The 107,766-nt window shown below is 40.8% G+C and overlaps 2 protein-coding genes and 1 long non-coding RNA gene across 3 annotated transcripts; 2 read left to right on the forward strand and 1 right to left on the reverse strand.

Moving 5' to 3' along the window:
• Window positions 1-33,230: 33,230 nt before the first annotated feature.
• Window positions 33,231-34,478, reverse strand: LOC143116546 (uncharacterized). The gene is made up of 2 exons (XR_012985837.1): window positions 34,434-34,478; window positions 33,231-34,015 (listed from the first exon to the last, which is right to left on the reverse strand). It is a non-coding gene; the product is annotated as an uncharacterized LOC143116546 (long non-coding RNA).
• Window positions 34,479-55,850: 21,372 nt separating this feature from the next.
• On the forward strand, window positions 55,851-75,008 carry LOC143114125 (5-hydroxytryptamine receptor 3A). Its single transcript, XM_076275601.1, has 5 exons — window positions 55,851-55,854; window positions 56,445-56,602; window positions 67,697-67,907; window positions 69,392-69,589; window positions 74,773-75,008. Exons 1-5 carry the CDS (start codon window positions 55,851-55,853, stop codon window positions 75,006-75,008), a joined length of 807 nt encoding a protein of 268 aa, XP_076131716.1.
• A 2,164-nt stretch (window positions 75,009-77,172) lies between these two features.
• Window positions 77,173-107,480, forward strand: LOC143114134 (5-hydroxytryptamine receptor 3C-like). Its single transcript, XM_076275613.1, has 10 exons — window positions 77,173-77,202; window positions 77,410-77,470; window positions 77,566-77,738; window positions 77,907-77,951; window positions 91,471-91,577; window positions 103,715-103,884; window positions 105,602-105,765; window positions 105,949-106,159; window positions 106,512-106,694; window positions 107,164-107,480. Exons 1-10 carry the CDS (start codon window positions 77,173-77,175, stop codon window positions 107,478-107,480), a joined length of 1,461 nt encoding a protein of 486 aa, XP_076131728.1.
• The last annotated feature ends 286 nt before the right edge of the window (window positions 107,481-107,766 follow it).

Consider the following 107,766-nt stretch of genomic DNA (forward strand, 5'->3'; position numbering starts at 1 on the left):
GTCCAAATCCTTTTGCTAAATCTTGCACAGAATTAATGAAATAAGTATTAAACTCAGAACAGATTTTGACTTTATCTTGTGTTAATGTGCCCTGTACTTGTAGCTCAAGCCCCTTATCTCTGTTCCTATTATGATCCTTTTTAAGGATCATATTAATGTTTTTCCAAGTTTGCCTGCTATTTCCTTTGGAGTCCTTCATAATGTTGATAAAAAAATTGCTTTTGATTTTCTAAGTTCTTTTACAACTTTGTTACGCAATTGTTGAAAGGTTCTTCTATCATGGGCTAACCCAGACCTAACAGCATTAGCATCCATGGGCATTAGCATTCATGGGCATTAGCCTCCTTGGGCATTAGCCCTCTTGTGAGCATGCGGTGGTGCCATTGAGGGTTCAAGTCCAGGCAGGCGCAGGGCTGAGCCATGTGGTTAGTCAAACACCAGGTGGTTACATTGGTGCCGTGACCCGGATGGGAGTGAGGTTTAGGGGGATGCGTGTGATGGTGACCAACTGGAACGGCAGCTGGGCAGTATGTAGATGAAATAAATCTCTCCACGGCCAAGAGACGAGGTAGAAAAAAATGTAGCATCCGTGGGATTTTTTTGAGATAACTTCATCAACAATGACAAACCAGCTGGAACCTGCCACTATCTCCCATTCATGCGCGCTCAAGATGCGTTCCCAATGAAGTGCAGTAGCATATGCATTCCCAATTAAGTGGAGTAGCATTACGCTCAAGATGCGTTCCCAATGAAGTGGAGTAGCATTACGCTCAAGATGCGTCCCCAATGAAGTGGAGTAGCATTACGCTCAAGATGCGTTCCCAATTAAGTGGAGTAGCATATACGTTCCCAATTAAGTGGAGTAGCATTACGTTTAAGTAGATGTGCTGCATAGTGGAGGTTGAGAGGACCCGAAGATCATCTTTGCATGTAACATGCTGTTGATGCATTTTGACATCGTAAACGTTCTCTAGGGAGGGTGAAAAGCAGTTTGAAGTAAAGCTAGTCTAGGGAGGGTGAAAAGCAGTTTGAAGTGAAGCTACTCCTATTTTTTGGCTACATTTTGGTGCCCCCTCCGTCCCAGGGTCATCCCTATGTTCCCCCGGGTCCTATGTTCCCTAGTAGCTACATTTAATGCTATCTGCATGCATGCTACCAGCTGGCACAGCCATGGGCACGGCCCCCATCATGAAGAATGTCCAGTTCAGTTTTTAACATTTTTTTTTTGATCTTTATGATTTTTATGATCAATTTGATCAATTTTGTGATCAATTTGTGAAGATGTCCTAATTAAAATACTGATATTATATTGCTGTGGTGAAGACTGTATTGGTAACGAAATATGTTGACTGTCCTGAGGAATTACCCATGAACCTTTGCTATCAGGGAGCTAAGGTGATGGGCAGTAATGACTAACTAGACTGCATTTCCGGCGGGAACTGCGAAAGTGTGCTTGCCCTGGTCCGGTCACCAATGTGAGCAGACAGTGACATACGTTATGCTGAACCTGGCTTGATCCAAGCATTCTAACAGTGCCTTTCAGTGTTGGAGCAGTGGCAATACCTCAAAAGCTCTATTCAACTATTGCCTTGCGGGGTGAATGCGGTTCGTTGGCTTTTACCTGTGGCCTGCCTTTGAATTTAGCTTCTATGACTAAAATCAAATCAATAAAATAAAACAACAGCAGTGATTGGCTGCAAAAATAAATAATGTTACGCGTCTTGCACCTCTCAAACTGGGCTATCAGGTAACCTAGAGAAAAATTGGAAATTATGAAATATGACTAAGGCATTAAAATGCTGCTTGTTTGTCAGGATACTTTTTCACTGATTTATTTTAGAAATATGAGCTATGAGTGTGAATGTTATATATTCCATCCCCTAATTCTGTTTTACTGGTTTATTTCACAAATAATCTGATATGGATTTGCTCTATAAAGACCTTATGTCTGTTTGGGATTGTTTTGAGAGCCTATTAATGTATCTCAGAATAAAGGAATGTCCACAACATTAGTGATGTTTTTTGTGTGTGTGTGAATGTATTTTACTTAACTCATTGAATGTAGCTGGATACTCATGAACGCATGTCTCTAATAGCCACAATAGGAGTAATTTTAGCAACACCGTATTTTGTGTGGCCCATAACGACCCAGTGGATCATGAAAACGTGCCAAAATTCACATTCCTTGCTTGTTGGTACATTAATCCCATTCAGATTGCCACTTATCTGTGATGTAAGAGTTCAGTATAGGTTTAAGGTCTGGGGCAGGGATTTGACATTCTGTGACTTCTTCATTGAGGGCTTGCTTAGCAGCACTGTCCGCTTTCTCATTTCCCCTCAGACCAACATGGCCTGGGACCCAGCAAAAAACTACACTCAAGTTCTGGTTCTTTAGACGTTCTAGTTGATCAAGCTCAGCTTTGGTTGTACTTTTTGCGTTTTTTAATTGCAATTTAATTGAATGCAATTTACTTTTATGATTAAATAAAATTAATTTATCCCTCTCACCCATAGTTTTCTATTTATTTACAAATGTACATAGGCCTACTGTAATTACATTTATACATAGTTATTCCACTGATCTTTATACTATTCATCCTGCACATAGACTTATTCTTACTACTCTTATAATGTTGTTTCTGCACTACAATGACACTGTTTCCACACTGCACATAGCTGTATGTTATGTACATATCTGTTATATATTTGTCATATTGAATATCCATATTTATTCTGTTTTATTATATTCTGTTAATACACTGCATATATCTATAGGGCAATTCCATGGAAAATTACATTTTTGGTAACATCCATAACGCCAGTAAAATGTGATGGTATGGTATGATGTGAATGATTACATGAAATTTGAGCTTTTGCTATTTTTGGCTGAAGAATGTAAATGAGAAAAAATGCACAACAAATGAATGCTTTCATTCACATCATACAAATGCCAAGGCATGTCACTGGCGTTATGGATGTGACAAAAAGTCCATTTTCCGTGGAATTGCCCTATATTATTATTTCTACTATTATAATGTTACTGCTACATCTACATACATTATTCTACTTATTGTATGAGATAACTGCTAATACACTGCACATATTTATATTTAATTCATATTACTCTAAACCACCTTCTGTAAATCAACTGTATACTACTGTCTACATTGCACTATATTTCTTGACCTGTCTCTGTATATTTCATCACCTTTCTATACTTTGCATCACATTGTATGCATACTGTAGCTACTGTACATGAATCACAGCTAAGATCCTTGGTTGCTATGAAGGCCAGTCGTTCTAAATGGATGGTTGCTATGGCCAAAGGCCAGTTATCTCTGTCGTTGTCAAGCGGGCATATCCTAACTTTATCTTATTTTAAACATCTCTATTTTACTTAGCCTACTTCCATACAGTGAGTCCCATTAAGAAGTGGCCACTTCATTTGTGCTTACCGTGATTCACAGCAGCAACATTATTAAATTAATCTGTCACCATATGCCTAGAACTATGCCAACGTTTGCAAAGAGGAGAATCTTTTAATTTGATTCACAATGAAACGTTACATTTAATGTACATGTAAACAATGAGTAGGCTAGTTTTGGTTGTTGTTGGTGGTGTTACTGCATCCCTTAGTTATGCCTACAATGCAAAATTGTTCCCTCGTGATTGTTAGACGCATTTCAAAACATCGCGACGTGAAATGCCACCACAAAACATTGTTTGTGAATCGGTCTTATTAGGAGTCCTCGCTTAAGCTGTCACAGACTCAGGCGCTACTTTTAGTTTTAGGGCTAAAATGCTTCCTGAATTACTCTTAGTAAAAAAAAAATAGGAGTCCTAAAGTTACGAGTGACGAAATTACGATTACAAGCATCTCATATCAAATGACCATGGCATTACGCTAAGCAACATAAATCCCAATTAGCAACATACATCTCCTCCCTATAGCTAGCCACACAAGAAATTAATGATACTTAATCTCTTCTTAGCATGGTTCTCCGCTTAGCATTCTAATAACAGAAGGGGCACATTTATGTTGACCACTACAACATGACTCATTATGTCTGTAACGTTAACTGTATAAAACACTTACTTTCATAAAGGACGCACACCATCCAGCACATGGAAACCGATATTTTAGGTTCTTGGCCACAAATTCAAAACGTGTCTCTCTGAAGCCCTGTTCTAGAATCTTTGCTCTGAAGGCTGTGTTGCTAAGGCAACATCGAATAAACGAAATGATAGTCTTTCAGTATTAAATGTGTACGTGTGATTCCAAATGGATGTGTGTGGTTTGCAATTAGAATGAACAAGAAATAACATTTCCAATAATTTCCCATTATAAATTACATAATATTTGCACCTTCCTTACTTGTGAATCTCACACCGTATTTCAAGTAGGCTACACTAGTGAAATGTAATACAACGTTGCCACCTAGCGTTCATGTAGGCTATTTAACATTAACGTGACATTGCTTGCTTATTCTTTGGTCAACTCCATGCTTTTAGGAAAACAATCATTTTATCATAGTTCCCTCTTCAATGAGCGATTACCAGCTCGTTTTTGTAACAGAGATAGCTGTTTATTGTCCCTAGGTTTACAGAAACACCTATTCATATTAATACGTAGCCTATGGAGTGCTGCCGACCACTGTTCATTACGGCGCAGAATGCCTTGCATGTCTTTAGAATATACAACAAAACAACACAGTAAAACCTAAATGCCCGTAAACATATGCATTTGCATACTTGTAACATTTTTAATAATACTCTCCCATCATGATATTTAACAATAATGAAAAATTTAATTTGAATACCGTCAATGTGAAAACAACTCTATTATGTAAGCTATATATAGCTACTGTTCTCCTTACTATTTCAGTTCGTAAGTCCATACTATCCCATGGCAGAGCAAGGATTTCATGATTGGGCAAGGTTGCCCTGAGACATTGTGGCTGGCCAGAGGCATTGAGCTTACTTGGAAGGCATTGTGATAGAAGGTGAATGGTGCAAAGGTGAATGGTGAGTTACCAAATACCTGTGGGTGGTATGGAAAGTGCTGGAAACTTTTGGAATATTCCTTTTTTTTTTTAGCTTATGCACCCTCACATTGGAGTCCCAAGTTCATATAAAAAATTTGGTATCGATATGTGACAGTGTTCCTGAGATATGGACGACTTCCTGTTTCGGAGCTTCGCCGCCGATTTCGTTTGGCTGTGACGGGCAAACGCTTTTGAAAATCAAAAATCCTTTCTATAACTTTTGTGAAGCTTGGTCCAAGGATCATGTACGTCAAGTTTCGTGAAGTTCGGACCAAATTTGTGACCTGTGAAACTTTAGTTTCGCTTTCTATTCAATCCAATATGGCGGAAGAATGACAAGGGTCAGTGACATCCTTTTCAATTTCCACACTACACCGGTTCCGGCCGGACGTTCTAGAGTTGGACCGGTGGCGATATCTCAAAAGGTCTAGGAGCAGGAGCTGACGAAAAATTGGGCTTACAGGAATAAGAAAACTTAAGAAGAACAATAAGTGTGCTGCTTTCAGCAAGCACACTTAATTAGCTGAGCCGATGCCCAGAATGTCTCGGACGTTATCTTACTGATAGCATGAAGACGACACACCCTTGGGCAGTAACGACTAATTAGCTGAACCGATGCCCAGAATGTCTCGGACATTATCTTACTGATAGCATGAAGACGACACACCCTTTACTTGCTCAGCTCAACCACAACTCAAGCAGCTACAGCAGCAGCAGTAAGGATGCCAGTTTGGACCAGGTGCCAGTAAACAATATTGTAATGACTCGTGCAACAGGCCAGAGTTCAGTTAACTGGTTTATTAACAAAAGCACAACGTGCAGGCATAGAACACAGCGGGCCGTGTCTGGCCCAGAACTCAAAAGAGACTGAACTTCCTCAACCCAATCAATACTGTATATCCCCAGGGGTCCGCCCCTTCTCACCAGGCTGCCAACCATCAGGGTTATACATAGCTGATTGACAGCCATCAGCGTGCCCCGGGTTATACATAGCTGATTGACAGCCATCAGCGTGCCCTGGGTTATACATAGCTGATTGACAAACAGTTGCTACAATATGTAGCAATACAGTAGCCTGTGTGAAAGAAGATCTGCATCAGGTGTAGTCAGAATTGTGGATTTTCAAGCAACATTATAAGCTAGCTGTAAAAATATGATTGACAAGAACACCAGCACGAAGTCTTGTAAAGTAGAGACACACGGACAGGTTTCATTTCTTCACATTTTAGTTCTAATAGATTCCCCAGTGGTGTGATTGGCCACAAAACCTTTACTCCTGGATTGATATCATTTGGTTAAAGGCTCAGAGTGAAAAACTCCTCTACAACTACTCCTTTCAAAGGCCTCTGGAACAATGTGCCTTCAGATATGGGAGAGTATTATTGTATTTTAAAGCACTTATAATACATACGTACATAAATGTATGTCATGCATAAAGTAGATGCCCATTGCATTGGGATAGCTGTGCAGTAAATGCCCATTGCATTTGTGTGATTAAGTGGCTAAATAGCAAGTTGAAGCTCCCATGTGTTGCTCTATGGATACTAAAACTGGCCACACCAGTGCAGAACATACCAGTCTTGCAAGTGTCATGTGCTTAAGTTTCCTTTCTGACGCACTGCCCCAGTGTGTGGCCATCTAATCTTTAATCAAGGGTAGATTATCATATGATTGGAGGTGATTCTCTTTTAGAGCTATTCCTTGTTTGAAAGGTCCCTAAAGACAACAATGTCCCTTCAGGAGTGGCAGGGTATTTTTGCAAAGAAGGCTAAGAAGAGTATTGAATTTGATGATTCCATAGTGCCAGACAACACAGCTCAGCACTGGTTTCAGTACATTAAGACATTATCTTGTTATTATTATTATTAGTAAGTAGGTAAGACATTATCTTGTTATTATTATTATTATTATTATTATCATATACATTGCTAATAAGGGGACAATTGCTCTGTCACTAGCTTAGCCGCTTTCTATAGTTGTTTTAAACTGGCGTTAAGACAAATACGTCACGTGACTTCTTACTCCCCAGTGCTGTGTCATCAGCACCTCTGGTTTAATCTGCTACAGTGTTTTACCCGCAGGGTTTTACCCATAGCGTTTTACCCGTAGGGTTTTACCTTGATCTCAACTGCTGTCTTTTCGCAGTTTTCGTATCAGCCACTAGAGGGCACCTGTATGCGTATTAGTCTTGACACAGAAGAAGTATAAGGAAAGATCAGAGCGGTTTCATCTCAGGAATAGGGATGTACCTTATGATGTATACTTATACTATATACTTATACGTACCGACGCCCTATTGTCCTCGCTATCATCCCCGCTACACAACTGGAAAGCTTCTATGCTATTCATTTCCTAGAATTTATTGAATGTGTGAATTAAATGCTAAAATTAAGTTATGTACAAACTGGACAACTGTTCTGATGTTGTCCAGTATATAATAGATAGATAGATAGATACTTTCTAGAAGAAAAGGAAAATATACAATACCCAAAACAAAACAAACAAACAAAAATGATAATAATAATGATAATAGTAATTTAGCAAAGACAAAAGTGGAATCACTCACTAATTAAGGAAGGCAATTTAAGATAAATGGGTCTGCCTTGTCCGTTCCCCTCTCTGTGCTGTCAGGTTGGAATGTGTGGGATTGGGCCTTTAGAAGGGTGCTGGTTGTATTTCACTTTCACCTGAATGGAAGGACAAAGCAGGGGGCGGTCAAAGTGCGTCGCTTCCGACAGAAATGCAGAGAGTGCTTTGATGCAGAGATGGAGGAGCCCCAGTTTGAGCAGGAAAACATTGACGTGATGCTGGAGAAGCTGGTGGAGGAGATTCGCATCAGGTGTTACCAGGACAACCTGGGCGAGAACAGCAGGCAGTTTCGACCTCACCAGTGGTACGGGGATCCGCACGAGTCTTCACTGTGAGGCCTGCAAGAAAGGCATCTGCAGACAGTCGGATTAAGTATGTTGTCTAGTGAGTCCACTCATGTTCAACGGTCTGGCCAGCCATCCATGAGTCCACTCATGCAAGCTCAACATCCATGAGTCCACTCATGTAAGCTCAACGGTCTGGCCAGCTGTCCAGGGATTCCTAACGGGTCCTGCTCCCTAACGGGGCCTGCTCCTCCCTAACGGGTCCTGCTGCTCCCTAACGGGGCCTGCTGCTCCACTATACACTTTCAAAATAAGTCATATTGTGCACTTCCTGAAAATGTCGCTAAGAAACATTGTAATGATACACTGCTATTTCCAACACATTCTGTACTTGTTGCTATGTAGTAAAATAACAATGCTTTCAGCACATGCACACCAGGTAATTTCCTGAATGACCTTAGATGATAACTGCAGGAAGTATTGATTAACTGGCGATAACCAATACATCTTTTGGTGTATGACTGTAGGTTTGTGGTGATAACCAATGCATCAAGTGGACAAATGTTTGAGTTGGATTTCAGAAGATTTTAGTTTAAAGCAGTGGTCCCCAAACTTTTTCTTCCGAGGGCCAGCTCACTATGCCTGGCTCTAAGAGAGGGCCAGAGACTCTGAGTATATCAGTAACCATAAATAGCTTAGTGCTGTGAACAACAGCAGTCTACCTTAGTTGAATATTCCATTACATTTAATCATAGGCTACTGCAATTTAATACCATTGCTAGCTGTGTTTATGTTGCCACCATGCCATATCAGTGTAAAATGTAGCTCAAATGAAATAATACTAATAAAAAGACTCTGTTTTTTTGCATACAGTGGGCAGTGCTTCGACTTGGCCAGCTTCACTCGCGGTCCGCGCGTGGGATCACGCGGTATCACGCGACTTTAATTTGTATTTTTCCAGTGAGATGCTGCAACAACCCAAACAACCGGTAGATGGCTCAAGTGAGCAGGGTGTCTCGTAAAAAGAAATGGAGCCTGGAAAACCCTACACAGACTTCACTACAGACTTTAGCAGACTGGTTTAGAAATAATGTAATAGCCAGAAATATGCCTGCCCTGCCCTAATAAAGAAATATTTGGTTAACTGCGAGTGAATCCCGTTTGCAGCCGTAGAGACGCAGGACAAATTAAACATTCTGGTTTTCTCCGAGTGCAACGATGATAGACAGACATCATTTGGACAAAATATAGAGTATTAACCTCCGTTGCTCAGCCAAATGCCTTCCTGTTACGTCCTGTTATCACGGAGTTACAGGCGATAAACGATTTTTGATGGTCACAAGTTTACTTCATTAGGGACTGTTCGTTATTTATTTAAGGGGCTACCAGAGGAGTTTTGGGAGCATTAGTCCAAAAAGACGTGACCCTCCCTCGCCAGCAATACATTTTTCTATGACCCTCCAAAGTGATTATGAAAAAATCACTGTCAACTTTTTCCGGGTTTATCACGTACTGTATTTTAACGTTTTCACATATTTGGCCATAAGCCGTTTATCATAGGCTATCACGAAACCAAACTACAAAGGCGAACACTTTAACAGGGGGAAATAATTGGGCATGAATCATGCTGAACGCTATTTCGCTACCTTAGAATAATAAGGTTCTATCTGCGTTTTGAGTAGGTACAACCGGGACGATTGAAACGGGACGAATGAAACATCCCGGTTTTCTCCGAGTGCAACGATGATAGACAGACATCATTTGGACAAAACATGGAGCATATTAACCTCCGTTGCTCAGCCAAATGCCTTCCTGTTACGTCCTGGTATCACGGAGTTACAAGCGATAAACGATTTTTGATGGTCACAAGTTTACTTCATTAGCGGTTTATTTTTTTGGATTATTAAAGAGTGTTTTTCATTTAAAGGTTTGACTTCGTGCTTATTCAGTAGAGCATTTAGTGCTCTCCCCAATCCCAGACGTTCACATTGCATGTTTGTTTGTAATGGATGCAACCGCGAGATAGGCTATGCGTTTGACAATGAGTTGTTAACAGAACCAAGACATATAGCCCAGCAGCAATCTAGGGACTGTTCGTTATTTATTGAAGGGGCCACCGGAGGAATTTTGAGTGCTTCAGTTGGAAGTTGCATGACCCTCTCTTGCCTGCTAGAAATTGTTCAATGACCCTCCGACAGAATTGTTAAAAAAAACATGACCCTCCCCTGCCAATTGTCTTCCGCCCGCGCCATAGCCACACACTTTGTGATAACATTCTTAAATCAATCTTTCCCGTGAGCTTGCATGCTACCAGTCCTTCCTTTTCAAATGTGTTGCGCCTGTTTGCACAATTTCACAAATAATCATATGTGATTAATAGTATGACAAATAATCCCTGTGCACGGGGACCGAAACAATGCATGCCAACTTTTTCTGTGTTTATCACGTATTTTAACTTTCCCCTCTGTCTTGCCGTTTTAATGTTTTCCCGTAGAATATCCCATATTTTAATACTCTCATAACAGCCCTGCCATCGGGCCTGTCTCTGTGTTGCCCTGTTGCTACCCCTTGCCCTTCCAAGGAAACAGATGTCTTCAAATCATCGTTTTCCTTGCTTGAAGGTGAACTTAGAGTGATGTTAACCTATTTAAGTTTAACGGCGCGATTGTCGTGAGAGCACGATTCATTGGCGCTTGCATGTTCGGCCTTATGTCTACGTGCGCACCTGAGGCTACTCAGCTGCAAGAGAAATAATTTCCCCTGTTTGTATGTTCACTGCAAGTTGGCCTACCATAACTTACCAACTCTGCACTGTAGACTGGCTATTTATATTTTTCTGTGAAATAAGCAAATGTATTTGTTCAACTTTATAAAGCAGAATTACGCATAGGCTACTTGGAACATAATACATTTGACAAAGGACAGATGTATGTTGCTAGTGACAAAATATTAACTTTCAGTGTTTTACGTTGTCTTTGTCATGGGGAAGTGTTTTTCCCCATGCATTTATTCTAGGCTACTGTCAGTGACTGCCGTGAGAGAAGCGGGTTCTGTGTTTCGTTCATGTCAGTGACTGACGCGAGAGAAGCGGGGTCTGTGTTGTGTTGTGTTGCGTTCATTTATTTTCATTGGGCATGCCGTGCCGTGCCGTCCACAGCTCTTCAGTTCTGACAAAGCCAAAATTACTCCTTTTGAAACAATGAGTGCAGGAAGCGCGTTTGTATATTGCTTGACGGGGGGATCCCAAGCAGCTTTCAGCCATTTGAGAACATTTCAATTCACCCGACACTAATATTCAAAATGTTGAAAACTATTTCGGCATAGCCTATAAAGCAGTTTAATTAAATGGAATGTTAGTTGTAAACAAACGAGCTACTTGGTGAGGCTTGGCCTCACAGATGCGCTCGTGCCTTAGATGGCAGGAAAAATCTTCACGATAGGCCTATTAACTAACCACCCGATTCACGTTGGCTGGGGGGAGGGGGGGCCATCAGACAATTGTGCCCAGTTAATCCGGCCCTGCCCCCCAAAAATCCCACCTTCCCACCTCTGACAGTTTAAAAGAAGTCAAGAGGACTCCTTACTCACAGACCTATATCACAAACCTGCGGTTTTGAAATCCTATGCAGCTACAGGAGCTTCCAATCGCGAGGAAGCAATTTTGCATTGTAGGCATAACTAACATGCAATAACGCTGCCAACAACAACCAAAACTAGGCTAATCATTGTCAACATGTAAATTAAATGTAACATTATTGTGAATCAAATTAAAATGTTCTCTTTTGCAAACGTAGGCATAGTAACAGAATCATTTAATAATGTTACAAAGATACTCCATCAATCCGTATGTTTCATTAGGCTACTAGGCTATTTATTTTGCCTTGATTCATTTAGGCTAGGCCTTTTTATTCAGGGGCCGTATTCACAAAGAATTTTAAGGCTAAAAGTAGCTCCTAACTGGCGAATTTAGGAGCAACTCCTAAAAATAATAGGCGTGTCACTCCTAACTTCACAAATCACAAAAAGTAATTCACGAAGCATTTTAGACCTAAAAGTAGCACCTAAGTCTGGGACAGCATAAGTCGAGAGGACTCCTAACTCACTAAGACCTATTCATAAACAGCTTTTTTGTGGCATTTTACGTTGCGATGTTTTGAAATGCGTAGCCTATGCGCAACAGGAGCTTCCAATCGCGAGGGAACAATTTTGCATTCATAAAAGGGATTCCCGCGTTACAATCGTCAGCCAATCAAGGTGGTCACTTCAGTCATGCTCGTGCATGAGTAATGACGTTATCCATAGCCACGAAGACTCACTCCTAGATTAGGAGTTGTCTGAAAGGCTTTGTGAATAACTTTTAAGAGAAAACTCCAATCTAAAATCTTTAAGTGCGATTTAGGAGTAGCCTACTCCTAGTAGTAAGATAAAAGCCTTTGTGAATAGCCTACGGCCCCAGTTATTCATCATCTTCCGTCCTTGTGTAGCGCACGCATTCTGAGACCTGTCACCTGTCACTCATCATCGTAAGGGAGGTGTTTGGAATCATGCCCGCGTTACAATCATCAGCCAATCAGCCAATCAAGGTGGTCACGCTTGCCCATTTACCCAAATTAATGGTCGAATATTAGGCTACTGATGATCATTGTTATTATGACCGTTATTGTTATTATCATATAGGTTTAGTCAGAATTTTATTTATTTATTTATTTTTTTTCACATGTCCAAATTTCTGTCAATGATTCCCGGGACACTGAAAGACCGGGGGAGACTAAACTTGGTGGGCATGTAACCCCATATGGATAGCATGGAACCATCGTTTTTCATTTTGATCTGTAGCCCCCCCGCTGGACTGCACCCCCCGAAAGGAGGGTAGGGCAGACACAGTTTTCTGTGAATATCTCGAGAACCGTAAGGTTTAGGAGGACCATTTTTTTTTGTATGTTGATCTCAAGGGGCCATGTCAACCCATTCCATAACCACTCATTTCATGTATAGCGCCACCTAGTTAAACACAAAAAAGAAAAAATGAGGTGTTGTAATCGCAGGTATCTGTGACCTAACATAGTCAAAACTGCACGAAATTGGAAGCGTAGGATCATCATGACACCCTCTGTATGCACGCCAAGTTTCATGGAATTCTGTTCATGGGGGGCCACACAATAAATTAATTTATGTTACTATACACCAACTGGCCTGTAGGTGGCCGGAGACAGTTTTCTGTGAATATCTCGAGAACCGTAGGGCCTAGGAGGTCCACCTTTTTTATGTATGTTGGTCTTAAGGGGGCATGTCAACCCATCCCATTACCACTTATTTCATGTATAGCGCCACCTAGTTAAAAATTAAAAAGCAAAAAATTAGGTGTTTTCATCACAATATCTCTGGCTGACAAGGTCAAAACTGCACAAAATTAAAAGTGTAGGATCATTATGACACCCTCCGAATGCATGCCAAGTTTTGTGTACTTTCGTTCATGGGGGGCATTACAATAAAATAATGTATGTGTACATTTAGTGACGTACACCAACAAGGATTCCCGGGACACTGAAAGACCGGGGTACACAAAACTTGGTGGGCATGTAACCCCACATGGATAGCATGGAACCGTCGTTTTTAGTTTTGATCTGCAGCCCCCCCGCTGGACTGGACCCCCCGAAAGGAGGGTAGGGCAGACACAGTTCTCTGTGAATATCTTGAGAACTGTAGGGACTATGATGACCATTTTTTTCCGTATGTTTGCCTCCAGGGGTCATGTTAACCCATTTCATGTGCACACATGTGCACAAACAGATATACACACACACATACATTCACAGTAATCATACATATGACACATACTCACACAGTAGACAAATGTACGCTTGCATGCACAGGCACATACACAGGCACACACACAAGCACGCACACACACACACACACACACACACACACATAACATAAACATGTACATGCACACAATTCAAGAATTTCTCAGAATTATGAACAGGCAAGATGGAGGTGGGGTTGTATAAAATTAATTTTACATGTGAAATCTATGAACTAATCATGTTTTGGTACTTGTTGTCTAGCAGATATCAGTGAGAATTGAGTGTGGATAATGCAATTTAGTGAGACAGAATCATATAGGCCTTTCAGCGTGATTTATTTTTGTGGAAAAAATGTGCTGGACTGGGCGGCGGTCATATTTTGTACCGATCTGCGGTACATCTAGTTTAAGAACATGCAGTGTGCGTAGGGTACCAAAAACATCTTGCTCGTAAAAAAGCATCATAACGCACATTCTGGCGGGTCTGTTATTTACTGTAGGCTGCGCAAACCACATGCCTTTATTTTGGGCAAACCTGCATTCATTCATTCATTCAACCTTTATTTATTCTCGGAGGGTCATTGAGGGAAGCCCTCATTTTCATTGAAGCCGAAATTACAGAAGCGAAGCAAAGCGCTCCACAAACAAGACAACATTCGAGGCCTTCTGTTGAAGAATTTTATATAAAGCCTGCGCTGACAGTAATCCTCCTGCCCCTGAAAGGCCTACCACAGCTGTGGATAGTGTGGAATGTTCAAGTAATAACACAATCCAATGTGTGTCTCAATTGTCCCCCGCTGACCACCTCACACATTTCTCTAGATTTTGCAACGAACTTACATGACACAATGCCATAAAATATGCCAGTTTTAGGACACAGAATAATGTTTGTAATGATACCAGGTAGGCCAGGTATTGTCGAAGGTGCATGGTGAAGTGAAATTCTTACTTTGGAAAACAAACATTTGCCGATATCATCGCCGCTCATCAGAATATTGCAACAGATTCTGTGTTCTGGACTGTAGGTAACTTAAGCCAGTGGTTCTCAAACTTTTATTTCATTCCCCACTTTGATCAAGGGGCATGACTGATGATAGTGGAGATAACGTGTTATCCCGAGGCTTTTGCAAGTCAGCATCTTCGACGGTAGTCTATTAAAAATATAAGTTTTCGATGTCCCAAACGGAGAGCCATACTTTATTGTTTTTAACGATCTCTATGCTACTCACAAAAATGTAGGCATGGGGACATGATGAAGTAGGTTATCCAACTGTCGTGTGTTAAATTATTGTGATTACGAGCCAGTGGTTTTCAAACATTATGCGTGACTCGGACATCTAACTAAATGCAACAGGCTCATATCGTCCTCGCATTCGCAAAATGAGGACCAGTGTTTTGTCAAATTGCAAATAGCTATTCGTTTTAACTATTTTTTTATGATAGTAGCCTATACAAAAAGCACTTCATATTATCTTAATCTTGGAATATGGGGAGGGAAGTGGCACGTCTGCAGTCAGCCAAATATCAATGTAATTCTGCGGCATAAAGCAGATGTATTTGTTTATTGTACAGAAAAATAAAAATGACATGTCAAGCAGTCAATTGACTACATTGCAGTCAAGAAGTAGGGCAAATTAATTTACGAAACCAAAACGTGGGTCATAGTTGTCTAAGCCTCTATTGCGTAGCCTGTTAAAAACGTCGCCAGATAGTATTAAATCGGCAACAACATTGTTTTCTGCAGAAGCCTACCCAAGGCTACAGATTAATTCTGAACAGTTATTTCTCTACTGGCTCAATTATCACACCACTGTTTTGATTTGCGTAGTTGCGTTAACCCCAACACTGACAATAATGTAGACAGCAAATTTCGATTTCGATTTTCGTTACCACCGTGTAGTCAAGCCTTAAGCCATACCCAAGTAGCCTAAATCGAGGTAATGTTTAATTATGCATGATTTATTTTGTTATTGAATTCGTAGGCTGGGATTACTCTCGGCAACAATTATGTAAGGGACGGCAGGCAGAGCGATGTACAGTGGCAGAGCGACGCACAGTGGCTGAAAGTGGTACTAAAGCTTCACGCAGCTTCACGCCGCGTAATGCGCGATTGAAGTGGTCATTTGAAAGCGATGCCCACTGTACATAGCTCAAGTTGTGAACAAGCAATATCCTACAAATAATTTAAAGTTATCAAACTATGACAGTTTTATGAAGTGCTGGCAAACACATCTGAAATGACCACCGTTCTAACTTTCACTCACCTGATGAGTACTTTGAACTCTGTATTAACATTTGAAGGTGTGAATAAAAAATAAAAATAATTATGCCAGAAAGTCCCAGAAATATGACTTGAATAGAAGTTAGTTAGTTATTAACAAATAATTGATAAACGTTTAGAATACTTTGAGCACTGATGCAGTCAGCATAGGCCTCTTACATTGTTTGCAGGTAGGCCTACATTTCATTCCGTTTTCGATGGCAAACGTGAAACAGCGCCAAAACAACCACCAGTGGACAAAAGGAGTATTACATGTGTACTGTTAAGACTCGCCATAGAGAATGAATGGTGAAATTACAGAGGTTATAGTTTGACGATGTCGTACTCCCGTGCGGGCCAGATGCTATATACCACGGACATGTTTTGGGGGGCCACCCAAAATGAGTTGGCGGGCCGTAGTTTGGGGACCACTGGTTTAAAGCAACACAATGCAGTACTTTAGCTTAAACTAACAGCTTCAAACTCATTTTCATGCTACACTGACTTGATATTGCTTGATAGTGCATGATATAAGGTTTGTTTATCGCGTAGAATCATGACCCATTTAGTCAGTGTTTGAACTGGGCATCATCCTAGCACTAAATGCCGTTGAATATTGACAGTAAGGGACACAAATATCAATTCTTCCATCATGCGTTTGAATAACTATGAATAGACAGGAGAGCACTGGTAAAGGGTTCTAAAACTGTATCAGCTCTATGCAGAGGGTTCTAAAACTGTATCAGCTCTATGCAGAGTTGGGCATCACTGGTAAAGGGTTCTAAAACTGTATCAGCTCTACGCAGAGTTGGGCATCACTGATAAAGGGTTCTAAAACTGTATCAGCTCTACGCAGAGTTGGGCATCACTGGTAAAGGGTTCTAAAACTGTATCAGCTCTACGCAGAGTTGGGCATCACTGGTAAAGGGTTCTAAAACTGTATCAGCTCTACGCAGAGTTGGGCATCACTGGTAAAGGGTTCTAAAACTGTATAAGCTCTACGCAGAGTTGGGCATCAGCACTGGTAAAGGGTTCTAAAACTGTATCAGCTCTATGCAGAGTTGGGCATCACTGGTAAAGGGTTCTAAAACTGTATAAGCTCTATGCAGAGTTGGGCATCACTGGTAAAGGGTTCTAAAACTGTATAAGCTCTATGCAGAGTTGGGCATCACTGGTAAAGGGTTCTAAAACTGTATCAGCTCTACGCAGAGTTGGGCATCACTGATAAAGGGTTCTAAAACTGTATCAGCTCTACGCAGAGTTGGGCATCACTGATAAAGGGTTCTAAAACTGTATCAGCTCTACGCAGAGTTGGGCATCACTGGTAAAGGGTTCTAAAACTGTATCAGCTCTATGCAGAGTTGGGCATCACTGATAAAGGGTTCTAAAACTGTATCAGCTCTACGCAGAGTTGGGCATCAGCACTGGTAAAGGGTTCTAAAACTGTATGAGCTCTACGCAGAGTTGGGCATCAGGGTGAATCTGGGCCAGGGCTAGTGTGGGTGTGTGGGTATGTGTGTGTGGGTGGGTGGGTGTGGGTATGGGTGTGTGTTTGTGTGTGTGGGTGGGTGGGTGTGGGTGTGTGTGTGTGTGTGTGTGTGAGTTGGGCATCAGGGTGAATCTGGCCCAGGGCTAGTGTGGGTGTGTGTGTGGGTGGGTGTGTGTGGGTGTGTGTGTGAGTTGGGCATCAGGGTGAATCTGGCCCAGGGCTAGTGTGGGTGTGGATGAACTAGCTGCCAATGTGTCAGGGTTAAGGCAACACAATATCCCTTTTTACCCTATGCCTAGCAAATGTCTATTGCACTGCGCCTACTTCAGAGGGCACTGTTCCCACCTGTTTTGGCCTATAATCTTGAATTTCCCCTTGGGGATCAATAAAGTATCTATCTTTCTATCTATCTATCTATCTATCTAATCAAATGCTTGAGCTCCTCAGAAAGCTCAGACCCTGTAGTTTCTTAGGAATTACTTACTTACAGAGGCTAGAATATAGTTTTTTTTCTTTCTCCTGGATTACAAACATCTCTGAACTGACCACATTTTATCCCTCTAGTTCACTTGATGTGTCTAAGAAACAGAACTGTGTCCCAGGTCTGTGGAAGCTGTGTGTAAAAGTAGATCAATATAGAATAAAAGATTTATTATAAAAGAGTATTCTATACAATTATTTGTAAAAGCATGCCCATGTGTTTTGCTCAATGTCCTATGGAGTTTCCACATACAGTAAAAACTCAAAATGCAAACTGACAATGAAAGGCTTACTGCATATGATGAGCCCTTGGTGTAGAAGCATAATCCTGGTCTCAGATGAAAGTTTCTTGTAGACTATTTGGATTGTATGTCAGGGGTTCTGATATATAATGACTACACAACATCATGGAATGCCTGCTATTGCACTACGTCACTGTCACAGGGCAGGAGCATGACCCTTCTCTTCAGCTGCCGAGGATTTGGGCACCCAGTACACAGTTGAGAGAGGCCCCTGGTAAACAAATGTGCCTCATACACCACCACATGTCACATTCATGGGTAGATGACACGTGTCCATGAGACCTACATATGCAAAACTGGCGATGGGTTTTTATGGGCAGTCTCAAGCGAGGTTGACACAAGTATACTGATGCAAAACTGACAGAGATAAATGCTTCTCTGTCACACTAGACTGTCATTCAGGGGACCGCATTTCAATGGACAGAGATAGTGATACCACTCTGAAGGTAAGCAAATCTAATGTATACAGTATATTATGCAGTGAAAGTCAACATACATCTTGGACGCATAAATGACTAGACTAATGAAAATGAACTGACATCATTCATGAATGTGACAGGTGCTGCGATGGAGTCTGCATGGCCAACGGACCCCTGCTCTCCTCTGTTTACTCCTGCAAAGTAGGAACTGTACACTAAAATGCAAAATATGAACTTGAAAAACTATAAAATAATTATAAAATGTACTTATTTCACACATGCACTATTTATCCACTTCAATGCACATCGATATTCAGTATAAGTATAGTATACAGTGGGCAGTGCTTCGACTTGGCCAGCTTCCCTCGCGGTCCGCGCGTGGGATCACACGGTATCACGCGACTTTAATTTGTATTTTTCCAGTGACGCTGCAACAATGCTGCAACAACCCAAACAACCGATAGATGTCTCAAGTGAGCAGGGTGTCTCGTAAAAAGAAATGGAGCCTGGAAAACCCTACACAGACTTTACTACAGACTTTAGCAGACTGGTTTAGAAATAATTTAATAGCCAGAAATATGCCTGCCCTGCTCTAATAAAGAAATATTTGGTTAACTGCGAGTGAATCCCGTTTGCAGCCGTACAAGAAACGCAGGACAAATTAAACATTCTGGTTTTCTCCGAGTGCAACGATGATAGACAGACATCATTTGGACAAAATATAGAGCATATTAACCTCTGTTGCTCAGCCAAATGCCTTCCTGTTACGTCCTGTTATCACGGAGTTACAGGCGATAAACGATTTTTGATGGTCACAAGTTTACTTCATTAGCGGTTTATTTTTTTGCGTTTTCCTTGCTTGAAGGCGAACTTGTTAACCTATTTAAGTTTATTGTCGTGAGAGCATGATTCATTGGCGCTTGCATGTTCGGCCTTATGTCTACGTGCGCACCTGAGGCTACTCAGCTACAAGAGAAATAATTTCCCCTGTTTGTATGTTCACTCCAAGTTAACTGGCTAACTGGCTATTTATATTTTCTGTGAAATAAGCAAATGTATTTGTTCAACTTTATGAAGCAGAATTACGCATAGGCTACTTGGAACATAACACATTTGACAAAGGACAGATGTATGTTGCTAGTGACAAAATATTAACTTTCAGTGTTTTACGATGTCTTTGTCATTTTTTCAATTGGGCATACCGTGCTGTGTCGTCCACAGCTCTTCAGTTCTGACAAAGCCGAAATTACAACTTTTGAAACAATGAGTGCGCTCATTTGTATGGTTATATTGCTTGACAGGGGGGGATCCCAAGCAGCTTTTAGCCATAAGGCTACTTTAAGAACATTTCCTAATTCACCCGACACTAATATTCAAAATGTTGAAAACTATTTCGGCATAGCCTATATAAGCAGTTTAATTAAATGTAATGTTAGTTGTAAACAAACTGGCTACTTGGTGAGGCTTGGCCTCACAGATGTGCTCGTGCCTTAGATGGCAAGAAAAATCTTCACGATATAGGCCTATTAACTGACCACCCGATTCACGTTGACTGGGGGGCATGGGGGGGCCATCAGACATTTGTGCCCAGTTAATCCGGCCCTGCCCCCAACAAATCACACCTTCCCACCAGCTGTGACAGCTTAAAAGAAGTCGAGAGGACTCCTAACCCTACTGAAAAAAACAGCCTGACCAGCTATAGGTGGTTTGCTGGTTGACCAGCTTGTTAACCAGCTTCTTTGACCACCCTATGATGGTTGACCTGCTAGACCAGCAAAACTCTTGCAAAAACATACCTTCAGCTGGTTTACCCAGCTTATGATGGTAATTCAGCTGGTTTTGCTTGTCGTACCACCTCAAGCTGGTCATTTTAGCTGGTGTTGCTGGTCTACACTGCTGGTTTAACTGGCCATGCCAGCTTATGTTGGTCAATCTAGCAAACCAGCATGACAGGCTGGTCACCAGCATGACCATCGTGCACCAGCTGTATCCCACAAGACAGGCTGGTCACACCAGCATGACCAGCTTCCTCAGATGGTCACGCCAGAATATCCAGCTGGTGGCCTAACCAGCTACACCAGCAAAGACCAGCAAGAGCTGGAAGAAAACCAGCAAAGACCAGCTAAAACCAGCTACCAGCATAAGCTGGGTTCTAGCTGTTTTTTTCAGCAGGGAACTCACAGACCTATTCACAAACCGGTTTTGTGGCATTTCGCCTGTTTTGAAATCCTATGCGGCTACAGGAGCTTCCAATCGTGAGGAAGCAATTTTGCATTGTAGGTATAACTAACATGCAATAACGCCACCAACAACAACCAAAACTAGGCTACTCATTGTCAACATGTAAATTAAATGTAACATTATTGTGAATCAAATTAAAATGTTCTCTTTTGCAAACGTAGGCATAGGCATAGTAACAGATTAATTTAATAATGTTACAAAGATACTACATCAATGTTTCATTAGGCTACTAGGCTATTTGTTTTGCCTTACTCTTGATTCATTTAGGCTAGGCCTTTTTATTCAGTTATTCATCATCTTCCGTCCTTGTGTAGCGCACGCATTCTCAGACCTGTCACCTGCCACTCATCGTAAGGGAGGTGTTTGGAATCATTCCCGCGTTACAATCATCAGCCAATCAAGGTGGTCACTTCAGTCAAGCTAGTGCATGAGTAATAACGTCATCCATAGCAACGAAGACTCACTCACTCTTAGTCAAAGATTCTAGAGCGCTCAGCTCCAGAATCTGTTCAGGAGTTGTCATTTTTCCTTACTAAGAGTAGGTCTGAAAGGCTTTGTGAATAACTTAATAAGAGAAACTCCTACAGTGGGCATCGCTTTCAAATGGCGTGAAGCTTTAATACCACTTTCAGCCACTGTGCGTTGCTCTGCCACTGTACATCGCTCTGTCAGTAGCCTGACTGCCGCCCCTTCTGAAAAAGCAGGAGGCTAGGCTACCTTTAAACGTAATTGTTACCAAGAGGAATCCCAGCCTACAAAATAAATCGTAATTAAACATTACCTCGATTAAGGCTACTTGGGCATGGCTTAAGGCTTGACTACACGGTGGTAGCGAAAATCGAAATCTGCTTTTGATAGCCTACCGGTGTCACTCCACAAAACGAAAAAATATCTTAATTTGCTGTCTATGTTATTGTCAGTGTTGGGGGTAACGCAACTACGCAAATCAAAACAGTGTCTTAATTTGCCCTACTTCTTGACTGCAATGTAGGCTAGTCAATTGACTGCTTGACATGTCATTTTTATTTTTCTGTACAATAAACAAATACAGGCCTACATCTGCTTTATGCAGCATAATTAGGCTACATTGATATTTGGCTGACTGCAGACTTTCCTCCCCATATTCCAAGATTAAGATTAAGATAGGCTACTATCATAGAAAAATATCCCTATTAGCTATTTGCATTTTGCGAATGCGAGGATGATGAGCCTGTTGCATTTAGTTAGATGTCCGAGTCACGCATAATGTTTGAAAACCACTGGCTCGTAATCACAATAATTTAACACACGACAGTTGGATAGCCTACTTCATCATGTCCCCATGCCTACATTTTTGTGAGTAGCATAGAGATCGTTAAAATCAATAAAGTATGGCTCTCCGTTTGGGACATCGAAAACTTATATTTTTAATAGACTACCGTCAAAGATGCTGACTTGCAAAAGCCTCGGGATAACACGTTATCTCCACTATCATCAGTCATGCCCCTTGATCAAAGTGGGGAATGAAATAAAGGTTTGAGAACCACTGGTTTAACAAGTTACCTGCAGTCCAGAACACAGAATCTGTTGCAATATTCTGATGATCGGCGATGATATCGGCAAATGTTTGTTTTCCAAAGTAAGAATTTCACTTCACCATGCACCTTCGACAATGAATAGCTCATTACACTTGTTACTGTTAAACGTAGGCCTACCTGGTATCATTACAAACATTATTCTGTGTCCTAAAACTGGCATATTTTATGGCATTGTGTCATGTAAGTTCGTTGCAAAATCTAGAGAAATGTGTGAGGTGGTCAGCGGGGGACAATTGAGACACATTGGATTGTGTTATTACTTAAACATTCCACACTATCCACAGCTGTGGTAGGCCTATCAGGGGCAGGAGGATTACTGTTAGCGCAGGCTTTATATAAAATTCTTCAACAGAAGGCCTCGAATGTTGTCTTGTTTGTGGAGCGCTTTGCTTCGCTTCTGTAATCTCAGCTTCATTGAAAATGAGGGCTTCCCTCAATGACCCTCCGAGGCTTGCCCAAAATAAAGGCCTGTGGTTTGCGCAGCCTACAGTAAATAACAGACCCGCCAGAATGTGCGTTATGATGCTTTTTTACGAGCAAGATGTTTTTGGTACCCTACGCACACTGCATGTTCTTAAATAACAATGATCATCAGTAATATTCGACCATTAATTTGGGTAAATGGGCAAGCGTGACCACCTTGATTGGCTGATGATTGTAACGCGGGCATGATTCCAAACACCTCCCTTACGATGATGAGTGACAGGTGACAGGTCTCAGAATGCGTGCGCTACACAAGGACGGAAGATGATGAATAACTGGGGACGTAGGCTATTCACAAAGGCTTTTATCTTACTACTAGGAGTAGGCTACTCCTAAATCGCACTTAAAGATTTTAGATTGGAGTTTTCTCTTAAAAGTTATTCACAAAGCCTTTCAGACAACTCCTAATCTAGGAGTGAGTCTTCGTGGCTATGGATGACGTCATTACTCATGCACGAGCATGACTGAAGTGACCACCTTGATTGGCTGACGATTGTAACACGGGAATTCCAAACGTTATTGCATCCCTTTTATGAATGCAAAATTGTTCCCTCGCGATTGGAAGCTCCTGTTGCGCATAGGCTACGCATTTCAAAACATCGCAACGTAAAATGCCACAAAAAAGCTGTTTATGAATAGGTCTTAGTGAGTTAGGAGTCCTCTCGACTTAAGCTGTCCCAGACTTAGGTGCTACTTTTAGGTCTAAAATGCTTCGTGAATTACTTTTTGTGAAAAAATTAGGAGTCCTAAAGTTAGGAGTGACACGCCCATTATTTTTAGGAGTTGCTCCTAATTTCACCAGTTAGGAGCTACTTTTAGCCTTAAAATTCTTTGTAAATACGGCCCCTGAATAAAAAGGCCTAGCCTAAATGAATCAAGGCAAAACAAATAGCCTAGTAGCCTAATGAAACATACGGATTGATGTAGTATCTTTGTAACATTATTAAATTATTCTGTTACTATGCCTATGTTTGCAAAAGAGAACATTTTAATTTGATTCACAATAATGTTACATTTAATTTACATGTTGACAATGATTAGCCTAGTTTTGGTTGTTGTTGGCGGCGTTATTGCATGTTCGTTATGCCTACAATGCAAAATTGCTTCCTCACGATTGGAAGCTCCTGTAGCTGCATAGGATTTCAAAACCGCAGGTCTGTGAGTAAGGAGTCCTCTTGACTTCTTTTAAGCTGTCAGAGGTGGGAAGGTGTGATTTGTTGGGGGCAGGGCCGGATTAACTGGGCACAAATGTCTGATGGCCCCCCTTCCCCCCAGCCAACGTGAATCGGGTGGTTAGTTAATAGGCCTATCGTGAAGATTTTTCCTGCCATCTAAGGCACGAGCGCATCTGTGAGGCCAAGCCTCACCAAGTAGCTCGTTTGTTTACAACTAACATTTAGTGCTGCCACTAACGACAATCAGTCGACTAATCTAAACGACTAATTTTTAAAAAAATCAAGTGTTTGTTATTTTGTTGTGTCCGTTTTATTTTGAACTCAACTTAAGGGAAAACGTAAAATATATATCACCCTACTTTAGTTAGAAGCTGTATTACTGTAAGTAAACTGTTCAAAAACATTATGTATAAACAAACACCCATTTAAAATGCTACCTTCAGATCTAATGTCAGACCTTTGACAAACTTTATTTGTATGCCAGTTTTGCCATGGACATAGACAACTTCTTTGACCTGTGGCCCGGTCATGGCATACTTTGGGGTCATAGGGCCCACCTACATGAACCCACCTCCCATCAAATTATCATTATATCACATGACAATTATTATTGTTATGCTATATTGTTATACATGCACTTCAAAGCAGCCAGTGTTTAAAGTGCTAACAATGTTCACAAAAAGTTTTTAAAAATATGCACATCAGAGGACTGCTTTACTAATATAAAATATAATTACAGTGCATGAAAATGCACTGTACTGTTCTTCCTAGGCTTCTTATTACAGTGCATGAAAATGCACTGTACTGTTCTTCCTAGGCAACAACTTTTTATTATTATTCCGCTTACCACTTTTTCCGTACGCTATTTCTCTTGAACAGTTTAACTTAGAAACTTCATTCAAACTTTGTAACGTAGGTATTCAAACGGACGAAGCTGCTATGTCTTTTCAACTTTGAAACTTTTATACTTTTTAAACTATTTAAACATTGCCGATTATGACATCATAATACGGCCATTAAGCAATTAGAATCCTATGGCAGGTGTTCAGGCCACCTGCAGCCTCAGGCTTTAAGCATACAATCTGGGTCAATTAAGACTACACATCCTATTCAACTGTTTCCTCTGCCCAAAACTGTTTCAAAATAAAAGTCCTCACTACAATAATCCACTGTTAAACAATGTAACCCATTAAACTACTGAACTTTTTACATTCAACTTTTAAACGGTCTACTTTTAAACTATCATTAAACTATCTATCTATTAAACTAGCTGTCTATCAACAACTTTTAAACTATCTACATTCAACTTTTAAACTATATACATTCAACTTTTAAACAGTCTACTTTTAAACTATTATTAAACTATCTATTAAACTAGCTGTCTATCAACAACTTTTAACCCTCTAGGCGCCACTGTCGAGTTTACTCGACAAGATGAGGTTCTGAATAAAACGGCCGATTTAGACAAATAGGGTGTCATATTTCGTTCAACCTCCACTCCACTAGATGGCAGACATGTCATATGTCATCCCCGAGTCCGAAAAAGGTCACGCTTTAAACAAAACTTTTGAGCTACAGCGCATTGAATCAGTGCGTGCAATACCGAGTATTTGCATTAGATTATCGTCTAATGGCATCAATAAAGTTTACCTGAAATGAAGTGTTGGGTCTTCTATTCGCGGACCCTGATTCTGAAGGGGAATATCTGCAGGGTTGCCAACTCTCACGCATCTGGCGTGACACTCACGCTTTCAGCACCAATCTCACGCTCTCACGCACACTCAAGAAATGTCACGCCAAATCCATTCTTTTTTTTTTGCAATCCGTTCATTTTTTGTTGATGACTAGACTAGCCCACAGCATTGCTTCTAAATGACAGGATACGAGTTTAAGGCATACATATGTCTAGACCAACAGCAGGTAGGTCTAATATCCGCCTACAACGTTCTCAGCGCAGTTTTCTCTGGTTGTTGATTCGCTGACTGTTTAATCCGGTCCGCGACACCTTCACGGAACACGCTGCTATTTAGACATGAGGCAGACCGACATAAAGTGTGGCCGCCCATTCTTCTCTAGGAACTACTCGCGAAGTAGCCTCACAGACATCACATTAAATAACTTTTTCTCATCTTTTATAAGGTGCTATAGCCGCTATTTGCTGCGATAAACGGTTCGCGAGAAAAATAAATTAACTTTCAAGAAATAATCATATTAGGCTACTATAGCTCTGCGCTCATTTCAATTCCTATAGGAGGGATATCTCACAAACTTTTCGTTCCACACATGACAAACCGTAAACCAGAATAAACAGCAGACCTTACCGAACACAAAGGTGTAATGCAATCCCCTGTACAATAAGCCGTTCCAGAGTAATCCGGTTTTGAAATGGTAGCAAATTTCTATATGGTCTCCAATTTTGGGCTTTAAGTGTCTTAAAACTGAGCTGTGCTATACATATGTGTAAATATTAAAATCAGAGGATATATAGCTCATGGCTAAGAGTTTGTCGATGTAGCCATAATGATTTGTTTTCACAAAATGCTAAGCATGCATGTATTTAGGTGTCTTAAAAAAGTGTGCTTATATTGGTCAATGCATAATTTCATAACAGGCCAAATAGAAAATAAATGTTAAATGTTAAATATACTGTAGCCTAGACATAATATTAAAATCAGATGATGTAGGATAGTATAGAGTTAGAAGTTGGATGGCTCCAGAACTCACACCAGTGGATTGGGTCTTAAAGGAGCCACACCACTTTTATGACACTATAGCTGTTCTGTTGACCTTTAGATTTGTTGCTACTGGGCATGAAGGGCAGGCCAATTATGAGTTCTGTCCAACATTGATGGTAGGTTTAGAAGAAAAGTGAGCACATTTTAATCATATTGCAATACCAATAACCGTAATCATTTTGGTCATGATTTTTCATTAAATGTTCATACTGTATCTCTAGTGGCTGGTAGACTTTGGAATCCACCAGCCACAATGGTAGGTGGAAAAAAATATTTTAGGCTATTTCCATCCCTGATACATTCGTACACTCATACACACATTCATAAGTCTCAATCTGTCCATTTCTTTCCACAAAACTCGCCAGAAGTAATCATTTAAGGGGTTATTTTTTATTTTTTTCTACTGAGCTACTACCTTTTTCAGGTGGGCAGGGGGGCCCTTTTCATGTCTTTGCCCAGGGGCCCAGTGGCTCATAATCCTTCCATGCCACGGGGTTAAAACAATGGTCTTGTTTTCAAGTGCAATCAATAATTTAATTGTACATTTTGAAGAAACTTAAATCAGGGATTATACTGTACATAGCAAAAAAGTCAGGGGACAGACATTTTTAAAATTAGGTTTAGGAAAAAATTTAACGCACACGCACTATGACTTCACAAAATCTCACTCCAGCCAATCACCCAAAGTTGGCAACCCTGATATCTGCCTTCAGAAAATGACGGTGATTCGTTTAGTGAGGCTTCAGATGCGTCCCTGCCTTGCAATGATGCAGCTGGACAAAGTGAGAGTTTACTCCATAGTTTAGCTTACACCAAGCACAAACGTTGAATCGTTTGCCCAATGTCACTGGTGGGAATAATGTTTCACGGGTTCGGAGTGTTCATCGGCAAGTTAGCAGGGTGTTAGTGGTGTGGCGAACGAGGCTGGAGGTAGCCTAATGTCCATAGCGCTAGCTTCTGTCTTCTGAACGTGTGCCTCTCCACAATCGCGGCGACAGTAACGTGGTGGAGCCTTTGTCTAATGCCACTGGGGATGTTAGAAGAGGTCGAAGTGCTCATAGGACAGTTAGGGGGGAACGTAGTGGCAGTGTGGGGAGTCGCAATGAGAATGGCAGTAGGCCTAGTCCGAGCTGCGCAAATTCTCTCCACTCGGCGCGCGCGAGGCACATCTGGCCATGCTGCTCGCATGGTGGAGGTGGTGACACGCTCTCTCCCTCTCCCACACACACACACACACACACATTAGGTCATGCATAGTCTATCACAAGATGATGGGAATGCCGGCCCTATAGGGATAGGGAGTCATTATCTCGACAGCAAAAGGCCTGCTACATAAAAAAAAAATGTCAGCCATTTATTAGTAATGATTTACACTGTTGATTTGCTATCTATTTCCCTGATCATTTAGGACATACACTATGTGTTCCTTTTTGTGTGTTCATGTCCTTGTGATGTGTGTGTCTTTGTCAGCTAAGAAAAAAAACAAAAAATCATCAACAAAAACAACAAAAAGAAAAAAAATACTAACATTGTCTCTTGTCTTGTCTCGTCATCTAACTCCTGATCTGTGCCTTGCCGTGGCAAATGAGCTTTTGAACTAAACAGGTCTTGTCTACTTGTGTTTGTGTGTCATCTGAATAATATATATATGTGCCCCATACATGGAATCAGAGTGCCTACTGTATGTAGTAAATGGAAAATCTCTACAGCAAAAGGCCAGTCTACCGCTACATGCATTTGGTTTGTTTCTGCCATTTATTAGTAATGATTTACACAGTTTGTTCACTACTTACTATTTACCTGAGCATTCAGTATTGTGCAATATAGCATACAGAAGGTGAGGGACATTTTGGGGGGAAAGAAGTGGTGCATTTTATCATTCAAACATGCGACTTTTCATGAAAATTCTATAATCCAAGATGGCCGCCACCATATGATGTCATAATATGCAAATTAGATATAAACATTTAATCTCTACATAAACTTTGGGTCATCCTTAATATTTCTCTAATTTACAGAAAGTCTCTATCTCTTATCACTTTTAAGATATAGCCTTTTGAAATGAAGATGTCAAAATTGATCGTTTCGGAAAAAAACCTCTGGCGCCTAAAGGGTTAACTTGTCATCAACTATGTCAACACTTGTCATCAACTATGACTCCTACCCACTGTAGCTAGTTAGCATAGTTAGCATGTTAGCATTGTTAGCATTTTTAACAAAACTGATAAACATGATTAGCTAGGTTAGCTAAGTCACATGGTTAGTATAGTTAGCATGCTAGTTAGCATAGTTAACATAATACTAAAAATGATTAGCTAAGTCACATGGTTAACATGCTAGTTAACATAGTTAACATAACTACTAAAAATTATTAGCTAGGTTAGCTAAGTCACATAGTTAGCATTGTTAACATGCTAGTTAGCATAGTTAACATAACTACTAAAAATGATTAGCTAAGTCACATAGTTAGCATGTTAGTTAGCATAGTTAGCATAACTACTAAAAATGATAAGCTAGGTTAGCTAAGTCACATGGTTAGCATGTTAACATTGCTAACATAGTTAGCATGTTTAACAAAACTGCTACAAAACATTAGTTAAGTTAGCTAAGTACCATGGTTAACATTGTTAGCATGTTTACAAAACTGCTAGAAAACGTTAGCTAAGTAACATGGTTAGCATGTTAGCATTGCTAGCACTGCTATAAAACATTAGCTAAGTAGCATGGTTAGCATAGTTAAAAATCTTAGCATAACTGCTAGCAAACATTAGAGACATTCCAACTTTCAGTTATCGTCAAATATCTACCTATACACAGCCATTAAACTATTTGAATATCAACATTCATTAAACTTCCAGTCTGTCAACAACTTTTAAACTATTTACCTTCAACTTTTAAACGGTCTACTTTTAAACTATCATTAAACTATCTAATAAACTAGCTGTCTATCAACAACTTTTAAACTATCTACTGTCTATCAACAACTTTTAAACTATCAACTTTTATTAAGCTATGCAACCACCATGTCTATCCTAGCATCACCGTAGTAACCATCTCTGTATTATCTGTTTTAACTATACATGATATTTTACATCACAACTTTAGCATTTTCATGCACTGGTAATTCCTTGGAATTGCATTTCTAGTTACAATAGTTCCATTGCTTTTGCATGGTTGCATGATAAATACTTCTCAAAACAACAGCAATTATGCCATCGTTTTGGGTTGTTTCCCTCATGCAAGCATCATACACTGGTAGGCAAATGGAAAGAATATTGACTATTGAATATTCAGCCTGATGGCGAAACTCGTTGCTCAATAAAAATCACTAAGAAATATAACAGTGTGCGGTGGCCACCTCTTTTTATATATTGACTATACAATACTCTAGATAGTGTATTATATCTGTGCTCTGTTTTTATGGACGTTGCATGAATCCACATTGTTCTATTAAATTTAGTTTCATAATTAAATAGCCTTCCAATAGGTTGAATTTGAGCTTTGCTACCAATGTTATTAAGTGGTTTTAGCTTCTCTCGAGCATTGAATGAACGCTCATACCACTATTTAATTGTATGCCTCTATGTTTGATGACACCAAATTAGCAAGTATTTCCTATACAGAAACGTTTGTTTTCTTTTTCTGTCGGTCCGCGGTTCCTTGATCAATTGCGCAGCAAATTATCAGACGAAGCCCCGGGAATAATTTCTCTCCGCGGCTCCGGACCAGCAGTGTCCACGTTACGGCTGGTGCTGGTCCGAGCGGCCCATAGTTCGAGTAACCTACTAGCTTAGCTCCCCCCACTTAACTCTGCCTAATAATGAATTGCGCTGAAAGCAGGCAGGCACGCACGCAGCTTTGCTGCTGGCTTTAACACTTGCGTGCATAGCTGGGTTTAAAACATGACTGCCAAAGTCTTAGTAGCCTGTTTAACATCCAAAGACGGTCATTGTACTTTTCAAGAGTTAATAACATTGAGTTAATATAACATTAAGAGTTAATAACATTGAGTTAATATAACATTAAGAGTTAATAACATTGAGTTAATATAACATTACAGTGAGCCGTTTGAGACCAAAAGTAAAGGCGGTAAAACGACTCTTCGACTAAAAAAAATGCCGTCGACTAATTTTCATGGTCGATTAGGTCGACTAAATCGACTAATCGCGGCAGCACTACTAACATTCCATTTAATTAAACTGCTTTTAGGCTATGCCGAAATAGTTTTCAACATTTTGAATATTAGTGTCGGGTGAATTGAAATGTTCTCAAAGTAGCCTTATGGCTGAAAGCTGCTTGGGATCCCAAGCAATATAACCATACAAACGCGCTTCCTGCACTCATTGTTTCAAAAGGAGTAATTTTGGCTTTGTCAGAACTGAAGAGCTGTGGACGGCACGGCACGGTATGCCCAATGAAGATAAATTAACGCAACGCAACACAACACAGACCCCGCTTCTCTTGCGTCAGTCACTGACATGAACGAAACACAGAACCCGCTTCTCTCACGGCAGTCACTGGGTTACATGCTGCTATTCCGACATGCCGCTACTTAGACATTGGCGCCTAATTGTTGAAGTGGCGGCATTAACATTAATTTTCAGGCGTCCCACTACTGCGACATTTTTTTTTCCATTGTCGGAGTAGCGGCACTTGACCTTTTTTCAAACGTCCTGTCATTCCGACACGAGGTCATTAACAGTGCCATAGCCAGGATTTTTCAACGGAGTGGACTTTTGCGAAGTAGGCCTATAGGGTGGGCCTTTATTTTTTTTTATTCCAATATGGGCAGTATAGCCTAGGCCTACAGTAATCGTCCCAACTTTAAACAACACACGATTTCATCACAGCTCAGACGATTCATGGCAAAAAAACAATAAAAGGCTAAATTGATAAATAGCAGGGGCATCGACAGGATTGGATTCTATAATAGCCTACGCACAAGAACTTTAAAGGTCTCATCTCATCGTTTTTTCATTAATTTTGCAGTGGTCTGTAGTATTGATGAATGCCCTGTGAGCCGGTTTTGGTGAAAAAAATGCTGTCCTGCGTCTGTTTCATGTTGTTCTAGTTTGGTGGGGAAGGTGGGCGGGGAGGAACGACTGGATTTCTCCTCTAGTCATGAATATTAATGACATGCTAATGAATTCACCTGTGATTGGCTAACAGTACTGTGACGCTTCCTTCAGTGCGTCCTCATCCGATTCTGCCTGTGCTATGCTCCATATTCAACTTTACAGTGCTAAAACCTGGCTAAAACTCGAGTCAAAACTGTTGCACAAAATGTCTTCGGAGATACAACTTCATGTGTTTGATCCTAGTATTCGAGTAGGAAGAAGAACCGCTTCCTGATCGTTTGTCGGTGAATGTTGGTTTAATAGAATGGTAACTTGCCTGTCAGCTTAAAATTTCTCCTAAAAGAGGTAACGTTAGCAGCTAAACGTTTGTGACAATCGTCATCTTGCTTTCAAGTAATAAACAGTTGGAAACGTTTTAAAATAAAGACCTATTTCTTTACACAGTCAAAAGTCTTTGCAATTTTCCTAGTAGATATTTTACTTCACAACACAGGTAAGCACCCTAAATGCAGTTCAGCCACTGACCTAGCCTGCTAATGCTATCGGAATAGATAGTTATGGTTTGAATTCCATGATACTATCATTGAAAGACCACTTGGTCATAGTCCAATATATATATATAGATCTAAATGCAAACACACCTACCTAGCTATATTTTGCTGGAATTGTACCAGAATGCCTACAGAAGCAGAGAATGTGTGCTGCATGACTTCTCTGGTAATGAGAACTATGGCTTTGATTGCCTGACATTGGCAGAGGTTAGCCTACTCAAGTTGTTTTCTGTCACGTATGACAGAAAAAGTAGCCTACTATAGGAATCTTATAGTATTTTGGGACTAAATATTACAGTAATCTTATAGGAATACTATAGTATTTGGACATACTATAGGTACTATAAGACTACTATAGAAAAACTATAGCGGTTTCAGAATATTATAGTTATTAGTAGTACTTCTACAGTATGTCCCAATTATTCCTATAAGATTACTTTAATATTTTGTCCCAAATACTATAAGATTCCTATACTACTTTTTCGTAAGGGGATTGCTCATGTGGTTAGAAAAATGGGCAACACCCGTACCCCTGTTGTCTGTATGACCCTGTACCCAGGATTAGAACCAGTCTGCCTTAACATAATGTACTCCCTTCAAAATGCACTAAACATTCGACTATGACGACTATGGCCCTCTGTGAGACAGAAGATATGAAAGGTAAGATAAACCTTTAGCTTAAAAGGGACAAAAACTGATGAAACTCCTAAAACAAATCAATTTTCAATAAATAACTTTATTATATTTACATACAGCAGTGGTACTCAAAAGTGTGGTCCGCAAGCTCTCAAGTGTTCCACAAGTAGATGTGGTAAAATATAATAGATGAGTTGTTTGCAATATTGAACCAACTTGTATTTAAATCCAAACAGTTCTGCAACACTGATGTAACCTATGCCAGTTTAAATCATATGAATCCTCTGACACCATAAGCAAGGTGCAAACACAATAATCAAGGTGGTTCAGTGAGAAGGCCTATTGTGTAATATACTGTTGAAGTAGGTCTACTGTTTTTTTTTTTTGCTAGGTGGTCCGTGAAACACTGACAAATAGTAATATTGCAGTCTATTAAAATAATGCAAACACAAAACAAGAACATCCAAACTATGCACAGAATTAACAATGTCCTCTTTTTGCCAGACGATGCAGACATCTGGCCTACAGATCCTTTGTAAGATGGTGCTGGGATTATTTAGGCAAAAAGGTCTGAGTTGTTGTTTCGGCTTCTATTGTCCTGGGGATCCGAAGGGACAACACACAAAACACATTCGTTGGCTGTGATGATTCTATTACATTGCTCTTTGATTGCGCTGGGCCATAGGTGTTATTGTGGAGATGTCGCTTTCATCCTCCTCCTCCTCTTGATCAACCCGAGGTCTTGTAGCTGGCCTTGGATGAACAGGCTTGATGGCAGTAGAGGTAGCAGGCCCCCATGCCCATGGTGTATCCGAAGTGCTTGTATCAATACTCATACTTTTCATGAAGTATTCTGTTTGGGTACCTAAAGTAAATAAATGTGTATTACTGTCAAGTTACAAGATACTAATAGTACACAGGACATTCACTATCTCACACAAAACTGTACTGGCACAATGGAAACAAAAATATTTTAGTGACTGGTAAGGTGTATGATGTACTAAGTAGCACACCCACAAGAAGACATTCGGTAATATCAATTCTATCTGTTATGCAATTCATGGGTTTCATCAGGTCCATTTACACAGGTGTATTAATCAAGCACCATGCAGTCTGCATTCATAATCGAGGTGCTTGATTTTATACACCTGTGGAAAGTGACCTGAAGAAACCCATGAATTGACTTTCCCAAACATTGACGAGCACATAAGAACCTGTATTAGCCTACTAGAAAAAGACTTCTAGAAACTAACTAGCACAACAATAAAAGTTAGATCACAAACCTTTGCTTAACGTGATGACCTAATGTAGGCTAGAAAGCTGTGTAGACTGACATGAGGATGTGCTCTGGAAGACATACAAAACACTGCCTGGTGTAGCTTCCTGTAATATAGGCTAGCCTAAGCCTAGCTTGTAGCCTACCCTTTTCATGCATGCTAACGTGAAGAATATGAACATGCTATTTTGTAACAGACGTTAGGTGGAAAAGTTTGTTTGTACTTACAGCCTGTGAGCCTGGTGGTCGATCGTCATGACGGTACAGAACCAGGTTTTCAGAACATCGATGCAAAACCACTTTCTAACTGTAGGCAGTGAATGTGGTCGAAATGATTGGAACACAGAACTAATGTTGCACTACTTCGGTGGTGGTGTTCCAACGATAAATCCGAACCATTTCTTCCTCAACTCTTGTTTCTAAGGCAAGACATGCAACATTGATGTGTTATTGCCACAAATAACACAGGCACGATTTTTTTCCGCCATGTTAGCAACTTGCTGTTAGCTCTTACTAGCTGCAGAGAGACAATCCCCTAGCCGCAAAATCTTCCAGTCTTCCTGTAGGCGGTCACAAGCCAAGGTGGGCGAGGCCATGAATAATCAGTTTCCCTTCGGCGTCATTGGGAAGGGCTCTTTCTGATTCGCTTGTTTTTCTGTGTATTTTCTTTCATTGGTTAATGCGGGCAATGGGGGTAGAAGATCATTTTCACGTGCAGCATGCATATGCAACTTGGAGTGAGCTATAGTATTTCGAAAGTAACAAGTATTAAACGGTTTCTCAGTGAATGAGACCTTTAACCGAATGAAACCGAAAGGTTAGTCGCGTCTTTAAGAGTGCGCCTCACACACCAGCTCCGTTGAACATCAATGTTCAATACATATCTTTCGTGTTTAAGAGCTAAAACAAGTTGATTAGAGAGTCACATTTAAAATGTCGGGTAGTCTAAATTATAGCCTATAGCGCGTGCATCTCAGAGGAAGAGATTTTGGAGAGAGAGAGAAGATTTAACCTAGGTGATGATTATTTGTGTCTGGTGGTAATTAGACTTAAGTATAGATACCTACGAATTGATTTAAAATAAAAAAAGATAAGACAACAAATGAAATGTGACCCTGCAAGGCGAAACCAGTCGTTTTGGTAAAATTTACAAAATTAAGTTATTGTAGCCTACTCACACGAACGGCCATAAACTAAACTTTTATATGCATATCGAGGGTATTGCAAATAGTATTGGGTATTGGATAGTCGCCGACCCTCATTAGATGTGGATAGGTTAGGATAGCCTTAAAGAAACAAGGTTATCGCAGTTGCTGTGAGACATACGGCCCTTCTCCAGTCTCTCTCAAAATCAAAACACACCCAATTCACGCTTGGACTTTTCGATTATGTTTCTAAATGTTGGGACTGATGGACACTGAACTCTGGGGGTTATTTGAACGTTCGTTGTGAAGTGGTTTACTGTAAAAGCAGCGTCGGATATCCCGCCTGTCTTTGCACAATTATAGGGCCATGATAATGCATGCGCTAGCCTAGAGTCGAGAGAAAGAAGACTAAATAAATATACAGACATGTTATGTGCAATTCAACAACTGCACGCATGACATATAAAAGATATATTCCTAGCCTACATTATTGTGTAGTAAATTGAGTTTATCCAACCTGCTGGCAAGCCAAAATGCGTTGCACATGGCTTTATCATTGTCCTCTAAAATGCAATATAAGCAACTTGAATATATCGCACACCCAGTTTGAACACCCCGATGGACACTGAACTCTGGGGGTTATTTGAACGTTCACTGAAGTGGTTTAGGCTACTGGAGCAAGAATTCCGCCCGTCTTTGCGCAATTGGCCATTGATTGACGGCCATTAATGAATTACCTAATATAGGTGGCCTGCACGCACAGAGTTTGTTTGATGCATGGAGTTTCCGACCGTTTTCCCCTGAGAGCTTAGAGAATAAAATGAGGAGAGCTACCTGTGTTTTACATATAATGTGTAACATTTATTCACATGGTGTGGACAAGCGAAGCGTTTATGGCCTATATCCCCACATTCAAAACACTTCAAACTCTCCGTAGTAGCAAAAAGCATGTAGGTGCTCCCCATATACGGTACACGAAACGACACATCTAAACATTTACCAGGCTCATTCAAAAACATAAACACTTGTCTCCTAAAAGACATAACATGTTTAAGGGCCAGTCATGATTTCAAAATCACCTAAGGTTTTGACTGAAATGTGTGCCGAAAAACATTGTTTGGAGTGGATGGCGGGTGGATTGTTGATGTAGCTGCAAGTGCAGATGACATGACTCATCCATGCATCTAGGATGTTGGAATTTGATAGGATACAGGAACTGAGATAAATTGAAAATGAGGATTGGTAATGTCGGAATAGCGGTACTAAAAAAAGTCGGAGTAGGGGCATGTCTAAATAGAGGCATGTCGTAATAACGGTATGTCGTAATAGAGGGTTGTCGTAATAACGGGATGTCGTAATAAAGAGTGAACCCCAGTCACTGACAGTAACCTAGAATAAATGCATGGGGAAAAACACTTCCCCATGACAAAGACATTGTAAAACACTGAAAGTTAATATTTTGTCACTAGCAACATACATCTGTCCTTTGTCAAATGTGTTATGTTCCAAGTAGCCTATGCGTAATTCTGCTTCATAAAGTTGAACAAATACATTTGCTTATTTCACAGAAAAATATAAATAGCCAGTTAGGGTCTACAGTACAGAGTTGGTAAGTTATGATAGCGAACTTGGAGTGAACATACAAACAGGGGAAATTCTTTCTCTTGTAGCTGAGTAGCCTCAGGTGCGCACGTAGACATAAGGCCGAACATGCAAGCGCCAATGAATCGTGCTCTCACGACAATCACGCCGTTAAACTTAAATAGGTTAACATCACTCTAAGTTCGCCTTCAAGCAAGGAAAACGATGATTTGAAGACATCTGTTTCGTTGGAAGGGCAAGGGGTAGCAACAGGGCAACACAGAGACAGGCCCGATGGCAGGGCTGTTATGAGAGTATTCAAATATGGGATATTCTACGGGAAAACATTAAAACGGCAAGACAGCGGGGGAAAGTTAAAAAACACGGAAAAAGTTGGCATGCATTGTTTCGGTCCCCGTGCACAGGGATTATTTGTCATATTATTAATCACATATGATTATTTGTGAAATTGTCCAAACAGGCACAACACATTTGAAAAGGAAGGACTGGTAGCATGCAACCTCACGGAAAAGACTGATTTAAGAACGTTATCACAGTGTGTGGCTGTGGCGGAAGACAGCGACAATTGGCAGGGGAGGGTCATGTCTTTTTTAACAATTCTGGTCGGAGGGTCATTGAACAATTTCTAGCAGGCAAGAGAGGGTCATGCAACTTCCAACTGAAGCACTCAAAATTCCTCCGGTGGCCCCTTCAATAAATAACGAACAGTCCCTAGATTGCTGCTGGGCTATATGTCTTGGTTCATGTCTGTTAACAACTCATTGCCGTCAAACGCATAGCCTATCTCGCGGTTGCATCCATTACAAACAAACATGCAATGTGAACGTCTGGGATTGGGGAGAGCACTAAATGCTCTACTGAATAAGCACGAAGTCAAACCTTTAAATGAAAAACACTCTTTAATAATAAAAAAAAAAAAAAAAAACGCTAATGAAGTAAACTTGTCACCATCAAAAATCGTTTATCGCCTGTAACTCCTGTGATAACAGGACGTAACAGGAAGGCATTTGGCTGAGCAACGGAGGTTAATATGCTCTATATTTTGTCCAAATGATGTCTGTCTTATCATCGTTGCACTCGGGGAGAAAACCAGAATGTTTAATTTGTCCTGCGTTTCTTCTACGGCTGCAAACGGGATTCACTCGCAGTTAACCAAATATTTCTTTATTAGGGCAGGGCAGGCATATTTCTGGCTATTAAATTATTTCTAAACCAGTCTGCTAAAGTCTGTACTGAAGTCTGTGTAGGGTTTTCCAGGCTCCATTTCTTTTTACGAGACACCCTGCTCACTTGAGCCATCTACAGGTTGTTTGGGTTGTTGCAGCGTCTCACTGGAATAATACAAATTAAAGTCGCGTGATCCCACGCGCGGACCACGAGTGAAGCTGGCCAAGTCGAAGCACTGCCCACTGTAGCTAAAATCTTTTATTGCTATTTAGGAGTAGCCTACTCCTAGTGGTAAGATAAAAGGCTTTGTGAATATGGCCCCTGGTGTCTAACCCAATGCATAGCCCATTTACACAAAATAATGGTCGAATATTAGCCTACTGATGATCATTGTTATTTAAGAACATGCAGTGCGCGTAGGGCACCAAAAACATCTTGCTCGTAAAAAATCATCATACCGCACATTGTGGCGGGTCTGTTATTTAACCTACTTACTGTAGGCTGCGCAAACCACAGGCCTTTATTTTGGGCAAGCCTGCATTCGAGGCAGGCCTTCTGTTGAAGTCAAGTCAAGTTTATTTATATAGCGCATTTCATACACAGAGGTCATTCAATGTGCTTTACATAAACAAAACCAAACAATAATAACAAATAAAAGCATAGAAAGGCAATATAGTCAAAGAATAGTTAAAAGGTAAAGATCATAATAAAAAGAAAACATAAAACACAATGTAGAATAATTTAAAAATAAAGAATAATTAGTAAGCAAAAACAAAGGCAAAAGTTGTAAAAAAAGTAATAAAAGACAAGGTAGAATAATTATCAAGGCAGATTCAGAATTTGTAACTCGGCACAGTTAGCAGAAAGCATCTGAGAACAGTTTGGTCTTAAGTCTAGATTTAAAACTGGCTACAGTTGGGGCCTTTTTGATGTCATCCGAAAGTTGTTTCCACAGCTGAGCCGCATAGCAGCTAAAAGCTGCTTCACCATGTTTAGTTCTAACTGTGGGTTTTACTAGCAGGTTTTTCACCTGGGACCTGAGAGGACGAGAAGGTGTGTACTGCTGAAGCATGTCTGACAAGTATTTAGGTCCTGCTCCATTTACTGATTTATAAACAAGCAATAGTGCTTTAAAGTCAATTCTGTGACTTACTGGAAGCCAGTGCAAGGACTTAAGAATTGGAGTAATGTGGTCAGTTCTTTTAGTTTTTGTTATAATCCTAGCTGCTGCATTTTATATCACCTGAAGCTGTTTAATAGTCTTTTTAGGAAGGCCTGTGAACAGTCCATTGCAGTAATCAACCCTGCTGGAGATAAATGCATGAATGAGTTTTTCTAAGTCATATTTTGACATCAGCCCTCTGAGTTTGGCAATATTTTTGAGGTGGTAAAAAGCTGATTTAGTTATCGCTTTCATGTGGCTGTTGAAATTTAGATCACTGTCAATTAATACACCAATATTTTTAACTGTATCCTTTGCCTTCAACCCTTTTGTGTCAAGGAGAGTGGCAACCCTAAGTCTTTCTTCCTTTTTACCAAATATAATTACTTCAGATTTTTCTTTGTTCAGCTGAAGACATTTTTGAGACATCCAGGTGTTGATTTGTTCTATACACTGATACATAGACTCAAGAGGGCCATAGTCGTTTGGTGACAGAGCTAAGTAATTTGTGTGTCATCTGCATAGCTATGATATGAAATCAAATTATTTTGGATGATTTGTCCAAGTGGGAGCATATAGAGGTTGAATAATATTGGCCCCAAGATCGACCCCTGGGGAACACCACAGGTCAAGGACGTTGGTGCTGAGGTACAGTTTCCGATGGCAACAAAGAAGCTCCTTTCTTGTAGATATGATTTTAGCCAGCTGATAACTATGCCTGTAAATCCAACTCAGTGTTCTAGTCTGTGTAGTAAAATATTGTGATCAACAGTGTCAAATGCTGCACTAAGGTCCAGTAGCACTAGGACTGATGTTTTACCTGAATCTGTGTTGAGGCGTATGTCATTGGAAACTTTAATGAGAGCTGTTTCAGTGCTGTGATTTGCCCGAAAACCAGACTGAAAGTAATCAAAATACCCATTTGATGTTAGGAAGGTGGTTAAAGACTATTTTTTCAATAATTTTGCCAATAAAAAGTAGATTGGATATGGGCCTGTAATTGTTTAGCATGGAGGCATCCAGGTTATTCTTCTTGAGAAGTGGCTTTACAACAGCTGTTTTCAGTGACTTAGGAAAAGTGCCAGACAGCAGTGATACATTTACAATTTGAAGGACATCCGCCGCTATGAGGTGAAAAACAGTTTTGAAGAAATTGGTAGGCAGAGTGTCTAAGACACATGTGGAAGAGCTAAGATTCTGTACCGTTTTTTCAAGTGTTTCGTAGCCTATCAAGCTGAACTCTGACATCAAGTTTAGTTTCCCTCTATTTGTTGCTGGAAGTTCAGGTTGTTGAATTTGTAATTGAGCAGATATGTTGAGTCTGATTTTGTAAATTTTACCTTTAAAAAAAGATGAAAACTCATTGCATTTATTAGTTGAGAGAAGTTCAGGCGCTAATTGTGAGGGGGGATTTGTTAACTTATCAACAGTTGAAAATAGAATACGAGTGTTATTTTAACTTTTAAATTGATAATGTTAGAAAAAAAGGACTGTCTTGCTTTGCATATTTCAGAGTTCTATGTGCGGAACATCTCTTTATGGATTTCATAGTGGATCTGAAGTTTGTATTTACGCCATTTTCTTTCAGTCTTCCTACACTCTCTTTTTAGAAGTTTAACTGCTGGATTTTGCCTCCATGGTGCTTTCTGTTTGTCCTTAACTTTCTTGAATTGTAATGGAGCAATGTCATCCATAATGTTTGCCATTTTTGTGTTGAAGAATTTTATATAAAGCCTGCGCTAACAGTAATCCTCCTGCCCCCGATACCACTGCTGTGGATAGTGTGGAATGTTCAAGTAATAACACAATCCAATGTGTGTCTCAATTGTCCCCCGCTGAGCACCTCACACATTTCTCTAGATTTTGCAATGACCTTACATGACACAATGCCATAAAATGCCAGTTTTTAGGACACAGAATAATATAATGATATAATAAATGATACCAGTTAGGTCTATGTTCAACAGTAACATAAGTGTAATGAGCTATTAATTGTCGAAGGTGCATGGTGAAGTGAAATTCTTACTTTGGAAAACAAACATTTGCCGATATCATTGGATAGGGGATAGGCCTACTTGTTTATTTTTTACGTAGCCTACAATGGCCAGTTCAGACAAAGCCGAAATTACTCATTTTGAAACATTTGTATGGTTATATTGCTTGACTTAAATCCCAGAGAGTACGCTACCGCACCCCACAGTGATGGGCCTAGTGGTCTTACGCGTTGTGTGGCAGTGTGGGGTATAAACAAGCTGAGAATTTAGCGGTGTCACGTCTGCCTGTCACAGACGTGGGGAGCTGAAGCTTGGGATACAGTTACTACAGTAACAGTATTTTATTTTACTTCTTATGGGATAACTTTTTTTTTCACTTTTATAAAGGCTTTGTTTGAATGCTGTTGGAACAAATAGTAGTTGATTATAAAAGCAACTTTCTGTTGCAATATTCTGTGTGTTCTGGACTGCAGGTAACTTGTTAAGCCAGTGGTTCTCAAACTTTTTCTTTCATTCCCCACTTTGATCAAGGGGGCATTGACTGATGATAGTGGAGATAACGTGTTATCCCGAGGCCTTTGCAAGTCAGCATCTCCGACGGTAGTCTACCCTATTAAAAATATAAGTTTTCGATGTCCCAAACGGAGAGCCATACTTTATTGTTTTAACAATCTCTATGCTACTCACCAAAAATGTAGGCATGGGAACATGATGAAGTATCCAACTGTCGTGTGTTAAATTATTGTGATTACGAGCCAGTGGTTTTCAAACATTATGCGTGACTCGGACATCTGACGAAATGCAATACGTTTGCATGTAGGCAATTTATATTCACAATACTTAGGCCTACTAAAATAAATAGTATTTTATTTGTATTAGTTGTTTAGAGTTAAAAAAATCGGTCGGTCTTAACGCAAGTTTACAACCGGCAAGTCGGAGGGACTAAAAGGGGAAAAAAATAAATATTTGGGTCGGTTCTAAATTGACAGGGTCGGTCGGGTTACGGCAAACGAAAATATGCCTGGCAGTGTTTTTTTGCGCGTCTGCAGAAGTCAGCCAAATATGAATGTATTCTGCGGCATAAAGCAGTATTTGTTTATTGTACAGAAAAATAAAAATGACATGTCAAGCAGTCAATTGACTACATTGCAATCAAGAAGTAGGGCAAATTAATTTACGAAACCAAAACATGGGTCATAGTTGTCTAAGCCTCTATTGCGTAGCCTGTTAAAAACGTCGCCAGATAGTATTAAATCGGCAACAACATTGTTTTCTGCAGAAGCCTACCCAAGGCTACAGATTAATTCTGAACAGTTATTTCTCTACTGGCTCAATTATCAAGACACTGTTTTGATTTGCGTAGCCTTAAGCCATACCCAAGTAGCCTAAATCAAGGTAATGTTTAATTATGCATGATTTATTTTGTTATTGAGTTCGTAGGCTGGGATTACTCTCGGCAACAATTATGTTTAATGGTAGCCTCCTTATTTTTCAGAAGGGGCGGCAGGCAGAGCGATGTACAGTGGCAGTGCTACGCACAGTGGCTGAAAGTGGTACTAAAGCTTCACGCAGCTTCACGCATCGTAATGCGTGACTGAAGTGGTCATTTGAAAGCGATGCCCACTCTAAGTATAAGTATATTCTTTTAATCCCGTGAGGGAAATTTGGTCTATGCATTTATCCCAATCCGTGAATTAGTGAAACACACTCAGCACACAGTGAGGTGAAGCACACACTAATCCCGGCGCAGTGAGCTGCCTGCAACAACAGCGGCGCTCGGGGAGCAGTGAGGGGTTAGGTGCCTTGCTCAGTGCCGTGCCTACTGGTTGGGGTTCGAACTGGAAACCCTCCGGTTACAAGTCCGAAGCGCTAACCAGTAGGCCACGGCTGCCCCCTGATCTAGTGGATCTAGTGGACTGTAGCCCTTGCAACCTTACTCTTGTCTCTCTCAGGTGTGGTCTTACTCTTGTCTCTCTCAGGTGTGGTCTTACTCTTGTCTCTCTCAGGTGTGGTCTTACTCTTGTCTCTCTCAGGTGTGGTCTTTCAGGCTGCTGTGGGTCTGAACTGCACCCAGCCGAACACAGAGTCACTGCTGGCTGCTTTCGGACAGAGTGTTTTTAACCTGAGCGCAGTCCGTCCTGTCCAGCACCTGACCAGTCCTACTGTGGTCGAGATATTTTTCACAGTCTATGGCATCTTGGATGTAGTAAGTCAACCTTTACAGTTTGCTAAATAATGTAATCCATGAAATGGCAAAGTCATATTAATGTCATAAATGTTATATTATTTATTGATTATTTATCTCTAGGATGAAAAGGCACAGCTGTTGAAAACCTTCATTTGGCTCAGTTTGGTGAGCATGTGTATGCAACTGCACTGTTTGTAATCTTTATTTGTTGAGAATGATGTGGGGAAGTGTTTGTTTCCTGTAAACTAGTAGATCTGTGTTTCATTTACAAAGAGCTGGCAAAATGAGTTTGTGAGCTGGGATGTAGAGGAGTGTGGTGTGGATAAAATCTCTCTGCCCAGAGTGAACCTCTGGACACCAGATATCGTCATCAGTGAATTGTGAGTGTGAACTGCTGCATTGCTGTCTAATGCAGTATCAAAAACTTTGAACTGACATTGGAACATTAATACTAACTAACATACTATTAATATGCGTTTAGCAACAATATTGATTAATGCCATGTTCTCCACATATGATTTTGCTAAGGAGGAGATATCCGTAAAATGCTTAAAAGTCTCATCCTCTGCTATCTCTTTTGTGTGTGTGTGTATGTGTGCGTGTGTGTGCATATGTGTGTGTATGTACGCATGTGTGTGTATGTGTGCGTGTGTGTGTGTGCGTATGTGTGTGTGTGTGTGTGTGTGTGTGCGTGTGTATGTACGCATGTGTGTGTTTGTGTGTGTGTGTGTGTGCGTGTACTCGTGTACTCGTGTGCGTGTGTGTGTGCGTGCGTGTGTGTATGTGTGTGTGTGTGTGTGTGTGTGTGTATTCGTCAGCATGGAGGCCAACACTGGACCGGACACTTCCTACGTGTATGTGTTCAGCGATGGCACAGTGGTTGACATGGCCCCTGTGAGGGTGGTCAGTTCCTGCAATCTGGACATCTACACTTTCCCCTTTGACATTCAGGACTGCATCTACACCTTCAACTCCTACCTGCATGCAGGTAAATGCATCTACACCTTCAACTCCTACCTGCATGCAGGTAATTGCAGACACAAGAGGTCAGAGTTGAACTGTGAAGCTCTCCATTGCCATTAAGCTCTTGTGAAACTGTGTGATATGTACACAGCGAAACACACTTAAGGCCTTATCTTGGCCATCAGTGTGTGTGTGTGTGTGTGTGTGTGCGTGGTGTATGCGTGGTGTGTGTGAAACGGATGGTCAGAGGTGCAAAGTTCATAGACATTAAAGGCGTGGCCAGTCCACATTCACTCATTTAATAATTTAATTTGGCCTGATTGTGTCATCAAACCTGGGCGCATGGCGCAATAAGGTTGTTCTCCTGTTATAGTATATATTCTCCTGTTTATATATATATAGTATATATTCTCCTGTTTATATATATATAGTATATATTCTCCTGTTTATATATACAGCGGGGAAAATAAGTATTGAACACGTCAACATTTTTTTCAGTAAGTATACTTCCAGTTAGGCTATTCGCATGAAATTTTCACCAGACATTAGTATTAACTTAGGTAATCCACACATATATAAAAATCCAAACATTAATGTCTAAAAGTAGAGTTATGAGTAAAAAAGTGGAATGGCACAGGGAAAAAGTATTGAACACACATTGAACACATTGAAGCAGTACACAAAGGCAAGGAATGGCAAGGAACAAACTGGAATCTATAAGTATTTAGAGAAATTATCCCTCCTATCTGTGCAAATTGATATAAACTGGGTTAGTACATACTGGTGGGCTATAAAAAGGTTTTTTGTTACCAAGGTGTCACACAAGAAACATTTCATGATGGGCAAAAGCAAAGAGCGCTCCCAAGACCTTTGCAACCTTATTGTTGCAAAACATATCAATGGAACTGGTTACAGATGCACTTCAAAACTTCTGAATCATCCAGCAAGCAGTATTGGAGCCATTATCTGCAAGTGGAAGGAACATCAATGCATCATCAACTGGCCATGCACAGGATCTCCTTGCAAGATTTCTGACCAGGAAGTCAGAAGGATAGTCAGAAGTGTAGCCGAAGATCCAAGGACCACTCAGAGAAAGCTCCAGAAAGACTTGGAGGCAGCAGGTACAATTTTTACAGAGAAAATCATAGGTAATGCACTCCACCACCATGGCCTCTACGCACGCTCATCCCGCATGACTCTTTTGCTGAAGAAAAACATGTCAAACCTCGTTGAAAGTTTGCCACACAACATTTGGACAATCCTATGCAATACTGAGAGAATGTATTCTGGTTAAAAATGTAACTTTTCGGATGTCATACTACACACCATATTTGGAGGAGAAATGGCACTGTGCATCACCCTAAAAATACCCTACCAACAGTGAGGTTTGGAGGTGGTGGCATCATGGTGTGGGCTGTTTTTCATCTCATGGTACTAGCAGACTTCATACAGTTGAAGGAATGATGAATGGAGTCATTTTTTTCTGGGAGAATCTTTACATCCACCAGGATGATGAGGATGAGACATGGCTAGACCTTCCAGCAGGACAATGGTCCTAACCATTCAGCAAAGGAAACTCTCAATTGGTTTCAGAGAAAGGAAATCAAGGCCCTGACTTCAATTCAATTGAACAGTTTTGGAAGTTAACTAAAGATCAGGATTTACAAGAGGGACCCCTGAAATCTTCAATATTAAAGGACTATCTGTTTAAAAGAATGGGCCAAACTCACACCAGAATACTCTGACTGATTAGTTTCATCATACAGGAAATACCTTGAAGCTGTCATTACGAATAAAGGCTTTTCCACAAAGTATTTAAGAAATTTCAGCAGGCGTGTTCAATACTTTTTTCCTGTGTCATTCCACTTTATTGCACATAACTCTACCTATGGACTTGAATGTTTGGATTTTTTTATATGGGTGGACTATCTGAGTTAATACTAATGTCTGGTGAAAATTTCATGCAAATAGCCTCATTGGAAGTATACTTACTGAAAAAAATGTTGACGTGTTCAATACTTATTTTCCCCGCTGTATATAGTATATATTCTCCTGTATATATATATATATATATAGTATATATTCCTATCAGTCATGGGTGTGTTTCTTAATCAATCATGGGTGTGTATTTTAATCAGTCATGGGTGTGTGTGTTTTGGGCATAGCATCCTTTGGTAACACAGTAAGGGTACATGAATTATCATGAATTCATGCATGAATTAATTCATGATTTACGTATTACTTCATTCCTTAATATCTCAAGAATAGGGTTGGGCACCGAAACACGGTTCTAATATGGCACCGGTGCCGACACAAACGGTAGTAACTGCATCGAATAGCAACGTGGATTTCGGTGCTTAAATAGCGTTTTTTTTATTTATTTTTTTTATACGAGGCATGACTGCATGCCATGCGCCATCTCTAACATCTTGCTCTGATAGCAACACATCCAGATACAGTTAGCTATGATAAACACTGGATGTATAAGCCAGAGGGGTGCACCACATAGGCAACTGGACAGGGTTTGACAGATTGCATGAGCCCAAGTAGCTTACTTTAAAGCGATATCGCGAGCTCCTGTCAAAAACTAGCAGTGAGCAGTATAGCAAAAGGCTATAAAATAACAACAACAGTAGGTTAGCCTATACCAGTGTTTCCCAAACTTTTTTTCTGGGGACCCACTTTTTAAAAATGACAGACCATCGCGACCCATTTCACTTCAAATCTACCCTGCAACCACCAATATTGTTTTAGGCCACAGGTTCTCCAACTTTTCTATGCCTCCCTCAACCATTGCTAAAGTATCTAGATAGATAGATCCTGCTTTGAACACGGTTGTGTTGCATTTTGAGCACCATCAGCTTGAAATGTTGGAAATGACTACTGAAAAGTAGTTTGAGAGTTTGGGGAAATTCTCGCATGTTGCGCATTCGTCAGCATAGTAAGCTGTTCCTGTATTTCTAAAAACAAAGTTGTAGGCTACGTTGCGTTGCAGACAAATGGGTCCATAACACTGTGGACGTCAATTCCGATGTAAACAGCAAATAACTCAAGTCGTTATATTGTATTGTTGTATTATATTGTATTGTATAGTCGTTATATCAGAACAAGACGCTTTTGCGCAATAGCCGGAAGAATGTGCCTTTACTTTGGAGTTAGCGAGGTAGAAAACGAGAGAAATAGTGTTTAAAATGTCCATTTAAATTGTAGCCTAATTTTAAATCAGAAATAAGAATGTGAGGAGGTTGCTATTAACTTTAAATATTGCATATACAATCGAAACTATCTACATGCAAATTGAATGTCGTCCGGTCTATGGATGTCTGCTTTAGTTGACAGCACGGTCACTAGATTTTAATTGGTAAAGTTGAGGAGCTGGTATCTGTTAATGTTCGTGCAAATAGGCAGATTCATGTCCCTTGTAGTTTGCAACTGTGAGGTACATCAAGTACATGGCATGCGCCCCACAGAACGGTTTCATTTTGAGAGGTAGATATCCATGCTCTGGCTCCCCCTCTGCGATGCGTTCGTCCCCCAGTTTCATGAGCTTTTATGACAAAACCGTGACTGTGGTAGTTAACAAACTACATCCTGATAGAAAACTGTTAGCTTTCCTGGTATCAAATGACAAATGGTATCAGTTAGGCCTATAACACAACATAAATTGTGCTGGCGACCCAAATAAAATCTCCTGCGACCCACCCGTGGGTCGCGACCCAGACTTTGAGAAACACTGGCCTATACTTTGCACAATATCCTTGCTAATGCGCTAACTGACATTTATTTGAAATGTTATCAGCAAAGTTGTAAGGTGAAAACTTTATTTCACGGTGTGTTAAACAACATAATGGCATGATATTAATCTTTCATGTGTATGAGGCCCATAGCATCACAATGAATATGAAGATCATGTTAAAAGTTAGCTGGCAAAAACATACATATGTAGGTTACATACCTGATGTCACTGAGCTGTCAAAGAGGCTATGAAACCATCTCCTTACGTTATCGCTAATTGACCTCTCCAGAATAAGTCCCGCCTCCGTAACTTCCGTATCCATCCAACTTCCGGGCGTGGATTGTCTATGAGAAATAACATGGCGTTTCGAAATATCATACCGGTAAAACATCTGTAGGTAGCGAAGTTGAAAAAGCTGGTGGGCAGATTGGCCTACACACTTCCGCCATATAGTTTCCACTGGATTTTTTGATTGTCGGTGCCGTTTAAGTAGTATACTATAGACTATACTACTTAAACGGCACCGAAAATAAAAAAATCCAGTGGAAACTAGATGGCAGAAGTGTGTAGGACAATCTGCCCAGCAGCTTTTTCTACTTTGTCACCTACAGAGTGTGACAGGTACGATCTTTCAAAACGCCATGTTATTTCCCATAGACAATCCACGCCCGGAAGTTGGATGGATACGGAAGTTAGGAGGCGGGATATATTCTGGAGAGGTCTATTAAACTCAGCTGACTGGTGTTAGCGCATAGCCATAGTTGCTGTTAAAATGCCTACTAGGCTGGCGCTGGGAATGTAAACACTTCAACACCGACATGTAGCCTAACATGTTGAAAACTACTTCGTGTTATGGGTTAAGACATGACATTTCTTGAAGCATTTGGGAACACACTGAATTAACTGGAAAGTAGAGTCCCTGTTAGATTAGCTTGCTTGCAAATGCCGTTGTCCATGACCTGGCAGTTTTATGGCAAGCGGTTTTAACATACTGTAACGATTTGATAGCGACACACACAGTTGTCCAATCAAAAGGTTTATTTGCTGAGAACGAGAGCAGGGACACAGACACAGAACACAATGCAAACAGGGCAGGTCAAGCACGCACACACACTACACACACAGGGAAGGACGCAGCCCCCCACACAAAAAGGGTCACACATGAGGGAGAACTAAAAGGGGAACATGTTACAATAAAGACGCTAACTTTACACTTATAACTTAGGAGAAATAACGACATAAACCCCCCAAATGTTCGCTCTCGTATCCCAGGATGCCCTGCGCGGGAGAACGCTAACACTGTCTTTCTGCGCCGACGCTAAAATACCTTATGGCAAACCGCCTACACTGGGTAAACTTGAAAGCAGAGCTTACCATTGTGTGTGCATGCATGGCAAGCTGTTTTAACATTTAAATGTATTATTCGTAGATATTGATAGTAAATTGAATATAACAGTTCAATTTCATGTTCAAATTTGTCTTATCAATAAAAAAAAAATCAATTCATGCTTTAGACCATTTTAATTGAAAATATATATAAAAAAAAAACAAAGTACCGGTTCAGGCTCCGTTTCGGCACCGGCACCGTTTTAAAAGTATCGATTTAGCACCGGTATCGGATAAAACCCAAACGATACCCAACCCTACTCAAGAATCATCAGGAATTTATATGAGTTCATAGTCTGTCATTCATGACCTCATACATAAACAACTCAACACCCCTGGGCGCAAAGTTTAATAAAAGAGGAGTGTAAGATAAGAATAAGCCTTGCTGTTATGGCACTCTGTCTTGTTACCAAATGTACCACATATGAGCTGTAGACACAGTAACTCTTGACGCGCATGAAATGTAATTCAGTTGTTCAGTCTTTACTTGTTATTTTCACAAATTACAATCCTCACACGGTAAGAGAAGTTTATGCTCCCGTGTCTAGCGCAGCTCTCACATGCTCTGTAGGCCTAAATCTAAGGGAGCGTCAACTAATACACTGTACACTGTACCTCAACATACATTTTGTGCATATTATGAATTATAAACATTAACAATCAATCACTCAGTTAAAGGGGAACTCGGCAAGTCTAGCCATTTCTTCGCTGGTTTTCACTTTTGTCGTTGCACGTTTTCTCAACGAGCTCCCCCTACAGCTCTGGGACGTATATTCCACAACACCGTCGTAAAAAAACTCACTTGCGGCACCCTCCTCCCCCTTCCCATCGCTGCTGATGAGCAATTGTTGCCAGTCAACTTTTTCGTGTGGAGCAATGTCTACCGAGGTGAGTAATATATTACACAGTATCATAGAACATTGACATGTACATTTTGTATTGTGTTATCAACCATAAGCTGTAACAGGGGTTGTACGGATGAAGCTAGCAAATGTTTTTCGCTTGCTCTTATAGCCGGCGTGGCTAACCGGTACTGAGGGGGGCGTGTGCGTTTATGGGGAGTTGCCGTAAAGCAGTTTGTGTTTCTCGCTGGTTCTCGCTTCACACGATACTTCCTTTGGGCTTTTTATGCCTTTAATTATAGGACAGTGGAGAGTGACAGGAAGTGAATGGGAGACAGAGTGGGGGTGGGATCCGGAAAGGACCACGGGGCGGGAATCGAACCCGGGTCGCCGGCGTACGGTGCAGGTGCCCCAGCCAGTTGCGCCACAGCTGGGGCCTTCACACGATACTTCCTGTTTCAAACCTTTCGGGACGCTAGTCCAAAAGTTGCAAAGTTGGTTTGATCCAAATGATTTCTAAACAGGTTTATTAAGTTGAAATAGTTGCCAAGTTCCCCTTTAAACTATGCTTTACACAAAATATAAATTATGAACATAAATGAAGCATGTTGTGTATTATGTATCACTTCTGCTTTATGGCTCTTACATATCCGGCCCCTAATTGGGTAAGCTGTAAGATTTAAACAATTATCAATAATTCTCAAAGAATAAGAGCCATCAAATCCAACTATCAACACACTGCAAATAATTATCTTGAACTAAAATCAGTCCTCTTTTTTTCTTTTTTGTCCTCTCGCTTTTATATGGCTTCTTGCAGCAAGCATAGCTTATGCACAGGTCTCTCCAGGGTGCTGTTTTTTGTCTGCAACTTCACACGACGTACAGTTCCACTGGAGTCAGGTAAAGTTTGTTATTCTTCCCATCATCCACGTGTTTCGTGGGGATGAACTGTTGACTACTAGCACCACATCCCCAGGTTCAAAGTTCCTTTTCTGTCTTGACCATTTCTGGCGTTCCTGGAGAAGGGGTAAGTATTCGCGAGTCCATCTGTGCCAGAATAGATCCGCAAGATATTGCACTTGCCTCCAACGTCTTGTATATAAATCATCCTTGTTGAAGATTCCTGGTGGCATGTTGGGTTGTGTCTTCATCAACATGCATTCAGATATGAGTTTCATGATGATTGAGGTTACTTGAGGGATCCAAAACCTTTGTCTCAACTGCGATAACATGTAGTTGCGCCCACAATGACCAATCTTCTAATGGACTTCACTCAGGATGAGAATTGTGACTGGAGTGTTTTGATAGTATCGCAGGATGTTTTGCGTCTGCTGGCATGGCAGACCTGTCAAGCCGTCCTCCTACTCTCAAGATGCCATCTTGCAACATGGGATCGAGCCTGTACAGCTGGCTGCTTTTCTTGACAGGCTTATTACTGCGGAGAGCCTTAAGTTCTTCAGGAAAGCATTGACCTTGACTGTACCGGATGATTTCTGTCTCTGCCGTCATCAGCTGCTCAAAGGTAAGTGATTTATTTTCCATGGTACCTCTGTACCTTTCCATGTGCTGTTGCACGAGCATCTTCTGCTTTTCTGAATCCTTTTCAGTTTGACTGATCTTACCTTGAAACTCTTCCCTTTTGTTTTTCAGGTGGATCAACAGCTCTTTGACTCTCAAAATCCACGCAGTCGCCCTCTTCAGTCGGTTCCTACTGTCATAGTATTGAAGTAACTTGTTCAAAGAGTCAAGCTTTTCTTCAGCTGTGATGGTGTTAACTGTGACATTCTTAATCTCTGGATCATTCTGCATGTTCTGATTCATGTTTTCTGGTCTCTGTGGCCATTCATTTTCTGGCTGTAAAAGGAACTGCGGTCCATTTATCCAGGCTTTATCTTGCATCAAGCTTTTAGCCTTCATGCCCCTGGTGGCCTTGTCAGCCGGGTTCTGCAACGTTCTCACATACCTCCACTGCGATGGTTTTGTGGCCTCTCTTATGAGTGTAATCCTGTTTGCCACAAAGGTCTTGTAGCAAGCGGTATTTCAGGACCGACGTACTGTCAGTCCAGAAAATTGACTGCTGGAGTGGGATCTGCATTTCCTCTTGCAGCATCTTATCCACTTTTACTGCGACCACTGCTGCAGTCAACTCTAGCCTTGGAACGGTGATCTGCTTGAGTGGGGACACTCTTGACTTCCCCATCACAAGGGAGCAGTGGATCCTGCCTTGGTCACACACCAGGTCAAGATAAGATGCTGTGCCATAGGCAACCTCACTCGCATCAGAAAAAGGATGCAACCGGGCCTCCACTGTGGTTCCGAAGTCCATGGGTTTCACACATCTGCTGATACTGAAGCCTGAGAGCAGAGTGAGATCTTCCAGCCACTTACACCATTGTTCTGCTCGTGAGTCACCAATTTCTTCATCCCATCCTAGGTGCCTCTTCTATCCTCTGCTGTTCTTCTTAACGCATATGAAGCGATACTAGGAGATGAAGTCGCTCCGAAAAGCTGTACCACCATCCTATACTCTTTTACAGGTGCGCTAAGGTCACCTGGCCACCACAGAAATCGCAACAGGTCAGCGTCTGCCTCCTGAACTCTCACCTGATAAAACATTGACTCAATGTCTGCCATCATCGCTATTGGTTCTTCCCGAAACCTCATTAAGGCACCAATGAGTGTGTTGGTGAGGTCAGGTCCCTGCATCAACTGACTATTCAACGACACATCCTGAAAGGTGGCAGTGCAATAAAAAAACACACGTATTTTCTTTTTCGTCGGGTGGTACACCCCGTGGTGTGGGACATACCAAAACCCTGTCGTTATCATGGGCAAGCTGATCTTGAAGAACTTCCATGGCGTAGCCTTTCTTCAGAATACTCTCCATGAAGCCTTTGAAGTCCTCAAGAAACACTTTGTTCTTTATCAGCTTTCTCCTCAGACCAGCAGCTCGTTGTTCAGCCACACAGCGGTTGTTAGGCATCTTCACTATCTCGTCTCTCAGTGGGAGCCCTACACAGTCATGTCCATCTACAAACTTAGTTGTCTTTTGCACTGACTGCATGAACCATTTGTCCTCCTGTGACATTTCCTCTTTGTCATCATATTGACGTTCCGGAAAATCTGTGTTGTATTGCTGCATTAGTAACCGTTCCAGTTCCACCACTGAGGTTCGGTTCACGCTGTAATGAGCTGTCTTTCCTCGAAGGAGTATGTTTTCATTCTTTACAGGCCCACACACCATCCATCCCAGAACAGTCTTTACAGCATAGGGCCCATTGCTCCACTTTGACCACTTTAACTTTTTCCTGCTGCAGATGTGTTTTTGTCTTGGAGGTCTCCAAAAAGTGGATCCAAAGCTACCTTAGACTGACGATCAATGAAAATGACGAGGTCAGCAAATCTTGCTCTGTTTCCCCTTTTTTCCTTGATCTTGAAAGCTTCATTGCGCCAATTTTCTCTCATCTTGTATGGCAACTTGGATATCACCATCCTCATGTTTGCAGGATTATCCATTTCCTCCATAAACTTCACATCTTGCATCGTGTTACAACAGCCAGTCAGGAACATAGCATAGGCTTTGAGTGCTTTTCCGTCTTCAGACTTGATTTGCGGCCACTTTAAGGCTTTATCAATGTAAGCACTTGCAATCACCAACTCATCTCCATAATGTTTCTGTAACAGTCGTTTTGCTTCATTGAACCCTCGGTGTGATGGCATATGTTCGCAGCTTCGCACAAGCTCTTGTGGTTCTCCTGCGGTGTACTGTTGCAAGTAGTACAACTTGTCTTGATCACTCTCCGCTTTCTGTTCAATGGCTTGTTCGAAAGCTCTAACGAAGGATCTGTAGGTAAGTGGATCGCCTTTGAACACTGCAACCTCTTTTACAGGAAGCTAAGCATACTTCTGTTGCTTAACAAGCATCTCTGTTATCACATTTTGGTTTTCCATTACTTGCAGAAGGCCACCAATGCTTCCGTCATGCTGTTGCCTGGCAGTGTTTTCCGTCGCAACCTGACGTCCTGTATCTTGCAACAACCTGTACGACATCCTGCCTCTGGAAGCAGGCTTGCTCCTGGAGAGATAGGTGGTTCTTTCCTCTTCTTTCACTCTTTCTCCACCCGCTGGCTGAGAGCAGATATAGCTGTTCATGCCATCCTCTGATTTCCAGCTCCTTCTTCTTCTGCAAAACTGCTGCACGTTCCACTAAACCAGAGAGCTTGGCTTCCTCAAGAGCACAAACTGATGAACGATTAGACATGGCAGTTGAGCGTCCGGCACATGAACCCTTCTTGCTTACAGGCTGATATAAATTAACGCCCAGTTGTGATACACTATCATCTGGGCCTATCTCTGCAACCTCAACCTTGTTTTCTTGGTTTGTTTGTTGTAAGCTCAAAGTCTCCATCTCCATTTTTTTTTAGTTTCTTCAATAAACTGTCTTATAACTATCATCTTAGGCTCAAACCAGTTGATATTATCTGCCTCCTTCTCATCTTCAGGCAAAAGACCTTCTAATTGCTTATTGAGCTCTATAAAGTCACGGACAAAGGGGTTGAACTCATCCTGCATGATCTCTTGCACTGTAGGCAAATTACCAGTTAAACTGGTCAAACTACCAACTTCCCTCCTTATAGTTGTGATTCAAGCTAACACTCCTCTCCTGGTGCCAAGTAGCCTGTGCAGTTTTTCCTCAATTGCCTTCTCAGTTAGCTTGACCGTTCGTTTGGAATCCTATTCCTCAATGCAAACTGTTTTAACGTCACCCTCAGCCATTTTTCTTTTCAATAAAGCAGTCCGTAAACTGTGTGTACATGAATAAAAAGCATTCCACTAACACTTTTCTTCATCTAACAGACGCCTCACAATTTTCAACACACGGAGATTTCTGGCTCAGGTTTCGGTTAACAAGTTAGCATAGATCTGCAAGTCACTAAGTAGGCTAACTAGTGTTAGCTTCTTGGCTCAAACTAGCATAGCATGTGGCTTCTTTCCATCCAGAAACAAGAGTCTATCCTAGTGATTCAATCCGTCCTACTTTTTCTGTGACTGTCAATCTTCATACATTCATTCAGAAAGCTTACCACCTCGGTTTTTGAGAAGATCCTCTCAAAGATGTTGCTCTCATCTGATCTGATACACCGGTCGAAAGAGGTTAGCTGGTAGCTTGCTAGTTTGAATAGCTTGGTAGCTCGTTTGGTTAGCATCCAAAAACGTTGATTTCTGTCACTCTTGGTCCATGCGTGAGCAGTTCTCTTACTAATGTTATGGCACTCTTTCTTGTTACCAAATGTACCACATATGAGCTGTAGACACAGTAACTCTTGACGCGCATTAAATGTAATTCAGTTGTTCAGTCTTTACTTGTTATTTTCACAAATTACAATCCTCACACGGTAAGAGAAGTTTATGCTCCCGTGTCTAGCGCAGCTCTCACATGCTCTGTAGGCCTAAATCTAAGGGAGCGTCAACTAATACACTGTACCTCAACATACATTTTGTGCATATTATGAACTATAAATATTAACAATCAATCACTCAGTTAAACTATGCTTTACACAAAATATAAATTATGAACATAAATGAAGCATGTTGTGTATTATGTATCACTTCTGCTTTATAGCTCTTACACTTGCGTTTAATAAAAGAGGAGTGTAAGATAAGAATAAGCCTTGCGTCGCGCTTTGCTTTGCGCCACCTTGCACCGGGTGCACGATAGGGCCCTTAAAACACAAAGTGCTCTTGATCATGTGTTCATGTTGTAGCCCATGATTTGTGTTTTTTGTTTCTTTGCAGCTGTTGACATTCACATTTTTTGTTTCTTGTTTTGCAGCTGATGAGATTCGCCTGAATCTTGAGGCCCCTGCTGAGTTCATCCTAGATCTGTCCAATGCGTACATGGAGATGAGGGGAGAGTGGGAACTGATCAACATGACGTCATTCCAACACAACATCACCAACCCTGCCATGTGGGATTATCTCTACGTTCATGTATGTATGTGAGAGGAGGAGGTCAAGAAATCATTCCAGCACACCTCCATCTTGTCATTTTCTACAAGTATTAGAAGTATATTTTAGTAATATTATGTACTTTCATGTACTTATATATTTAGTGCATTAATGTACAGTACTTGTTACCACAGTATGTTAACATAATGTGGTATGAATGACAAGTGACATAATGGAAATGTAGGTATTAATTGCATTGCATGTAAATGCAATGGACTATTATCACTGTTCTTCTTATCTGTTATTATTCTTCTTCCGACCAAATTTGACGTTTAATGACAATAAAACCACTGAACCGTTTGACGTCATTCAAACACTCCTACAAAGGTCTTGTAACGGACAATTGTACAATGTATTTTTTACATTTGTGAACTTTATACTTTTTGAGATATTTACGATAAAAGAGCAATAAATTCCCATTGACTTAACATTGACCGCCTTGGCGGCAACTTTTAGCATTATGACGTGATCTCCAGCTGAAAGCAATTATCAACAGCTGAACGCGAGCTGCCACTGGAGCTGTGAATCTTCTGAACGTCTTCGCCTGCTGTACCGTGGTCACTTTATTTGCTCGAGGCACATTTCTCTAATTACAGACAAGGTAAGTGTTTCGGTTTTTGGTATTTGAGTCATTTATGTCGTCAAACATTATGTAACGTTAGCGTTATACAGTGGGCAGTGCTTCGACTTGGCCAGCTTCACTCGCGGTCCGCGCGTGGGATCACGCAACTTTAATTTGTATTTTCCCAGTGAGACGCTGCAACAACCCAAACAACCGGTAGATGGCTCAAGTGAGTAGGGTGTCTCGTAAAAAGAAATGGAGCCTGGAAAACCCTACACAGACTTCACTACAGACTTTAGCAGACTGGTTTATAAATAATTTAATAGCCAGAAATATGCCTGCCCTGCCCTAATAAAGAAATATTTGATTAACTGCGAGTGAATCCCGTTTGCAACCGTAGAAGAAACGCAGGACAAATTAAACATTCTGGTTTTCTCCGAGTGCAACGATGATAGACAGACATCATTTGGACAAAATATAGAGCATATTAACCTCCGTTGCTCAGCCAAATGCCTTCCTGTTACGTCCTGTTATCACGGAGTTACAGGCGATAAACGATTTTTTAAGGTCACAAGTTTACTTCATTAGCGGTTTATTTTTTTGATTATTAAAGAGTGTTTTTCATTTAAAGGTTTGACTTCGTGCTTATTCAGTAGAGCATTTTTTAGTGCTCTTCCCAATCCCAGACGTTCACATTGCATGTTTGTTTGTAATGGATGCAACCGCGAGATAGGCTATGACGGCAATGAGTTGTGAACGGACATGAACCAAGACATAGCCCAGCAGCAATCTAGGGACTGTTCGTTATTTATTGAAGGGGCCACCCGATGAATTTTGAGTGCTTCAGTCAAAAGTTGCATGACCCTCCCTTGCCTGCTAGAAATTGTTCAATGACCCTCCGACAGAATTGTTAAAAAAGACATGACCCTCCCCTTGCCAATTGTCGCATGTCTTCCGCCCGCGCTGCTTTGCGCCACAGCCACACACTGTGATAACGTTCTTAAATCAATCTTTCGTGAGCTTGCATGCTACCAGTCCTTCCTTTTCAAATGTGTTGCGCCTGTTTGCAATTTCACAAATAATCAATTAATGTGATTAATAATATGACAAATAATCCCTGTGCATGGGGACCGAAACAATGCATGCCAACTTTTTCCGTGTTTATCACGTATTTTAACTTTCCCCCGCTGTCTTGCCGTAGAATAGGCTATCCCAGATTTTAATACTCTCATAACAACCCTGCCATCGGGCCTGTCTCTGTGTTGCCCTGTTGCTACCCCTTGCCCTTCCAACGAAACAGATGTCTTCAAATCATCGTTTTCCTTGCTTGAATGTCATAAACATACAACTTTATGCAGCAGAATTACGCATAGGCTACTTGGAACATAACACATTTGACAAAGGACAGATGTATCGTAACACCCCCAATTATCACCACTTTTGTTCAGAAATTCTAAAACAACGATGTTTTTTAACACTTCAAAATAACATTTGCTAAATTAACCTTACATTTTTCAGTAGCCATAGGTGTGTAGATTTGAACAAAATCTGGTTTGGTTCTTAACGGCACATGGACGGTTAGACCGAGAATTCTTGTCGTGAAATTAAAATTCCACTGGAGCTCCAAGCGGTTGTGTACACGCAGCCTTACAACACTGTTTACAGCTCTTTGAGTCACGGTAAAATGTCATTTTTGGTACATAGCTAATTTAGATACACCTATGGTGTGGGTGGTTGCGTCTCTTTAGGAGTCCGCTGTCTTGGTTTGTATAGAAATGGATATAAGTGACACATACACGCAAGACGGTGGAAATACGGGACCGGCGGTAATAGGGGGAGTTCCGATATGTTGCTAGTGACAAAATATTAACTTTCAGTGTTTTACGATGTCTGTCATGGGGAAGTGTTTTTCCCCATGCATTTATTCTAGGCTACTGTCAGTGACTGACGCGAGAGAAGCGGGGTCTGTGTTGTGTTGCATTGCGTTGCGTTAATTTATTTTCATTGGGCATACCGTGCCGTGCCGTCCACAGCTCTTCAGTTCTGACAAAGCCATCATTTTTTTGAAACAATGAGTGCAGGAAGCGCGTTTGTATGGCTTGACGGGGGGATCCCAAGCAGCTTTCAGCCATAAGGCTACTTTGAGAACATTTCAATTCACCCGACACTAATATTCAAAATGTTGAAAACTATTTCGGCATAGCCTATAAAGCAGTTTAATTAAATGGAATGTTAGTTGTAAACAAACGAGCTACTTGGTGAGGCTTGGCCTCACAGATGCGCTCGTGCCTTAGATCAGGGGTCCCCAACCTTTTACGTACCATGGACCGGTTTGATTCCCATTTTTTTTTCACGGACCGTGGGGGGGGGGGGGGGGGGGGGTCGGGGGTTCCATGTTCCATATGTGTTGTGCATGCATTACTTGAAAGAACTAGCTCCAGTTATGTATGAACAGTGAAGGTAACGAACTCTTAAAAACATGAAAAACGTGAACTTGAAGAAGTGAAAATTTAACAATATGAACTATGAAAATTGAACAACTTGAAGCTACATCTATCAAGTGTGAACATGCTTAACAAAATATGGGAACAAAACATGGGAACTAAACGTGCATTATGAATATAATCAGTGGGAGCCCTGTGCTTGTTTCCCTGCAACAAGACAGTGACACCCTCAGTGTGTTTGAAATGTCCAGTCGATTGTGCAATTTGGTTTTAGTTGCAGTCATTGCAGAAAACCCGGCCTCGCATAGATACGTGGTGGGAAATGGTAGCAACGTTTCCAGCGCTTTTACGGCTATCTCGGGATATTCTGCTTTGGTTTTGATCCAAAAACCCGCCAGAGAGGTTTACTCATACACACTCTTAAGACCACCGTCACTAAAATGTGCACCACCGGTGACTTTTTTTCTGTAAGAAATCTCTGCAGCGGCTCTCGCAACTTAAACACCCTGGCCAGTGTCTGCTAAAGATGCTTGTTTTTTGATGCTCATTCTAGTAGTTTAGCTAACTTCGTGTGACACTACCGTTCGCCAAGAACTGATCAAGTGAAGTGAGCTGACCTTAGGCTGCGCAGCGCTGAAGGCAATATGTAAAGTGTTGAAGGCGGGACAGACGTAAGAAAATAGACTTTGCAAAATGCAAACGTGTGCAATCAAACAACTGCATATAGGCCTATGCCATGTAAAAACGTGACATTATTGCGAATTAAATTGAGTTTAGTTTTCATGCATTTTTTTAAACTCATGTCGTAGGCTACTGCCCGGTGAGGAATGTACCGGCCGCGGCCCGGTGTTTGGGGACCGCTGCCTTAGATGGCAGGAAAAATCTTCAGCCTATTAACTGACCACCCGATTCACGTTGGCTGGGGGGGAAGGGGAGCCATCAGACATTTGTGACCAGTTAATTCGGCCCTGCCCCCAACAAATCACACCTTCCCACCTCTGACAGCTTAAAAGAACTCACAGACCTATTCACAAACCTGCGGCATTTTGCCGTGTTTTGAAATCCTAATGCAGCTTTCAATAGTGAGGAAGCAATTTTGCATTGTAGGCATAACTAACATGCAATAACGCCACCAACAACAACCAAAACTAGGCTAATCATTGTCAAAATGTAAATTAAATGTAACATTATTGTGCATCAAATTAAAATGTTCTCTTTTGCAAACGTAGGCATAGTAACAGAATAATTTAATAATGTTACAAAGATACTACATCAATCCGTATGTTTCATTAGGCTACTAGGCTATTTGTTTTGCCTTATTCTTGATTCATTTAGGCTAGGCCTTTTTATTCAGGGGCCGTATTCACAAAGAATTTTAAGGCTAAAAGTAGCTCCTAACTGGCGAATTTAGGAGCAACTCCTAAAAATAATGGGCGTGTCACTCCTAACTTTAGGACTCCTAATTTTTTTCACAAAAAGTAATTCACGAAGCATTTTAGACCTAAAAGTAGCACCTAAAAGTCTGGGACAGCTTAAAAGAAGTCGAGAGGACTCCTAACTCACTAAGACCTATTCATAAACAGCTTTTTGTGGCATTTTACGCTGCGATGTTTTGAAATGCGCTATGCGGCAACAGGAGCTTCCAATCGCGAGGGAACAATTTTGAATTCATAAAAGGAATGCAATAACGCCACCAACAACAACCAAAACTACTCATTGTTAACATGTAAATTAAATGTAACATTTCATTGTGAATCAAATTAAAATGTTCTCTTTGCAAATGTAGCCTAGGCATACGGTGACAGATTAATTTAATAATGTTGCAAAGGTACTGCATCAATCCATAGGCCTATGTTTCATTAGGCTACTAGGCTATTTGTTTTGCCTTACTCTTTATTAATTTAAGCTAGGCATTTTTATTCAGTTATTAATCATCTTCTGTCCTTCTCACTACTTGTGTAGCGCACGCATTCTCCGACCTGTCACCTGTCACTCATCATCGGAAGGGAGGTGTTTGGAATCATTCCCGCGTTACAATCGTCAGCCAATCAAGGTGGTCACTTCAGTCAAGCTCGTGCATGAGTAATGACGTCATCTATAGGAAGGAAGACTCTCCTAGCGTTCATGGGCTTCGTAAAAACCTTTCTCCGAGTGAAAACATCATCATTCCGCGTCATTCACGTCACGTAATGTGTGAGTCAGAGGTCGGAAACTGGGGCTAGATTTTGCTAACAGAGTTGCCCAGTTAGGGGCTCGTCATCACTTTTGTCGTCACGTTGTAGTTCGTTTGTAGTCCATGTGGCCTTTCATGTCCAACAGTTTTAATGTGAACTTGGGAATTTGCCCTTTTTATCACTTGAAAAGCTGCATATCTTTCTTTCACGAGCATCATACACTATATTTTAAGCAAATACAGTTGTTTGTTTAGGATTAGTGAGTGTATGTTTTAACCTTTGTTGTGGCATCCGTGTTTGTCACACATTCGATGGCAAAGCACTTGAACACTTGCTGTCGGAAAAACAAAGTAGCCATGGGGGCGGTCCTTGTCATTCCGAGGTGCTCTGAATGCACCATCACTCCTAGTTTAGGAGTTGTCTGAAAGGCTTTGTGAATAACTTTTAAGAGAAAACTCCAAGCTAAAATCTTGTATTGCGATTTAGGAGTAGCCTACTCCTAGTGGTAAGATAAAAGCCTTTGTGAATAGCCTACGGCCCCAGTTATTCATCATCTTCCGTCCTTGTGTAGCGCACGCATTCTGAGACCTGTCACCTGTCACTCATTATCGTAAGGGAGGTGTTTGGAATCATGCCCGCATTACAATCATCAGCCAATCAAGGTGGTCACGCTTGCCCATTTACACAAATTAATGGTTGAATATTACTGATGATCATTGTTATTTAAGAACATGCAGTGTGCGTAGGGCACCAAAAACATCTTGCTCGTAAAAAAGCATCATACCGCACATTGTGGCGGTCTGTTATTTACTGTAGGCTGCGCAAACCACAGGGCAAGCCTGCATTCGAGGCCTTCTGTTGAAGAATTTTATATAAAGCCTGCGCTAACAGTAATCCTCCTGCCCCTGATAGGCCTACCACAGCTGTGGATATGTGTAAAATGTTCAAGTAATAACACAATCCAATGTGTGTCTCAATTGTCCCCCGCTGACCACCTCACACATTTCTCTAGATTTTGCAACGAATTTATATGACACAATGCCATAAAATATGCCAGTTTTAGGACACAGAATAATGTTTGTAATGATACCAGTTAGGCCTACGTTTAACAGTAACAAGTGTAATGAGCTATTCATTGTCGAAGGTGCATGGTCAAGTGAAATTCTTACTTTGGAAAACAAACATTTGCCGATATCATCGCCGATCATCAGAATATTGCTCTGGACTGCAGGTAACTTGTTAACCCAGTGGTTCTCAAACTTTTATTTAATTCCCCACTTTGATCAAGGGGCATGACTGATGATAGTGGAGATAACGTGTTATCCCGAGGCCTTTGCCAGTCAGCATCTCCGACGGTAGTCTACCCTATTAAAAATAGGCTATACGTTTTCGATGTCCCAAACGGAGAGACATAGGCTACTTTATTGTTTTTAACGATCTCTATGCTACTCACAAAAATGTAGGCATGGGGACATGATGAAGTAGGCTATCCAACTGTCGTGTGTTAAATTATTGTGTTTACGAGCCAGTGGTTTTCAAACATGCGTGACTCGGACATCTAACTAAATGCAACAGGCTCATATCGTCCTCGCATTCGCAAAATGAGGACCAGTGTTTTGTCAAATTGCAAATAGCTATTCGTTTTAACGAATTTTTATGATAGTATGCTTTTTGTATAGGCTACTATCTTAATCTTGGAATATCGGGAGGGAAGTGGCGCATCTGCAGTCAGCCAAATATGAATGTAATTCTGCGGCATAAAGCAGATGTATTTGTTTATTGTACAGAAACAGAAAAATAAAAATGACATGTCAAGCAGTCAATTGACTACATTGCAGTCAAGAAGTAGGGCAAATTAAGACACTGTTTTGATTTGCGTAGTTGCATTGCCCCCAACACTGACAATAACATAGCAGATTTCGATTTTCGCTACCACCGTGTAGTCAAGCCTTAAGCCATACCCAAGTAGCCTTAATCGAGGTAATGTTTAATTATGCATGATTTATTTTGTTATTGAATTCGTAGGCTGGGATTCCTCTCGGTAACAATTATGTTTGGTAGCCTCCTGCTTTTTCAGAAGGGGCGGCAGTCAGGCTACTGACAGAGCGATGTACAGTGGCAGAGCGACGCACAGTGGCTGAAAGTGGTACTAAAGCTTCACGCAGCTTCACGCCTCGTAATGCGCGACTGAAGTGGCCATTTGAAAGCGATGCCCACTGTATATATGAAATGATGGGTCACAAATAACTAAACTAACGTTATAACGTTAGGTAACGTTAACGTTAGTGAAATAGTTGACGTTAGCACCTTGCTACGTTGATATGTATTAGGCTATGTAAGGAAACCCACTGTTAATCAACGTTAATATGTCGTCAACTTTACAGTGACCTGTAGGTTTCGATAGCTAACGACAATCAAACGTAATGCACTAACGTTACATTTGTTCATTAGGCCTACTAACCAGCAGCGTTTTAACTAGAACGTTAACGTAAACCAGAGAAGTAGGCCTACAGATACTAGGCTCTGGTTCTATTCAACATCAGGTCACTTTCCACAGGTGTATAGAAATCAAGCACCTAGAATAGATTATGAATGCAGACTGCGTGGTGCTTGATTATAGCCTAGGGCTAGGCTGTGTGAAGGGACCTGATGAAACCCATCATGGGTTTCATTCATGGCATGAATAACGTTAGCTACTTGTTGATGGTCATAACGTTATAGCTTCTACTGTTCACATTTTAGTTAAAGTTAACAAATATATGCTCCTGTTTTTACTTTAACAAATGTTTAACGTTATACACTGCTTGTTTGTGTATCAAATAGGCCAGGCTACGTGTCATTCTACGCTCCTGATTCTTACGTAGCCTAAGTAAACACTATCACGGTATACTATATCGTTCGTCTATTGATGGGTTTCATCAGGTCCCTTTCCACAGGTGTATACAATCAAGCACCTAGATTATGAATGCATTGGTGCTTTATTAATACTCCTGTGGAAAGGGACCTTATGAAAGCCATGAATAGGCTACTGTTAGGAAATGGACAATACGACTAAAGTCTTGTTAAAACACAACAGAAGTTGAGCTATAATGTTTGTGTTGTCAACATAGGCTACAATGTTTACTTGGCCTACTCATTTCTGCATTGTTCTGGTCTATAAATTAAAGTGTAGCCTGGCACGTGAATCAAACTTTCCATTTGTATTACATTGTAATCTGTAGGAAAAAATGTGTCTGACAGACCTAGCAAGCTGTTTAAGTTATAGCAGTTGGTTATCAAGATACTTAGTATCAGAATGATCCGTCCTTACTCATATGATTATCAACAGCAACAACAGACCCTTTGCCTGCAAAGTTTTCTAAGCTGTTTACGTTTTTTATTTAAAAAAAATATGATTCTATCACCTATACTAAAACTGAAAACAATAAAACACACAATTCTGCTTTGTTTGCAATTTAATATTATAGGCTAGTATTTAACTACCAGTAGCTTGATGGTGCAACAATTGTATTGTAGGCCTACTCTACCTTTTTTTAATTGTCCTAGAATTGTTGAGAGAATTGTTTAAAAAGCTTAAAACTGTTTACCATGTTAGTCGTTAAGTTATAATGTGTCAGCCTAATGTAATGTAACAACTTCACTTAAATACCTTAGTTGTATTGAACAATTGTACAATTGCAGACATTCCTTGTTTTGGTATAACTGTTAAACTTGTTTGCTTTTGCCTTTTAGGTTCCAGACCAGACCAGACCAGTGGTGATGACCGTGTATGACATTACGTGTGTGCCTGTCTGTGTGCACACCTGTCAACCATACATCTCTGACAATGTTGCTAACAACATAGCTACTAACATACATTCTTACAAACATGTGACCATATCTCAACATATCTGTGCACATACCATTTAACCATACTGAGACTTATCTGAGATCTACACTGAGACATTCTGAGAAATATATTGTGTGAGGACTATACTCACTAACTATATGGAACATGTATACCTGTGAATCATATTTGTCAACCAATCATACCTTTGAATCATACCTGTGCTGTAACATCTGTGAAACAAAGCTGTGCTGTTAGACCTCTCTTTTTAGACCTGAGCTGTGCTGTGTGAAAAATAAGATTCTAACCTAAGTTCTGTCTAAAACTGATCATCTGAAGGGCTGACTCTTTTATTCTTCGGTGTATATATCACCATCAAATTTGACCTAATACCATTAACTGAGGCCTCTAGCTGTTGCTGCCAGTTCAGGATAATCTATGATATGACCTAATATGCTGAGGAAATAAATTCAAAAGTGCTTCGGGAAGAAGTTTGTTTTCATATACAAGCTGTTTCAGGCCACAGATATAACCTAGGGGACACTGAAAATAAACACTCCCCTCAATGTCAACACTATTTCTTTGCATTAATGTGCGACACCATCAGGCCGTTTTTTAAAAGTAAATGTTCCAATCAATGATCTAGGCAGCACATTTTCTTCTCTCTCCTTCTTTTTACAGTCTAATGGTTACTGACTACAATGGCTCGGGGACAAAGGTCATGCGGAATCGATTAATCGGCGTTATTTTTTTTAATCAGTTATTTTTTCTCAAATTAATTAATCGAAATTAATCAGTTATTTTGACAGCCCTAGTGTATATATATATATATATATATATATACACAACTGTGATTTTTACTTCAAGCTTACATTGGTAAGTGTTCATTAGTGTATTCTGAGTATCATTCTGCCGTATTAAAACAATAAATGTTGATCAATATTGAATTGACCATTTATTTTTACTGACTGTCATATACTCTAAGCTAACATCTAACCAAGTAAGTGGTTTTCAAGAATACTGTAAGACTGTGTAATCTGAATAATCATACTGTAAGTAATATAATGTTATACACAGCAGCTTTTTTGCATTTACATGCAATGGTAATTCCCTGGAATTGCATTTTCTAGTTTACTAATGTTATTTCTTACTTTGAATCCAAAGTGCATTATAGTTGTAGTTAAGTGTTAATCACATAGTCCGATGGTAACCAATGATACTAAGTATCATAACTCAGAGAGGGAGTTAGCAATCAGGAAAGCTCAAAAACATAACGCTGTGGCAAATACAGATTAAGCTCATAGATGTATAAATGTATTAATACATGTTTTATAAACCTGCAACCTGTTCAATTTAAATTGTCAATTTAATTTCACTTATAGAGCGCCAAAACATTTCACATGTCTCATGGCGCTTTACAGAGGGTTAAACATTCAGAGAGAGCCCATCGGTAACAGTGGCGAGGAAAAACTCCCTAGAATTGAAGATACATATAGGAAGAAACCTCGAGCAGATCCACGACTCAAGGGCCAGACCCATATGCCTAGGGTCAGTTACAGGGCAGTAAGGATGTATATATGATAAATGAATAGGTAGTTGGGTGTAGAGAATAGAACATGGTGTTAAAAGCCACCTGAAGGTATATGTCACAAAGAGGTAAGGTGGTTACATTACCAGCATGATAGTGTATGAATCCTATTTAGTGTCAGAAAGTCCAATTGTCCATGGGGATTAGGAGTTGTCATAGGGCAAGTAGTGGGTCGCTAGGCTGCGCAGGCCAGGAATCCGGGCAAGGGGACAGCAGCAGGCGATGGTAGGGCAGTCATAGGGATGGGACTTCAGGTGCGATGAGGGCCAAATACAAGGATGGCTGATGACTGGTAATGGTTTACTTCACAAGTGTGGTAAGGGGGAGGAAAGAGAGATATAGAGTGGGTTAGTATTACTATAAGTCCTAATGGTTAGTATCAGTTTTGGTGATCTGTTTTATGTGATTATTTAGTGACGGGTATGTCTGGGGCTCATGGGGAGGGAGGGACCATTTGAATATTTTCTGTATCTCTTCATAAGTTGATCCTAAGGAGGCAGCCCACCCTCTACGTGGTGAACCTGATCATCCCCAGCTGTTTCCTCATCACACTGGACCTGTTCAGCTTCATCCTGCCCCCACAGAGCGTGGACCGATCCGCCTTCAAGATGACCCTCATTCTGGGCTACACCGTCTTCCTGCTCCTCATGAACGAGCTGCTCCCCGTCACTGGAAACACCATTCCACTCATCAGTAAGACCAGCAGGGTCCACCAGTGTAATCAGTAATGAAACACCATTCCACTCATCAGTAAGACCAGCAGGGTCCACCAGTGTAATCAGTAATGAAACACCATTCCACTCATCAGTAAGACCAACAGGGTCCACCAGTGTAATCAGTAATGAAACACCATTCCACTCATCAGTAAGATCAACAGGGTCTCCAGCAAGACCCTACAGGGTCCACCAGTGTAATCAGTAATGAAACACCATTCCACTCATCATCAACAGGGTCTAGTCCGGAGTAAACACATCATCCACCAACAGGGTCCACCAATGTAACTAGTAATGACAACTTAGTGAGCAAAGGTCATGACAACAGCAAAATTCAACGGTTGTCTTCACCTGAGGGGACATTTAAGTACATGCTATACTATCTATCAGTAAGACTCTAGATTTGCAAATAAATATCTCTGTAATATCAATATCAGTTACCACTCATCACACTGGCACAAAATATCTCAATTATATCAGTATCAATATCTCTCTAATCTATTGTTCCCGATACATTCATCTTATAGTTTGCGTTCAAATAACATACTTTTAGGAACTCTGATTGAACTAGGTAAGACATCTTTTAACTTTGCGGCTCCCTGAATCCCCCTCAAAAAGAACTTAAGTTATCTGTAGTTATTCCTCTTAACCATTTTAAACAATTACTCAAGCATCTTATACTGACAGTTGTAAATGCTTTCACTAACTAACCATTCAGTTATTTTGTGTTGTGGGCTATCTGTCTTGCTTTGCTGTACTTGTCTTGCAATGTAATCTTCCCAGTGTTATGTATGTTTTTGTTGAACCTGTCTTTCCTGAGCTTATTCTCTATGTTTTATCTTATTTTTGTGCTATGTCTATATGTCTCTATGTCAAGGCTCCCTTGTAAAAGAGGCTGAAGGTCTCAATGAGTTTCACCTGGTTAAATAAAGGTCAAATAAAAATAAATAAAAGTATCAGTTACCACTCATACTGTTACAGGGCTTTTGCAGATTTCAACAAGTTTCATTTTAAGACTGTTTAAGACAGCGGTTCCCAAACCCTAACCCTAACCACCGGGGGTACGCGTACCACAGTTTGGGAATCCCTGGTTTAAGACCAACTTTAAGACGATTCCACACCCATACTGGCAAGAAAATATGAAGGAAAACTAAATCCTAATATGTAATATGTTAATGTACTAAATACTTTTTAAGGCCTTATATGATTACGTTTTTAGACTTTTTTTAAAGACTGAGGTTGCACTGTACCCCATTAACACAGGGGATGCAGAATCTCAATAATCGTTTGTGGCTGTAACACTGAGATTGTGTATAGCTGATGACTCATCTTCTTCCATAGACTGAGATTGTGTATAGCTGATGATTCATCTTCTTCCATAGACTGAGATTGTGTATAGCTGATGATTTATCTTCTTCCATAGACTGAGATTGTGTATAGCTGATGACTCATCTTCTTCCATAGACGTGTTTTTCTCTATTTGCCTGGCTCTGATGGTGGCTAGTCTCCTGGAGACAATCATCATCACCAACATCCTCCACAGTGCCAGGGATAGAGCAGTGCCTCGCTGGCTCCGAGCTCTCGTCTTAGAGTTCATGGCACGCCTCGTCTGTCTGGTCCAGAAGAAAGCAGAGGACCAGGTCGTAGTGATGCAGAATCAAAGTTAGTATGTGTGTGTTGCTTATGTGTTCCACTTGAAACAAGAGCAGTCAGTCAGTCGACCTTGCCCCTATATTTGTCAGTAAAACAAGTTTTGAAAACATTAGGTATATAATATTACATATAATATATTACATTAGGTATATAATATTACATATAATATATATATTTCTCCTCCATCTATCTACCCATGTCCTTGATTGCCTAGCCTTTCTGCCCCCCCTCCCCAACACACACACAAAAAACACACACAATTACATCATCACTGTCATCACCTCACATACATACAGCACACTGCTTGCTACAGTAAGCCTCCTCTACATACTTGCTGCACACTGCCCCCCCCCCCCTCTCCCCTACATACACAGCACATTGTCTTCAGGATCTTCTCCAACACACATCCTCTACATACTTACAGCACACTGCCCCCACCTACCCACACACACACAGTCACTGCTCCACTCCCCTCCCGCCCACACACACATCTTCACTGTCATCACTCACATACATCATACATAGAGTACTCTGCTTGCAATAGTAAGTCCCTTCACCATACTTGCAGTACACTGCCCCTCACGTCACCCCAATACACGTCTCATGAGGAACAGGGGCGGAGCCAGACATTGTAAACATTCGGGGCTTAGCCCATTTAATTTTTATTTTAAATAACCCCTTAAATAATGACTTCTAGTGAATTTTGTGTAAACTAATGGACACATTGAGACTTAAAAAATGTGAAACTAACATTCAACAGATTCAAGGTATCTGACTGGCACACTGTGTAAAATTATAGTTTTGGGTCTTTCAAGAGGCAATATCTGTTCATATCTGTTTAGCATGTACTTAGTTAATTAAGCGTTTCTTATGGTTTGTATATTATAGTATTTGTTTATTTCCATTAGGCTATTGTTTGATATGACATTATTGTTTATTATTGCTATTCTCCTTCTTCCTCTTCCCTGATCTCATCTGTGTGACACATATATAGAATATCTTATACTATAATATACATAATATTATGATATAATTACAGTATGGCCAGTCATCATGATACAAGGGTATTTTAGAAGAAATGCATTATCATCTTGACATAGGCGTTTCTAAATTATATTAATTTTGTAATTTAGCAAGATTATTCATAGGTTTCATCAGGTCCCTTTACACAGGTGCATAAAATCAAGCACCTAGATTATGAATGCAGACTGCATGGTGCTTGATTAACACACTTATGGAAAGGGCCCTTTCCTCTCAATATATCATTGTAATGTTTTTTTGGTAACACTTTATTTGAAGGGGTCTACATAAGGGTGACATGTAACCGTCATAAGAATGACATGACACATGTCATGCACATTAATGACACATTATTGATGTTTATGACTGTTGTCATAATGTGTCATTCGGTTTTTGGAATGTCAAGTTGACATTGTTTGGGTGTCATCATTATGACATTTTGACATTAGCCAAGATGACATTATTTGACGGTGTCTTTGTCATGACAACTTGACATTAGCCAAGAAAATGTAACCCGTTTACAATATTGTCATGACAACTTGACATTTGGCATGATATTGCCATGACAACTTGACATGTAACTGTGTTTGGCCTGACTTATCTTCTAGGTTTGTGAAGTGATGGGCCTCAACAATTGGCTGTTATGACACCATTATAAATTGGTCATGAATACTTTTTTTGACCTCAACTACAGTGGTACAGTTTTGACTTGTCATTAAGCTGTCACAAAGAACTATTACACACCAAAATAGTTTCCTGACAGTGTCATGAATACTTACCTTTGACCTAAAGTACAGTGAACCATCTGAGATGTTTCCTGAACATGTCATTAAGTGCCATCACACTATCATGTAGGTCCTATTTCTGAACATTTTACATTTCTGCAACATTGAGTCTAATTTCAACTATAATAACAACAAATACCATACTAAGTCATGACTTAAAGGGGAGCTTGGCAACTATTTCAACGTAATAAACCCGTTTAGAAATCATTTGGATGGTTAAATGACCTGTTCTGGTGAAAATGGTGACTTTCCCCGCTGCCCCTAGTGTCCCCAGGCGAAAAACCAACCTTGCAACATTGAGACTACCGTCCCGGAAATGGAAGTGAGAGACAAGAAACTAGTTTTAAATCGTGTTTCTTACCTTGTAACATCCACATTGTTCTGCCGAACTTATGCTAACCGTTTCGCTAGCTTGTAAACAAATCCATGTGCTTTATCGTTACCTTTTTTCACAGTTTGAAATAGCATAATGGACAATTTCTCCAGCAGAGGGGAAATATAGCTAATTCTGCCATGTTTCCCTTTAAAAGAGTTTATTTCAGCAATGAATTTTGCTAAACCATAATACATGGACATGTTACCATGCCAGCTAACCTAACTGTGCATGTGGAACATGCATTAAACTATTCACATACTAGTTTTTAAGCACCATTTAATTGCCATCATTTCTGCAGCTTTTTCAAATCATGCACGAGTCTACCCAACACACCATTACGATGGCGGATTCCTAACCAGTAGTACCATTCAATCGTTTTAAGGTGTGTTTTGAGGGACTGAGGGGTTTGATTCCCCCTGAGACGCCATATTTGTTTTTTGTATGTCTGCAATGCACGTTCAATATGTTCAATATGTATATCCAATTTATAATGGTGTCATGACAGCCAATTGTTCAAGCTCATCACTTAATAAACCTAGAAGATAAGTCAGGCCAAACACAGTTATGTCAAGTTGTCATGACAATATCATGTCAAACACTTAGCATTTCTTTCTTGGCTGATGTTGTCATGACCATATTGTAAACGGGTTACATTTTCTTGGCTAATGTCAAGTTGTCATGACAAAGACACCGTCAAATAATGTAATCTTGGCTAATGTCAAGTTGTTATAATGATGACACCCAAACAATGTCAACTTGACATTCCAAAAACCGAATGACACATTATGACAACAGTCATAAACATCAATAATGTGTCATTAATGTGCATGACATGTGTCATGTCATTCTTATGACGGTTACATTTCACCCTTATGTAGACCCCTTCAAATAAAGTGTTACCGTTTTTTTTTTAGTTAATAATTAGTTAGGCAGCCAAAACAACATAACATGACTTTTATATTTATGTGGACTCTTGGATTATAAGATCTGTGGTGGTGGATAGGATATCAACAAGGTTTTAAGGTAGGCTAACAGTTAACATTCTTTTGTGCAACATATGACACTGAAAAGTTGACATGGGCAGATAACTGTTAATGGGTTTTTCTGATATTTCAAAACAGTGTAGCCTAATTTATTACAAGACAAGGATCACTTTGTTTTGGGAGCTGGAATTTCTTATTCTGCAGTAGGCTTAGCTAGCCTATGAGTGTACTGAATTTGCCTTTTCCGCCGACGAACGAGGACATTTAACGTTAACGTTAAGCATTTAGAACTAGGGAGCTAGCCAAGTAGCCTAACGTTAGCCTGCCTAACTGACTGAAAGCTCTTAACGTGAAATCACCAACCTGAAACAACACCATCCGTCAGTTCACTGGGCGATGCTGTTGCTTGAACGGAGCTGGGTGGTCTTTTGAAAAACGTTCTAATATCCATAACGTTTCAACAACATGTACACAAAGTGTTTTATCACAGACTGTAAAAGTGACAGACTTCTGACAGAGGCTTTTTGGAACACCGAAGCCATGACGTAGCGTTGTCAAGGCAGCATTTTCACTGGATCTAAACAAATCAATCTAACCATTGAAATCACCATAGCGGATAGCCCAGAGACCTGGCATAGATCGTGTAGCAAGTCAAATAATTTTTCAATATTGGGCTTTGAAAATAAGGGATATATTTCCTCAGTAATAGAGCATTTTGTGACATTTATAGAGAAACCGAGAGGAAGTTATATTGGAAATAAGTGGTCGGGAATTTAAAACACTAAAAAAAGATTCGGGGCTTTTGAAAAAAGATTTGGGGCTTAAGCCCCCTAAGCCACCCCCTAGCTCCGCCACTGATGAGGAAGCTTCTCCAACACACATATTGCACACTGCGCTCTCCCCACATATACAGCACACTATCCCATCTCCCTTGTCATCCCCCCAACACACACACCAAGACCCCTGGCAGTTGGGTTAGCCCCTTGAGCCGTGGATCTGCCCAAGTTTTCTTTTCTTTCCTTAGTAAGGGAGTTTTTCCTTGCCCCTGTTGCTCTTGGGTGCTCCTTGTTGGTGCCCCCCCAGTCCCAATCCTCCCCCACCTTTCTTATGCAGCCCTTGCCACTTGATCTACTAAACCCCTCTTCTACTGCACCCCCCCCCCCCATAAATGCACAAATAGGCTGACACCAGACATAATTTCACTGCATTTCTTACATCTAGTAACTATATGCATGTGACAATAAACTTCCTTGTATCCTTGTAATATATTACATTATATGCTGCTCTTACTGTATGATGGCTAGTGTATTAAGAGAAATTGAAAAATGAGTAGCCTGCTGTGTCTGGCTAAGGACCACCTGCTTTGAAAGGACAGGGCCTCTTACACAACATGCAAACTAGCTATCCATGGAACAGTACTTTTGCATGGAATTCCCCAAAGTCAGTGACTAGACCATGTCCTCTTCCAACATGCTGATTGCTGTGGTGAAGCATGAACAAAAGTCTGGCCAACACACTCATCACATATCAACGACTCCAATCTAGTCTTGTTATGTTCTTTGCATATCTAGACGATCCTCTTTTTGACTGAATTAATGAGTGAACAACAATGTCTTTTCTCCTTTCATGTATATAGTTCAAAACTAAGACTTAACTATAAGTATCAAACACCCATTCAGTAGTCTGACCACCACTAGCCTTAGAGGTGCAGTATATGAAGCCTTATATGTGAAGCCTTAGAGGTGCAGTATGTGAAGCCTGAAGCCTTACAGGTGCAGTATGTGAGTATGTGAAGCCTTAGAGGTGCAGTATGTGAAGGTATGAATATTAATTTTGGTATGAATTTTGAACATTCTACATGGAACTAGAATTTTAGGAACCAAACTCTGTGTCCTTGTGTAGTAGGGACTGTGACTCGGGGTCTGATAACCAAACTCTGTGTCCTTGTTGTAGTGGGGACTGTGACTCGGGGTCTGATAACCAAACTCTGTGTCCTTGTTGTAGTGGGGACTGTGACTTGGGGTGCAGATGCAAATGAAGCAGCTGATAGTTACCTGCATCTGCAGATGTTTCAAAAGGTGGAGAAGGAGCTGCAAGCCATACGACAACAAATGGAGAAGAACGTGGCAGTTAACCAGAACACAGAGGACTGGATGCATATTGGCAGAGTTGCCGATCGGTTCTTATTCTGTGTCTACATGCTCTTCATCACCATCAGCTTCATCACTATTTTAGTCATATGGACTCACTGGTACAAGCTCTAAAGGCGGCACTCACCACAGGAGGGGTCTGGGGGAATAATGTGAAGGGCCATGAGTTGAACGATGGACAAAGTGTGTAAAGTCTTAATTAGTCTAGCTAAAGCTCATTTAAAATGCTAACTACAGCTAATTTAATAACTAGGCTAAATCAATATGCAGATTAAAGCTCATTTACAATGCTAGCTAAAGCTAATTTAATAACTTGGCAAAATCAATATGCAGATTCAACACCATGGACCCTCTGGGCCCTGCACCATCCTGAGAATCCTTCAGGATGAATAAAGTATCTATCTCTCGATCTATTAAAGTATCTATCTCGATCTAATAAAGTATATATCTATCTCTTGATCTAATAAAGTATCTATCTCTAGATCTAATAAAGTATATATCTATCTCTCGATCTTTTGTAATTTTACAATGCTACTTTTTATCAGCATATAGTGACAATATGAGAATGTGTGCTTTTAAATGTCACAGAATCTCATTATATATCTGTATCTGTTGGTATATTATAATGTGTTTAGTAGGATGATTGTGTTAGATCAGAGTTGCAGAATCACAATATCACAAAATGCACTGATTATGTTATGAAAAAGAATGTATTTAACAACAAACTATTTTAACAAATTAAAGGCAATTTCATACTCACAATAAGCAATGTTCTGTGGATTTTTCACTGTCCTTGACATATGGGATACTGTTTCATATTCTGTATTAATTTATATTGTGATATCATTGCATATTAAGTCAAAACAATGATGGAAGAAGTCCAGACACATACTTATTGATCAGATGGATAGTATGTGTGCTTGTGTATATGGTCGTATTCACACACTAACACACCCTCTCCCCCTCTTTGCTTCTACGGGAATTTTTTCCAATAGAATAGAGTTTTATGAGTTTAGGTCAACGAGGACTGCAGGCCATAGCAAATGGAAGTTCAAAACTTATAATATTGAAAATAACCGATATGCAGATATTGCAGACGTTTTTGTCCAAAATAACGTACATTATATTTTAGCCAAGAACCAAACGGGACACACCAGAGAGATAACTCACCCTCCCTTCAATATTCCCAAAGAAATTCCATGCAGGCTTTCGTTTATGTTTGGAGGACACACTGCCCCCACTTTCTTTATTTCCCTTTTATATATTTTTACAGTGTACTCAGGAATGGACAGCTAGCACGCTGTTTACAGTGTACTCAGGGATGGACAGCTAGCACGCTGCTTACAGTGTACTCAGGGATGGGCAGCTAGCACGCTGTTTACAGTGTACTCAGGGATGGGCAGCTAGCACGCTGTTTACAGTGTACTCAGGGATGGACAGCTAGCAGTTGTGAGGAAATGATTGCTGAATGTGACAACAATGTTCTGGGCTTGAATCTGTACGATCGCTGACTGCACCTTTAAGTTGAGGCAAAGGTCTATCAAAAAATTTGTTGATAATATATGTTTGACAATGGATTTACATGTATAATAAACTATAATTCAGCAGTCGTTTTTGACACAAAACTAATAAACATAAAAATAACACAACAGGAGGGTTAAGTGATATTGCACAGTGTGTACTCTCTTCTGATATACAGTACAGGCCAAAAGTTTGGACACACCTTCTCATTTCAATGCATTTTCTTTATTTTCATGACTATTTACATTGTAGATTCTCACTGAAGACATCAAAACTATGAATGAATGCAAAGTTATTTGGCCCACAGATGAATATTTGTCAAGTTATGGCTTGCTGAATATGGTATTAAATAAAATAAAAAAAATAGCAACTTTGAAGAAACTAGAATATAAGACATGTTTTCAGTTATTTCACACTTTTTTGTTAAGTACATAATTCCACATGTGTTCATTAAGTTTTGATGAATCTACAATGTAAATAGCCATGAAAATAAAGAAAACGCATTGAATGATAAGGTGTGTCCAAACTTTTGGCCTGTACTGTATATACTGTATAATAACAGAAGTGTCAGCAATACAATATTGTCTCAAAAATGAAGGCTCATTTGCTTAATGTGATGGACAACATGTCATGGTCCTTCCAGAAACCATAACAAATGAGCCTCTGATTTGTCTATGCAAAAATAGGAAATCGCATTTATAGTCAATCCGGCGACTTTCTCACAGCACAGTCTCTGTGTCCAGCACTCTGAGGTCCAATGGCTGCATTTCATCTACACAGCAAAGAAGTAAGATACTTTCCAATCGCAATGTTGAATCATATGACATGCCATATCAATGTACATACGTACTTAATTTACAGTGTACATTCACCATATGACAATGTTGAATCATATGCACATATGTACTTCATTTACAGTGTACATTCACCATATGACAAATTAATGATAATGTAATCCACATTGTTGCATATTTGTTTAAATTATGTATCACAGGACAAAAAGCAATGGACAACTATTTCTATCAAAGTCGTGGTCTATGGCTTAGTAATTCAAGGTAAGGCATAAGATAGGCCTATGTAAGCTCTTCACAATCTACATGCTATCAAACTCTTAACGCAGCATCAGCAATCTTTGTCTCATATCTTGCAGCTCTGTTTTTGGAGTCTGGGGTGACATTAAACTGCTCTGAGCCAACCACTGAGTCCCTTCTGGTTTCATTCAATACAAGCATATTCAACATGTCACCTGTGCGTCCTGTCAACAACCTGAACACCCTCACTAATGTCAGCATCTCCTTCATTCTCTACGGCATTCTGGGAGTGGTGGGTCATCAGCCGCATTCTAATACCATTCTAATAAAAAAAAAATCTGATTTTCTCACCTCCTCGTGAACTGTGTAAATATCTGTGGGGTGGTTATGACTTAAGAACGTCACTGTGTTGACAATGATGTTTAACTCCACACTTGTTTGTACGTGTGTGTATTTTCAGGATGAAAAGGCGCAGATGCTGAAAACTTTAATCTGGTTCGATATGGTGCGTGCATGTTTAATCTGGTTTGATATGGTGCGTGCATGTTTAATCTGGTTTGATATGGTGCGTGCATGTTCAACTTAAATACTTGAGTATGTACACGAAATGAACATCAGTATGAACCACTTAGTCTAACCCTAACACTTAGTCTTATAGTATTATTATGACCGCCGCGCAGCGAAGCGGCGGTCATATAGGTTTAGTCAGAATTTTTTTTCTTTTCTTTTTCGCATGCCCAAATTTCCGTCAATGATTCACGGGACACTGAAAGACCGGGGTACATGAAACTTGGTGGGCATGTAACCCCACATGGATAGCATGGATCCATCGTTTTTCGTTTTGATCTGTAGCCCCCCCGCTGGACTGGACCCCCCGAAAGGAGGGTAGGGCAGACACAGTTTTCTGTGAATATCTCGAAAACCGTAGGGTTTAGGAGGACCATTGTTTTTTTGTATGTTGATCTCAAGGGGCCATGTCAACCCATTCCATAACCACTCATTTCATGTATAGCGCCACCTAGTTACTATGACCTAACATAGTCAAAACTGCACAAAATTGGAAGTGTAGGATCATTATGACACCCTCTGAATGCACGCCAAGTTTCGTGGAATTCCGTTCATGGGGGGCCACACAATAAATTAATTTATGTTACTATACACCAACTGGCCTGTAGGTGGCCGGAGACAGTTTTCTGTGAATATCTCGAGAACCGTAGGGCCTAGGAGGTCCACCTTTTTTATGTATGTTGGTCTTAAGGGGGCATGTCTACCCATCCCATTACCACTTATTTCATGTATAGCGCCACCTAGTTAAAAATTAAAAAGCAAAAAATTAGGTGTTTTCATCACAATATCTCTGGCTGACAAGGTCAAAACTGCACGAAAAGTTAAATTAAAAGTGTAGGATCATTATGACACCCTCCGAATGCATGCCAAGTTTTGTGTACTTTCGTTCATGGGGGGCCTTACAATAAAATAATTTATGTGTACATTTAGTAACGAACACCAACAAGGATTCCCGGGACACTGAAAGACCGGGGTACACAAAACTTGGTGGGCATGTACCCCCACATGGATAGCATGGAACCGTCATTTTTCGTTTTGATCTGTAGCCCCCCCGCTGGACTGGACCCCCCGAAAGGAGAGTAGGGCAGACACAGTTTTCTGTGAATATCTTGAGAACTGTAGGGCCTAGGATGACCATTTTTTTCCGTATGTTTGCCACCAGGGGTCATGTTAACCCATTTCATGTGCACACATGTGCACAAACAGATACACACACACACACACATACATTCACAGTAATCAAACGTATGACACATACTCACACAGTAGACATATGTACGCTTGCATGCATAGGCACATACGCAGGCACACACACACACACACACACACACTCACACACACACACACCCACACACATAACATAACACAAACAATCAAGAATTTCTCAGAATTATGAACAGGCAAGATGGAGGTGGGGTTGTATAAAATGAATTTTACATGTGAAATCTATGAACTAATCATGTTTTGGTACTTGTTGTCTAGCAGATACCAGTAAGAATTGAGTGTGGATAATGCAATTTAGTGAGATAGTTAGAATCATTTAGGCCTTTCAGCGTGATTTTTTTTTGTGGAAAAAATGTGCTGGACTGGGCGGCGGTCATATTTTCAACACGAGACAAATAGATAGATAGATAGATAGATAGATACAGAGCCGGACAGTAACGGAGTACATTTACTTGAGTACAGTACTTGAGTACAGTTTTGAGGGATCTGTACTTTACTCGAGTATCATTGTACTCTTTACTCCGCTACATTTCTATCCATAACCATGAGTACCCGTTACTTTAAAAAAGAAAAAAAGAAAAATCTCGGAAACCCTCAATTTGTTGTTTCCCTCTCAAACGTGATTGGATTGTGCAGGCGCCACTGATTGGTACAGCCTATCAGCAATCACCTTCAGCTTTCCGCCAAAGTCAACTCCATGGTCAGATTTAGATATGAGACGAAACCATGGACGAAACAATCGATGAAGACGCAGCAGGTTACTGGATGCCGGGAATGTGCCAACCCGTGGTCCCACCTCGCCAGACTATTTCAATTTGCTGAACAAGTTAATGATAGTTTTCGCTTCAAGTGTTTCAATTACAAAATAGTATTTTGTATTTGAAATATGTATTTCAATTCCTTTTACATTCTCCACATTAACATTTTTCATAACTCCATGTAGGACGTTTCTGTACATAAACATAAGCACTGTGGCAGTAGTAATGCAATATTTAGAAAATATACTCTTGTACTCTTGATACTCAAGTACTTTTAAAAACAAGTAATTCAGTACTTTTACTTAAGTAGACATCTGACTGTTGTACTTTTACTTGTACTTGAGTAAAATTTAGCAAGGGGTATCTGTACTCTTACTCAAGTAATGGAGCTGTGTACTCTGTCCGCCTCTGGATAGATAGATAGATAGATAGATAGATAGAGATACTTTATTTATCCAGAAGGAAATAAAACTAATGCAGACATGTTGAAGCGGATGCAAAACTTCATAGTGTGATTTGCATATTTTTTATTCATGTTTTCTATGTATTATGTTAAATTATTATGGGCTGTTCTTTGGAGGCGCTCATGATATTTGACACTGACTGCCTATAAAACTCTCACATAGGCTGCCATGGCAAGAAACGTCATGAGAGTTGTTTTAGAGTCAGCTGCCATAGCAACAAACATCATGAGAGTTGTTCAAGGGCGTAGGCGAACGTTCGGAAAGTGTAGACAATATGGGCGGCTTTGAGGCTAGAAATCGACCACTTCGAGCTAGCATTCCATTGACCCCCATTCATTTTGGCGTCACTTTGACATCAAATAACGTTACATCTGAAGCGTTTTAAGCCTTTATAGGAACCTTTTCTATTTTCGGAGAAATACAACGTTGTATGACTGGCATCATAACCTCGTACAGTGGGCATCGCTTTCAAATGGCCACTTCAGTCGCGCATTACGAGGCGTGAAGCTGCGTGAAGCTTTAGTACCACAGTACATCGCTCTGCCTGCCGCCCCTTCTGAAAAAGCACGATTTACTGCGATTTAGGCTACTTGGGTATGGCTTGACTACACGGTGGTAACGAAAATCGGAATCGAAATTTGCTGTCTACATTATTGTCAGTGTTGGGGTAACGTAACTACGCAAATCAAAACAGTGGTGTGATAATTGAGCCAGTAGAGGAATAACTGTTCAGAATTAATCTGTAGCCTTGGGTAGGCTTCTGCGACGTTTTTAACAGGCTACGCTATAGAGGCTTAGACAACTATGACCCACGTTTTGGTTTCATAAATTAATTTGCCCTACTTCTTGACTGCAATGTAGTCAATTGACTGTTTGACATGTCATTTTTATTTTTCTGTACAATAAACAAATACATCTGCTTTATGCCGCAGAATTACATTCATATTTGGAACTTACATAGTCCAATGCATCGTTACACTACAGTGGGCATCGCTTTCAAATAGCCACTTCAGTCGCGCATTACGAGGCGTGAAGCTGCGTGAAGCTTTAGTACCACTTTCAGCCACTGAGTGTCGCTCTGCCACTGTACATCGCTCTGCCTGGCGCCCCTTCTGAAAAAGCTCGATTTACCTCGATTTAGGCTACTTGGGTATGGATAAGGCTTGACTACTGGTAACGAAAATTGAAATCGAAATTTGCTGTCTACATTATTGTCAGTGTTGGGGTAACGCAACTACGCAAATCAAAACAGTGCTGTGATAATTGAGCCAGTAGAGAAATAACTGTTCAGAATTAATCTGTAGCCTTGGGTAGGCTTCTGCGACGTTTTTAACAGGCTACGCTATAGAGGCTTAGACAACTATGACCCACGTTTTGGTTTCGTAAATTAATTTGACTTCTTGACTGCAATGTAGTCAATTGACTGCTTGACATGTCATTTTTATTTTTCTGTACAATAAACAAATACATCTGCTTTATGCCGCAGAATACATTCATATTTGGAACTTACATAGGCCTAGTCCAATGCATCGTTACACTACATTAGTGTTTCCCAAAACCATAGTAGGAACGAACGTTCGCAACCACTATCGTAAAGTTGTGTAGTTACAACTACACCTCTCGACCTGTGGTAGAATGCTAGTAGAAGCATAGTTCCAGTGATCTTCATGTCAAAGACGTCACTGACGCCAGTTATTTGTTTGCAAATGAATAATTAAAAATATATTTAGGTTTCTAATTGATATTTACACTTCTAACCACCATACATCCATATTTTAAAATGGCCAAGGCAGAAAATACATACATTAAAAGTCAATTTGCAGCCATGTGCACGTAAGTAAAATTCACACACCTGCAGATAATAATAAGGTGGTGCACACTTTTTGACGAGTCAGCTGAGAATATGTAGCCTTTGATTTTCATGGGGGGGGGGGTCCTTGTTAGTTTACACAAACCAAGCCAAGAAGGCGGATTCTGATTTTGATTATATGATCTGCACAAAAGATAAACTTAGGTAAACAACGATGTCAATATTGTTGTCAAAATCTTAACCCAGATTCGAACTCTTGGACAGGGGACTGGTAACTGCTGTGCAACGGCGGCTGTCATCTGCCGGCCTTAACGCAATGCGCCACAGAAGTATGTGCAGGTGCCCGTTCACGTGCTACTAAACGTCATTAACCACCTTAGTCCAGACTACTGAAGTTTGGAAACTATCATGGTCCAAACTTACAGTACTATGTAAGTACGACAGTTTTGGGAAACAGTCGTAACTTACATGTTGGTTAGTTGAACGATGCATCCTGTTAGTAAAAAGCTAACCTCCGTAGTTGTACGGGAAACGCACCCCATGTAGGCCATTAGCCATCTGTTTATTTTATTTTATGAAGCCTACACAGTAGATCTCATGCCACATTCTCACTTTCAATAGACAGATGCAATAGCCATTGGTCAAGTATTGAGTATAAAGCAATTAAGATAGTACCCTATACAAAAAGTACTTCATACTATCATAAAAATTCGTTAAAACGAATAGCATTTTGCAACTTGACAAAACACTGGATTAAATATCGTAGGCACAGGAGAAAACTTGTACATCCATTGGCCCGTGGGGAGATCACATGCCAGTTGCCTCTCCCTTCAGTGCTATGACTCGTTCGGCTGTGAGCTTGTTTCGCCAAAAAAAACTCTATTGCAGATATCAATGCGTCTTTGTTCATGGGTTTGGCCTCACAGCAGAGGCTTAGACAACTATGACCCACGTTTTGGTTTCGTAATTTGCCCTACTTATTGACTGCAATGTAGTCAATTGACTGCTTGACAGGTTATTTTTTTTTCTGCACAATAAACAAATACATCTGCTTAATGCCGCAGAATTACGCACTTGGCCAGCCTATAGAACGGGCACATTTTGGAGAGAATAGAGAATGTACGCACGCAAGAATCTGTAGGCTATTTGTGGCTGGTTACCAGCAAACAATGTTTAATGCATTAACTCAAGACGTCAAACCTTTTCTAAACAATACAAACAGAAATGATGCAGCAGGCAGCAAATATAGAAGAGTCATTTCCAGTGGAAGAACAAAATGCTGAATGAAGCCCAAAGATATGAAGGCATATCTGGCAAGTTGTTATTTTTTGAAGACGTAAATGGTTGGGCTACAGGCCTAGTTTGCAAGAAGGAGACATAAAGCGTGAGCATGCCACACTATCCACAGCTGTGGTAGCGGGGGGTAGGAGGATTACTGTTAGCGCAGGATTTATATAAAATTCTTCAACAGAAGGCCTTGACTCGAATGCAGGCTTGCCCAAAAAAAAAGGCCTGTGGTTTGTGCAGCCTAGGTCAGTGAGTTAGAGTCCTCTAGACTTCTTTTAAGCTGTCTCAGAGGTGGAAAGTTGCGTTCGTTGGGGGCAGGGCCGGATTAACAATTCATAGACCCTTGGGAACAAATGTCTGATGGCCCCCCCTGCCCCCCAGCCAATATGAATCGGGCGGTCAGTTAATAGGCCTATCTGTGAGGCCAAGCCTCATCAAGTAGCCCGTTTGTTTACAACTAACATTACATTTAATTAAACTGCTTATAGGCTATGCCGAAATAGTTTCAACATTTTGAATATCAGTGTCGGGTGAATTAGGAAATGCCTTATGGCTGAAAGCTGCTTGGGATCCCCCCTGTCAAGCAATAACCATACAAAAAGTTAAAAACAGATGACATGATGTGCGTCACTGACATAATGCGCAAATAATATAGCCTAGATATTCCAATATATTCGAATACATGTGTTTATTTTAGAGGGGATATTCGAACGTCATTTTTGAGCAATTTTGACAGCCCTAGTCCACTGTAGGCTACGCCAATCGTCTATTAACACCTTCCACCTAACCCCGGTGAGTGGGGGTCACTATAATGCGTGTGAAATAGCACCATTGAGTAGCCTATGCGAAATAGCCTTAAAATCGTTTTGGTGTTGTGTGCCTTCTGGTTTCTCCACCTACTGGTTTCCTTGCGCGTGCATGCGCTGCAGCAGTTGTCAGACATTCACAAACAAGTTGTTTTAGGCGGTTTGAAGTCGCTTTTCATACGCCATGAGCACTCGGCTACATTACAGCCACTCGGACAAAAGACATGTAAAAAATATATATGTTTTAAAAACTAGCATTAAACTGGATTCGATCCCGCAAAAGCAACACACGGGTGACTCTCTCCATCCTGATTCCCTACTCTTTGAACCAACTAATATGTTACGCGAATCAATTAACTATTGTAGGCTACCATTAATTAATATCGTAGGCAACACCCAGGTAACATGTTGTCCAGGCTATCTGAAACAAGGGGTTGCCTCTCATCTACAACAACTGGTTACCTTGGGCTGCTACAGTCGTCAGTGCACTGTGCACAGTAGGCCTATGCTACTCTTTGTGGTTGATCAACTAAAAATAAAAGATGTATTTGGTGATGACATTATTGTTGGCCTAGTAGACCTAAATTCTGAGAAATTAAATGGTACGAGAAACGATCTACATAGCGCACAGTGTTGTGCGGTCTGCCCGAAATTAAGCGGTCGCCCGCGGATGACCGCGGTCACCTACGGTTATGAGTCATAAACAAAATATTTTAATGATATTCGGGTCATTTGCGGGCGGGTCAGTTAAAATTAATTAAATATATATTTTCTACAAATAGGCCTACTTAAAATATCACGAGAAGGCTAGCATCAATACAGTAAAGCATCAATACAGTCAACAGTAAAGAAGCTGAAGACTAGGGTTGGGTATCGTTTCAATTTGAACGATTCCGATTCCAATTCCGATTTCTTATTTCGATTCCGGTTCCTAACGATTCTCGATTCCGATTTTTTTTAAAGGCAGGGTCAAAAAAAGTTTAGGATATTTTAAATGAGCTAGCTAACCAACGGTCTTTCTCAGGGTATCTGCACATTTTCCAAGTGCAAATTTAAAGACTTTTAAAGACCTTTTCAAGACATCTAAATGAAAATTAAGACTATACCACGGCAAAAAGATATATAAGACTGTTTAATGCAATAGTTTTTTTTCCCTACTAATTTTAACCCCCACCCCATTTTGGATGTCTACAGAAGTTACCAAAAATATTTTGGCGAAAGAAAATAATTGTGTGTGAATTACCTTCACAGCTATAAATGCCCAATTTTAGGGTCTGGACTGCTTGCTTTTGAAGCTGGCTGTACTGTACATATTTGGTTTTGCTTACTGCTGAGGCTGTTCTTCACCTGTGTCTGTAGTAGCCTAGGGCTACTTGCCAAAGACATGTGCACTGGACTGGATTCCCTTAAATATTTTTTTCAAAGTTAACTAAGCTATTTACATATTTTAATAAGCCTACTTTATATAATTTACTATGTGCATCTATTGTCCATATGCAGCACAGCAAATTAAAGTTAATCCACTACTTTACATTTTGCATACCAGTTGTATCTAAACCAACCAAAGCTTGACTGAAACATTGTAAAACCATTGACTTGTTTTAAATTAATTAAGAGACAGGTCCTCTTCGCATGATCCTGCTGAAAACTGCTGGTTTCATCTCAAGCACGCACGTTATGAACGCACGTATTTTTATGTAGCAGTCGCCGACATTCAAAGCATATGCGGTTATATTTCACAACTTTTGCTAAGTAGGCCTAGCCTACTGGGAAACGCTGGCAAGCAAGCTGCTGGCAGATATTACAGGTAGGCTATTATAACTTAAGACAGATATTTTCTTCCCTAGGCTAGGCCAGCAACACACGCTGGAAAGATGCAAACAGATCAACTTAACATACCGGTATACAGTATTTCCTCCTGATTGCGAAGAACTGCACATAATTTCACCAGCAGTCTTCGCGTCCATAGTTTGTGAAACGATGCTGCGTCCGAGCAAAGACTTTAGATGCCAAGCGCAACTCCAAAAAGGAGAACAAATAAACGTCCGGCTTGAGGCTGCGCCGGACGCCGGACAGGGCTTTTAAAATCCATATGTCCGGCCTAAATTCGAACATATGGCCAACCTATCGCTAACTGGCTTACCAACTCTTTCTCCCGCTCATTCTACCGTAGGCTCCCTCATTCCACGTAGGCTACCCTGTCTATCTCTCAGGCCTCAGCTACACCACGAAAACGCCAGGCATATTATTTTGTACATAGGCCTACTGTATTATTACCGTTTTCACACCTTTAACCAAACCCGTGAAAAACATCTTCACTCTGCAACCACTACACTTCCTCCCGTAGCCTAATAGCCTATCACGTATACAATTGCGTTTTAAATACACGAAACTGGATGGAGACATCACTCGCTCTCTTGCACTCGCTGGCGGTCCCATACGCACATTTAATACCTCTCTTTCGAAAATTCAGTTGTAGCCTATTTAAGACTTTTTAAGGATCCTCGGGAACCCTGCTTTCTGAATGAAATAGTCTGACCTTCTCCATGAATTTTAATTCTATTAACTATGCGCTTCTTCGTTGGTGTTCAGACGTTTCTTCTTCCTGTCGGCAGACTGGGAATCGAAAGTAGGAATCGAAATTTAAACTTTTGAACGATTCCGGGAAAATCGCAAAGATAGTCCCGGTTCCAACCAATACTCGATATTCGATACCCAAGCCTACTGAAGACGCGAGTTAAAATAATAAAGACACCCCTTCAGGAAAAGCGATATAGGCTATGGGAAATATTGCGAAAAGTTCTTAAAGAAGATGACAGTAGTACAAGTTATGGGCCCACTTCCCCGATAACGACGGAGACACGCTCTTAAGAGGGTTTTCTACGATTCATCTTACGATCGTTCGTTTGTTTTTTCCGACTGTTTCCCGAACATGCTCGTAGCGTGAACGCGCGTGCACTTCTCTTAAGACGCTCTTAAGGGGAGCTGTCCACGTTAATAGTTCTGAAATATCCTCTAATTTGACGTGATTTGGCGGTGATGTCAGGTGACTGCACGTCACAGCTATAGGCCTACCATTTAAACTTCGGATCTACACATTAATTCACATCAATACGAAAATAGAAACACTTTGACATCTGCATGTAAGCATCCCAAGTAGGTTATATACCACACAGGGACATAAATAATTGTAATTATTTTAAGATTAGATTGTTGCACCATGCAATAATTTTCGCGGTGTCACTTAAGAACACGTTTAAAGATAAGAAAGAAGTCGAGTAAGAAAGAGAGGAAATGTGTACAGTAGGCTTAGATTTTGATGCAGTAGGCTATAGCCTACAGACTAAACCACATGTAGCTTTCTCTGCTTTTTACCTCATAGGCCTAATAAAATATTCACTTAGCAAAGATAATGTCAAACTATTCTGGCAACGTCTCGTTTCATAACTTGATTGCATTTTTGTCCGCTTTTCATCACATTATTATGACCATTAAATGTAGGCTATTTTGCACGCTAAAATCTGATTCATCACAGGTAAACACAATAAAGAATGGGAACGTAAATTGGATTATGTATTCTAAATTGTAATTCCTTTGTATGTCCTGTTGGTGACCTCAGTGAGAAGTACTGTTAAGACGCTCTTAGCCGGTAACGAGTACTCTGGAGCACTCGTAGATCTACGAGTGTTTTCACAACGCTCTTAAGCTACGATGGTTTCGGGAAACAGTCGGCAAATCTTAAGACATTCGTAAGAGGGACTTTACGACGCTCTTAGGCTTAAGATGCTTTCGGGGAAGTGGGCCCTGGTCTATGTAGGCCCTCTTCTTGCGAAGCCATTTAAAAGTATGACAGCCAAAACGGGCAGCCTGCAAGAATAAATGTTATGGCACAGACTACACAGCCATATCTACCGCTATGTATAGGTTCGCGCATGCATAAAAGTTACCTTAGTTCGTTGTGTTTGTGACTTTAAACAGTGGATGTGCTTTAGTAAATGTGCTTTGTGCTTCATTCAGCATTATAAACCAGTTCTTACGCTAACGTTTTGACCAGCAATGTATCTCTCTTGCCTATACCTTACTGTCACACTGCATCCAGGCTATAACCAAAAGCACACATTTTGTAAATAAGTGGGTGCGACCGCGGGCCACTTGTGACCAAACCCGCGCAACACTGATAGCGCACCAGACCGCGATGTCTTCAAGTCAATAAACATTCTTAATTTTCGAATGTCTTTGTCAGGGAACATCTGACTTTTAAAAACCATAGGCCTGGTAGTAGCTCAGACAAGGAGTTATAAGATAAAGGCAATACCATTTGTGTCACCTAATGCAGTTCAGTGAATTAGCAAGATACCATCAGAAGCCAACAATCAAAGCACCTGTGCGCGCGCGCGCTCTCTCCCCTGCACATGAAGCTGTCTGCGTGTTGTAGGCTAGATTTGCGTGAGTTATTTCTATGTGCTTTACTTTTGTGAGTTGCGACTACCTAGGCTATGTTATAGACGTTCTATGAGGTACCAGTGTTTAGCTGTGTCACAAAACAATAAGCTTTGTCAGACTACTTTTAAAATGATATTCAGGGCTATATACATTTTAAACATTCGGGGCTGAAGACCCAACAAAGCCTTGCGTTAATTCTTCAGATGGGAAGTGTCAGGAATTTTCATACGAGAGCAGTGGCGCGGGAAGTGGGGGTGCGGCAGGTGCTGCAGCACCCCCTGGTGGCGAAGCTTTAAAACCTCGATGACAATAAAATGATAGTTTATGAAAATCTCTGGTTGTTGTTTCTGTTCCACGACATTTTGTATGACATGTTTGGGTTGTGAGATGAAGAAAGGGATAATTTTAATAATAAGCCTATATCGTTTTTGTATACATACTTTAATTGTATGTGTTTGTGATTGCTGTAGAAAGTAATTGGGCTATTGCACGTTCTGTATATATACGCACTAATTGCTGTATGATGCTAATGATCATTCTGTCACATCTCCAACTTTACGTTTGTTATTGCTATAGAAAGTAATTGGTCTATTGCATGTTCTGTATATTTTACGCACTGTTGTATGATGTTGATGATCATTCTGTCACATCTCCGTCTTCTTTTTCCTGCCGCCGTGCAGGCCCAGATGGGAGCCTGTCGCTTTTATTTGATGTGTTTGTGATTACGAAAGTAATTAGGCTATTGCATGTTCTGTATATTTCACACAGTAGCCTAATTGTTGTATGCTCATGATCATTCTGTTATGTGATTTAACCTGGTTTCGATGAATTGTTAGAATGAAATAAAGTCCGCTACACCTGCACCAGCTCCCAATGAATGCTTAATTTATTGCGAAGTTTCGGGCACTAGCCCTCTGATCAAGGGCGAGTGCCCGAAACGTCGCAATAAATTAAGCATTTGTTGGGAGCTGCTGTAGCGGACTTTTTTTCATTCTTCCATTTTTTACCTTTTTGTCCAGCACACAACTTAATACTTTGGATGTGCATGCTTTATTCCTTTTTTATTTTGATGAATTGTTAGGCATAGCCTAGGCTACTTGTGGTAGTTTTTAAAATAAACATTGTCATCTAACACCATCCTGGCGCAGCGAGCTCTTTGTTTTAACAGACAGTTTGATAATGGATATATTTAGTAACAAAAACTGCAATGTTTGATTTTAAATTAATATAAATTTAGCCGGGACTGTAAGCTGGCACATGTAGGTGCTCGATGTTTTCAGTGGGTGCCCGAGAGACGGAGCACCCACGGTATCGGCGCCTAAGCGTATCTCGCGGTTACATCCATTACAAACAAACATGCAATGTGAACGTCTGGGATTGGGGAGAGCACTAACTGCTCTTCTGAATAAGCACAAAGTCATGCCTTTAAATGAAAAACACTTTTTAATAATAAAAAAAATAAACCTAATGAAGTAAACTTGTGACCCTCAAAAATCGTTTATCGCCTGTAACTCGACGTAACAGGAAGGCATTTGGCTGAGCAACGGAGGTTAATATGCTCTATATTTTGTCCAAATGATGTCTGTCTATCATTGTTGCACTCAGAGAAAACCGGAATGTTTAATTTGTCCTGCGTTTCTTCTACGGCTGCAAACGGGATTCACTCGCCGTTAACCAAATATTTCTTTATTAGGGCAGGGCAGGCATATTTCTGGCTATTAAATTATTTCTAAACCAGTCTGCTAAAGTCTGTAGTGAAGTCTGTGTAGGGTTTTCCAGCTCCATTTCTTTTTACGAGACACCCTGCTCACTTGAGACCTCTGCGGTTGTTGCGGCGTCGTTGCAGCGTCACTGGAAAAATACAAATTAAAGTCGCGTGATGCCACGCGCGGACCGCGAGGGAAGCTGGCCAAGTCGAAGCACTGCCCACTGTAACTCACTTTACGGCTGAGTAATAAACGTTTATTCCGAAAACAATGCTATCATGATGTAATGAGCATGAGACTTAGCGTCACACAAGAGCGAAGTAACCATATTCTCTGGATAAGAATCTCAAAGGCAGTCTGGGGGAAAGTCCAGGGTTAGATATTTAGGAAAGCAAGGGGGAAAAAACAATTAAGTGATGTTTTTATGGGTTGGCACGACGTCAGAATAAATCCCCACCAAAAGCTGCTCTCAAACTCGCAGCACTCTGCACATTATCGATTACTGTGTTTCAGCCAGACACGTTACTGTGTTTCAGCCAGACACGTTACTGTGTTTCAGCCAGACGAGTTACTTTGTTTCAGTCAGACGCGTTACTGAGTTTCAGTCCGTTGCTTAACGTCACGCGTTTCTCACTCGGCTTCACTCGGCTTGATAGCTGTGTCCATATCTTTTACTGTCAATGTTTGTTATAGAGTCGGCTGCCATGACAACCATCATGAGATAGACCAGCGCTGACAACAAACACAATGAGAGTTGCTATGGAGTACTGACACATGACATTATTACACCACTGGACAACCATGACCATGACTGCTGGAGTACTGACACATGACATTATTACACCACTGGACATCCACGACCATAGCTGCTAATAACTGCATATAACATCAGCCACAATGTGCCATCTGGTGGAGGGTTTCCTGTGTGTTAAATGCTAAATTGTCCTTTTATGACACAGAAATGGAAAATGGAGTTTTTGAGTTGGGACCCAGTCGAGTGTGGAACCTCATTCATCACCCTACCAAGGTCCAAGTTCTGGGTGCCTGATATCGTCATTGATGAATTGTGAGTGTTTGCTGTTATTTATATGAATTAAATACTATAGATTGTTATATTTAACATTAAAATTGACAATAGTTGTTTAGGCATAGACTGGGTTTAGGTAAGACGCACGACAGCATCCCTGAGAGACTGCAGAAATGTGCATTCAGCACTCACACTGTAAAACACTATGTTTTTAAGGCCTGTTATCATATTAGCCGTGAGAAAGTTATAGGCATCAATGAGATATACATTAGAGTAGTTTAATGCACTTGAAAATACTGCATTGCATTCAGATCAGATTTATAGGAAATCTAAGCCCTATTTTTAGATCGTTTTTGAGTCTACATTTTCACTATGGACATAAACAGAGGGAATTGGTCATTGGAGTTAGAACGTTAAAACTGCTAGCCAGGCATGTGCACACATAGACGGTAAAGGGGGATTGAGCACCTGTCCTTTTTTGTGGAGTGCTTAAAAATGGTCCTGTTTGTACACAACTTCCCTGTCAAAAATATTGATTAAACTAAAACCCTAAATATAAGATTAGACTGTCTACCTCCCTCCCTCCATATCTCTTGTCCAATGCTGAGCACACGCAGTCATAGCCAGGCTTCATGTTAGGCACACCCTCTCAGTGACCAGCCCAATTGTGGTGTTTCTTGGCTTGTGTGGAGGTGAGTAGTGATGAACGGGTCACTTAAGTACCTAGGTTACAGCTTACTTGCCAAGACGAAAAACAAATGTATCCTAGTGAACTTGCTTCTTGCTAAAGTAGCCTAAAGCATGAGCTACAATCCAATAGCTAAAACGTTAGCTCCCTCTCTCGTTAGCTCCCTCTCTCACACCTCAAATCTAGTGACCAGACGTCCTCTTTATCCCGGACATCCCTAAAAAATGTGCTCGGCCGGAATTTAAAAATCGACCGGGATTTTGTTCTACCTTAGCAGGGGCGTCACTAGCCCAGTTTTACACTAATCTTGGAGTACTCATTACACAGATATCACACAGCATATCAAATCTAAGCTTTCCAATAACATTAGTGCCAAGTTGCTGTGGTAAATGGTTTGTGAGAAAATTAACATTGAACTTACATGAAAAGAAATGTAATCATATTTGCCTTCTGCAGACAGCTCTGCACACCCATTACTCCCGGTGAGATATCTCACGAATACGAGGCTACAAAGCATGAGCATATAAAGCATATATATCATACAGGATATGAATCATGCAGGTTCCTGAGTAATCCGCTTTTGAAATTGCAACAAATTTCTACATGGTCTCCTTCTTTGGGCCGGAATTATAATGTATTCTAATATAAACTGTGTATGTCAGTACATACATTTTTGTAAATTGCTTAGCCATAGAGTATCCCACCATCATGGTTAAACATTAAACATCCCTGCTAAAAAAAAAAAACAGCCTGACCAGCTTAAGCCTACCAGGACTCCCTGGCAGAAGAGACATTGTGTCTTAATGGGACCTTCCTGGTAAAATAAAGGTTTAAAAAAAAGATGGTTTGCTGGCTGACCAGCTTGTTTGCCCACCCTATGATGGTTGACCAGCTAGACCAACAAAACAATTGCGAAAACATCCCTGCTGAAAAAAACAGCTAGAAACCAGCTTATGCTGGTAGCTGGTTTTAGCTGGTCTTTGCTGGTTTTCTTCCAGCTCTTGCTAGTCTTTGCTGGTTGGACCACCAGCTGGATATGCTGGCGTGACCATCTGAGGAAGCTGGTCATGCTGGTTTGACCAGCCTGTCGTGTGAGATACACAGCCTGCCAAGCTTGACATTGTTGGTGTAAGATGGTCATGCTGGTTTGACCAACATAAGCTGGCACGGCCAGTTAAACCAGCAGTGTAGACCAGCAACACCAGCTAAAATGACCAGCTTGAGGTGGTACGACAAGCAAAACCAGCTGAATTACCATCGTTAGGTGGGTAAACCAGCTGAAGGTATGTTTTCGCAAGAGATTTGCTGGTCTAGCTGGTCAACCATCATAGGGTGGTCAAACAAGCTGGTCAACCAGCAAACCGCCTTTAGCTGGTCAGGCTGTTTTTTTCAGCAGGGATACCTTCAGTATGTATACTCTTTTGATCCTGTGAGGGAAATTTGGTCTCTGCATTTACCCCAATCCGTGAATTAGTGAAACACACTCAGCACACAGTGAACACACAGTGAGGTGAAGCACACACTAATCCCAACGCAGTGAGCTGCCTGCTACAGCGGTGCTCGGGGAGCAGCAAAGATGGGAAGTAACGAAGTACAAATACTTTGTTACTGTACTCAAGTAGATTTTTCAGATATTTTTACTTTACTATTTATTTTTGTGGTGACTTTTTACTTTTACTCCTTACATTTTAATACGAATATCAGTAATTTCTACTACTTACATTTTACAAAACTGACTCGTTACTTTAGTTTCAAATAATTTCAGTGGAGTTACCGTTATTATTGTTTGCGTCATCAATAGCAAATGGGAATATACGCTGCACTTGACGCACCAAAGATGACTCGACAGATTTGGGCGGCATTCATTCGCGGCAAATCATTGCAGCTTGATGGCAGTAACGTTAACTTTAGCACGTAGTAGGCCTATGTCTCAATTAAATTGAGTCAAAAATGCCCTCCTCCTCTCCTCGCCTTTAGTGCTTCCCTAACTTCTAGCTGCAGTGTAGCCTATATCCTTAGCAATAAGTAGATGCAGCATTGGGTCTTGAACAGGGATGTAGTGGAGGCTAAACGCAAGTAGGCTTAAACACAGTTTACCCACCTCTGAAATGTCAATAATTTATCCACCTCTTATTAGAGTTTATCAACCTCTCAAAAGAGTTTGTTCACCAATTACAACTGTTAACATTTAAAAATCACACTGTATTATCCACAATAACAATATGTACACTCATCAACACTCTATGAACCACTTAATGCCACGTTTGTTACATTGGACAATAACCTCCACCATCATCAAACATGTTCTGAATGCCTTTTCTAAAAATCTGATACCACATGGAGCAGTCCACCTTGTGATCACAGAATTCATAGTTCACCCACCTCTTATTTTACCATTACATTCCTGGTCTTGAAATATTCACAGGAATCCATAGGAATTAAATATTCATGTTGTTTTATCCAATATTAGTTGTGCAGATGTATAGTCCATCTTATACACACCCATGAAGCCAACAAAGAACATGCAAAAATAGAAACTTTTGTGTAATTATTCCATTTTGTGTAGTCATTTTATATCAGAACCTGACATATAATCCAAAATAGTCTACAAGAAACCTCAGAAATTTATACTTTTCCACAGGGCATTACAAAATGCATGAGCATACCTTGGCAAATATTGGTCTAAAGTACTCATTTTTCATTCTATATTGATCTACTTTTGCACACAGCTTCGCAAGACCTGGTGCTAGGGCTCAGTTGTGTTTCTAAAATCATATCAAGTGACCTAGAGGGCTGAAATGTGGTTAGTTCAGAGATGCTTGTTATCCGGCAGAAAGAAAAAACAATATTCTAGGCTCTGTAACTCTGTGCCAGTGCTTCCTAAGAAACTACAGGATCTTAGCTTTCTAAAGATGTCCAGCATTTGATGGTAGGCCAAAAGAACACACTGCCCTCTGAAGTAGGCAGTGCAATGTTGGGGGGGAAAGCCTAGAAATAGCCCAAGGGTAAAATTTAAAAGAGAGAGACTTGTACAATTGCACTCTAGTAGCCTAATTGTGTGGTCCAGGTACCGTTGCATAAAAAATGGTTGTCATTCACAAGACTACTTTTACTGTTATACTTTAAGTACATTTCCAAGCCTGTACTTTGTTACTTTTACTTGAGTAAAGAAGTTAAATCAGTACTTCTACTTTTACCAGAGTATTTTTTAACACAAGTATTTGTACTTCTACTTGAGTACGGGAAGTGAGTACTTTTGCCATATCTGGGGAGCAGGGCACTTCAGCTGTTCCTACTGGTCGGGGTTCGAACCGGCAACCTTCCGGTTACAAGTCCGAAACCCTAACCACCCTGCTGAAAAAAACAGCTAGAAACCAGCGTGACCATCTGAGGAAGCTGGTCATGCTGGTGTGACCAGCCTGTCTTTTGGGATACAGCTGGTGCAAGATGGTCATGCTGGTGACCAGCCTGTCAAGCTGGTCATGCTGGTTTGCTAAAATGACCAACATAAGCTGGCATGGCCAGTTAAACCAGCACTATAGACCAGCAACATCAGCTAAAATGACCAGCTTGAGGTGGTACGACAAGCAAAACCAGCTGAATTACCATCATAAGCTGGGAAAACCAGCTGAAGGTATTCGCAAGAGTTTTGCTGCCCTGCTGAAAAAACCAGCCTGACCAGCTAAAGGTGGTTTGCTGGTTGACCAGCTTGTTAACCAGCTTGTTTGACCACCCTATGATGGTTGACCTGCTAGACCAGCAAAACTCTTGCGAAAACATACCTTCAGCAGGTTTTCCCAGCTTATGATGGTAATTCAGCTGGTTTTGCCTGTCATACCACCTCAAGCTGATCATTTTAGCTGGTGTTGCTGGTCTATAGTGCTGGTTTAACTGGCCATGCCAGCTTATGTTGGTCATTCTAGCAAACCAGCATGACCAGCTTGACAGGCTGGTCACCAGCATGACCATCTTGCACCAGCTGTATCCCACAAGACAGGCTGGTCACACCAGCATGACCAGCTTCCTCAGATGGTCACACCAGCATATCCAGCTGGTGGTACAACCAGCTACACCAGCAAAGACCAGCAAAAGCTGGAAGAAAACCCGCAATGACCAGCTAAAACCAGCTACCAGCAGCTGGTTTCTAGCTGTTTTTTTTCAGCAGGGTGGTCTAGAGGGTCAATCATCATAGGGTGGTCAAACAAGCTGGTTAACAAGCTGGTCAACCAGCAAACCACCTTTAGCTGGTCAGGCTGTTTTTTTCAGCAGGGCAGTAGGCCACAGTAATTCAGCAGGGCAGTAGGCCATGGTAATTCAACTGGTTTTGCTTGTCGTACCACCTCAAGCTGGTAATTTAAGTTGGTGTTGCTGGTGTATACTTTATTGATCCCCAAGGGGAAATTTGAGAAACACATTGCTGGTTTTAACTGGCCATGGCAGCTTATGTTGATCATTCTAGCAAACCAGCATGACCATCTTACACCAACAATGTCAAGCTTGGCAGGCTGGTCACCAGCATGACCATCTTCAATTTCAATTCAATTTATTGTATCATGTATCATGTATCATGTATCATGGCGCTTTACAGCATGTAGGCAATCAGAGAGAAAAAAGAAAAGAAAGAAAGAAAAGAAAGAAAGAAAAGAAAGAAGGAAGGCCCATGGGTAACCGGGGTAACCGGGGTAACAGGGGAAACAGGGGCGAGGAAAAACTCCCTAGAATTGGAGATACCTCGAGCAGATCCAAGAAACCTCGAGCAGATCCACGACTCAAGGGCCTGACCCATCTGCCTAGGGTCAATACAGGACAGTAAGGTCTGTAAACAATGACAAATGCATATGACAGTCAGGTGTGGAGAATAGGACATGGTGTTTAAAGCACCTGAGGTGAAAGTTACAAGAGGTGGGATGATTACGTATCCGGTATGATAAAGCATTAATCATGATTTAGTGACAGAAAGTCAAAGTTAAAGTCAAAGTCTGCTTTATTGTCAATTTCTTCACATGTCAAGACATACAAAGAGATCGAAATTGCGTTTCCTACTATCCCACGGTGGAGACAAGACATATTTTACCAATTAGGTCCACAGACAAACATAACATTCAAGTAAACAATATAAAAAGTAAAAATAAGAAGGCACATACAATGAAGAAGTAAGAGCAGCAAAATTTGGTAGAAATTGTGCAATTGTGCATACAGTAGACAGTCAATATAATAGTGCAAAAGTCAGGCCAATAAATGGCTGAGGTAGTTTTGTTTGACCTAAGTATGCAAGTGGCATAGTGGTGCAAGTTATGTAAGAGCAGCAGAAGTGTGCTCAGAAGAGTTCAGGACAACAGGACAACAACAACAAGTTGCAAGTGTACAAGTGTAGTGCAAGTGGAGTAGTGCAAGGCAGCCATTGTGGGTCTAAAAGTCCAGGATGTTATGTAGCTGAGGGTGGAGGGGGGAGAGAGTTCAGGATCCTAACAGCCTGGTGTATGAAGCTGTTGGTGAGTCTGGTGGTGCGGGAGCGCAGGCTTCTGTACCTCTTCCCAGAGGGCAGTAGATCAAACAAATTGTGAGCGGGGTGACTTGCATCACTCACAATTGTGGTCGCCTTGCGGGTGAGGTGGGAGGTGTAAATGTCCTTCAGGGAGGGGAGTGAAGCACCAATAATCCTTCCAGCTGTGTTCACTATGCGCTGCAGGGCTTTCCTGTTGTATTCAGTGCAGCTTCCGCCCCACACAGCGATACAGCTGGAGAGGATGCTCTCAATGGTGCCTCGGTAGAATGTGGTCATGATGGCTGGTGGAGCACTTGCTCGCCTGAGTTTCCGCAGGAAGTACAGGCGGCGCTGAGCTTTCTTCGCCAGTGATGCAGTGTTGGTGGTCCAGGAGAGGTCTTCACTGATGTGCACCCCCAGGAATTTGGTGCTGCTCACTCTCTCCACCACAGCACCGTCGATGGTCAGTGGCAGGTGTTGGGTGTGACCTCCGGAAGTCAACAACCATCTCCTTGGTCTTGCTGACGTTCAGCAGGAGGTTGTTGTCCCTGCACCACGTGGTCAGAAGGTCGACCTCCAACCTGTATTGAGTCTCGTCGCCCTTGGCAGGGCCGTTTCAAGGAATTTGGGGGCCCCAAGCAAAATGGACATGGAGGCCCCCCCCCGCACGCAAAGCCCACAGGAACCACCGCATAGCCATACAGTTTAAGTTCACCAACAGTTTATATAAATACAAAATTTTGACAGTGCAATACTGCAGTTGCATAATACTGTGCATTAGTTTTGAACATTTGCAAAAACACCACCGTACCATAAAATCCAGTATAAATGTAAAAAAGTGCACAATAACTAAATCCAACATACTTAAACACACACACACACACATTAACATTTTTCAGTTCTCACAAAGTGAGAAAATAAAACACTGCCATCTTATGCAGAAAAAGGATGCATTGTTCAAACTATAAAGAGTGCAGGTTGTATAGCAATTTGAAAATCCAACATAAATACAAGTACACACACACACACACACACAAGATTAACCTTTCAGGCCATCTTCATCAGTGGAGGTATCCTTAGGAGGGCTGAGAAATTTAAGCAAAGCACCTTGAGGGAGAAAGAAAAGATATGTTAGCATTTCCATATTTTGATATTTAGAAGGGATGCAGCTGCTTTCACAACTACCAATGCTTACTGTAAAAACATCCCAAGCTAATGTTATACATTGACCTAGGCCTACTTGTAGCTTAACATAGCATTTAAGCATTCTGCTGCTTGAGAATTAGACAGACGCACCTGATGCTTTAAAGACAGTAAACAGCTGGCGTGCATGAATACTGCTAGAAATGAATGTTCCAGTCTGCTTTGATGCACGGAATTTATCGTGTGGTTTTCCTAACCCTCATGTGGTAAATAGATTATCACGGTCGAATAGTTAGTATAGCAGAGAAGCTATGCCACTTTCATCAAAACCTATTACAAAGCTATAGCAATGTTATGTCATTAAATACGATAAACAGTGATTCTGGAACAGATCTGCGTCTTCCTTATCCTGTTAATAAACATATTACAGTATGTAACCGTATGTAACCAAAAAAGTTGCGCTAACCAGGGGCGATTCTAGACCTAGAGCTTTGCTGGGGCACAGGCCCCCAACTCCCAATACATAAAAAAAATTAAATAAATAACTGTGCGCGCAATATGAAATTAATAGCTAGCCTGATTTGGACCATCACATATCTCCCCTAGGCTCCCCCGACATCCTCCTCCATACTCTGAATAGTTTTACGTCTAGCCCCCATCATGTTCTCATCCGTTTCTTGCCTGTCTCTCTCCTCCTCCTCCCCCTGCCTGGTACTGGACTGCCCAGCCTGTGCTCTTTCTCCCTCTCTTTGACCTTCTTCTCCTCCTCCTTCTCCTCCTCCAGCACTCTCTCCCTCAATTGTTGTAGCAGCCACTATCCAGCAACATCCAAACACATAGGCATAAGTAGGCCTATACTCACTGCATTAATTTAATAGGCTTTCCTACTAACACAAGGGAAGCTTATTTTTAGTCAAAATTGAGATATACTTCCCTCCCAGGCAAGGGTCCTATAGACATCCTGGCAATACTGCAGTTCTTTGTAGCTTAAATAGCCTACTAAAGCCTTCATACTGACTTTTGGTGATAATTTGCAAATGTAGCCTATAATAATCTACACAGATGGCTATCTGATTCTGTGTATTATTATAGGCTACATTTGCAAATGCAGCAAACTTATTTGAGTTTGCCATTAAATCATTGATCAAATCACAGCACTGGCTATTACCAGCATAAATGTTAATGTTACCGTTAATGTGGGCAAAAGTATCATACCTCCCTCATCCTCCTCATCTCTCCTCACTGTTCCTCTCCCTCTGCCTCTGTTCAGGAAGAATTTTCTGATGTCCATCTCTATATAGTTTATCAGAAGGCTGTTTAGTTTTACAGTAGGACAGCTTCACAAACAGTATAGGCTACTTTTACAGGACTCTTTCTACAGTATAGTATAAATCGTTGTTAATTGTCCGCATGTGTGCATGCAGCCTACGCATGGTGTGTGTGTGTGTGTGTGTGAGTGAGAGAGCACAAGCTGGTAAACTGTTGCTAAGGCTACAATGACGCTAAGCATTGAAAAACAGATGCTAGTTATGTGGGCAACACTCTCTAACAGCGATCAACTTGTCATTTTTTCTGTCAAACAAGTTGTTAATTTGTTGTAACATTAGGGGACGACTTACTCTGTGCTCAAAGTGATGTAATGAGCTCCAGCCGATTCCACAGTGTATGTGTGTGCAGTACAACGAAACACTCGGAAGAATCATGTGAACGATTTTCATTGGTTGTTGCGTTCAATCTTACCCAGCTACAGAGATGCGATTTCCTGATTGGCTATTATGGCCCCTTTCTTTATTCCTTGTTTTTTTTTTTTATTGGCTGGTAAGTGACAGGCTCGAGCCATGAGTAAAGCAGGCACGGAGATGCGCTCATGAATGCCGTTTCCAGCTAGAGCCGCGCTAGAATTTTACTGGGGCACTGGAGACTTTTACTAAGGCACGTGCCCCAGTGAATAAGGTCTAGTGACGCCCCTGGCGCTAACTGTTCTAGTTTGTTACAAGCAGCATGGGCCGTCAGGCAGGTAGTTAACATAAACATTTTTTGCTAGGCTAGCCTTCCTGCTGCGACATTACACCATTTGTACAAGACAAGTAGAGCTATTTTATCCAGTGTAATTTATCACTTACCACTATCTTGTTTTTTCTTGTCATCCTCTTCCTTTCTCTTCTGGCTTCCGGACGCATAACTCCGCTTCATCATGACTGCCTGTTTTATATTTTCGCGGCAGCAGCAGAGACCACAAACCTGGCTGGCTGGCTGCTGTCAGCGACTACTGAGAGGGGCCCCCTTGAGGGGGATCCCGGTATTGCCGGTAACAGTGTCGTTGCACTTTACTGCATTGACTATCAAAGGGGCGCTCACAGTTTGTCGTTGCATTTTATTTTTAACCAGTCGTTGTCTTGGGGCCCCTGGCCAGCTCAGGGCCCCAAGCAATTGCTTGGTTTGCTTGCCTTCTAGCGACGGGCCTGGCCCTTGGTGATGAGACCCACCAGAGTTGTGTCGTCAGCAAATTTCACTATGTGATTGTTGCTGTAGGTTGCAGTGCAGTCATGCGTCAGCAGGGTGAAGAGCAGCGGACTGAGCACGCAGCCTTGGGGGGCCCCCGTGCTCAGTGTGATGCTGCTTGAGATATTGTTGCCAACACGTACTACTTGAGGCCTCTGACAGAGGAAGTCCAGTAGCCAGTTGCAGAGGTAGGTACTGAGTCCCAGTTTGTTCAAATAGTCCAGCGTTGGAATTTCCCAGGGGAAGGAAGTTGACAAGGGGCATGTGGTGGGTCGGCAGACGGGCCAGGAATCCGGGCAGAGTTGTGGTGAGGCAGGTGATTGGTCGCTAGGCTGTACGGACCAGGAATCCAGATAGGGGGACAGTAATAGGGCAGTCGAGGATTGGACTTCAGGTGAGATGGGTGAGAGGAGGGCCAAGCACACGGATGGTTGATGACTGGTGATGATATACCTCACAAGTGAGGTACAGTAAGGGGGAAGAAAGAGAGATGTAGAGTGCGTTAGTATTACTGAAAATCAAAATGGTTAATGTCAATAAGTAATCAGTGGTACTATATATTGTTACAGTATACCATGGTGGGAATAGGCAAGAGAGGGAGAGTTGAGGGGGAGGGGGGGGGGGGGGTGTACGGCGTGGCACATGAAAAGTCCATGACAGCACTATGCTATAGCAGCATAACTAAGGCATGGTGAGGGGTAGTCGACACCAGCGCAGGTATGGTCAGTGACCAGCATCGCACACGCGACTGGGGTGCCAGTCACATGAGGACTCAGCAGGGTGATCTGTTCCAAAAATCCCTGAGGTGGGTGAAGTTCCACACCGCACTATACCTAACTATGGGAGGCAGTAAAGAGGTATATTTTAAGTCTAGACTTAAAAATAGGGAGGGTGTCTGCTAGTCGAATTGAGGAAGAGAGATTATTCCAGAAGAAGGGTGCGCGATAGCTGAAAGCTCTGCCTCCTACTGTAGTTTTTGAGATTCTTGGAATTACAAGAAGGCCAGTATTCTGTGATCGTAGCAGTCTGGGTGGGTTATATGGGACTAGGAGATCTTTAATATATTCTGGAGCCTGGCCATTAATGGTTTTTATGCTAGAAGTAATATTTTGAAGTCAATGCGACTTTTAACAGGCAACCAATGTAGAGATGCCATGATATGGGAAATATGTTCATATTTTTTAGTTCTAGTGAGTGTGCGAGCAGCTGCATTTTTTATAAGCTGTAAGCTTTTTAGACAGGTGTTATTGCAGCCAGCGTAAAGAACATTGCAATAATCAATCCTTGAGGTGACAAAAGCATGGATTAATTTCTCAGTGTCTGGTAAGGATAAAGACTTCCTTATCTTTGAAATGTTCCTTAAATGATAAAATGAAGTTTTGGTAATCTGTTTTATGTGATTACTTAGTGATAGGTCTTGGTCAATTGTAACTCCTAGATTTTTAACACTTGTGGATGAGGATAGTCGAAGATCAGTAAATGTAGCCTGTGATGAGGATAGGATATCCCTCATTTTTAGGACCTAAAACGATAACTTCTGTTTTATCGGAGTTTGAAAGCAGGAAATTGTCATCCATGTCTTTATGTCTCTGTCTTTATGTCATCATTTGTCATCCATGTCTTTATGTCTCTTATACATGTGTCAAGTTTGGCTAACGGAGTTTATTCGTCAGGTTTTATGGAAAGGTATAGTTGTGTATCATCTGCATAAGAATGAAATGTAATGCCATGTTTCCTAATTTCAGAGCCTAGGGTAAGCATATAGAGAGAAAATAACAGGGGCCCTAGTACTGAGCCTTGAGGCACCCCATATTTTACCATAGTCTGGGCATCTTACACCAGCATGACCAGCTTCCTCAGATGGTCATGCCAGCATATCCAGCTGGTGGCCCAACCAGCTACACCAGCAAAGACCAGCAATAGCTGGAAGAAAACCAGCTACCAGCATAAGTTGGTTTCTTGCTGTTTTTTTCAGTAGGGATCAACTGCATAATTTTTATTGAAGGCTCCTTTCTTGAATTTCCCCTTGGGGATCAATAAAGTATCTATCTATCTATCTTACCCAATAACTAGGCCTATTCTTTGCCAATAGATCTTCATCAATACATGATAAAGACAGCCCTGCCTTACATGTGAAAAGGGGGATTGTATAATACTACTACTGATTCTTTTGTAGAAATCTGTTGAGTATTAAATAGTTGCATGAGTGTGAGGATATTTTAATAAATCGGTTAGCCAGACATTTGTTAGCCTCCACTTGTTTTGAAGCAATTTTTACATTATCCACTTGTTTTAAAGCAATCTAAAATGTTTAGAGTTTCCTGTTAATGATAACACACGCACTGACTTTCTGCTCAGTGTGGATGAGAACAACGCCCCGGAGACATACTATGTGACCGTGAGTCACACGGGGGAGGTGCAGGATGCTTTGCCAGTGGAAGTCATCAGTTCCTGCAATCTGGACATCTTCAAGTTCCCCTTTGACATACAGAACTGCTCCTACACCTTCAACTCCTGGATACACCATGGTGAGAGAGGACCAGTACTTTTAGCTATCGCCCTTGCCAGAAACAGTGTTCTTTTTAACAATGATATTCACTGGAACTTAGACTCCCGCACACTGTTTTGCTTGCAAATGTAAATTCTGTTTATAAACTAAAAAGAGGTCCCAAGGTCTAACTAGGACCAAGGAGCAGAACCGGAGTAACTGAAGAAGATGCATGGCCGTCGAAACGTTAGTCGGTTTGCACTAATTAAAAATCACTTAAGGGTGATTCTCATGAAGCTGTAGTGAACATGTCCGGGTCTTATTTTCCGAAAACAATATTTTATGAATAGTAACTATGAGAATTTTTACAAAGACATTAAAGAACAGTATAGGGACATATGTTTTTCATTAGCATTTTAACACAATTTCATAGCATTTTAACGAAAAATCACAATGAATTCTCATTACCGAAATGTAATCCATTATTCTATTATTGTTTTATTTTCATGAAAAGTCCTTTTTACATAAATTGAAAAAGATATTAAAACGTGTAAAAATGTCTATATATATGGTTAACATTGATTGTATGGTATATTGCAAAAGGAAATAAAACTATTGTGTTACAATAAATGTTCCTCATTACCGTAATGCGACTTTGCCTGCCTATAAAAACTACACTGTTCCTCATTACCGTAATGCGACTTTGCCTGCCTATAAAAACTACACTGTTCCTTTGCCTGCCTATAAAAACCACACTGTTCCTTTAAATTAACAAGCAGACCCATGATGCATCACTCAGGACAAAAGGTCTAACATGGAATCAAATTCAGTTCTCTCTTCTCTCACATCATGATGTTTGTGTTAATGTCATAGAATCTTACACACTGTGGACTATCATTACCGATATTCTGCGGTGTTAATGTCATAGTCTTACACTGTGGACTAGCATTACCGATATTCTGCGGTGTTAATGTCATAGTCTTACACTGTGGACTATCATTACCGACATACTGCGGTGTTAATGTCATAGTCTTACACTGTGGACTATCATTACCGATATGCTGCGGTGTTTCGGTAATGAGAGTTAATTCATTCAAAATGGAATTAAAAATATCTAAACATTAATTTTGATGCACTGCACTGTTCATTTAATGTACTTATTTGTGTAAATGAAAAAAAAAAAATCTGCAATTTTTTCATTTACCATGTCGGTAATGAGAATTATTCTGGATAATGCTACCATAACATTGAAATGAAGTTATATTACATTGTTTCACTATAATACAAAATATAAAAACAGTTCACATAAAAATAAAAGTTCACATTCTATTTAGTCACTAAAATTAAAAAAAAATCAATCACATGAGGTAGATAATATTTTGATGTCAGTCTGACAGGCTTGGTGAGATTCATCCTTAAAGCTTTGTGTGCTCCCGTCCACCTCCCTCCTAGTTAGACCTTGGGTCTCCTCTTTTGACTTCTGCGTCCTGTTACGTGAGCACCAACCAGGCTGAAGCGCAAGTGACCCCCTTCTACTGCTCTGTTTATAAACTGTTTCAGTCCATTGACTTTCATCACACCAACAATTATCTGATGAAGGTTGAAAGGCCGAAACTTAGTTTATTGATCAAATGTATATTTGCAAGTGAAACAATATGCAATATAACAAATGGCTGGGTGGGGTTTGGATTTGAGGGGGCTGAAAATGAAATGATTTTTTAACTCTTGTGATTCATTTTGTTCGTGTGCGTTTGTAGCTGATGAAATCCAGCTATCATATGAAAAGCAGGTGGAGGAAATGGTCAACCTGTCCAAAGCGGTCATGGCCACAGAGGGGGAATGGGAATTCTTAGGCATGACAGCCTACAAGCATACATTAGCCAACTTTGATGAGAGCACACGTGATCAGATCACCTACTTTGTGAGCCCATTGTCTACTAAAACACATGCATTCAATATTTAGTTTCGTTAGATATAGTATCTTATTGTCTACTAAAACACATGCATTCAATATTTAATTTCGTTAGATATAGTATAGTATAGTACAATATATTATCTTAAATAAATACAAGCGTATTTGTTTTGTTTGTTTGCTTGTTTCCAGATTGCCCTCAGACGGCAGCCAACCATGTACGTGGTGAACCTGATCATCCCCAGCTGTTTCCTCATCACACTGGACCTGTTCAGCTTCATCCTGCCCCCACAGAGCGTGGACCGATCCGCCTTCAAGATGACCCTCATTCTGGGCTACACCGTCTTCCTGCTCCTCATGAACGAGCTGCTGCCCGTCACTGGAAACACCATTCCACTCATCAGTAAGACCAACAGGGTCCACCAGTGTAATCAGTAATAAAACATCATTCCACTCATCAGTAAGACCAACAGGGTCCACCAGTGCCTGGCCTATGGCACATGCTTTTTTAAAAACAGTTCTCTTTTGACTAGAGCAAAATTGCACCTGAAATGTAAAGACAATCAAGAACATTTTTGTCCTTGAATTCCAGAATGGTCCTCTCAATGGAGGAGATTCCATAACTGTCCTTTTTTTGATTTGTCCTAATCTTGGACTTCTCCCCTATCCAGATGTGTTTTTCTCCTTATGTCTCTCCAGATGTGTTTTTCTCCTTGTGTCTCTCCAGATGTGTTTTTCTCCTTGTGTCTCTCCAGATGTGTTTTTCTCCTTGTGTCTCGCGCTGATGGTGGGCAGTCTGCTGGAGACCATCCTCATCACTAACATGCTATGTGGCTCCATCCGTGACCTCCCAATGCCCAACTGGATAAGAGTGCTTTTCCTCAAATACCTCGCACGACTAGTCTGCATGGGAAAGAGCAAACGCGCTGAAAATCAGAGTACGTTGATTTACGTATGGATGTGTTACGAAATGTTACGAATTATTACTATTATTTCTGGGGTGTGGGGTTTATGAAGTATTACTGTAATGTTTCATAAGCTTTACCAACTCTGATATTTCATAGCTTCATGCATTTGTATATCTTTAATGTTTCATAAGCCTTAACAACTGTGATATTTCATAGCTTCATGCATTTGTATATCTTTAATGTTTCATAAGCCTTAACAACTGTGATATTTCATAGCTTCATGCATTTGTATATCTGTAATGTTTCATAAGCTTCACCAACTGTGATATTTCATAGCTTCACCAACTGTGATATTTCATAGCTTCACCAACTGTGATATTTCATAGCTTCACGCATTTGTATATCTGTAATGTTTCATAAGCGTCACCAACTGTGATATTTCATAGCTTCACGCATTTGTATATCTGTAATGTTTCATAAGCTTCACCAACTGTGTCAGCAGCAGGCCGCGGTGGGAACCCTTTTGCCCCCTATGAGGGGGAGAAACAGGAGGGGACAGGAGAGGCTAAAGAGCCCCAGACTACAGACGCCAGCCTGCTGGAGCTAAAGCGCCTGAGAGACGACCTACGAGCCATTCAAAGACAGCTGGAGATACCGGACACAGCAAACCAAACCGAAGAGGACTGGTTTTACATTGGGCTGGTCATAGACCGCATCGTATTTTGCATCTATTTCATCTTTTTCTTCTGCAGTTTCATTGGTATATTGGTTATATGGATTTCCTTCTACTCTGTCGACCAAGTTGAGGGGCACTGAGTTTAATCTGTCAGTGAATTTGGGGGGGGGGGTATCAATTTCTGTTTTCTCTACCCTGCTCTAGCCTAGCCCATGTAATGAAATAATGATGTTATAATGTTACGATCCAAGATACTGTAGTTTCTGTAGTTTTTGTCATTTCAATGATAATTCCACACAGATAATTCCACAATTTATTGTGACCGTTAATTGTCTTGACATCATAAGTGCCTAATCAACGTTTTATGTGTGCTATGTGCATGAAGGAGAAATAAAAGCTAGAGTATTTCACTCACATGTAATCCTG

Source organism: Alosa pseudoharengus, unplaced genomic scaffold (genome assembly GCF_046254945.1).
Source record: "Alosa pseudoharengus isolate Yale_2024_CS ecotype anadromous, Long Island Sound unplaced genomic scaffold, YU_APseudo_1.1 YU_APseudo_1.1_scf_11, whole genome shotgun sequence".
NCBI classification, from domain to species: Eukaryota; Metazoa; Chordata; class Actinopteri; order Clupeiformes; family Clupeidae; genus Alosa; species Alosa pseudoharengus.

Excerpts from the sequence above, each read along its gene's own strand:
- LOC143114125 (XM_076275601.1), top strand. Across the intron at positions 67,908-69,391 it reads AAACACCATTCCACTCATCA|ACGTGTTTTTCTCTATTTGC; the intron begins GTAAGACCAGCA and ends CTTCTTCCATAG. Across the intron at positions 69,590-74,772 it reads CGTAGTGATGCAGAATCAAA|ATGCAAATGAAGCAGCTGAT; the intron begins GTTAGTATGTGT and ends CTTGGGGTGCAG.
- LOC143114134 (XM_076275613.1), top strand. The coding sequence starts at position 77,173 with ATGGCTGCATTTCATCTACACAGCAAAGAA. Across the intron at positions 77,952-91,470 it reads CTTTAATCTGGTTCGATATG|AAATGGAAAATGGAGTTTTT; the intron begins GTGCGTGCATGT and ends TTTATGACACAG. Across the intron at positions 105,766-105,948 it reads GTGATCAGATCACCTACTTT|ATTGCCCTCAGACGGCAGCC; the intron begins GTGAGCCCATTG and ends GCTTGTTTCCAG.